The following is a 144,179-nucleotide window of genomic DNA, read 5'->3' as shown; positions in this document are numbered from 1 at the left end:
TGCAGGCATCACCACAGGGCTCCTGGAAGATCCGACATTCGACCCACTTTTCCTTCCTTATGCTTGTAGCCACAACAAACACACTGGCACTGGCCCCAGGCGCCACACTCCCAGTAAGCACTCCATGAGAAGGAGGGCTTGTTTTTATCCACCTGTGGAAAAGGCACCTGAAATAGACCGGTTACCTCTCGGTTAAAATGCCTCTGTTTGGAGGGCTCCCCTGTGGCTTAGGCTATGGAAATATGGATTCAGAAGTGTGGAGCTGAAAATGCCCCATTGGGAATGTCTTCTTCAGGGGTTACATCCAGGGCCTCACGCTTGGTGGAGAGCATTGGGGCATGGCTTCCTTGTTTGTGCCCTGGGATGTCTTGTTTCAAATGGCCATGAAGCACAATTCTTTGTTCACATGTAGGAACTCCCCTGAGTTATTCTGCCCACGGATCCCCTGAAGATATCACATGTGCAAACACCAAGCCTCTAGAATCCACATTTAGCTTGGGAGCCTGATGAGAGTGGTGGCTATGAGTCTACAGATGGAGATAATAGTGTTCATCCAAGAGGAGCACCCATCTGATGGAACCTCCATTCCATCAACTTCGACATACCTCCAGAGCAAGAGCTCATGGTGTCCATCATTGAACTCTCCAGGTTTGAGGGTGAGAATGTCCCACATATGGCCCATCACACACCACTTTTCTCACAGAAAAAATATGATATGGGCATAATATCAGTGCCATGGCCACCTCTGGGACTGCACCTTTCAGAAGGAGAGCAACTCCACACCCTGGAGAACCCAATTTTCTCTATCATGATGGATCTCTGATAACTTGTGTAGCACCTCAGCGTCAAGGGCTTTCTCAGTCACTGCCTCACACGAATACACAGGACAGAATCTCTTTTGGAGAGAAAAGATGTCACTCCAAACACCCAAACAAAATCACCTGGACAATGAAATCAAGGGACGACTGAGGAAGAACACCCTCTGAGCTGCCCTTTCAATAGGAAGGGATTTTCTGCTTAGGGAAAATAGAGGGTGTCATTTAACTTGACCCACACCTCGTGTCATTTGAGAAGACATGGGCGCCAAGCAGGGAGGACTGCTTGCAACCGTCATAGTTCTAGAGACAGGCCAAGAACGAGGGAAAATCTCATGCAAGAGTCCTTTTGTAGCCTTTGTGTCTAATACTCCCCGGAAACACAGACAAGGGCTTGGGAATGAAATTGTGCTTTGGAATGTGGCTTGTATCCAAATCTCTCTCTCTCTCTCTCTCTCTCTCTCTCTCTCTCTCTCTCTCTCTCGCTCTCTCTCTCTCTCTCTCTCTCTCTCTCACTCTCTCTCTCACTCTCTCTCTCGGCTTCTTCCTCCCTTCACATTCTCTCAAATCCACCTCATCCAAGGTTATCTGTGCTGGTCCAGGTTGGCATATCTCAGCCAGGAGAGCAGTCAAATTCTTAAACCACGATTTTCCATCAGTCTTCCAAACGCCTATCAAAAATGAAAGCATTTTTCCTAAAATAACTCCTCTGTTTGTATGGAGATATTCCACCTTACACAGTGTAGCCCTATCTTACCATGGTCAGCCCTTCACACTGACAGATAACCATCCCATTTGTACTGCATTCTACATGGTCACAGATTTGACTCACAGATCAACATCTTTTCAACCACCCACACATAAGGGGCCTAGTGAGAATTCACTTCTCTGCAGCACACCCCACGTGTGGGATCAGGTCTGTGAGGTTGCTGGTGAGGTGGATCTCTCGACCCTTTCTAAGGGGTGTTAGGACATGAATTCTCTGCCTCTCCATGTCTCAGTGACTTGGCATCTAAGAAGGGGTCTGAGCACCCTTCAGCAGGGTCTGAATGACAATGGGACAGAGTTCAAGGATTCGGTCCCCTCAAACCAGTCTCCATTTGGGACCATCCTCCTCCTTCTCTAGACCCTCAATTGGCAGGCCAGAGGCCCCGCTCGTCCAAGGGGGAAACTTCAAGACCTGCCCATGTAGCCCTCAACACAGGGCTCATGGTTGATAAGAAGAGAGACTCCTTAAATTCCTGACAATGGCGTACACCACAAACAAGCCAGCAGTGGAACTAGTCACCCCATTTCCATCCAGCACCCCATTAGACTGGACTTATTCTTATCAACCTGTGAAATACCCACAAGACGTATCCCAGCTTCATTCTCGGGAAATTTGTTACTGTGGATAGCTAGTGTGTGATTTCATCTATTGACGTGTATGTTCCGAAGCAGGGAATTGTCCTTCCCCCCATTCCAATATTTCCTCAGGTTGGATATTGAGGGCCTCGTCCTTGGTTGAAGGCAGAGGGGCCTATTGTCATGGTTTGAGCTCTGGAATGAGATTTATCATCCCGGGAATACTTAGTAGTCTTTTTTCCCCTGTGGGAGAAGACGGGCAGTGATAAGCTCACTGGTTCCTTTTAGATATATCATAATGCAAACGCAAGCCTGAGCCATGGATATTTATGTACTCAGGAGCCGGATGAGCATGGTGTCCATGGGAAGAATGCTGGAAAGAATACTTATCACCCAAGTGTCCAATACATGCAATGGATCCTCCTTTAATTTAGTATCAACGTACCTCCAGATCATGAGCTCAGGCTGCCCAATATACATCAATTGAGGGGTGACGGTGAGAGCTTCCCACTTTGGGCCCATCCCTCGCCTCTCTTCTCACAGAGGGTCTGTGGTGTCACAAGGCTTGGTGGGCAGCATGCCATTGCCATGGCAACCCCTGGGTCTGAACTTCTCAGATGGAAGGCAACTCCGCCTCCTCTGAGCCCACCTGCTCTCTACAGAAGGATGGCTCTTCCCCTGAACGTGTGTCAGGCTCAACACGGTGGTTCAAGAACTGCTTCCCAGGAATACACAGTCTACAATCTCATGTGGAAAGAAAATATGGGATTGACAAGACCCACGCCCCACGGAGCCTGAACAGGAAATCAATGGACGGTGGAGGAAGAACAACATACGAGCATCCCTTTCCATGGGAGGAGGCTTCTCCAGGGAAGGAAACTATGGAATATCTTTTAACCCCTTCCCCCCCCCCAGCCATTGGAGAAGATATAGGGACCATACCAAGGCTTTCAAACCTGTTTCCAGTAGGGAGCAGGGATTGTAATGGACACATTTTGGGAGTCAGGCCCGGAAGGAGAGAAGACTCTCGTACACGTGTGCTGGTTTGTCCCATTTGTGGGATATCCACCTTAAACCAAGACATGTCCTTGGAGAAATAATGCTGCCATTGACCGTTGCTAGACTCAACAGCTCCTGTACCTCTCTCTCTCCTTCTTTTGATCTCCTTCTCTCTAGCTCTCTCACACTCCCCTTTGCCCCCTTCAATTTCTCTTGAATCCTCCTGCTACAAGTTGACCTGTGGTGATAATGGATGAAATATCGTAGCCAAGAGAATGGTCCAAGTGATCCCCCAGCCTTTTCTCCCTGTCATCCTAGGTCTGATCACATATAAATTCCGTGGTCCAGAAAGACTTCCTGTGCTGTGTGGAGACACCGCAACCAAGTCATCCTACCACAACACTTCCCATATTCAGCCCTTCTTATGGACACGCTGACCACTTCATATGTACTTCGGTCTGGAGGGTCCCATATTGGACTCAGAGACCAACACCCTTGAAACAACGTTCACATGAGTGCTCTCCCAAGAAATGGCTTCTCTGCAGCATTCCCTACCTGGTCCATGAGGTATGGTGGATTTGCTCGGGTGTGGATCTCTGGACTCGTTCTTAGGGGATATAGAATATGAAGTCTAGGACTCTTCATGTCTCAATGATTGGGCATCCAAACAATGGTCTGAGCATCTTTGGCCAGTGGGCTGGCCAACCACAGCCCAGAGTGCAAGATGTCTGTCAACCAAAACCAGTCTCTATGGAAGAGACCTCCTCATTCTCTAGCCTCAGGAGTGTCAGGGACAGAGCCCACTCCCTTCCAGGATGGAACTTTCAATACCCTCGAAATTGCAGGCATCACCACAGGGCTCCTGGAAGATCCGACATTCGACCCACCTTTCCTTCCTTATGCTTGTAGACACAACAAACACACTGGCACTGGCCCCAGGCGCCACACTCCCAGTAAGCACTCCATGAGAAGGAGGGCTTGTTTTTATCCACCTGTGGAAAAGGCACCTGAAATAGACCGGTTACCTCTCGGTTAAAATGCCTCTGTTTGGAGGGCTCCCCTGTGGCTTAGGCTATGGAAATATGGATTCAGAAGTGTGGAGCTGAAAATGCCCCATTGGGAATGTCTTCTTCAGGGGTTACATCCAGGGCCTCACGCTTGGTGGGGAGCATTGGGGCATGGCTTCCTTGTTTGTGCCCTGGGATGTCTTGTTTCAAATGGCCATGAAGCACAATTCTTTTTTCACATGTAGGAACTCCCCTGAGGTATTCTGCCCACTGATCCCCTGAAGATATCACATGTGCAAACACCAAGCCTCTAGAATCCACATTTAGCTTGGGAGCCTGATGAGAGTGGTGGCTATGAGTCTACAGATGGAGATAATAGTGTTCATCCAAGAGGACCACCCATCTGATGGATCCTCCTTTCCATCAACTTCGACATACCTCCAGAGCTAGAGCTCATGGTGTCCATCATTGAACTCTCAAGGTTTGAGGGTGAGAATGTCCCACATATGGCCCATCACACTCCTCTTTTCTCACAGAAAAAATATGATATGGGCATAATATCAGTGCCATGGCCACCTCTGGGACTGCACCTTTCAGAAGGAGAGCAACTCCACACCCTGGAGAACCCAATTTTCTCTATCATGATGGATCACTGATAACTTGTGTAGCACCTCAGGGTCAAGTGCTTTCTCAGTCACTGCCTCACACGAATACACAGGACAGAATCTCTTTTGGAGAGAAAAGATGTCACTCCAAACACCCAAACAAAATATCACCTGGACAATGAAATCAAGGGACGACTGAGGAAGAACAACCTCTGAGCTGCCCTTTCACTAGGAAGGGATTTTCTGCTTAGGGAAAATAGAGGGTGTCATTTAACTTGACCCACACCTCGTGTCATTTGAGAAGACATGGGCGCCAAGCAGGGAGGACTGCTTGCAACCGTCATATTTCTAGAGACAGGCCAAGAACGAGTGAAAATCTCATGCAAGAGTCCTTTTGTAGCCTTTGTGTCTAATACTCCCCGGAAACACAGACAAAGGCTTGGGAATGAAATTGTGCTTTGGAATGTGGCTTGTATCCAAATCTCTCTCTCTCTCTCTCTCTCTCTCTCTCTCTCTCTCTCTCTCTCTCTCTCTCTCACTCTCTCTCTCTCTCTCTCTCTCTCTCTTGGCTTCTTCCTCCCTTCACATTCTCTCAAATCTCCTCATCCAAGGTTATCTGTGCTGGTCCAGGTTGGCGTCTCTCAGCCAGGAGAGCAGTCAAATTCTTCAACCAAGATTTTCCATCAGTCTTCCAAACGCCTATCAAAAATGAAAGCATTTTTCCTAAAATAACTCCTCTGTTTGTATGGAGATATTCCACCTTACACAGTGTAGCCCTATCTTACCATTGTCAGACCTTCACACTGACAGATAACCATCCCATTTGTACTGCATTCTACATGGTCACAGATTTGACTCACAGATCAACATCTTTTCAACCACCCACACATAAGGGGCCTAGTGAGAATTCACTTCTCTGCAGCACCCCCACGTGTGGGATCATGTCTGTGAGGTTGCTGGTGAGGTGGATCTCTCGACCCTTTCTAAGGGGTGTTAGGACATGAATTCTCTGCCTCTCCATGTCTCAGTGACTTGGCATCTAAGAAGGGGTCTGAGCACCCTTCAGCAGGGTCTGAATGACAATGGGACAGAGTTCAAGGATTCGGTCCCCTCAAACCAGTCTCCATTTGGGACCATCCTCCTCCTTCTCTAGACCCTCAATTGGCAGGCCAGAGGCCCCGCTCGTCCAAGGGGGAAACTTCAAGACCTGCCCATGTAGCCCTCAACACAGGGCTCATGGTTGATAAGAAGAGAGACTCCTTAAATTCCTGACAATGGCGTACACCACAAACAAGCCAGCAGTGGAACTAGTCACCCCATTTCCATCCAGCACCCCATTCGACTGGACTTATTCTTATCAACCTGTGAAATACCCACAAGACGTATCCCAGCTTCATTCTCGGGAAATTTGTTACTGTGGATAGCTAGTGTGTGATTTCATCTATTGACGTGTATGTTCCGAAGCAGGGAATTGTCCTTCCCCCCATTCCAATATTTCCTCAGGTTGGATATTGAGGGCCTCGTCCTTGGTTGAAGGCAGAGGGGCCTATTGTCATGGTTTGAGCTCTGGAATGAGATTTATCATCCCGGGAATACTTAGTAGTCTTTTTTCCCCTGTGGGAGAAGACGGGCAGTGATAAGCTCACTGGTTCCTTTTAGATATATCATAATGCAAACGCAAGCCTGAGCCATGGATATTTATGTACTCAGGAGCCGGATGAGCATGGTGTCCATGGGAAGAATGCTGGAAAGAATACTTATCACCCAAGTGTCCAATACATGCAATGGATCCTCCTTTAATTTAGTATCAATGTACCTCCAGATCATGAGCTCAGGCTGCCCAATATACATCAATTGAGGGGTGACGGTGAGAGCTTCCCACTTTGGGCCCATCCCTCGCCTCTCTTCTCACAGAGGGTCTGTGGTGTCACAAGGCTTGGTGGGCAGCATGCCATTGCCATGGCAACCCCTGGGTCTGAACTTCTCAGATGGAAGGCAACTCCGCCTCCTCTGAGCCCACCTGCTCTCTACAGAAGGATGGCTCTTCCCCTGAACGTGTGTCAGGCTCAACACGGTGGTTCAAGAACTGCTTCCCAGGAATACACAGTCTACAATCTCATGTGGAAAGAAAATATGGGATTGACAAGACCCACGCCCCACGGAGCCTGAACAGGAAATCAATGGACGGTGGAGGAAGAACAACATACGAGCATCCCTTTCCATGGGAGGAGGCTTCTCCAGGGAAGGAAACTATGGAATATCTTTTAACCCCTTTCCCCCCACCCAAGCCATTGGAGAAGATATAGGGACCATACCAAGGCTTTCAAACCTGTTTCCAGTAGGGAGCAGGGATTGTAATGGACACATTTTGGGAGTCAGGCCCGGAAGGAGAGAAGACTCTCGTACACGTGTGCTGGTTTGTCCCATTTGTGGGATATCCACCTTAAACCAAGACATGTCCTTGGAGAAATAATGCTGCCATTGACCGTTGCTAGACTCAACAGCTCCTGTACCTCTCTCTCTCCTTCTTTTGATCTCCTTCTCTCTAGCTCTCTCACACTCCCCTTTGCCCCCTTCAATTTCTCTTGAATCCTCCTGCTACAAGTTGACCTGTGGTGATAATGGATGAAATATCGTAGCCAAGAGAATGGTCCAAGTGATCCCCCAGCCTTTTCTCCCTGTCATCCTAGGTCTGATCACATATAAATTCCGTGGTCCAGAAAGACTTCCTGTGCTGTGTGGAGACACCGCAACCAAGTCATCCTACCACAACACTTCCCATATTCAGCCCTTCTTATGGACACGCTGACCACTTCATATGTACTTCGGTCTGGAGGGTCCCATATTGGACTCAGAGACCAACACCCTTGAAACAACGTTCACATGAGTGCTCTCCCAAGAAATGGCTTCTCTGCAGCATTCCCTACCTGGTCCATGAGGTATGGTGGATTTGCTCGGGTGTGGATCTCTGGACTCGTTCTTAGGGGATATAGAATATGAAGTCTAGGACTCTTCATGTCTCAATGATTGGGCATCCAAACAATGGTCTGAGCATCTTTGGCCAGTGGGCTGGCCAACCACAGCCCAGAGTGCAAGATGTCTGTCAACCAAAACAAGTCTCTATGGAAGAGACCTCCTCATTCTCTAGCCTCAGGAGTGTCAGGGACAGAGCCCACTCCCTTCCAGGATGGAACTTTCAATACCCTCGAAATTGCAGGCATCACCACAGGGCTCCTGGAAGATCCGACATTCGACCCACCTTTCCTTCCTTATGCTTGTAGACACAACAAACACACTGGCACTGGCCCCAGGCGCCACACTCCCAGTAAGCACTCCATGAGAAGGAGGGCTTGTTTTTATCCACCTGTGGAAAAGGCACCTGAAATAGACCGGTTACCTCTCGGTTAAAATGCCTCTGTTTGGAGGGCTCCCCTGTGGCTTAGGCTATGGAAATATGGATTCAGAAGTGTGGAGCTGAAAATGCCCCATTGGGAATGTCTTCTTCAGGGGTTACATCCAGGGCCTCACGCTTGGTGGGGAGCATTGGGGCATGGCTTCCTTGTTTGTGCCCTGGGATGTCTTGTTTCAAATGGCCATGAAGCACAATTCTTTTTTCACATGTAGGAACTCCCCTGAGGTATTCTGCCCACTGATCCCCTGAAGATATCACATGTGCAAACACCAAGCCTCTAGAATCCACATTGAGCTTGGGAGCCTGATGAGAGTGGTGGCTATGAGTCTACAGATGGAGATAATAGTGTTCATCCAAGAGGACCACCCATCTGATGGATCCTCCTTTCCATCAACTTCGACATACCTCCAGAGCTAGAGCTCATGGTGTCCATCATTGAACTCTCAAGGTTTGAGGGTGAGAATGTCCCACATATGGCCCATCACACTCCTCTTTTCTCACAGAAAAAATATGATATGGGCATAATATCAGTGCCATGGCCACCTCTGGGACTGCACCTTTCAGAAGGAGAGCAACTCCACACCCTGGAGAACCCAATTTTCTCTATCATGATGGATCACTGATAACTTGTGTAGCACCTCAGGGTCAAGTGCTTTCTCAGTCACTGCCTCACACGAATACACAGGACAGAATCTCTTTTGGAGAGAAAAGATGTCACTCCAAACACCCAAACAAAATATCACCTGGACAATGAAATCAAGGGACGACTGAGGAAGAACAACCTCTGAGCTGCCCTTTCACTAGGAAGGGATTTTCTGCTTAGGGAAAATAGAGGGTGTCATTTAACTTGACCCACACCTCGTGTCATTTGAGAAGACATGGGCGCCAAGCAGGGAGGACTGCTTGCAACCGTCATATTTCTAGAGACAGGCCAAGAACGAGTGAAAATCTCATGCAAGAGTCCTTTTGTAGCCTTTGTGTCTAATACTCCCCGGAAACACAGACAAGGGCTTGGGAATGAAATTGTGCTTTGGAATGTGGCTTGTATCCAAATCTCTCTCTCTCTCTCTCTCTCTCTCTCTCTCTCTATCTATCTCTCTCTCACTCTCTCTCACTCTCTGTCTCGGCTTCTTCCTCCCTTCACATTCTCTCAAATCTCCTCATCCAAGGTTATCTGTGCTGGTCAAAGTTGGCGTCTCTCAGCCAGGAGAGCAGTCAAATTCTTCAACCAAGATTTTCCATCAGTCTTCCAAACGCCTATCAAAAATGAAAGCATTTTTCCTAAAATAACTCCTCTGTTTGTATGGAGATATTCCACCTTACACAGTGTAGCCCTATCTTACCATTGTCAGACCTTCACACTGACAGATAACCATCCCATTTGTACTGCATTCTACATGGTCATAGATTTGACTCACAGATCAACATCTTTTCAACCACCCACACATAAGGGGCCTAGTGAGAATTCACTTCTCTGCAGCACCCCAACGTGTGGGATCAGGTCTGTGAGGTTGCTGGTGAGGTGGATCTCTCGACTCTTTCTAAGGGGTGTTAGGACATGAATTCTCTGCCTCTCCATGTCTCAGTGACTTGGCATCTAAGAAGGGGTCTGGGCACCCTTCAGCAGGGTCTGAATGACAATGGGACAGAGTTCCAGGATTCGGTCCCCTCAAACCAGTCTCCATTTGGGACCATCCTCCTCCTTCTCTAGACCCTCAATTGGCAGGCCAGAGGCCCCGCTCGTCCAAGGGGGAAACTTCAAGACCTGCCCATGTAGCCCTCAACACAGGGCTCATGGTTGATAAGAAGAGAGACTCCTTAAATTCCTGACAATGGCGTACACCACAAACAAGCCAGCAGTGGAACTAGTCACCCCATTTCCATCCAGCACCCCATTCGACTGGACTTATTCTTATCAACCTGTGAAATACCCACAAGACGTATCCCAGCTTCATTCTCGGGAAATTTGTTACTGTGGATAGCTAGTGTGTGATTTCATCTATTGACGTGTATGTTCCGAAGCAGGGAATTGTCCTTCCCCCCATTCCAATATTTCCTCAGGTTGGATATTGAGGGCCTCGTCCTTGGTTGAAGGCAGAGGGGCCTATTGTCATGGTTTGAGCTCTGGAATGAGATTTATCATCCCGGGAATACTTAGTAGTCTTTTTTCCCCTGTGGGAGAAGACGGGCAGTGATAAGCTCACTGGTTCCTTTTAGATATATCATAATGCAAACGCAAGCCTGAGCCATGGATATTTATGTACTCAGGAGCCGGATGAGCATGGTGTCCATGGGAAGAATGCTGGAAAGAATACTTATCACCCAAGTGTCCAATACATGCAATGGATCCTCCTTTAATTTAGTATCAACGTACCTCCAGATCATGAGCTCAGGCTGCCCAATATACATCAATTGAGGGGTGACGGTGAGAGCTTCCCACTTTGGGCCCATCCCTCGCCTCTCTTCTCACAGAGGGTCTGTGGTGTCACAAGGCTTGGTGGGCAGCATGCCATTGCCATGGCAACCCCTGGGTCTGAACTTCTCAGATGGAAGGCAACTCCGCCTCCTCTGAGCCCACCTGCTCTCTACAGAAGGATGGCTCTTCCCCTGAACGTGTGTCAGGCTCAACACGCTGGTTCAAGAACTGCTTCCCAGGAATACACAGTCTACAATCTCATGTGGAAAGAAAATATGGGATTGACAAGACCCACGCCCCACGGAGCCTGAACAGGAAATCAATGGACGGTGGAGGAAGAACAACATACGAGCATCCCTTTCCATGGGAGGAGGCTTCTCCAGGGAAGGAAACTATGGAATATCTTTTAACCCCTTCCCCCCCCCCCAGCCATTGGAGAAGATATAGGGACCATACCAAGGCTTTCAAACCTGTTTCCAGTAGGGAGCAGGGATTGTAATGGACACATTTTGGGAGTCAGGCCCGGAAGGAGAGAAGACTCTCGTACACGTGTGCTGGTTTGTCCCATTTGTGGGATATCCACCTTAAACCAAGACATGTCCTTGGAGAAATAATGCTGCCATTGACCGTTGCTAGACTCAACAGCTCCTGTACCTCTCTCTCTCCTTCTTTTGATCTCCTTCTCTCTAGCTCTCTCACACTCCCCTTTGCCCCCTTCAATTTCTCTTGAATCCTCCTGCTACAAGTTGACATGTGGTGATAATGGATGAAATATCGTAGCCAAGAGAATGGTCCAAGTGATCCCCCAGCCTTTTCTCCCTGTCATCCTAGGTCTGATCACATATAAATTCCGTGGTCCAGAAAGACTTCCTGTGCTGTGTGGAGACACCGCAACCAAGTCATCCTACCACAACATTTCCCATATTCAGCCCTTCTTATGGACACGCTGACCACTTCATATGTACTTCGGTCTGGAGGGTCCCATATTGGACTCAGAGACCAACACCCTTGAAACAACGTTCACATGAGTGCTCTCCCAAGAAATGGCTTCTCTGCAGCATTCCCTACCTGGTCCATGAGGTATGGTGGATTTGCTCGGGTGTGGATCTCTGGACTCGTTCTTAGGGGATATAGAATATGAAGTCTAGGACTCTTCATGTCTCAATGATTGGGCATCCAAACAATGGTCTGAGCATCTTTGGCCAGTGGGCTGGCCAACCACAGCCCAGAGTGCAAGATGTCTGTCAACCAAAACAAGTCTCTATGGAAGAGACCTCCTCATTCTCTAGCCTCCGGAGTGTCAGGGACAGAGCCCACTCCCTTGCAGGATGGAACTTTCAATACCCACGAAATTGCAGGCATCACCACAGGGCTCCTGGAAGATCCGACATTCGACCCACCTTTCCTTCCTTATGCTTGTAGACACAACAAACACACTGGCACTGGCCCCAGGCGCCACACTCCCAGTAAGCACTCCATGAGAAGGAGGGCTTGTTTTTATCCACCTGTGGAAAAGGCACCTGAAATAGACCGGTTACCTCTCGGTTAAAATGCCTCTGTTTGGAGGGCTCCCCTGTGGCTTAGGCTATGGAAATATGGATTCAGAAGTGTGGAGCTGAAAATGCCCCATTGGGAATGTCTTCTTCAGGGGTTACATCCAGGGCCTCACGCTTGGTGGGGAGCATTGGGGCATGGCTTCCTTGTTTGTGCCCTGGGATGTCTTGTTTCAAATGGCCAAGAAGAACAATTCTTTGTTCACATGTAGGAACTCCCCTGAGGTATTCTGCCCACTGATCCCCTGAAGATATCACATGTGCAAACACCAAGCCTCTAGAATCCACATTTAGCTTGGGAGCCTGATGAGAGTGGTGGCTATGAGTCTACAGATGGAGATAATAGTGTTCATCCAAGAGGACCACCCATCTGATGGATCCTCCTTTCCATCAACTTCGACATACCTCCAGAGCTAGAGCTCATGGTGTCCATCATTGAACTCTCAAGGTTTGAGGGTGAGAATGTCCCACATATGGCCCATCACACTCCTCTTTTCTCACAGAAAAAATATGATATGGGCATAATATCAGTGCCATGGCCACCTCTGGGACTGCACCTTTCAGAAGGAGAGCAACTCCACACCCTGGAGAACCCAATTTTCTCTATCATGATGGATCACTGATAACTTGTGTAGCACCTCAGGGTCAAGTGCTTTCTCAGTCACTGCCTCACACGAATACACAGGACAGAATCTCTTTTGGAGAGAAAAGATGTCACTCCAAACACCCAAACAAAATATCACCTGGACAATGAAATCAAGGGACGACTGAGGAAGAACAACCTCTGAGCTGCCCTTTCACTAGGAAGGGATTTTCTGCTTAGGGAAAATAGAGGGTGTCATTTAACTTGACCCACACCTCGTGTCATTTGAGAAGACATGGGCGCCAAGCAGGGAGGACTGCTTGCAACCGTCATATTTCCAGAGACAGGCCAAGAACGAGTGAAAATCTCATGCAAGAGTCCTTTTGTAGCCTTTGTGTCTAATACTCCCCGGAAACACAGACAAAGGCTTGGGAATGAAATTGTGCTTTGGAATGTGGCTTGTATCCAAATCTCTCTCTCTCTCTCTCTCTCTCTCTCTCTCTCTCTCTCTCTCTCTCTCTCTCTCTCTCTCTCACTCTCTCTCTCTCTCTCACTCTCTCTCTCGGCTTCTTCCTCCCTTCACATTCTCTCAAATCTCCTCATCCAAGGTTATCTGTGCTGGTCCAGGTTGGCGTCTCTCAGCCAGGAGAGCAGTCAAATTCTTCAACCAAGATTTTCCATCAGTCTTCCAAACGCCTATCAAAAATGAAAGCATTTTTCCTAAAATAACTCCTCTGTTTGTATGGAGATATTCCACCTTACACAGTGTAGCCCTATCTTACCATGGTCAGCCCTTCACACTGACAGATAACCATCCCATTTGTACTGCATTCTACATGGTCACAGATTTGACTCACAGATCAACATCTTTTCAACCACCCACACATAAGGGGCCTAGTGAGAATTCACTTCTCTGCAGCACACCCCACGTGCGGGATCAGGTCTGTGAGGTTGCTGGTGAGGTGGATCTCTCGACTCTTTCTAAGGGGTGTTAGGACATGAATTCTCTGCCTCTCCATGTCTCAGTGACTTGGCATCTAAGAAGGGGTCTGAGCACCCTTCAGCAGGGTCTGAATGACAATGGGACAGAGTTCAAGGATTCGGTCCCCTCAAACCAGTCTCCATTTGGGACCATCCTCCTCCTTCTCTAGACCCTCAATTGGCAGGCCAGAGGCCCCGCTCGTCCAAGGGGGAAACGTCAAGACCTGCCCATGTAGCCCTCAACACAGGGCTCATGGTTGATAAGAAGAGAGACTCCTTAAATTCCTGACAATGGCGTACACCACAAACAAGCCAGCAGTGGAACTAGTCACCCCATTTCCATCCAGCACCCCATTAGACTGGACTTATTCTTATCAACCTGTGAAATACCCACAAGACGTATCCCAGCTTCATTCTCGGGAAATTTGTTACTGTGGATAGCTAGTGTGTGATTTCATCTATTGACGTGTATGTTCCGAAGCAGGGAATTGTCCTTCCCCCCATTCCAATATTTCCTCAGGTTGGATATTGAGGGCCTCGTCCTTGGTTGAAGGCAGAGGGACCTATTGTCATGGTTTGAGCTCTGGAATGAGATTTATCATCCCGGGAATACTTAGTAGTCTTTTTTCCCCTGTGGGAGAAGACGGGCAGTGATAAGCTCACTGGTTCCTTTTAGATATATCATAATGCAAACGCAAGCCTGAGCCATGGATATTTATGTACTCAGGAGCCGGATGAGCATGGTGTCCATGGGAAGAATGCTGGAAAGAATACTTATCACCCAAGTGTCCAATACATGCAATGGATCCTCCTTTAATTTAGTATCAACATACCTCCAGATCATGAGCTCAGGCTGCCCAATATACATCAATTGAGGGGTGACGGTGAGAGCTTCCCACTTTGGGCCCATCCCTCGCCTCTCTTCTCACAGAGGGTCTGTGGTGTCACAAGGCTTGGTGGGCAGCATGCCATTGCCATGGCAACCCCTGGGTCTGAACTTCTCAGATGGAAGGCAACTCCGCCTCCTCTGAGCCCACCTGCTCTCTACAGAAGGATGGCTCTTACCCTGAACGTGTGTCAGGCTCAACACGGTGGTTCAAGAACTGCTTCCCAGGAATACACAGTCTACAATCTCATGTGGAAAGAAAATATGGGATTGACAAGACCCACGCCCCACGGAGCCTGAACAGGAAATCAATGGACGGTGGAGGAAGAACAACATACGAGCATCCCTTTCCATGGGAGGAGGCTTCTCCAGGGAAGGAAACTATGGAATATCTTCTAACCCCTTCCCCCCCCCCCCAGCCATTGGAGAAGATATAGGGACCATACCAAGGCTTTCAAACCTGTTTCCAGTAGGGAGCAGGGATTGTAATGGACACATTTTGGGAGTCAGGCCCGGAAGGAGAGAAGACTCTCGTACACGTGTGCTGGTTTGTCCCATTTGTGGGATATCCACCTTAAACCAAGGCATGTCCTTGGAGAAATAATGCTGCCATTGACCGTTGCTAGACTCAACAGCTCCTGTACCTCTCTCTCTCCTTCTTTTGATCTCCTTCTCTCTAGCTCTCTCACACTCCCCTTTGCCCCCTTCAATTTCTCTTGAATCCTCCTGCTACAAGTTGACCTGTGGTGATAATGGATGAAATATCGTAGCCAAGAGAATGGTCCAAGTGATCCCCCAGCCTTTTCTCCCTGTCATCCTAGGTCTGATCACATATAAATTCCGTGGTCCAGAAAGACTTCCTGTGCTGTGTGGAGACACCGCAACCAAGTCATCCTACCACAACACTTCCCATATTCAGCCCTTCTTATGGACACGCTGACCACTTCATATGTACTTCGGTCTGGAGGGTCCCATATTGGACTCAGAGACCAACACCCTTGAAACAACGTTCACATGAGTGCTCTCCCAAGAAATGGCTTCTCTGCAGCATTCCCTACCTGGTCCATGAGGTATGGTGGATTTGCTCGGGTGTGGATCTCTGGACTCGTTCTTAGGGGATATAGAATATGAAGTCTAGGACTCTTCATGTCTCAATGATTGGGCATCCAAACAATGGTCTGAGCATCTTTGGCCAGTGGGCTGGCCAACCATAGCCCAGAGTGCAAGATGTCTGTCAACCAAAACCAGTCTCTATGGAAGAGACCTCCTCATTCTCTAGCCTCAGGAGTGTCAGGGACAGAGCCCACTCCCTTCCAGGATGGAACTTTCAATACCCACGAAATTGCAGGCATCACCACAGGGCTCCTGAAGATCCGACATTCGACCCACCTTTCCTTCCTTATGCTTGTAGACACAACAAACACACTGGCACTGGCCCCAGGCGCCACACTCCCAGTAAGCACTCCATGAGAAGGAGGGCTTGTTTTTATCCACCTGTGGAAAAGGCACCTGAAATAGACCGGTTACCTCTCGGTTAAAATGCCTCTGTTTGGAGGGCTCCCCTGTGGCTTAGGCTATGGAAATATGGATTCAGAAGTGTGGAGCTGAAAATGCCCCATTGGGAATGTCTTCTTCAGGGGTTACATCCAGGGCCTCACGCTTGGTGGGGAGCATTGGGGCATGGCTTCCTTGTTTGTGCCCTGGGATGTCTTGTTTCAAATGGCCATGAAGCACAATTCTTTTTTCACATGTAGGAACTCCCCTGAGGTATTCTGCCCACTGATGCCCTGAAGATATCACATGTGCAAACACCAAGCCTCTAGAATCCACATTTAGCTTGGGAGCCTGATGAGAGTGGTGGCTATGAGTCTACAGATGGAGATAATAGTGTTCATCCAAGAGGACCACCCATCTGATGGATCCTCCTTTCCATCAACTTCGACATACCTCCAGAGCTAGAGCTCATGGTGTCCATCATTGAACTCTCAAGGTTTGAGGGTGAGAATGTCCCGCATATGGCCCATCACACTCCTCTTTTCTCACAGAAAAAATATGATATGGGCATAATATCAGTGCCATGGCCACCTCTGGGACTGCACCTTTCAGAAGGAGAGCAACTCCACACCCTGGAGAACCCAATTTTCTCTATCATGATGGATCACTGATAACTTGTGTAGCACCTCAGGGTCAAGTGCTTTCTCAGTCACTGCCTCACACCAATACACAGGACAGAATCTCTTTTGGAGAGAAAAGATGTCACTCCAAACACCCAAACAAAATATCACCTGGACAATGAAATCAAGGGACGACTGAGGAAGAACAACCTCTGAGCTGCCCTTTCACTAGGAAGGGATTTTCTGCTTAGGGAAAATAGAGGGTGTCATTTAACTTGACCCACACCTCGTGTCATTTGAGAAGACATGGGCGCCAAGCAGGGAGGACTGCTTGCAACCGTCATATTTCTAGAGACAGGCCAAGAACGAGTGAAAATCTCATGCAAGAGTCCTTTTGTAGCCTTTGTGTCTAATACTCCCCGGAAACACAGACAAAGGCTTGGGAATGAAATTGTGCTTTGGAATGTGGCTTGTATCCAAATCTCTCTCTCTCTCTCTCTCTCTCTCTCTCTCTCTCTCTCACTCTCTCTCTCTCTCTCACTCTCTCTCTCTCGGCTTTTTCCTCCCTTCACATTCTCTCAAATCTCCTCATCCAAGGTTATCTGTGCTGGTCCAGGTTGGCGTCTCTCAGCCAGGAGAGCAGTCAAATTCTTCAACCAAGATTTTCCATCAGTCTTCCAAACGCCTATCAAAAATGAAAGCATTTTTCCTAAAATAACTCCTCTGTTTGTATGGAGATATTCCACCTTACACAGTGTAGCCCTATCTTACCATTGTCAGACCTTCACACTGACAGATAACCATCCCATTTGTACTGCATTCTACATGGTCACAGATTTGACTCACAGATCAACATCTTTTCAACCACCCACACATAAGGGGCCTAGTGAGAATTCACTTCTCTGCAGCACCCCCACGTGTGGGATCATGTCTGTGAGGTTGCTGGTGAGGTGGATCTCTCGACCCTTTCTAAGGGGTGTTAGGACATGAATTCTCTGCCTCTCCATGTCTCAGTGACTTGGCATCTAAGAAGGGGTCTGAGCACCCTTCAGCAGGGTCTGAATGACAATGGGACAGAGTTCAAGGATTCGGTCCCCTCAAACCAGTCTCCATTTGGGACCATCCTCCTCCTTCTCTAGACCCTCAATTGGCAGGCCAGAGGCCCCGCTCGTCCAAGGGGGAAACTTCAAGACCTGCCCATGTAGCCCTCAACACAGGGCTCATGGTTGATAAGAAGAGAGACTCCTTAAATTCCTGACAATGGCGTACACCACAAACAAGCCAGCAGTGGAACTAGTCACCCCATTTCCATCCAGCACCCCATTAGACTGGACTTATTCTTATCAACCTGTGAAATACCCACAAGACGTATCCCAGCTTCATTCTCGGGAAATTTGTTACTGTGGATAGCTAGTGTGTGATTTCATCTATTGACGTGTATGTTCCGAAGCAGGGAATTGTCCTTCCCCCCATTCCAATATTTCCTCAGGTTGGATATTGAGGGCCTCGTCCTTGGTTGAAGGCAGAGGGGCCTATTGTCATGGTTTGAGCTCTGGAATGAGATTTATCATCCCGGGAATACTTAGTAGTCTTTTTTCCCCTGTGGGAGAAGACGGGCAGTGATAAGCTCACTGGTTCCTTTTAGATATATCATAATGCAAACGCAAGCCTGAGCCATGGATATTTATGTACTCAGGAGCCGGATGAGCATGGTGTCCATGGGAAGAATGCTGGAAAGAATACTTATCACCCAAGTGTCCAGTACATGCAATGGATCCTCCTTTAATTTAGTATCAACGTACCTCCAGATCATGAGCTCAGGCTGCCCAATATACATCAATTGAGGGGTGACGGTGAGAGCTTCCCACTTTGGGCCCATCCCTCGCCTCTCTTCTCACAGAGGGTCTGTGGTGTCACAAGGCTTGGTGGGCAGCATGCCATTGCCATGGCAACCCCTGGGTCTGAACTTCTCAGATGGAAGGCAACTCCGCCTCCTCTGAGCCCACCTGCTCTCTACAGAAGGATGGCTCTTCCCCTGAACGTGTGTCAGGCTCAACACGGTGGTTCAAGAACTGCTTCCCAGGAATACACAGTCTACAATCTCATGTGGAAAGAAAATATGGGATTGACAAGACCCACGCCCCACGGAGCCTGAACAGGAAATCAATGGACGGTGGAGGAAGAACAACATACGAGCATCCCTTTCCATGGGAGGAGGCTTCTCCAGGGAAGGAAACTATGGAATATCTTTTAACCCCTTCCCCCCCCCCCAGCCATTGGAGAAGATATAGGGACCATACCAAGGCTTTCAAACCTGTTTCCAGTAGGGAGCAGGGATTGTAATGGACACATTTTGGGAGTCAGGCCCGGAAGGAGAGAAGACTCTCGTACACGTGTGCTGGTTTGTCCCATTTGTGGGATATCCACCTTAAACCAAGACATGTCCTTGGAGAAATAATGCTGCCATTGACCGTTGCTAGACTCAACAGCTCCTGTACCTCTCTCTCTCCTTCTTTTGATCTCCTTCTCTCTAGCTCTCTCACACTCCCCTTTGCCCCCTTCAATTTCTCTTGAATCCTCCTGCTACAAGTTGACCTGTGGTGATAATGGATGAAATATCGTAGCCAAGAGAATGGTCCAAGTGATCCCCCAGCCTTTTCTCCCTGTCATCCTAGGTCTGATCACATATAAATTCCGTGGTCCAGAAAGACTTCCTGTGCTGTGTGGAGACACCGCAACCAAGTCATCCTACCACAACACTTCCCATATTCAGCCCTTCTTATGGACACGCTGACCACTTCATATGTACTTCGGTCTGGAGGGTCCCATATTGGACTCAGAGAGCAACACCCTTGAAACAACGTTCACATGAGTGCTCTCCCAAGAAATGGCTTCTCTGCAGCATTCCCTACCTGGTCCATGAGGTATGGTGGATTTGCTCGGGTGTGGATCTCTGGACTCGTTCTTAGGGGATATAGAATATGAAGTCTAGGACTCTTCATGTCTCAATGATTGGGCATCCAAACAATGGTCTGAGCATCTTTGGCCAGTGGGCTGGCCAACCATAGCCCAGAGTGCAAGATGTCTGTCAACCAAAACCAGTCTCTATGGAAGAGACCTCCTCATTCTCTAGCCTCAGGAGTGTCAGGGACAGAGCCCACTCCCTTCCAGGATGGAACTTTCAATACCCTCGAAATTGCAGGCATCACCACAGGGCTCCTGGAAGATCCGACATTCGACCCACCTTTCCTTCCTTATGCTTGTAGACACAACAAACACACTGGCACTGGCCCCAGGCGCCACACTCCCAGTAAGCACTCCATGAGAAGGAGGGCTTGTTTTTATCCACCTGTGGAAAAGGCACCTGAAATAGACCGGTTACCTCTCGGTTAAAATGCCTCTGTTTGGAGGGCTCCCCTGTGGCTTAGGCTATGGAAATATGGATTCAGAAGTGTGGAGCTGAAAATGCCCCATTGGGAATGTCTTCTTCAGGGGTTACATCCAGGGCCTCACGCTTGGTGGGGAGCATTGGGGCATGGCTTCCTTGTTTGTGCCCTGGGATGTCTTGTTTCAAATGGCCATGAAGCACAATTCTTTTTTCACATGTAGGAACTCCCCTGAGGTATTCTGCCCACTGATCCCCTGAAGATATCACATGTGCAAACACCAAGCCTCTAGAATCCACATTTAGCTTGGGAGCCTGATGAGAGTGGTGGCTATGAGTCTACAGATGGAGATAATAGTGTTCATCCAAGAGGACCACCCATCTGATGGATCCTCCTTTCCATCAACTTCGACATACCTCCAGAGCTAGAGCTCATGGTGTCCATCATTGAACTCTCAAGGTTTGAGGGTGAGAATGTCCCACATATGGCCCATCACACTCCTCTTTTCTCACAGAAAAAATATGATATGGGCATAATATCAGTGCCATGGCCACCTCTGGGACTGCACCTTTCAGAAGGGGAGCAACTCCACACCGTGGAGAACCCAATATTCTCTATCATGATGGATCACTGATAACTTGTGTAGCACCTCAGGGTCAAGTGCTTTCTCAGTCACTGCCTCACACGAATACACAGGACAGAATCTCTTTTGGAGAGAAAAGATGTCACTCCAAACACCGAAACAAAATATCACCTGGACAATGAAATCAAGGGACGACTGAGGAAGAACACCCTCTGAGCTGCCCTTTCAATAGGAAGGGATTTTCCGCTTAGGGAAAATAGAGGGTGTCATTTAACTTGACCCACACCTCGTGTCCTTTGAGAAGACATGGGCGCCAAGCAGGGAGGACTGCTTGCAACCGTCATATTTCTAGAGACAGGCCAAGAACGAGTGAAAATCTCATGCAAGAGTCCTTTTGTAGCCTTTGTGTCTAATACTCCCCGGAAACACAGACAAAGGCTTGGGAATGAAATTGTGCTTTGGAATGTGGCTTGTATCCAAATCTCTCTCTCTCTCTCTCTCTCTCTCTCTCTCTCTCTCTCTCTCTCTCTCTCTCTCTCTCACTCTCTCTCTCTCTCTCACTCTCTCTCTCGGCTTCTTCCTCCCTTCACATTCTCTCAAATCTCCTCATCCAAGGTTATCTGTGCTGGTCCAGGTTGGCGTCTCTCAGCCAGGAGAGCAGTCAAATTCTTCAACCAAGATTTTCCATCAGTCTTCCAAACGCCTATCAAAAATGAAAGCATTTTTCCTAAAATAACTCCTCTGTTTGTATGGAGATATTCCACCTTACACAGTGTAGCCCTCTCTTACCATTGTCAGACCTTCACACTGACAGATAACCATCCCATTTGTACTGCATTCTACATGGTCACAGATTTGACTCACAGATCAACATCTTTTCAACCACCCACACATAAGGGGCCTAGTGAGAATTCACTTCTCTGCAGCACCCCCACGTGTGGGATCATGTCTGTGAGGTTGCTGGTGAGGTGGATCTCTCGACCCTTTCTAAGGGGTGTTAGGACATGAATTCTCTGCCTCTCCATGTCTCAGTGACTTGGCATCTAAGAAGGGGTCTGAGCACCCTTCAGCAGGGTCTGAATGACAATGGGACAGAGTTCAAGGATTCGGTCCCCTCAAACCAGTCTCCATTTGGGACCATCCTCCTCCTTCTCTAGACCCTCAATTGGCAGGCCAGAGGCCCCGCTCGTCCAAGGGGGAAACTTCAAGACCTGCCCATGTAGCCCTCAACACAGGGCTCATGGTTGATAAGAAGAGAGACTCCTTAAATTCCTGACAATGGCGTACACCACAAACAAGCCAGCAGTGGAACTAGTCACCCCATTTCCATCCAGCACCCCATTAGACTGGACTTATTCTTATCAACCTGTGAAATACCCACAAGACGTATCCCAGCTTCATTCTCGGGAAATTTGTTACTGTGGATAGCTAGTGTGTGATTTCATCTATTGACGTGTATGTTCCGAAGCAGGGAATTGTCCTTCCCCCCATTCCAATATTTCCTCAGGTTGGATATTGAGGGCCTCGTCCTTGGTTGAAGGCAGAGGGGCCTATTGTCATGGTTTGAGCTCTGGAATGAGATTTATCATCCCGGGAATACTTAGTAGTCTTTTTTCCCCTGTGGGAGAAGACGGGCAGTGATAAGCTCACTGGTTCCTTTTAGATATATCATAATGCAAACGCAAGCCTGAGCCATGGATATTTATGTACTCAGGAGCCGGATGAGCATGGTGTCCATGGGAAGAATGCTGGAAAGAATACTTATCACCCAAGTGTCCAATACATGCAATGGATCCTCCTTTAATTTAGTATCAACGTACCTCCAGATCATGAGCTCAGGCTGCCCAATATACATCAATTGAGGGGTGACGGTGAGAGCTTCCCACTTTGGGCCCATCCCTCGCCTCTCTTCTCACAGAGGGTCTGTGGTGTCACAAGGCTTGGTGGGCAGCATGCCATTGCCATGGCAACCCCTGGGTCTGAACTTCTCAGATGGAAGGCAACTCCGCCTCCTCTGAGCCCACCTGCTCTCTACAGAAGGATGGCTCTTCCCCTGAACGTGTGTCAGGCTCAACACGGTGGTTCAAGAACTGCTTCCCAGGAATACACAGTCTACAATCTCATGTGGAAAGAAAATATGGGATTGACAAGACCCACGCCCCACGGAGCCTGAACAGGAAATCAATGGACGGTGGAGGAAGAACAACATACGAGCATCCCTTTCCATGGGAGGAGGCTTCTCCAGGGAAGGAAACTATGGAATATCTTTTAACCCCTTTCCCCCCACCCAAGCCATTGGAGAAGATATAGGGACCATACCAAGGCTTTCAAACCTGTTTCCAGTAGGGAGCAGGGATTGTAATGGACACATTTTGGGAGTCAGGCCCGGAAGGAGAGAAGACTCTCGTACACGTGTGCTGGTTTGTCCCATTTGTGGGATATCCACCTTAAACCAAGACATGTCCTTGGAGAAATAATGCTGCCATTGACCGTTGCTAGACTCAACAGCTCCTGTACCTCTCTCTCTCCTTCTTTTGATCTCCTTCTCTCTAGCTCTCTCACACTCCCCTTTGCCCCCTTCAATTTCTCTTGAATCCTCCTGCTACAAGTTGACCTGTGGTGATAATGGATGAAATATCGTAGCCAAGAGAATGGTCCAAGTGATCCCCCAGCCTTTTCTCCCTGTCATCCTAGGTCTGATCACATATAAATTCCGTGGTCCAGAAAGACTTCCTGTGCTGTGTGGAGACACCGCAACCAAGTCATCCTACCACAACACTTCCCATATTCAGCCCTTCTTATGGACACGCTGACCACTTCATATGTACTTCGGTCTGGAGGGTCCCATATTGGACTCAGAGACCAACACCCTTGAAACAACGTTCACATGAGTGCTCTCCCAAGAAATGGCTTCTCTGCAGCATTCCCTACCTGGTCCATGAGGTATGGTGGATTTGCTCGGGTGTGGATCTCTGGACTCGTTCTTAGGGGATATAGAATATGAAGTCTAGGACTCTTCATGTCTCAATGATTGGGCATCCAAACAATGGTCTGAGCATCTTTGGCCAGTGGGCTGGCCAACCATAGCCCAGAGTGCAAGATGTCTGTCAACCAAAACCAGTCTCTATGGAAGAGACCTCCTCATTCTCTAGCCTCAGGAGTGTCAGGGACAGAGCCCACTCCCTTCCAGGATGGAACTTTCAATACCCTCGAAATTGCAGGCATCACCACAGGGCTCCTGGAAGATCCGACATTCGACCCACCTTTCCTTCCTTATGCTTGTAGACACAACAAACACACTGGCACTGGCCCCAGGCGCCACACTCCCAGTAAGCACTCCATGAGAAGGAGGGCTTGTTTTTATCCACCTGTGGAAAAGGCACCTGAAATAGACCGGTTACCTCTCGGTTAAAATGCCTCTGTTTGGAGGGCTCCCCTGTGGCTTAGGCTATGGAAATATGGATTCAGAAGTGTGGAGCTGAAAATGCCCCATTGGGAATGTCTTCTTCAGGGGTTACATCCAGGGCCTCACGCTTGGTGGGGAGCATTGGGGCATGGCTTCCTTGTTTGTGCCCTGGGATGTCTTGTTTCAAATGGCCATGAAGCACAATTCTTTTTTCACATGTAGGAACTCCCCTGAGGTATTCTGCCCACTGATCCCCTGAAGATATCACATGTGCAAACACCAAGCCTCTAGAATCCACATTTAGCTTGGGAGCCTGATGAGAGTGGTGGCTATGAGTCTACAGATGGAGATAATAGTGTTCATCCAAGAGGACCACCCATCTGATGGATCCTCCTTTCCATCAACTACGACATACCTCCAGAGCTAGAGCTCATGGTGTCCATCATTGAACTCTCAAGGTTTGAGGGTGAGAATGTCCCACATATGGCCCATCACACTCCTCTTTTCTCACAGAAAAAATATGATATGGGCATAATATCAGTGCCATGGCCACCTCTGGGACTGCACCTTTCAGAAGGGGAGCAACTCCACACCGTGGAGAACCCAATATTCTCTATCATGATGGATCACTGATAACTTGTGTAGCACCTCAGGGTCAAGTGCTTTCTCAGTCACTGCCTCACACGAATACACAGGACAGAATCTCTTTTGGAGAGAAAAGATGTCACTCCAAACACCGAAACAAAATATCACCTGGACAATGAAATCAAGGAACGACTGAGGAAGAACACCCTCTGAGCTGCCCTTTCAATAGGAAGGGATTTTCCGCTTAGGGAAAATAGAGGGTGTCATTTAACTTGACCCACACCTCGTGTCATTTGAGAAGACATGGGCGCCAAGCAGGGAGGACTGCTTGCAACCGTCATATTTCTAGAGACAGGCCAAGAACGAGTGAAAATCTCATGCAAGAGTCCTTTTGTAGCCTTTGTGTCTAATACTCCCCGGAAACACAGACAAAGGCTTGGGAATGAAATTGTGCTTTGGAATGTGGCTTGTATCCAAATCTCTCTCTCTCTCTCTCTCTCTCTCTCTCTCTCTCTCTCTCTCTCTCTCTCTCTCTCTCTCTCACTCTCTCTCTCTCTCTCACTCTCTCTCTCGGCTTCTTCCTCCCTTCACATTCTCTCAAATCTCCTCATCCAAGGTTATCTGTGCTGGTCCAGGTTGGCGTCTCTCAGCCAGGAGAGCAGTCAAATTCTTCAACCAAGATTTTCCATCAGTCTTCCAAACGCCTATCAAAAATGAAAGCATTTTTCCTAAAATAACTCCTCTGTTTGTATGGAGATATTCCACCTTACACAGTGTAGCCCTATCTTACCATTGTCAGACCTTCACACTGACAGATAACCATCCCATTTGTACTGCATTCTACATGGTCACAGATTTGACTCACAGATCAACATCTTTTCAACCACCCACACATAAGGGGCCTAGTGAGAATTCACTTCTCTGCAGCACCCCCACGTGTGGGATCATGTCTGTGAGGTTGCTGGTGAGGTGGATCTCTCGACCCTTTCTAAGGGGTGTTAGGACATGAATTCTCTGCCTCTCCATGTCTCAGTGACTTGGCATCTAAGAAGGGGTCTGAGCACCCTTCAGCAGGGTCTGAATGACAATGGGACAGAGTTCAAGGATTCGGTCCCCTCAAACCAGTCTCCATTTGGGACCATCCTCCTCCTTCTCTAGACCCTCAATTGGCAGGCCAGAGGCCCCGCTCGTCCAAGGGGGAAACTTCAAGACCTGCCCATGTAGCCCTCAACACAGGGCTCATGGTTGATAAGAAGAGAGACTCCTTAAATTCCTGACAATGGCGTACACCACAAACAAGCCAGCAGTGGAACTAGTCACCCCATTTCCATCCAGCACCCCATTAGACTGGACGTATTCTTATCAACCTGTGAAATACCCACAAGACGTATCCCAGCTTCATTCTCGGGAAATTTGTTACTGTGGATAGCTAGTGTGTGATTTCATCTATTGACGTGTATGTTCCGAAGCAGGGAATTGTCCTTCCCCCCATTCCAATATTTCCTCAGGTTGGATATTGAGGGCCTCGTCCTTGGTTGAAGGCAGAGGGGCCTATTGTCATGGTTTGAGCTCTGGAATGAGATTTATCATCCCGGGAATACTTAGTAGTCTTTTTTCCCCTGTGGGAGAAGACGGGCAGTGATAAGCTCACTGGTTCCTTTTAGATATATCATAATGCAAACGCAAGCCTGAGCCATGGATATTTATGTACTCAGGAGCCGGATGAGCATGGTGTCCATGGGAAGAATGCTGGAAAGAATACTTATCACCCAAGTGTCCAATACATGCAATGGATCCTCCTTTAATTTAGTATCAACATACCTCCAGATCATGAGCTCAGGCTGCCCAATATACATCAATTGAGGGGTGACGGTGAGAGCTTCCCACTTTGGGCCCATCCCTCGCCTCTCTTCTCACAGAGGGTCTGTGGTGTCACAAGGCTTGGTGGGCAGCATGCCATTGCCATGGCAACCCCTGGGTCTGAACTTCTCAGATGGAAGGCAACTCCGCCTCCTCTGAGCCCACCTGCTCTCTACAGAAGGATGGCTCTTCCCCTGAACGTGTGTCAGGCTCAACACGGTGGTTCAAGAACTGCTTCCCAGGAATACACAGTCTACAATCTCATGTGGAAAGAAAATATGGGATTGACAAGACCCACGCCCCACGGAGCCTGAACAGGAAATCAATGGACGGTGGAGGAAGAACAACATACGAGCATCCCTTTCCATGGGAGGAGGCTTCTCCAGGGAAGGAAACTATGGAATATCTTTTAACCCCTTTCCCCCCACCCAAGCCATTGGAGAAGATATAGGGACCATACCAACGCTTTCAAACCTGTTTCCAGTAGGGAGCAGGGATTGTAATGGACACATTTTGGGAGTCAGGCCCGGAAGGAGAGAAGACTCTCGTACACGTGTGCTGGTTTGTCCCATTTGTGGGATATCCACCTTAAACCAAGACATGTCCTTGGAGAAATAATGCTGCCATTGACCGTTGCTAGACTCAACAGCTCCTGTACCTCTCTCTCTCCTTCTTTTGATCTCCTTCTCTCTAGCTCTCTCACACTCCCCTTTGCCCCCTTCAATTTCTCTTGAATCCTCCTGCTACAAGTTGACCTGTGGTGATAATGGATGAAATATCGTAGCCAAGAGAATGGTCCAAGTGATCCCCCAGCCTTTTCTCCCTGTCATCCTAGGTCTGATCACATATAAATTCCGTGGTCCAGAAAGACGTCCTGTGCTGTGTGGAGACACCGCAACCAAGTCATCCTACCACAACACTTCCCATATTCAGCCCTTCTTATGGACACGCTGACCACTTCATATGTACTTCGGTCTGGAGGGTCCCATATTGGACTCAGAGACCAACACCCTTGAAACAACGTTCACATGAGTGCTCTCCCAAGAAATGGCTTCTCTGCAGCATTCCCTACCTGGTCCATGAGGTATGGTGGATTTGCTCGGGTGTGGATCTCTGGACTCGTTCTTAGGGGATATAGAATATGAAGTCTAGGACTCTTCATGTCTCAATGATTGGGCATCCAAACAATGGTCTGAGCATCTTTGGCCAGTGGGCTGGCCAACCATAGCCCAGAGTGCAAGATGTCTGTCAACCAAAACCAGTCTCTATGGAAGAGACCTCCTCATTCTCTAGCCTCAGGAGTGTCAGGGACAGAGCCCACTCCCTTCCAGGATGGAACTTTCAATACCCTCGAAATTGCAGGCATCACCACAGGGCTCCTGGAAGATCCGACATTCGACCCACCTTTCCTTCCTTATGCTTGTAGACACAACAAACACACTGGCACTGGCCCCAGGCGCCACACTCCCAGTAAGCACTCCATGAGAAGGAGGGCTTGTTTTTATCCACCTGTGGAAAAGGCACCTGAAATAGACCGGTTACCTCTCGGTTAAAATGCCTCTGTTTGGAGGGCTCCCCTGTGGCTTAGGCTATGGAAATATGGATTCAGAAGTGTGGAGCTGAAAATGCCCCATTGGGAATGTCTTCTTCAGGGGTTACATCCAGGGCCTCACGCTTGGTGGGGAGCATTGGGGCATGGCTTCCTTGTTTGTGCCCTGGGATGTCTTGTTTCAAATGGCCATGAAGCACAATTCTTTTTTCACATGTAGGAACTCCCCTGAGGTATTCTGCCCACTGATGCCCTGAAGATATCACATGTGCAAACACCAAGCCTCTAGAATCCACATTTAGCTTGGGAGCCTGATGAGAGTGGTGGCTATGAGTCTACAGATGGAGATAATAGTGTTCATCCAAGAGGACCACCCATCTGATGGATCCTCCTTTCCATCAACTACGACATACCTCCAGAGCTAGAGCTCATGGTGTCCATCATTGAACTCTCAAGGTTTGAGGGTGAGAATGTCCCACATATGGCCCATCACACTCCTCTTTTCTCACAGAAAAAATATGATATGGGCATAATATCAGTGCCATGGCCACCTCTGGGACTGCACCTTTCAGAAGGGGAGCAACTCCACTCCGTGGAGAACCCAATATTCTCTATCATGATGGATCACTGATAACTTGTGTAGCACCTCAGGGTCAAGTGCTTTCTCAGTCACTGCCTCACACGAATACACAGGACAGAATCTCTTTTGGAGAGAAAAGATGTCACTCCAAACACCCAAACAAAATATCACCTGGACAATGAAATCAAGGAACGACTGAGGAAGAACACCCTCTGAGCTGCCCTTTCAATAGGAAGGGATTTTCCGCTTAGGGAAAATAGAGGGTGTCATTTAACTTGACCCACACCTCGTGTCCTTTGAGAAGACATGGGCGCCAAGCAGGGAGGACTGCTTGCAACCGTCATATTTCTAGAGACAGGCCAAGAACGAGTGAAAATCTCATGCAAGAGTCCTTTTGTAGCCTTTGTGTCTAATACTCCCCGGAAACACAGACAAAGGCTTGGGAATGAAATTGTGCTTTGGAATGTGGCTTGTATCCAAATCTCTCTCCCTCTCTCTCTCTCTCTCTCTCTCTCTCTCTCTCTCTGTCTCTCTCACTCTCTCTCGTCTTCTTCCTCCCTTCACATTCTCTCAAATCCTCCTCATCCAAGGTTATCTGTGCTGGTCCAGGTTGGCATATCTCAGCCAGGAGAGCAGTCAAATTCTTCAACCACGATTTTCCATCAGTCTTCCAAACGCCTATCAAAAATGAAAGCATTTTTCCTAAAATAACTCCTCTGTTTGTATGGAGATATTCCACCTTACACAGTGTAGCCCTATCTTACCATGGTCAGCCCTTCACACTGACAGATAACCATCCCATTTGTACTGCATTCTACATGGTCACAGATTTGACTCACAGATCAACATCTTTTCAACCACCCACACATAAGGGGCCTAGTGAGAATTCACTTCTCTGCAGCACCCCCACGTGTGGGATCATGTCTGTGAGGTTGCTGGTGAGGTGGATCTCTCGACCCTTTCTAAGGGGTGTTAGGACATGAATTCTCTGCCTCTCCATGTCTCAGTGACTTGGCATCTAAGAAGGGGTCTGAGCACCCTTCAGCAGGGTCTGAATGACAATGGGACAGAGTTCAAGGATTCGGTCCCCTCAAACCAGTCTCCATTTGGGACCATCCTCCTCCTTCTCTAGACCCTCAAATGGCAGGCCAGAGGCCCCTCTTGTCGAAGAGTGAAACCTCAAGACCTGGCCATGTATCCGTCTCCACAGGGCTCACGTAAGATAAGAGACATTTCTTAAATTCCTGACAATTGTGTACCCCACAAATAAGCCAGCAGTGCAACTAGTCACCCCACTTCCATCCAACCCAACATTAGACTGGACGTAATCTTATCAACCTGTGAAATACCCACAAGACTTATCCCAGCTTCATTCTCAAGAAATTTTTTACTGTGGGGAGTAGTGTGTGATTTCACCCATTGACATGTATGTTGAGAAGTAGGGAATTGTCCTTCCCCACATTCCAATATTTCCTCAGGTTTGATATTGAGGGCCTCGTCCTTGGTTGAAGGCAGAGGGGCCTATTGTCATGGTTTGAGCTCTGGAATGAGATTTATCTTCCCGGTCATACTTAGGAGGCTTTTTTCCCGTGTGGGAAAAGACTGGAAGTGATAAGCTCACTGGTCCCTTTTCAGATATATCATAATCCAAAAGCAAGCCTGAGCCATTGATATTACTCAGGAGCCTGATGAGAATGGTGTCCATGAGAAGAATGCTGGAAAGAATACTTATCATCCAAGTGTTCAATACATCCAATGGATCATCCTGTAATTTACTATCAACATACCTCCAGATCATGAGCTAAGGCTGCCCAATGTCAACAATTGAGGGACCTAGTGAGAATTCACTTATCTATAGCACACCCCACGTTTGTGATGAGGTCTGTGAAGTGGCTGGTGAGGTGGATATCTCGACTCTTTCTAAGCGGTGTTGGGAAATGAAGTCTCGGACTCTCCATGTCTCAGTGAATTGGCATCTACGAAGGGGTCTGAGCACCATTCAGCAGGGTGTGAATGACAATGGGACAGAGTTCAAGGATTCGGTCCCCTCAAACCAGTCTCCACTTGGGACAATGCTCCTCCTTCTCTAGACCCTCAATTGGCATGCCAGAGGCCCCGCTCGTCCAAGAGCGAAACCTCAATACCTGCCCATGTAGACCTCACCACAGGGCTCACGGAGGAGACGAAGAGAGACTTTTTAAATGCCTGACAATTGTGTACCCCACAATCAAGCCAGCAGTGGAACTAGTCAGCCCACTTCCATCCAGCACCCCAGTTGGCAGAACTTATTCTGATCAACCTGTAAAATACCCACCAGATATATCCCAGCTTCATTCTCGGGAATTTTGTTACTGTGGATAGCTTGTGTGTTATTTCATCTATTGACATGTATGTTCCGAAGCAGGGAATGGTCCTTCCCCCCATTCCAATATTTCCACAGGATTGATATTGAGGGCCTGGTCCTTGGGTGAAAGCAGTGGGGCCTCTTTTTATGGTTTGAGCTCTGGAATGAGACTTATCATCCCGGGAATACTTAGTAGTCTTTTTTCCTCTGTTGGAAAAGACTGGAAGGGTTAAGCTCACTGGTCCCTTTCAGATATATCATAATCCTAAAGCAAGCCTGAGCAGTGGCTATTTATTTCCTCAGGAGCCTGATGAGAATGGTGGCCCTGAGAAGAATGCTGGAAAGAACACTTATCATCCAATTGTCCAATACTTCCAATGGATCCTCCTTTAATTTAGTATCAACCTACCTCCAGGTCATGAGCTCAGGCTGCCCGATGTACAACAATTGAGGGGTGACGTTGAGAGCTTCCCACTTTGGGCCCATCCCTCGCCTCTCTTCTCACAGAGGGTCTGTGGTGTCACAAGGCTTGGTGGGCAGCATGCCATTGCCATGGCAACGATTGGGCCTGAACTTCTCAGATGGAAGGCAACTCCACCTCCTCTGTGCCCACCTGCTCTCTACAGAAGGATGGCTCTTCCCCTGAACGTGTGTCAGGATCAACACAGTGGTTCAAGAACTGCTTCCCAGGAATACAGTCTACAATCTCATTTGGAAAGGAAATATGTGATTGAAAAAGACCGACTCGCTAGAGAGTGATCAAGATTTTTTAGGAGTAGAGGGACAGGCTCACCCTCTCCCACAAACACAAAAAACACCTCTACAGAATAAATGACTCACACAGGACAGCAACCAATCACTGGCAGAGGATCCTAAACTCCAATAACGGCAAGAAGTTCATGACATTATTGGGCAGAACCGGAGAATATTGGAGAGAGATAGAAGGTGAATCTGAGCAGGATGGTTGCTCCCAAAATGGAACTGTGGAAGAGAAAATGATCCCGCACCCTGGAAAGTCACCTACTGCGGGAAAGATCAAACGAACCGGAGGAATCTCAGATGTAGAGAAGAGGATAGAAGTAAGTTGGAGTACTGAAAAACAGATCAAGAACCCAACGGACGATGTGACACAGTCACCATAATTTGAGACGCCTTGTTGGGGGCTGGGCACGGAATCCTTGGCTCCAGAGGTCAGACCTGAGAAAGGGCCGGGAGATGCCCGGGTGTAGGCTGGGCACCGAGACCTCAGCTCCAGAGGTTAGTCCCCGAGAGGGGGCCGGGTGACGCCTGGGTGGGGGCTGGGCACAAAGACCTCGCCACCAAATATTAGTCCCCGAGAAAGGGCCGGGGGAGGCCTTGGTGGGGGCTGGGCACCGAAACCTCAGCTCCATAGATTAGTCCCTGAGAAAGTGCCAGGTGACGCCTAGGTGGGGGATGGGCACCGAGACTTCGACTCAGAAGGTTAGTCCCCGAGAAAGGGCCAGGGGACGCTGCCTGGGTGGGGGTAAGCACCGAGTCCTCGGCTCCAGAGGTTAGTCCCCAGGCTGGGGGTGTGGGGAAGAGGGGAAACTGCTTGGGAGGTCTATAAACCATTTGATGGGGCAGAGACTGCCTGGGAGACTAGAAAACAAAGCTGTCGCAGAGGAAGGGAATAATACTCTAGGAGCGGGGAAGTGGAAAGCCGCATCAGAGGGAACCTGGGAGAAGAGCCTGGTCTGTGCCCGTGCTGGGGAGGGGAGAGAAGGGGTGGGTCCCCATAGAATAACCCCCATGCCACAGCAAGTTTACAGGCCCGCTAGCTAGCTGAAAGCTGTGCTTCCCAGTGCATCCCCTCCCCCAACCCCTGCCACCCCCTATGCTCTCAGCAGACCTGGGGCTGCCTGCCATAAAGGAAGGCTGGCCTCAACAATTGCCTGAAGACTACCACCGCAGGGGCTGTCCATGCAGAGGCCTCCTTGCGCTTTGGAGGGGCTACACTTCCGCAATGCTGCACCAAACACCACAGGCCCCCAAGAAAAGGCATACAGGCCAGAAAAGCTACAACAAGCTTAGCCAGGCTGTGAATAGATTGGCCTAATTCTCGGATGGTTTTTCTGAGTTGGGCTGCCCTGGGGAGGAGCCGCTTGGGTCTCCAATGTCCCTGTTACATGCCCAAGCCCCCAGGGGGTGCCCCACACCATCGGAATAACTGCTTAGCACCACCAGCCCCCTGGAAGGGCCCATGCAGACCAAAAAAGCTGCAACAAGCTCGGCCAGACTGTAAAAAGATCCGCCTACATTCTCAGGCTGCCCTTCTGAGTTGGGCTGCCCTAGGGAAGAGCCTCTTAGGTTCTCAGTGACCCAGAGGGCTGCTCCAGCCCCCAGGGGCTCCTGCACTCCTAGGAAGCAGCTGCCCAACACCTCCAACCCCCTGCAAGAACCCCACAGACTCAAAACACCAGAGCAAGCTCTGCATGACCAAGTGAAATCTGCTACCATCGTGGTGTGGATCTCCCAGTCCTGTCTGCTTTCAGGAAGCCCTCCTTTGCTTCAAAGAAACACGGTTAGACCCATCAACACTCCAGAAAAGCCACACTGCCTCAAAAATATTGACCAACAAGGCCAGCCCTCAGGAAGTATTCCACAGCACTGACGAGGCAAACACTGCCTGGTCACGGAGAGTACAACTCCCTCAGGAGAAAGAAAACAGCAAGCAAGATGAAGAAGCTGAGAAACCACCTCCCGTCAAACCAACAGGAGAACTCACCTAAAACAGTCAACAATGAAACAGATCTCTGCAGTCAGACAGACCTGGAGTTCAAAAGAGAAATAGGGAAAATACTGAAGGAATGAAGAGAAGAGAGGAACAGTAATGCAGATACCCTCAGAAAGGAACTAGAACATAGAAGGAGGAGCCAAGAAAAACTAGAACATTCATTGGCAGAGATGCAAACTGAACTAGGGGCAGTAAAAACCAGAATGAATAATGCAGAAGAACGAATCAGTGATATGGAAGATAGAATAATGGAAATCACTCCATCCGGTCAACAGACAGAAAACCGAATCAAAAAACTCAAAAGCAATATGAGACCTATGGGATAATATAAAGCGGGCCAATCTACGCATAATAGGAATTCCAGAAGGAGTAGAAAAACATAAGGGAATGGAAAATATATTTGAAGAAATTATTGCTGGAAACTTCCCAAATCTAAAGGATACTGGATTCAAGATACAAGAAGCACAGAGGGCCCCAAACAAATTGACCCCAAACAGACCCACACCAAGACACATCATAATAAAAATGGCAGAAGTTAGTGATAAAGGGTGGATCTGAAAGGCAGCAAGAGAAAAACAGAATGTTCCCTACAAGGGAACCCCCATAAGCATATGAGCTGATTTCTCTACAGAAACACTACAGGCCAGGAGGGAATGGCAAGAGATATTTAAAGTGCTCAAAGGAAAAAATATGCAACCTAGAATACTCTATCCAGCAAGAATATCATTTCAAATAGAAGGGGAAATAAAAATTTTTCCCAAAACAAACAAAAACGTAAAGAATACAGCAACACAAAACCCAGGTTCAAGGAAATATTGAAAGGGCTTCTCTAAACCAAACAGAAAGGAAGGAAAAGGAGGAAAAAAGAAAAGAAAAAAAAGAAGAAGACGAGGAAGAACTAGGACTGAGGAAACCGCAATCAGAGAGCAGTCACTCAAATGAGCCAGCAAACAGATTTAATCATGAACATGCTTCAAACAAAATAAAATTAAAAAGAAAAAAATAAAAAAGAGTCATCAAAACCATAAAATGTGGGCAAGGGATGTTAGGAAGTAAATAACATTTTGTGTGTTGTATGACCCTCTTCTAAATTTTAATATATTAATGAAGTGTTTGAACTTACAGGACCATCAGTCTAAAACACAAAATTATGGGAAGGGGTGAGCATACTTAAAAAACAGGGCAACCACAAGCCAAAACCAAATATTGCATTTGCAAAAAATGAAAAAAAATACACTCAAGCAGATAATAACAGGAGACCATCCAACCAAAAAAAAAAAAAAAAAAAAGAAAGGAAGAATGGAGAACCATAGAATCCACTGGAACACGGGGTTCAAATGGCAATAAATAATCACCTATCAATTATCACCTTAAATGTCAATGGGCTGAGTGCCCCAATCAAAAGACACAGAGTGGCTGAGTGGATAAAAAGGCAAAAACCTTCAATATGCTGCCTACAAGAAACTCGCCTTAGGACAAAAGATATATATAGATTGAAAGGGAAAGGGTGGGATAAATATTTCACGCCAATCGACATGACAGAAAAGCAGGAGTCGCAACGCTCATATCAGACAAAATAGACTTTAAAACAAAAGACATAAAGAAAGACAAAGAAGGACACTAGTTAATGATTAAGGGATCCATCCAAGGAGAGGATGTTACTATCATCAACATATATGCCCCAAATATAGGAGCACCCAGATACATACAACAAATATTCACAGACATAAAGAGAGATATTGATGAGAATACAATAATAGTAGGAGACCTCAATACCCGCCTCACATCAATGCACAGATTCTCTAGACAGAAAACCAATAAAGCAACAGACATCCTAAAGGAAACAAGAGAAAAGGTAGACTTCATTGATATCTTCAGGACACGATATCCAAAAAAAGCAGAATACACATTCTTCTCAAATGCTCATGGAACACTCTCAAGAATCGACCACTTCTTGGGACACAAAGCGAATCTCAATAAATATAGGAGCGTAGAAATTATCTCAAGTATCTTCTCTGACCACAATGCCGTGAAATTAGAAATCAACCATGGGAAAAGCAAAGAGAAAAAACCTCCTCCATGGAGACTACACAACATGCTACTAAAAAACCAATGGGTCAATGAGGAAATCAAGAAGGACATTAAAAACTACCTTGAAACAAATGAGAATGAAGACACATCCTCTCCAAATTGATGGGATGCTGCGAAAGCAGTGCTCAGAGGGAAATGTGTAGCAATCCAGGCCTTTCTCAAAAAAGAAGAAAGATCCCAAATGGACAACTGAAACCTCCACCTAAACGAATGAGAAAAAGAAGAACAAAAAAGTCCTCAAGTCAGCAGAAGGAAGGAAATTATAAAGATCAAAGAAGAAATCAATAAAATAGAGACTCAAAAAACAATAGAGAAAAGTAATAAAACCAAGAGCTGGTTCTTTGAAAAGGTGAACACAATGGACAAACCCCTGGCCAGACTCACTCAAAAGAGGAGAGAAAGAACCCACATAACCAAAATTAGAAATGAAAAAGGAGAAACCACAACGGATACAGCAGAAACACAAAAAACCCTAAGAGAATACTATGAACAACTCTATGGCAACAAGTTTGACAATCTGGAAGAAATGGATAATTTTCTAGAATCATACAGCCTGCCAAAACTGAATCAAGCAGAAACAGACCAACTGGACAGACCGATCACTAGAAATGAAATTGAAGAGGTCATAAAATCACTCCCTACAAAGAAAAGTCCAGGACCAGATGGCTTCACAGGGGAATTCTAACAAACATATAAAGAGGAATTGGTGCCCATATTCCTTAAACTCTTTCAAAAGGTGGAAGAAGAAGGAATACTCCCAAAGACATTCGATGACGCCACCATCACCCTCATTCCAAAGCCAGACAGAGATACCACCAAAAAAGAAAACTATTGGCCAGTATCATTGATGAATATAGATGCAAAAATTCTCGACAAAGTCTTAGCCAAGCGAATCCAACAACATACCAAAAAAATTATACAGCATGACCAGGTTGGGTTCAGCCCAGGTTCACAAGGATGGTTCAACATACGCAAATCAATCAGCATCATACACCACATGAACAAAAAAAAAGTCAAAAATCATATGATCATCTCAATAGACGCAGAAAAAGCATTTGACAAAGTTCCACATCCATTCATGGTCAAGACCCTCGCCAAAGTCGGTATAGAGGGAACATTCCTGAATATCATCAAAGCCATTTATGAGAAACCCACAGCAAATATAATCCTCAATGGGGAAAAACGGAAAGCCTTCTCACTCAAATCTGGAACCAGACAAGGATGCCCACTCTCACCACTGCTCTTCAACATCGTTTTGGAAGTCCTAGCCACAGCAATTAGACAAACCAAAGAAATAAAAGGCATCCATATAGGAAGAGAAGAGATCAAACTGTCCCTGTATGCAGATGACATGATACTATACCTAGAAAACCCTAAGGACTCAATCCCAAAACTCCTTGAGCTGATTAATAAATTCAGAAAAGTAGCAGGATATAAGATTAACCTTCAGAAGTCAGTTGCGTTTCTGTACACCAGCAATGAAACATTAGAAAAGGAGTACAAAAATACGATACCTTTTAAAATTGCACCTCACAAAATCAAATACCTGGGAATACACCTGACCAAGGAGGTAAAGGACCTATATGCCGAGAACTATAAAACTTTAATGAAAGAAAACAAAGAAGATGTAAATAAATGGAAAGATAGTCCATGTTCCTGGATGGGGAAAATCAATACTGTAAAAATGGCCATACTACCCAAAGCAATCTACAGATTCATGGCAATCCCTATCAAATTACCCATGACATTGTTCAGAGAACTAGAACAAACTATCCAAACATTTATATGGAACCACAAAAGACCCAGAATCGCCAAAGCAATCCTGAGAAACAAAATCCAAGCAGGAGGCATAATGCTCCCAGACTTCAAGAAATACTACAAAGCCACAGTCATCAAAACAGTGTGGTACTGGTACCAAAACAGACAAAAAGACCAATGGAACAGAATAGAGAATCCGGAAAGAAACCCTGACACCTAGGGTCAATTAATCTTGGAAAAGGGAGGCAAGAACATCAAATGGGAAAAAGAAAGTCTATTCAGCAGGCATTGCTGGGAAACATGGACAGCTGCATGCAAAGCAATGAAACGAGAACACACCCTCACACCATGCAGCAAAATAAACGCAAAATGGCTGAAAGACTTAAATATACAACAGGACACCATCTAACTCCTAGAAGAAAACATAGGCAAAACACTCTCTGACATCAACATCATGAATATTTTCTCAGGTCAGTCTCCCAAAGCAATAGAAATTAGAGCAAAAATAAACCCATGGGACCTCATCAAACTGAAAAGCTTTTGCACAGCAAAGGAAACCCAAAAGAAAACAAAAAGACAACATACAGAATGGGAGAAAATCGTTTCAAATGATTCATTGCACAAGGGCTTATCTCTAGAATATATAAGCAACATATACAATTCAACAGCAAAAAAACCAATCAATCAATGGGAAAATGGGCAAAAGACCTGAATAGACATTTCTCCAAAGAAGATATACAGATGGCCAACAAACACATGAAAAAATGCTCAACATCGCTGATTATAAGAGAAATGCAAATCAAAACTACCATGAGATACCACCTCACCACAGTCAGAATGGCCATCAGTAATAAATCCACAAATAACATGTGCTGGAGGGGTAGTGGTGAAAAGGAAACCCTCTTTCATTGCTGGAGGGAATGTAAACTGGTACAGCCACTATGGAGAACAGTTTGGACATACCTTAGAAATCTATACATTGAACTTCCATATAACGTCGCAATGCCACTCTTGGGCATCTATCCGGACAAATCTCTACTTAAAAGAGACACATGCACCTGCATGTTCATAGCAGCACTATTCACAATATCCAGGACATGGAAACAAGCCAAAGGTCCATCGAGAGATGATTGGATTCGGAAGATGTGGTATATATACACAAAGGAATACTACACAGCCATAAAAAGGATGACATAATGCCATTTGCAGCAACATGGATGGAACTAGAGAATCTCATCCTGAGTGAAGTGAGCCAGAAAGACAAAGACAAATACCATATGATATTGCTTATAACTGGAATCTAATGTCCAGCAAAATTGAACATATCCTCAGACAAAAAAATCATTGGCTTGGAGTAAACACATGTTGTTGCCTCATGGGAGGGGGAGGGAGTGGGAGGGATCAGGAGCTTGGGCTTATCAGACACAACTTAGAATAGATTTAGAAGGAGATACTGCTGAATAGCATTGAGAACTATGTCTAGATACTCAAGTTGCAACAGAAGAAAGGGTGGGGGAAAAATGAAATTGTAAAGTATACATGTAAGAATAACTTGACCCCTTGCTCTACAGTGGGAAAAAAAAAAGAAAAAGACCGACTCCCCACGGAGCCTGAACATGAAAACAATGGCCGATTGAGGAAGAACAACACAAGAGCATCCCTGTCTATGGGAAGAGGCTTTTCCACGGAAGGAAAGTATGGAATATCTTGTAACCTGATTTCCAACACATGCCATTGGAGAAAATATAGGGACCATAACAAGGCTTTCAAACCTGTGTTCCAGTATGAAGCAGGGATTGTAATGGACACATTTTGGGAGTCAGGCCAGGAAGGAGAGAAGACTCTGGTACACGTGTGCTGCTTTGTCCCATTTGTGTGCTATCCACCTTAAACCAAGACATGTTCTTGGAGCAATTATCCTGCCATTGACGGTTGCTTGAATCCACAGCTCCTTACCTCTCTCTCTACTTCTTTTCATCTCCTTCTCTCTAGCTCTCTCCCTCTCCACTTGGCCCCCCTTCAATTTCCCTTGAATTTTCCTGCTACATATTGTGATGATAATGTCATCCTGTGGTGATAATGGATGAAATATATTAGCCAAGAAAATGTTCTAAGTTATCCCACAGCCTTTCTCCCTGTCATCCTAGGTGTGATCAAATATAAAATCAGTGGTCCAGAAAGACTTCATGTGCTGTGTGGAGACACCCCAACTAGGTCACCCTTCCACAACACTTCCCATATTCAGCCCTTCTTATGGACACGCTGACCACTTCATATGTACTTCGGTCTCTAGGGTCCCATATTGGACGCAGAGAGCAACACACTTGAAACAACGTTCACATGAGTGCTCTCCCAAGAAAGTGCTGATCTGCAGCATTCCCTACCTGGTCCAGGAGGTATTGTGGATTTGCTCGGGTGTGGATCTCTGGACTCGTTCTTAGGGGATATAGAATATCAAGTCTATGACTCTTCATGTCTCAATGATTGGGCATCCAAACAATGCTCTGAGCATCCTTGACCAGTGGGCTGGCCAACCATAGCCCAGAGTGCAAGATGTCTGTCAACCAAAAGCAGTCTCTATGGAATAGACCTCCTCATTCTCTAGCCTCAGGATTGTCAGGGACAGAGCCCACTCCCTTCCAGGAGGGAACATTCAATACCCTCAAATTGCAGGCATCATCACAGGGCTCATGGAAGATCAGATAATTGACCCAACTTTCCTTTCTTATGATGGTAGACACAACAAAAGCACTGGCACTGGACATATACACCACACTCCCAGTAAGCACTCAATCAGAAGGTTGGCTTGTTCTTTTCCACCTGTGGAAAAAACACCTGAAATAGACCGGTTACATCTCGGTTATAATGCCTCTGTTTGGAGGGCTCCCTTGTGGCTTAGGCTATGGAAATATGGATTCAGAAGTGTGGAGCTGAAAATGCCCCATTGGGATTGTCTTCTTCAGGTGTTATATACAGGGCCTCATACTTGGTGGAGAGCATTGGGGCATGGTTTCCTTGTTTGTGCACCGGGATATCTTGTTTCAAATGGCCATGAGGAAAAATTTTTTTTTCACATGTAGGAACTCCCGTGAGGTATTCTGCTCACTGATCCCCTTAAGATATCACATGGTCAAACACCAAGCCTCTAGAATCCACATTTAACTTGGGAGCCTGATGAGAGTGGTGGCTATGAGTCTACAGATGGAGCTAATAGTTTTCATCCAAGAGGACCACCCATCTGATGGATCCTCCTTTCCATCAACTTCGACAGACCTCCAGAGCAAGAGCTCATGGTGTCCCTCATTTAACTCTCAAGGTTTGAGGGGGAGAATTGCCCACATATGTCCCATCACACAACTCTTTTCTCACAGAGAGGTTGTTTTGTCACAATGCTCCATAAGCATCATATCAGTGCCTTGGCCACATCTGGCACTGTTCCTTTCAGAAAGAAGGCAACTCCACACCCTGGGGAACCCAATTCTCTCTATCATGATGGATCTCTGATAACATGTGTAGCACTTCAGGGTCAAGTGCTTTCTCAGTCACTGCCTTACACAAATACACAGTACAGAATCTCTTTTAGAGAGGAAAGATGTCATTCCAAACACCCAAACAATATCACCAGGACAATGAAGTCAAGGAGCGACTTAGGAAGAACAAATTATGAGCTGCCATTTCAATAGGAAGGGACTTTTCCGCTTAGGAAAAATAGAGGCTGTCATTTAAGTTTACCCACACCTGGTGTCATTTGAGAAGACATGGGCGCCAAGTAGGGGGAACTGCTTGCAACCGATATATTTCTAGAGACAGGCCAAGAACGAGTGAAAATCTCATGCAAGAGTCCTTTTGTAGCCTTTGTGTCTAATAGTCCCCGGAAACACAGACAAGGATTGGGATCGAAATTGTGCCCTGGAATGTGGCTTGTATCCAAATCTCATCTCTCTCTCTCTCACTCTCTCTCTCGGCTTCTTCCTCCTTCACATTCTCTCGAATCCTCCTCATCCAAGGTTATCCCTGCTGCTCCAGGAAGGTATATCCCAGCCAGGAGAGCAGTCAAATTCTTTCACCAAGATTTTCCATCAGTGGTCCAAACTCCTATCAAATATGAAAGCATTTTTCCTGAAATAACTCCTCTGTTTGTATGGAGATATTCCACCTTACACAGTGTACCCCTATCTTATCATTGTCAGACATTCACAATGACAGATAACCATCCCAATTGTACTGCGTTCTACATGGTAACAGATTTGACTCACAGAGGAACATCTCTTCAACCACCTACACATAAGGGACCTAATGAGAATTCACTTCCTACAGCACACCCCATGTATTTGAAGTTGCTGGTGAGGTAGAGCTCAAGACACTTTCTAAGCGGAATTAGGAAATGAAGTCTCTGAATCTCTATGTCTCAGTGAAGTGGCATCTACGAAGGGGTCTGAGCACCCTTCTGCAGGGTCTGAATGACAATGGGACAGAGTTCAATATTTTTTCCTCTAAAAGAAGCCTCCATTTGGGACAATCCTCCTCCTTCTCTAGACCCTCAATTGGCAGGCCAGAGGCCGCACTCTTCCAGGAGGGAAACCTCAATACCTGCCCATGTGGCGATCAGCACAGGGCTCTCGGTGGAGAAGAAGACAGACTCCTTAAATTCCTGACAATTGTGTACCCCACAAACAAGCCAGCAGTGGAACTAGTCACTCCACTTACATCCAGAAACACATTATACAGGACGTAAACTTATAAACTTGTGAAATACCCACCAGATATATCCCAGCTTCATTCTTGTGATATTTGTTACTGTAGATAGCTAGTGTGTGATTTCATCTATTGACGTGTATGTTCCGAAGCAGGGAATTTTCATTACCCCATTCCAATATTTCCTCAGTGTTGATATTTTGGCCTCGTCCTTGGTTGAAGGCAGAGGGGCCTATTGTCATGGTTTGAGCTCTGGAATGAGATTTATCATCCTGGTCATACTTAGGAGTCTTTTTTCCCCCGTTGGAAAAGACTGGAAGTGATAAGCTAACTGGTCCCTTTCAGATATATCCTAATCCAAAAGCAAGCCTGAGCAGTGGGTATTTATTTACTCTGGAGCCTGAAGAGAATGGTGTCCATGGGAAGAATGCTGGAAAGAATACTTATCATCCAATTGTCCAATACATCCAATGGATCATCCTTTAATTTAGTATCAACCTACCTCCAGATGATGAGCTCAGGCTGCCCGAGGTACACCAATTGATGGGTGACTCTGACAGCTTCCCACTTAGGGCCCATCCCTCGCCTCTCTTCTCACAGAGGGTCTGTGGTGTCACAAGGCTTGGTGGGCATCATGCCATTGCCATGGCAACCATTGAGCAGAACTTCTCAGATGGAAGGCAACTCCACCTCCTCTGTGCCCACGTGCTCTCTACAGAAGGATGGCTCTTCCCCTGAACGTGTGTTACGGTCAACACAGTGGTTCAAGGACTGCATCCCAGGAATAGACAGACTACAATCTCATTTGTAAAGTAAATATGGGATTCAAAAGACCCACTCCCCATGTAGCCTGGACATGAATACCATGGCCGATGGAGGAAGAACAACACACGAGCATCTCTTTCCATGGGAGGAGGCTTTTCCATGGAAGGAAACTACGGAAAATCTTTTAACCTGATTTCCACACCATGCCATTGGAGAAGATGTAGGTACCATTCCAAGGCTTTCGAATCTGTCTTCCAGTATGGAGCAGGGATTGTAATGAACACATTTTGGAAGTCAGGCCAGGAAGGAGAGAAGACTCTGGTACAAGTGTGCTGGATTGTCCCATTTCTGTGCTATCCACCTTAAACAAAGACACGTCCTTGGAGAAATTATCCTGCCATTGACCGTTGCTTGAATCAACAGTTCCTGTACCCCTCTCTCTCCTTCTTTTGATCTCCTTCTCTCTAGCTCTCTCACTCTCCCCTTGGCCCCTCTTCAATTCCTCTTGAATCCTCCTGCTACAAGTTGACCGGTGGTGATAATGGATGAAATATCTTAGCCAAGAGAATGGTCCAAGTGATCCCCCAGCCTTTTCTCCCTGTCATCCTAGGTCTGATCAAATATAAAATCAGTGATCCAGAAAGACGTCCTGTGCTTTCTGGAGTGACCCCAACTAGGTCATCCTTCCACAACACTTCCCATATTCAGCCCATCATATGAACACGCTGACCACTTCATAAGTACTTTGGTCTATAGGGTCCCATACAGGACTCACAGAGCAACACACCTGAAACAACGTTCAAATGAGTGGTCTCCCAAGAAATTGCTGATCTGCAGCATTCCCTACCTAGTCCATGAGATATTGTGTATTTGCTCGGGTGTGGATCTCTGGACTCGTTCTTAGGGGATATAGAATATGAAGTCTAGGACTCTTCATGTCTCAATGATTTGGCATCCAAACTGTGGTCTGAGCATCCTTGGCCAGTGGGCTGGCCAACCATAGCCCAGAGTACAAGATGTCTGTCAACCAAAACCATCTCTCTAAGTAATAGACCTCCTCATTCTCTAGCCTCAGGATTGTCAGGGACAGAGCCCACTCCCTTCCAGGAGGGAACTTTCAATACCCTCACATTGCAGGCATCATCACAGCGCTCCTGGAAGATCAGATCATCGTCCCAGCTTCCTTCCTTATGACTGTAGATAGAACAAACACACTGGCCCTGGCCCCAGGCAGCACACTCCCAGTAAGCACTCAATGAGTGGGAGGGCTTGTTCTTTTCCACATGTGGAAAACGAACCTGAAATAGACCGGTTACATCTCGGTTAAAATGCCTCTGTTTGGGGGCGTGGAAGTGGAAAGCCACATCAGAGGTAACCTGGAGAAGAGCCTGGTCTGAGCCCGTGCTGGGGAGGGGAGAAAAGAAGGGGTGGGTCCCCATAGAATACTCTCCAAGCCACAGCAAACTTACAGGCCCACTAGCTAGCTGAAAACTGTGTTTCCCAGTGCATCCCCTCCCCGCACTCCCGCCACATCCTACGCTCTCATGGACCTGGTGCTGCTTGTCATCCAGGAGGGCTGGGCTCAACAATTGCCTGAAGCCTACCACCGCAGGGGCTCTCCCTGCACAGGCCTGCTTGCGCTTTGGAGGGGCTACACTTCCGCAGAGCAGCACCAAACACCACCAGCCCCCGAGAAAAGGCCTTCAGCCCAGAACACCTAGAACAATCTTACCCAGGCTGTGAATAGATTGGCCTAATTCTCGGATGGTTTTCTGAGTCGGGTTGCGCTGGGGAGGAGCCTCATCAGTTTCTAGCTGGGCTGCTACCCGCCCAAGCCCCCAGGGGATGCTCTAGTGGACCAGCTGCATAGGACTGCCAGCTCCAGGCAGGACCCCCTGCAGCCCAGAAAAGCTGCAACAAGCCTGGCCGAGTTGGGAAATGATCTCAGACCATTTTTCTGAGTAAGGCTGCTTTGGGGAGGAGCTGCTTGGATCTCTAACGTCCCTGCTCCCACTCAAGCCCCCAGGGGTGCCCCACTCCCGTGAAATAACTGCTCAGCACCACCAGCCCCCTGGAAGAGCCCCTGCAGACCAGAAAAGCTGCAACAAGCTCAGCCAGACTGTGAAAAGATCAGCCTACATTCTCAGGCTGTCCTTCGGTGTTGGGCTGCCCTATGGAGGGGCCTCTTAGGTTCTCAGTGATCCAGAGTGCTGCTCCAGCCCCCAGGGGGTGATGCATCCCTGAAGAGCAGCTGGCCAACACCGCCAACCCCCTGCAAGAAGCCCACAGACTCAAAACACCAGAGCAAGCTCTGCATGACCAAGTGAAATCTGGTACCACCGTGGTGTGGATCTCCCAGTCCTGTCTGCCCTCAGGAAGTCCTCCTTTGCTTCAAAGAAACACGGTTAGACCCATCAACACTCCAGAAAAGCCACACTGCCTCAAAAATATTGACCAACAAGGCCAGCCCTCAGGAAGTATTCCACAGCACTGACGAGGCAAACACTGCCTGGTCACGGAGAGTACAACTCCCTCAGGAGAAAGAAAACAGCAAGCAAGATGAAGAAGCTGAGAAACCACCTCCCGTCAAACCAACAGGAGAACTCACCTAAAACAGTCAACAATGAAACAGATCTCTGCAGTCAGACAGACCTGGAGTTCAAAAGAGAAATAGGGAAAATACTGAAGGAATGAAGAGACGAGAGGAACAGTAATGCAGATACCCTCAGAAAGGAACTAGAACATAGAAGGAGGAGCCAAGAAAAACTAGAACATTCATTGGCAGAGATGCAAACTGAACTAGGGGCAGTAAAAACCAGAATGAATAATGCAGAAGAACGAATCAGTGATATGGAAGATAGAATAATGGAAATCACTCCATCCGGTCAACAGACAGAAAACCGAATCAAAAAACTCAAAAGCAATATGAGACCTATGGGATAATATAAAGCGGGCCAATCTACGCATAATAGGAATTCCAGAAGGAGTAGAAAAACATAAGGGAATGGAAAATATATTTGAAGAAATTATTGCTGGAAACTTCCCAAATCTAAAGGATACTGGATTCAAGATACAAGAAGCACAGAGGGCCCCAAACAAATTGACCCCAAACAGACCCACACCAAGACACATCATAATAAAAATGGCAGAAGTTAGTGATAAAGGGTGGATCTGAAAGGCAGCAAGAGAAAAACAGAATGTTCCCTACAAGGGAACCCCCATAAGCATATGAGCTGATTTCTCTACAGAAACACTACAGGCCAGGAGGGAATGGCAAGAGATATTTAAAGTGCTCAAAGGAAAAAATATGCAACCTAGAATACTCTATCCAGCAAGAATATCATTTCAAATAGAAGGGGAAATAAAAATTTTTCCCAAAACAAACAAAAACGTAAAGAATACAGCAACACAAAAGCCAGGTTAAAGGAAATATTGAAAGGGCTTCTCTAAACCAAAAAGAAAGTAAGGAAAGGGAAGAAAAAAGAGAAGAAAAAAAAAGAAGAAGAAGAGGAAGAACTAGGACTGAGGAAACCGCAATCAGAGAGCAGTCACTCAAATAAGCCAGCATACAGATTTAATCATGAACATGCTTCAAACAAAATAAAATTAGAAAGAAAAACATAAAAAAGAGTCATCAAAACCATAAAATATGGGCAAGGGATATTAGGAAGTAAAAAAACCTTTTTGTGTGTTTGTATGTCTCTCCTCTTAATTTTAATATAGTAATGAAGTGTTTGATCTTACAGGACCATCAGGCTAAAACATACAATTATGGGAAGGGGTTAGCATACTTAGAAAACAGGGCAACCACAAGCCAAAACCCAATTTTGCATTTGCAAAAAATGAAAAAAATATACACTCAAGCAGATAATAACAGGAGACCATCCAACCAAAAAAAAAAAAAAAAAAAAGAAAGGAAAAAGGAAGAATGGAGAACCATAGAATCCACTGGAACACGAGGTTCAATGGAAATAAATAATCATCTATCAATTATCAACTTAAACGTCATAGGGCTGAGTGCCCCAATCAAAAGACACAGAGTGGCTGAGTGGATAAAAAGGCAAAATCCTTCAATATGCTGCCTACAAGAAACTCGCCTTAGGACAAAAGATACATATAGATTGAAAGGGAAAGGGTGGGGAAAAATATTTCACGCCAATCGACATGACAGAAAAGCAGGAGTCGCAACGCTCATATCAGGCAAAATAGACTTTAAAACAAAAGACATAAAGAAAGACAAAGAAGGACACTAGTTAATGATTAAGGGATCCATCCAAGGAGAGGATGTTACTATCATCAACATATATGCCCCAAATATAGGAGCACCCAGATACATACAACAAATATTCACAGACATCAAGGGAGATATTGATGAGAATACAATCATAGTAGGAGACCTCAATACCCGCCTCACATCAATGCACAGATCCTCTAGACAGAAAACCAATAAAGCAACACACATCCTAAGGGGAACAAAAGAAAAGGTAGACTTCATTGATATCTTCAGGACACGACATCCAAAAAAAGCAGAATACACATTCTTTTCAAATGCTCATGGAACACTCTCAAGAATCGACCACTTCTTGGGACACAAAGCGAATCTCAATAAATATAGGAGCATAGAAATTATCTCAAGTATCTTCTCTGACCACAATGCCGTGAAATTAGAAATCAACCATGGGAAAAGCAAAGAGAAAAAAAACCTCCTCCATGGAGACTACACAACATGCTACTAAAAAACCAATGGGTCAATGAGGAAATCAAGAAGGGCATTAAAAACTACCTTTAAACAAATGAGAATGAAGACACATCCTCTCCAAATCGATGGGATGCTGCGAAAGCAGTGCTCAGAGGGAAATGTGTAGCAATCCAGGCCTTTCTCAAAAAAGAAGAAAGATCCCAAATGGACAACTGAACCCTCCACCTAAACGAATGAGAAAAAGAAGAACAAAAAGTCCTCAAGTCAGCAGAAGGAAGGAAATTATAAAGATCAAAGAAGAAATCAATAAAATAGAGACTCAAAAAACAATAGAGAAAAGTAATAAAACCAAGAGCTGGTTCTTTGAAAAGGTGAACACAATGGACAAACCCCTGGCCAGACTCACTCAAAAGAGGAGAGAAAGAACCCACATAACCAAAATTAGAAATGAAAAAGGAGAAACCACAACGGATACAGCGGAAACACAAAAAACCCTAAGAGAATACTATGAACAACTATAGGGCAACAAGTTTGACAATCTGGAAGAAATGGAAAATTTTCTAGAATCTTACAGCCTGCCAAAACTGAATCAAGCAGAAACAGACCAACTGGACAGACCGATCACTAGAAATGAAATTGAAGAGGTCATAAAATCACTCCCTACAAAGAAAAGTCCAGGACCAGATGGCTTCACAGGGGAATTCTATCAAACATATAAAGAGGAATTAGTGCCCATCTTCCTTAAACTCTTTCAAAAGGTGGAAGAAGAAGGAATACTCCCAAAGACATTCAATGAGGCCACCATCACCCTCATTCCAAAGCCAGACAGAGATACCACCGAAAAAGAAAACTATCGGCCAGTATCATTGATGAATATAGATGCAAAAATTCTCGACAAAGTCTTAGCCAAGCGAATCCAACAACATACCAAAAAAATTATACACCATGACCAGGTTTGGTTCAGCCCAGGTTCACAAGGATGGTTCAACATACGCAAATCAATCAGCATCATACACCACATGAACAAAAAAAAAGTCAAAAATCATATGAGCATCTCAATAGACGCAGAAAAAGCATTTGACAAAGTTCCACATCCATTCATGGTCAAGACCCTCGCCAAAGTCGGTATAGAGGGAACATTCCTGAATATCATCAAAGCCATTTATGAGAAACCCACAGCAAATATAATCCTCAATGGGGAAAAACGGAAAGCCTTCTCACTCAAATCTGGAACCAGACAAGGATGCCCACTCTCACCACTGCTCTTCAACATCGTTTTGGAAGTCCTAGCCACAGCAATTAGACAAAAGAAATAAAAGGCATCCATATAGGAAGAGAAGAGATCAAACTGTCCCTGTATGCAGATGACATGATACTATACCTAGAAAACCCTAAGGACTCAACCCCAAAACAACTTGAACTGATTAATAAATTCAGAAAAGTAGCAGGATATAAGATTAACCTTCAGAAGTCAGTTGCGTTTGTGTACACCAGCAATGAAACATTAGAAAAGGAGTACAAAAATACGATACCTTTTAAAATTGCACCTCACAAAATCAAATACCTGGGAATACACCTGACCAAGGAGGTAAAGGACCTATATGCCGAGAACTATAAAACTTTAATCAAAGAAAACAAAGAAGATGTAAATAAATGGAAAGATAGTCCATGTTCCTGGATGGGGAAAATCAATATTGTAAAAATGGCCATACTACCCAAAGCAATCTACAGATTCAAGGCAATCCGTATCAAATTCCCCATGACATTTTTCACAGAACTAGAGCAAATAATCCAAACATTTATATGGAGCAACAAAAGACCCAGAATCACCAAAGCAATCCTGAGAAACAAAAACCAAGCAGGAGGCATAACGCTCCCAGACTTCAAGAAACACTACAAAGCCACAGTCATCAAAACAGTGTGGTATTGGTACCAAAACAGACAGACAGACCAATGGAACAGAATAGAGAATCCGGAAAGAAACCCTGACACCTAGGGTCAATTCATCTTGGACAAGGGAGGCAAGAACATCAAATGGGAACAAGAAAGTCTATTCAGCAGGCATTGCTGGGAAACTTGGACACCTGCATGCAAAGCAAGGAAATGAGAAGACACCCACACACCATGCAAAAAATGAAACTCCAAATGGCTGAAAGACTTAAATATACGACAGGACACCATCAAACTCCGAGAAGAAAACATAGGCAAAACACTCTCGGATATCAACATCATGAATATTTTCTCGGGTCAGTCTCCCAAAGCAATAGACATTAGAGCAAAAATAAACCCATGGGACCTCATCAAACTGAAAAGTTTTGCATAGCAAAGGAAACCCAAAGAAAACAAAAAGACACCTTAAAAAATGGGAGAAAATACTTTCAAATGATGCAACTGACAAGGGCTTAATCTCTAGAATATATAAGCAACTTATACAACTCAACAGCAAAAAAGCAATCAATCAATGGGAAAATGTGCAAAAGACCTGAATAGACATTTCTCCAAAGAAGATATACAGATGGCCAACAAACACATGAAAAAATGCTCAACATCGCTGATTATAAGAGAAAGGCAAATCAAAACTACCATGAGATACCACCTCACACCCATCAGAATGGCCATCAGTAATAAATCCACAAATAACAAGTGCCTCCAGAACTGCTGGTGGGAATGTCAACTGGTACAACCACTATGGAGAACAGTGTGGAGATAACTTAGAAATCTATACATAGAACTTCCATATAACTCCGCAATCCCACTCTTGGGCATCTATCCGGAAAGAACTCTACTTAAAAGACACACATGCCCCTGCATGTTCATTGCAGCACTATTCACAATAGCCAGGACATGGAAACAACCCAAATGTCCATCGACAGATGATTGGATTCGGAAGAGGTGGTATGTATACACAATAGAATACTACTCAGACATAAAAAAAGGATGACATAATGCCATTTGCAGCAACATGGATGGAACTAGAGAATCTCATCCTGAGTGAAATGAGCCAGAAAGACAAAGACAAGTACCATATGATATCACTCATAACTGGAATCTAATAACCAGCACAAATGAACATCTCCTCAGAAAAGAAAATCATGGACATGGAGAAGAGACTTGTGGTTGCCTGATGGGAGGGAGAGGGAGTGGGAGGGATCGGGAGCTTGGGCTAATCAGACACAACTTAGAATAGATTTACAAGGAGATCCTGCTGAATAGCATTGAGAACTATGTCTAGATACTCATGTTGCAACAGAAGAAAGGGTGGGGGAAAAATGTAAATGTAATGTATACATGTAAGGATAACCTGAACCCCTTGCTGTACACTGGGAAAATAAAAAAGAAAAGAAAAAGACCCATTCCCCAAAGGAGCCTGAACAGGAAAACAATGGCCGATGGAGGAAGAACAACACACGAGCATCCCTTTCCATGGGAGGAGGCTTTTCCACGGAAGGATACTATGGAATATCTTTTATCCTGATTTCCACCCCATGCCATTTGAGAAGCTATAGGTTCCATACCATGGCTTTCAAACCTATCTTCCAGTAGGGAGCAGGGATTGTAATGGACACATTTTGGAAGTCAGGCCAGGAAGGAGAGAAGACTATGGTACACGTGTGCTGGTTTGTCCCATTTGTGGGATGTCCACCTTAAACAAAGACATGTCCTTGGAGCAATTATCCTGCCAATGATGGTTGCTTGAATAAACAGATCCTATACTTCTCCATCTCCTTCTTTTGAACTCTTTCTCTCTAGCTGTCTCACTCTCCCCTTTGCCCCCCTTCCTTTTCTCTTGAATCCTCCTGCTACAGGTTGACCTGTGGTGATAATGGATGAAATATCTTAGCCAAGAGAATATTCCAAGTTATCCCCCAGGCTTTTCTCCCTGTCATCCGAGGTCTCATCACATATAAATTCCGTGGTCCAGAAAGACTTCCTGTGCTGTGTGGAGACACCGCAACCAAGTCATCCTTCCACAACACTTCCCATATTCAGCCCTTCCTATGGACACAATGACCACTTCATATGTACTACAGTCTGGAGGGTCTCATATTGGACGCAGAGAGCAACACACTTGAAACAACGTTCACATGAGTGCTCTCCCAAGAAATGGCTTCTCTGCAGCATTCCCTACCTGGTCCATGAGGTATTTTGTAATTGCTCGGTTGTGGATCTCTGGAATCGTTCTTAGCGGATATAGAATATGAAGTCTAGGACTCTTCATGTCTCAATGATTGGGCCTCCAAACAATGGACTGAGCATCCTTGACCACTGTGTTGGCCAACCATAGCCCAGAGTGCAAGATGTCTGTCAACCAAAACCAGTCTCTATGAAATAGACCTCCTCATCATCTCGTCTCTTGATTGTCAGGGACAGAGCCCACTCCCTTCCAGGAGGGAACTTTCAATACCCTCAAACTGAAGGCTACATCACAGGGCTCATGGAAGATCAGACAATTGACCCACCATTCCTTCCTTATGACTGTAGACACAACAAACACACTGGCGCTGGCCACAGGAAACACACTCCCAGGAAGCCCTCCGTGAGAGGGAGGGCTTGTTCTTATCCACCTGTGGAAAAGGTACATGAAATAGACCGGTTACATCTCGGTTAAAAGGCCTCTGTTTGGAGGGCTCCCCGGTGGCTTAGGCTATGGAAATATGGATTCAGAAGTGTGGAGCCGAAAATGCCCCATTGGGAATGTCTTCTTCAGGGGTTACATCCAGGGCCTCACGCTTGGTGGAGAGCATTGGGGCATGGTTTCCTTGTTTGTGCCCCGGGGTGTCTTGTTTCAAATGCCAATGAACCACAATTCTTTTTTCACATGGAGGAACTCCCTTGAGGTATTCTGCCCACTGATCCCCTGAAGATATCACATGTGCAAACACCAAGCCTCTAGAATCCACATTGAGCTTGGCAGACTGAGGAGAGTGGTGGCTATGAGTCTAAAGATGGAGACAATATGCTTCATCCATGAGGACCACATATCTGATGGATCCTCCTTTCCATCAACTTCGACATACCTCCAGACCAAGAGCTCATGGTGTCCAACTTTGAACTCTCAAGGTTTGAGGGTGAGACTTTCCCACATATGGCCCATCACACACTTCATTCCTCAAGGAGAGTTTGTTTGGGCACAAGGCTCCATGGGCATCATATCAGTGCCATGGCGACGTCTGGCACTGCACCTTTCTGAAGGAAGGCAACTCCACACCATGGGGAACCCAATTCTCTCTATCAAGATGGATCTCTGATAACATGTGTAGCACTTCAGGGTCAAGTGCTTTCTCAGTCACTGCCTCTCACGAATACACAGGGCAGAATCTCTTTTGGAGAGAAAAGATATCATTCCAAACACCCAAACAAAAGTCCCCTGGACAATGAAATCAAGGAACGACTGAGGAAGAACCCCCTATGAGCTGCCATTTCAATAGGAAGTGCCTTTTCCCCTTAGGGAAAATAGAGGGTGACACTTAACGTGACCCACACCTCGTGTCCTTTGAGAAGACATGGGTGCCCAACAGGGAGGACTGCTTGCAACTGACATATTTCTAGAGACGGGCCAAGAAAGAGTGAAAATCTCATGCAAGAGTCCTGATATAACCTTCGTGTCTAATAGTCCACGGAAACACAGACAAGGGCTTGGGAATGACATTGTGCCCTGGAATGTGCCCTGTATCCAAATCTCATCTCTCTCTCTCTCTCTCTCTCATTCTCTCTCTCTCTCTCTCTCTCTCTCTCTCTCTCTCTCTCTCTCTCTCTCTCTCTCTCTCTCACTCTATCTCTCGGCTTCTTCCTCCTTCACATGCTCTCGAATCCTCCTCATCCAAATTTATCTGTGCTGGTCCAGGTTGGCATATCTCAGCCAGGAGAGCAGTCAAATTCTTTAACCAAGATTTTCCATCAGTGGTCCAAACTCCTATCAAATATGAAAGCATTTTTCCTGAAATAAGTATTTTGTTTTTATGGTGATATAATACCTTACACAGAGTACCGCTATCATACCATTCTCAGCCCTTCACACTGACAGATAACCATCCCATTTGTACTGCGTTCTACATGGTCACAGATTTCACTCCGAGATCAACATCTTTTCAACCACCTACACATAAGGGACCGAGTGAGCATTCACTTCTCTGCAGCACACCCAACGTGTGTGATCAGGTCTGTGAAGTGGCTGGTGGGGTGGATCTCTGGACTCTTTCTAAGGGGAGTTGGGAAATGAAGTCTCTGACATTCCATGTCTCAGTGAATTGGCATCTAAGAAGGGTCTGAGCACCATTCAGCAGGGTCTGAATGACAATGGGACAGAGTTCAAGGATTCGGTTCCCTCAAACCAGTCTCCATTTGGGACCATCCTCCTCCTTCTCTAGACCCTCAATTGGCAGGCCAGAGGCCCCGCTCGTCCAAGGGCGAAACGTCAAGACCTGCCCATGTAGCCCTCAACAGAGGGCTCATGGTTGATAAGAAGAGAGACTCCTTAAATTCCTGACAATTGCGTACACCACAAACAAGCCAGCAGTGGAACTAGTCACCCCACTTCCATCCAGCACCCCATTAGACTGCACTTATTCTTATCAACCTGTGAAATACCCACCAGACATATCCAAGCTTCATTCTCGGGAAATATGTTACTGTGGATAGCTAGTGTGTGTTTTCATCTATTGCCGTGTACGTTCAGAAGCAGGGAATTGTCCTTCCCTCATTCAAATATTTCCTCAGGGTTGATATTGAGGGCCTCTTCCTTGGTTGAAGGCAGAGTGGCCTATTTACATGGTTTGAGCTCTGGAATGAAATTTATCACCTGTTCATACCAACCACAAACTAGGCGCTTAGAACAGAGGTTTATTTATCTTGTCCTAGTTTTGGAGGCCCCAAATCTGAGACCCCTATAGGCAGGAATGTTCTCCCCTGAAAGGCCTGGGGAGTCATCTGCCTCCCTCATCCAGGACTAGTCGTCTGCAGTGCTCAGCCCTGCTGGCTTTGTAGAAGCTTGCTCCAACCTCTGTCTCCACCTGCCATGCCCTTTGTCCCTGTGTGTCTGTGTCTCTGCATCAATCTTCCCTCTTCTTCTAAGGACACCAGTCACAATGGTCCTGGGGCCATTTGAATTCAGTATGACCACATCTTAACTTGATGGCATCTGCAAAGCCTCTGTTTCTGTGTTACATCACCTCCCCAAGATCCAGGGGTCAGGACTTGGATGTGCTATCTCTTGGGGGACTCAATTCAGCCCAGGACATGGAGAACTGGGGAGACCATTCATGTGTCCAGCGTTTCTTTGGGGAGGATGAAAATGCCTAAAACTGTGGTGGTGGTGGTTGCCCAACTATTGAATTGTACACTTTCCTTTTTTTTTTAATTTTTATTTTAATTTTTCTTTTTACAGCCACATCTGCGGTATATAGAATTTCCCGGGTTAGGGGTCAAATTGGAGCTACGGTTGAGGTCTATACCACAGCCATGGCAACACCAGATCTGAGCCATATCTGTGGCCTACACTACAGCTTGTGGCAAGGCAGGATCCTTAACCCACTCAGCAAGGCCAGGGTTCCAACCCACATCCTCACAGAGACTATGTCAGGTTCTTAACCCACAGAGCCACAATAGGAACTCCTAAATTGTACACTTGAAATAGGGGAAATGGGAGTTCCCGTTGTGGTGCAGTGGTTAACGAATCCGACTAGGATCCATGAGGTTTCGGGTTTGATCCCCGGCCTTGCTCAGTGAGTTAAGGATCCGGTATTGCCGTGAGCTGTGATGTAGGTCACTGATGCGGCTCGGGTCCCGAATTGCTGTGACTATGGCATAGGCCAGCAGCAACAGCTCCGATTAGACCCCTAGCCTGGGAACCTCCATATGCCGCACGCAGGAGCAGTCCTAGAAAAGGCAAAAAGAAAAAAAAAAAAAAAGAAGAAGAAAGAAAGAAAGAATAGGGGAAATGTATGGTCTGTGCATTATACCTCAATGAAGCTGTTTTAAAAACTCAACTGTAAGGCCGGGCTCCTGCCTCTTGGGGTTTATGGCCAGCTAAGGACACCACTTTGTCCATTTAAACAAGTACTGCATGTGTCCATGTAAACATAAGTCACTGCAGAATGAGGTCAGGTAGGAAGACCAGGCAGATGTGGCAGGTGCTTGGAGTGGGGTGGGTGGGGGCTGCACGGCCCAGAGAAGCTCAGACAACATGTGACTCATATGCCACCCAGGGATTGGAGGGGGGTTTATATGCCTTCTCTGGGGGTTGATTGATTGATTGGTTGTTTGATTGGCTGTGGCTACAGCAGCTTGTTGTGGGATCTCGGGTCCCAGACTGGAGACTGAAATGGACCAAAGTGGTGACAATGCCAAGTCCTAACTACTAGGCCACCAGGGAACTCCTCTTGGGATTTAGAACAGCTTGGACTCCCTCTTTGTCTTCAGGTGTCTACATGGCCCTTCTGCCTACCTCAAAGGTGCGCCTCTGTCTCGGTCAGAGGTCAGAGGCTGTCCTGGGGATCCCTCCTCACATCTTGCGGGCCCCCTGCTGCCCCTGTGGTGCTGAAGTCTCCTGGATCCTGTGCGGGGGGCAGGGGAGCGAGAGGGGAAGCCTTGGTGGGCAGGATTGACAAGGAGACCAGGGGTATTGGGGTGTCTCTGGTTGCTCCATGAGGGCTGAGAGGGGTTGTTTTCCTGGGATCATAAGCAACATGTTTTACTTCCATTTCTGAACTCCGCGTGGCTCGTGAGTGATCCTCTCCCTGGCTGTGGTCGGAAACCACAGGCTCTGAAAGATGCTGTGAGTGAACCCGAGAGGTTCACCTGCACCTGTCTGCCTGACATCCTGTGGGCCACTGAGAGCTGAGGGTGAGAGGGAGTCCATTTGTTTTTTTCCCCTGTAGGAAAAGACTGGAAGTGATAAGCTCACTGGTCCCTTTCAGATATGTCAAAATCCAAAAGCAAGCCTGAGCAGTGCCTATTTCCTCAGCAGCCTGATGAGAATGGTGGCCATGAGAAGAATGCTGGAACTACTACTTATCATCCAATTGTCCAATACATCCAATGGGTCATGCTTTAATTTAGTATCAACATACCTCCAGATCATGAGATCAGGCTGCCCGAGGTACAACCAATTGGGGGTGACGGTGAGAGCTTCCCACTTTGGGCCCATCCCTCGCCTTTCTTCACAGAGGGTCTGTGGTGTCACAAGGCTTGGTGGGCATCATGTCATTGCCATGGCAACCATGGAGCCTGAACTACTCAGATGGAAGGCAACTCCACCTCCTCTGTGCCCACCTGCTCTCTACAGAAGGATGCCTCTTCCACTGAACGTGTGTCAGGCTCAACACGGTGGTTCCAAAACTGCTTCCCAGGAATACACAGTCTACAACCTCATTGGGAAAGAAAAATTGTGGTTGAAAAGACCCACTCCCCAAGGAGCCTGAACAGGAAAACAATGGCCGATGGAGGAAGAACAACACACGAGCATCCCTTTCCATGGGAGGAGGCTTTTCCCCTGAAGGAAAGTATGGAATATCTTTTACTCTGATTTCCACACCATGCCACTGGAGAAAATATAGGGACCATACAAAGGCTTTCAAACCTGTCTTCCAGTATGGAGCAGGGATTGTAATGGACACATTTTGGGCGTCAGGCCAGGAAGGAGAGAGGACTCTGGTACAAGTGGGCTGATTTGTCCCATTTGTTGGATATCCACCTTAAATCAAGACATGTCCTTGAAGCAATTATCCTGACATTGACCGTTGCTTGAATCCACAGCTCCTGTAGTTCTCTCTCCTACTTTTGATCTCCTTCTCTCTAGCTCTCTCACACTCCCCTTTACCCCCCTGCCATTTCTCTGGAAACCTCCTGCTACAAGTTGACCTGTGGTGATAATGGATGAAATATATGAGCCAAGAGAATGGTCCAAGAGATCCCCCAGCCTTTTCTCCCTGTCATCCTAGGTCTGATCACATATAAATTCCGTGGTCCAGAAAGACTTCCTGTGCTGTGTGGAGACATCCCAACTAGGTCATCCTTCCACAACACTTCCCATATTCAGCCCTTCCTATGGACACGCTGACCACTTCATATGTACTTCGGTCTGGAGGGTCCCATATTGGACTCAGAGGGCAACACTATTGAAACAAAGTTAAGATGAGGGCTCTCCCAAGAAATGGCTTCTCTGCAGCATTCCCTTCCTGGTCCATGAGGTATTTTGGATTTGTTCGGGTGTGGATCTCTGGACTTGTTCTTAGGTTATATAGAATATGAAGTCTATGACTCTTCATGTCTCAATGATTGGGCATCCAAACAATGGTCTGAGCATCCTTGGCCACTGGGCTGGCCAACCATAGCTCAGAGTGCAAGATGTGTGTCAACCAAAACCAGTCTCTATGGAAGAGACCTCCTCATTCTCTAGCCTCATGATTGTCAGGGACAGAGCCCACTCCCTTCCAGGAGGGAATTTTCAATACCCTCAAATTCAGGCATCATCACAGTGCTCCTGGAAGATCAGACAATCGACCCACCTTCCTTCCTCAACTTGTAGACACAACAAACACACTGGCACTGGCCCCAGGCACCACACTCCCAGGAAGCACACCATGAGAGGGAGGACTTTTTCTTATCCACCTGTGGAAAAGGAAAGGCACCTGAAATAGACCGGTTCCATCTCGGAGGAAATGCCTCTGTTTGGAGGGCTCCCTTGTGGCTTAGGCTATGGAAATATGGATTCAGAAGTGTGGCGCTGAAAATGCCCCATTGGGAATGTCTTCTTCAGGGCTTACATCCAGGGCCTCATGCTTGGTGGAGAGCATTGGCGCATGGTTTCCATGTTTGTGCCGTGGGAGGTCTTTTCTTCAAATGGCCTTGAAGCACAATTTTTTTTCACATGTGGGAACTCCCTTGAGGTATTCTGCCCACTGATCCCCTAAAGATATCTCATGTTCAAACTCTAAGCTTCTATAATCCACATTTAGCTTGGGAGACTGATGAGAGTGGTGGCTATGAGTCTAAAGATGGAGACAATATGCTTCATCCATGAGGACCACATATCTGATGGATCCTCCTTTCCATCAACTTCGACATACCTCCAGAGCAAGAGCTCATGGTGTCCAACTTTGAACTCTCAAGGTTTGAGGGTGAGACTTTCCCACATAAGGCCCATCACACACCTCTTTTCTCACAGAGAGGTTGTTTGTTCACAAGGCTCCATGGGCATCATATCAGTGCCATGGCCACTTCTGGGACTACACCTTTCCGAAGGAAGCCAACTCCACACCCTGGGGAACCAGATTCTCTCTATCATGATGGATCTCTGAAAACATGTGTAGCACTTCAGGGTCAAGTGCTTTCTCAGTCACTGCCTCACACGAATACACAATACAGAATATCTTTTGGAGAGAAAAGATGGCATTCCAAACACCCAAACTAAAGTCCCCTGGACAGTGAAATCAAGGAATGACTGAGGAATAACCCCCTATGAGCTGCCATTTCAATAGGAAGGAGCTTTTCCGCTTAGGGAAAATAGAGGGTGTCATTTAACTTGACCCACACCTCGTATCCTTTGAGAAGACATGGGTGCACAACGGGGAGGACTGCTTGCAACCGACATATTTCTAGAGATAGGCCAAGAAAGAATGAAAATCTCATACAAGAGTCCTGATACACCTTTGTGTCTAATAGTCCCCGGAAACACACAATGGCTTGGGAATGAAATTGCGCCCTGGAATGTGGCTTACATCCATATCTCATCTCACTCTCTCTCTCACTCTATCTCTCGGCTTCTTCCTCCCTTCACATTCTCTCGAAACTTCCTCATCCAGGGTTATCTGTGCTGGTCTAGGTTGGCATATCTCATCCAGGAGAGCAGTCAAATTCTTTAACCAAGATTTTCCATCAGTCGCCTAAACTCCTATCAAATATGAAAGCATTTTTCCTGAAATAACTCCTCTCTTTGTATGGAGATATTCCACCTTACACAGTGTACCACTATCTTACCATTGTCAGCCCTTCACACTAAGAGATAACCATCCCATTTGTACTGCGTTCTACATGGTCACAGATTTGAATCCGAGATCAACATTTTTTCAACCACCTACACATAAGGGACCGAGTGAGAATTCACTTCTCTGAAGCACACCCCACGTGTGGGATCAGGTCTGTGAAGTTGCTGATGAGGTGGATCTCTTGACTCTTTCTAAGGGGAGTTGGGAAATGAAGTCTCTGACATTCCATGTCTCAATGAATTGGCATCTAAGGAGTGGTCTGAGCACCTTTCAGAAGTGTCTGAATGGCAATGGGACAGAGTTCAAGGATTCTGTCCCCTTAAACCAGTCTCCATTTGGGACAATCCTCCTCCTTCTCTAGACCCTCAGTTGGCAGTCCAGAGGCCGCGCTAGTCCAAGGGGGAAACTTCAAGACCTGCCCATGTAGCCATCACCACACGGCTCATTGAGGAGAAGAAAAGAGACTCCTGAAATTCCTGACAATTGCGTACACCACAAACAAGCCAGCAGTGGAACTAGTCACCCCACTTCCATCCAGTACCCTAGTAGATAGGACGATCCTTATCAATCTGTGAAATACCCACCAGACATATCCCAGCTTCATTCTCTGGAAATTTGATACTATGTATAGCTAGTGTGTGCTTTCATCTATTGACGTGTACGTTCAGAAGCAGGGAATGGTCCTTCCCCCTGTTCCAAAATGTCCTCAGGCTTGATATTGAGGGCTTCGTCCTTGGGTGAAGGCAGAGGGGCCTATTGTCATGGTTTGAGCTCTGGAATGAGATTTATCATCCCGGTCATACTTAGGAGTCTTTTTTTCCCTGTTGGAAAAGACTGGCAGTCATAAGCTCACTCGTCCCTTTCAGATATATCATAATCGAAAATCAAGCCTGAGTAATGGATATTTACTCAGGAGCCTGATGAGAATGGTGGCCATGTGAAGATTGCTGGAAAGAATACTTATCATCATAATGTCCAATACATCCAATGGATCATCCTTTAATTAATATCAACGTACCTCCAGATCATGAGCTCAGGCTGCCTGATGTACAACCAATTGGGGGTGACGGTGAGAGCTTCCCACTTTGGGCCCATCACTCACCTCACTTCTCACAGAGGGTCAGTGGTGTCACAATGCTTGGTGGGCATCATGCCATTGCCATGGCAACCATTGGGCCTGAACTTCTCAGATGGAAGTCAGCTCCACCTCCTCTGTGCCCACCTGCTCTCTACAGAAGGATGGCTCTTCTCCTGAACGTGTGTCAGGCTCAACACAGTGGTTCAAGATCTGCTTCCCAGGAATACACAGTCTACAATCTCATTTGGAAAGAAAATATGTGATTGAGAAAGTCGCACTCGCTAGAGAGTGGCCAAGATGGTGGAGGAGTAGGGGGACACGCTCGCCCTCTCCCACAAACACTCCCAAAAAAACACATCTACAGAATAATTGACTCACACAGAACAGCAACCTTTCGCTGGCAGAGGAACCTAAACTCCAGTGTCGGCAAGAAGTTCGTGATATTATTGGGCACATCGGGAGAAAAAAGGAGAGTGAGAGAAGGTTAATCCGAGCGGAGCGGTTGCTCCCGAAAGGGAACTGCTGAGGAGAATGGGATCCCGCACCCTGGAGAGTCACCTACCGGGGGAAAGACCAAATGAACCCGAGGAATCTCCAGATGCAGAGAAGAGTGTAGCAGTAAGTTGGAGTATGGAAAACCCGATGAAGAACACAAAGGACCATCTGAACTATGGGCACAGTCACTAAATATGAGACGCCTGGGTGGGGGCTGGGCACCGAATCCTCAGCTCCAGAGGTTAGTCCCCAATAGGTTAGTAGGGACGCCTCGGGGGGGCCGGGAACCAAGAACTCGCCTCCGAGATTAGTCTCTGAGAAAGGGCCGGGAGACGCCTGGGTGGGGGCTGGGCACGGAGACCTTGGCTCCAGAGGTTAGTCCCCATGCTGGGGGGGCGGGGCAGAGCGGAAACTGCTTGGGAGGTCTAGAAACCATTTGACGGGGCAGAGACTGCCTGGGAGACTAGAAAACAAAGCTGTCCCAGAGGAAGGGAACAATACTCTAGGAGCGGGGAAGTGGAAAGCCACATCAGAGGGAACCTGGGAGAAGAGCCTGGTCGGCCCCCGTGCTGGGGAGGGGAGAGAAGAAGGGTTGGGTCCCAATAGAATAACCCCCATGCCACAGCAAGTTTACAGGCCCGCTAGCTAGCTGAAAGCTGTGCTTCCCAGTGCATCCCCTCCACCCACGCCTGCCACCCCCTACGCTCTCACCAGACCTGGGGCTGCGTGCAGTACAGGAGGGCTGTCCTCAACAATTGCCTGAAGCCTACCACTGCAGGGGCTGTCCCTGCACAGGCCTGCTTGCGCTTTGGAGGGGCTACCCTTCCACAGAGCAACACCAAACACCACCAGCCCCCAAGAAAAGGCGTGCAGCCCAGAAAAGCTACAACAAGTTTAGCCAGGCTGTGAATAGATCGGGCTAATTTTCAGATGGTTTTTCTGAGACTGGTTGCCCCAGGGAGGAGCCTCTTGGGTTGCCAACGGCCCTGCTACCCGCCCAAGCCCCCAGGGGATGCTCTGGTGGATCAGCTGCATAGGACTGCCAGCTCCAGGCAGGACCCCCTGCAGCCCAGAAAAGCTGCAACAAGCATGGCCGAGTCAGGAAAAGATCTCAGAGGTTTTTCTGAGTTGGGCTGCCCTGGGGAGGAGCTGCTTGGGTCTCCAACGGCCCTGCTACCCGCTCAAGCCCACTGGGAGTGCCCAATTCAAGTGAAATAACTGCTTAGCACCACCAGCCCCCTGGAAGAGCCCCTGTACCCCAGAAAAGCTGCAACAAGCTCAGCCAGACTGTGAAAAGATCCGCCTACATTCTCAGGCTGTCCGTCTGAGTTGGAATGCCCTAGGGAAGAGCCTCTTAGGTTCTCAGTGACCCAGAGAGCTGCTCCAGACCCCAGGGGCTGCTGCACTCCTGAGGAGCAGCTGCCCAACACCGCCAACCCCCTGCAAGAACCCCACAGACTCAAAACACCAGAGCAAGCTCTGCATGACCAAGTGAAATCTGCTGCCATCGTGGTGCGGATCTCCCAGTCCTGTCTGCCCTCAGGAAGCCCTCCTTTGCTTCAAAGAAACACGGTTAGACCCATCAACACTCCAGAAAAGCCACACTGCCTCAAAAATATTGACCAACAACGCCAGCCCTCAGGAAATATTCCATGGCAGTGACAAGGCAAACACTGCCCGGTCACGGAGAGTACAACTCCCTCAGGAGAAAGAAAACAGCAAGCAAGATGAAGAAGCTGAGAAACCACCCCCAGTCAAACCAACAGGAGAACTCACCTAAAACAGTCAACAATGAAACAGATCTCTGCAGTCAGACAGACCTGGAGTTCAAAAGAGAAATAGGGAAAATACTGAAGGAATGAAGAGACGAGAGGAACAGTAATGCAGATACCCTCAGAAAGGAAGTAGAAAATAGAAGGAGGAGCCAAGAAAAACTAGAACATTCATTGGCAGAGATGCAAACTGAACTAGGGGCAGTAAAAACCAGAATGAATAATGCAGAAGAACGAATCAGTGATATGGAAGATAGAATAATGGAAATCACTCCATCCGGTCAACAGACAGAAAACCGAATCAAAAAACTCAAAAGCAATATGAGACCTATGGGATAATATAAAGCGGGCCAATCTACGCATAATAGGAATTCCAGAAGGAGTAGAAAAACATAAGGGAATGGAAAATATATTTGAAGAAATTATTGCTGGAAACTTCCCAAATCTAAAGGATACTGGATTCAAGATACAAGAAGCACAGAGGGCCCCAAACAAATTGACCCCAAACAGACCCACACCAAGACACATCATAATAAAAATGGCAGAAGTTAGTGATAAAGGGTGGATCTGAAAGGCAGCAAGAGAAAAACAGAATGTTCCCTACAAGGGAACCCCCATAAGCATATGAGCTGATTTCTCTACAGAAACACTACAGGCCAGGAGGGAATGGCAAGAGATATTTAAAGTGCTCAAAGGAAAAAATATGCAACCTAGAATACTCTATCCAGCAAGAATATCATTTCAAATAGAAGGGGAAATAAAAATTTTTCCCAAAACAAACAAAAATTTAAAGAATACAGCAACACAAAAGCCAGGTTAAAGGAAATATTGAAAGGGCTTCTCTAAACCAAACAGAAAGGAAGGAACGGAAGAAAAAAGAAAAGAAAAAAAAAAGGAGAAGAGGAAGAACTAGGACTGAGGAAACCGCAATCAGAGAGCAGTCACTCAAATAAGCCAGCATACAGATTTAATCATGAACATGCTTCAAACAAAATAAAATTAAAAAGAAAAAAATAAAAAAGAGTCATCAAAACCATAAAATGTGGGCAAGGGATGTTAGGAGGTAAATAACCCTTTTTGTGTGTTTGTATGTCTCACTTCTTAATTTTAATATAGTAATGAAGTGTTTGATCTTACAGGACCATCAGGCTAAAACATACAATTATGGGAAGGGGTTAGCATACTTAAAAAACAGGGCAACCACAAACCAAAACCCAATTTTGCATTTGCAAAAAATGAAAAAAAAAATACACTGAAGCAGATAATACAAGGAGACCATCCAACCAAAAAAAAAAAAAAAAAAACAAAGGAAGAATGGAGAACCATAGAATAAACTGGAACACGGGGTTCAAATGGAAATAAATAATCATCTATCAATTATCAACTTAAATGTCAAAGGGCTGAATGCCCCAATCAAAAGACACAGAGTGGCTGAGTGGATAAAAAGGCAAAAACCTTCAATATGCTCCCTACAAGAAACTCACCTTAGGATATAAGACACACATAGATTGAAAGGGAAAGGGTGGGAAAAATATTTCACGCCAATCGACATGACAGAAATGCAGGAGTCGCAACTCTCATATCAGGCAAAATAGACTTTAAAACAAAAGACATAAAGAAAGACAAAGAAGGACACTAGTTAATGATTAAGGGATCCATCCAAGGAGAGGATATTACTATCATCAACATATATGCCCCAAATATAGGAGCACCCAGATACATACAACAAATATTCACAGACATCAAGGGAGATATTGATGAGAATACAATCATAGTAGGAGACCTCAATACCCTCCTCACATCAATGCACAGATCCTCTAGACAGAAAACCAATAAAGCAACAGACATCCTAAGGGGAACAAAAGAAAAGGTAGACTTCATTGATATCTTCAGGACACGACATCCAAAAAAAGCAGAATACACATTCTTCTCAAATGCTCATGGAACACTCTCAAGAATCGACCACTTCTTGGGACACAAAGCGAATCTCAATAAATATAGGAGCGTAGAAATTATCTCAAGTATCTTCTCTGACCACAATGCCGTGAAATTAGAAATCAACCATGGGAAAAGCAAAGAGAAAAAACCTCCTCCATGGAGACTACACAACATGCTACTAAAAAACCAATGGGTCAATGAGGAAATCAAGAAGGACATTAAAAACTACCTTGAAACAAATGAGAATGAAGACACAACCTCTCCAAATCGATGGGATGCTGCGAAAGCAGTGCTCAGAGGGAAATGTGTAGCAATCCAGGCCTTTCTCAAAAAAGAAGAAAGATCCCAAATGGACAACTGAACCCTCAACCTAAACGAATGAGAAAAAGAAGAACAAAAAAGTCCTCAAGTCAGCAGAAGGAAGGAAATTATAAAGATCAAAGAAGAAATCAATAAAATAGAGACTCAAAAAACAATAGAGAAAAGTAATAAAACCAAGAGCTGGTTCTTTGAAAAGGTGAACACAATGGACAAACCCCTGGCCAGACTCACTCAAAAGAGGAGAGAAAGAACCCACATAACCAAAATTAGAAATGAAAAAGGAGAAACCACAACGGATACAGCGGAAACACAAAAAACCCTAAGAGAATACTATGAACAACTATAGGGCAACAAGTTTGACAATCTGGAAGAAATGGAAAATTTTCTAGAATCTTACAGCCTGCCAAAACTGAATCAAGCAGAAACAGACCAACTGGACAGACCGATCACTAGAAATGAAATTGAAGAGGTCATAAAATCACTCCCTACAAAGAAAAGTCCAGGACCAGATGGCTTCACAGGGGAATTCTAACAAACATATAAAGAGGAATTAGTGCCCATCCTCCTGAAACTCTTTCAAAAGGTGGAAGAAGAAGGAATACTCCCAAAGACATTCGATGAGGCCAACATCACCCTCATTCCAAAGCCAGACAGAGATACCACCAAAAAAGAAAACTATCGGCCAGTATCATTGATGAATATAGATGCAAAAATTCTCAACAAAGTCTTAGCCAAGCGAATCCAACAACATACCAAAAAAATTATACACCATGACCAGGTTTGGTACAGCCCAGGTTCACAAGGATGGTTCAACATACGCAAATCAATCAGCATCATACACCACATGAACAAAAAAAAAGTCAAAAATCATATGATCATCTCAATAGACGCAGAAAAAGCATTTGACAAAGTTCCACATCCATTCATGATGAAGACCCTCGCCAAAGTGGTTATAGAGGGAACATTCCTGAATATCATCAAAGCCATTTATGAGAAACCCACAGCAAATATAATCCTCAATGGGGAAAAACGGAAAGCCTTCTCACTCAAATCTGGAACCAGACAAGGATGCCCACTCTCACCACTGCTCTTCAACATCGTTTTGGAAGTCCTAGCCACAGCAATTAGACAAACCAAAGAAATAAAAGGCATCCATATAGGAAGAGAAGAGATCAAACTGTCCCTGTATGCAGATGACATGATACTATATCTAGAAAACACTAAGGACTCAATCCCAAAACTCCTTGAACTGATTAATAAATTCAGCAAAGTGGCAGGATATAAGATTGACATTCAGAAGTCAGTTGCGTTTCTGTACACCAGCATTGAAACATTAGAAAAGGAGTACAAAAATTCGATACCTTTTAAAATTGCACCTCACAAAATCAAATACCTCGGAATACACCCGACCAAGGAGGTTAAGGACCTATATGCCGAGAACTATAAAACTTTAATCAAAGAAAACAAAGAAGATGTAAATAAATGGAAAGATAGTCCATGTTCCTGGATGGGGAAAATCAATATTGTAAAAATGGCCATACTACCCAAAGCAATCTACAGATTCAAGGCAATCCGTATCAAATTCCCCATGACATTTTTCACAGAACTAGAGCAAATAATCCAAACATTTATATGGAGCAACAAAAGACCCAGAATCACCAAAGCAATCCTGAGAAACAAAAACCAAGCAGGAGGCATAACGCTCCCAGACTTCAAGAAACACTACAAAGCCACAGTCATCAAAACAGTGTGGTATTGGTACCAAAACAGACAGACAGACCAATGGAACAGAATAGAGAATCCGGAAAGAAACCCTGACACCTAGGGTCAATTCATCTTGGACAAGGGAGGCAAGAACATCAAATGGGAACAAGAAAGTCTATTCAGCAGGCATTGCTGGGAAACTTGGACACCTGCATGCAAAGCAAGGAAATGAGAAGACACCCACACACCATGCAAAAAATGAAACTCCAAATGGCTGAAAGACTTAAATATACGACAGGACACCATCAAACTCCGAGAAGAAAACATAGGCAAAACACTCTCGGATATCAACATCATGAATATTTTCTCGGGTCAGTCTCCCAAAGCAATAGACATTAGAGCAAAAATAAACCCATGGGACCTCATCAAACTGAAAAGTTTTGCATAGCAAAGGAAACCCAAAGAAAACAAAAAGACACCTTAAAAAATGGGAGAAAATACTTTCAAATGATGCAACTGACAAGGGCTTAATCTCTAGAATATATAAGCAACTTATACAACTCAACAGCAAAAAAGCAATCAATCAATGGGAAAATGTGCAAAAGACCTGAATAGACATTTCTCCAAAGAAGATATACAGATGGCCAACAAACACATGAAAAAATGCTCAACATCGCTGATTATAAGAGAAATGCAAATCAAAACTACCATGAGATACCACCTCACACCCATCAGAATGGCCATCAGTAATAAATCCACAAATAACAAGTGCCTCCTGCACTGCTGGTGGGAATGTCAACTGGCACAACCACTATGGAGAACAGTGTGGAGATAACTTAGAAATCTATACATAGAACTTCCATATAACCCCGCAATCCCACTCTTCGGCAACTATCCGGAAAATACTCTACTTAAAGAGACACATGCACCCGCATGTTCATTGCAGCACTATTCACAATAGCCAGGACATGGAAACAACCCAAATGTTCATCGACAGATGATTGGATTCGGAAGAGGTGGTATGTATACACAAAGGAATACTACTCAGCCATAAAAAAGGATGACATAATGCCATTTGCAGCAACATGGATGGAACTAGAGAATCTCATCCTGAGTGAAATGAGCCAGAAAGACAAAGACAAGTACCATATGATATCACTCATAACTGGAATCTAATAACCAGCACAAATGAACATCTCCTCAGAAAAGAAAATCATGGACTTGGAGAAGAGATTTGTGGTTGCCTGATGGGAGGGAGAGGGAGTGGGAGGGATCGGGAGCTTGGGCTAATCAGACACAACTTAGAATAGATTTACAAGGAGATCCTGCTGAATAGCATTGAGAACTATGTCTAGATACTCATGTTGCAACAGAAGAAAGGGTGGGGGAAAAATGTAATTGTAATGTATACATGTAAGGATAACCTGACCCCCTTGCTGTACAGTGGGAAACTAAAAAAAAAGAAAAGAAAAAGATCCATTCCACAAAGAAGCCTGAACAGGAAAACAATGGCCGATGGAGGAAGAACAAAACACGAGCATCCATGTCTATGGGAGCAGGCTTTTCCACCGAAGGAAACTATGGAAGAACTTTTAACCTGATTTCCACCATGCCAGTGGAGAAGATATAGGTACCATAGCAAGGCGTTCAAACCTGTCTTCCTGGATGGCACAGGGATTCTAATGGACACATTTTGGTAGTCAGGCCCAGAAGGAGAGAAGACTCTGGTACAAGTGTGCTGGTTTGTCCCATTTGTGGGATGTCCACCTTAAACAAAGTCATATCCTTGGAACAATTATTCTGCCATTGACGGTTGCTTGAATCCACAACACCTGTACCTCGCTCTCTCCTACTTTTGATCTCCTCTCTAGCTGTCTCACTCTCCACTTGGCTCCCCTTCAATTTCTCTTGCATCCTCCTGTTACTATTTGACCTGTGATGATAAAGGATGAAATATAGTAGCCAAGAGAATGGTCCAACGTATCCCCGAGCCTTTTCTCCCTGTCATCCTAGGTCTGATCAAATATAAAATCATTGGTCCAGAAAGATTTCCTGTCCTGTATGGAAACACCCCAACTAGGTCATCCTTCCACAACACTTCCCATATTCAGCCCCTCCTATGGACACGCTGACCACTTCATATGTACTTCGGTCTCTAGGGTCCCATATTGGACGCAGAGAGCAACACACTTGAAACAACGTTCACATGAGTGCTCTCCCAAGAAATGGCTTCTCTGCAGCATTCCCTACCTGGTCCAGGAGGTATTGTGGATTTGCTCGGGTGTGGATCTCTGGACTCGTTCTTAGGGCATATAGAATATGAAGTCTATGACTCTTATGTCTCAATAATTTGGCATCCAAACAAATGTCTGAACATCCTTGGCCAGTGGGCTGGCCATCCATAGCCCAGAGAGCAAGATGTCTGTCAACCAAAACCAGTCTTTATGGAATAGACCTCCTCATTTTCTAGCCTCATGAGTGTCAGGGACAGAGCCCACTCCCTTCCAGGAGGGAACTTTCAATACCCTCACATTGCAGGCATCATCACAGGGCTCATGGAAGATCAGACAATCGACCCACCTTTCCTTCCTTATGACTGTAGACACAACAAACACACTGGCCCTGGCCCCAGGCACCACACTCCCAGTAAGCACTCTATGAGAGGGTGGGCTTGTTCTTATCCACCTGTGGAAAAAGCACCTGAAACATACCGGTTATATCTGGGTTAAAAGGCTTCTGTTTGGAGGGCTCCCCTGTGGCTTAGGCTATGGAAATAGGTATTCAGAAGTCTGGAGCTTAAATGACCCATTGGCAACGCCTTCTTCAGGGGTTGCCTCCAGGGCCTCAAGCTTGGTGGAGAGCATTGTAGCATGGTTACCTTCTTTGTGCTCTGGGAAGTCTTGTTTCAAATGGACATGAAGCACAATTCTTTTTTCACATGTAGGAACTCCCTTGAGATATTCTGCCCACTGATGCCCTGAAGATATCACATGCTCAAACACCAAGCCTCTAGAATCCACATTTAGCTTGGGAGCCTGATGAGAGTGGTCCTATGAGACTACAGATGGAGATAATAGTGTTCATCCAAGAGGACCACCCATCTGATTGATCCCTATTTCCGTCAACTTCGACAAATCTCCAGAGCAAGAGCTCATGGTGTCCATCATTGAACTCTCAAGGTTTGAGTGTTAGAATTTCCCACATTTGGCCCATCACAAACTCTTTTCTCAGAGAGGTTATTTGGACACAAGGCTCCATAGTTATACCATCAGTGCCATGGCAACCTCTGGGACTGCACCTTTCAGAAGGAAGGCAACACCACACACTGGGACCAAATTTTCTCTATCATGATAGATCTCGTATAACATGTGTAGCACGTCAGGGTCAAGTGCTTTCTCAGTCACTTCCTCACACGAATACACAGTACAGAAACTCTTTGGAGAGAAATGTTGTCATTACAAACACCCAAACAAAAGTCCCATGGATAATGACATCAAGGACGACTGAGGAGGAACACACTATGAGCTGCCATTTCAATAGGAAGTGTCTTTTCCGCTCAGGGAAAATAGAGGGTTTCATTTAACTTGACCCACACCTCGTGTCATTTGAGAAGACATGGGTGCCCAGCAGGGAGGACTGCTTGCAACTGACATATTTCTAGAGACAGGCCAAGAACGAGTGAAAATCTCATGCAAAAGTCCTGATATAGCATTTATGTCTAATAGTCCCCCGAAACAAAGACAATGGCTGGAAAAGGAAATTGTGCCGTGGAATGTGGCTTCTGTCCAAATCTCATCTCTTTCTCTCTCTCTCTCAATCTCTCTCTCGGCTTCTTCTTCCCTTCATATTCTCTCAAATCCTCCTCATCCAAGGTTCTCTCTGCTGGTCCTGGTTGGCATATCTCAGCCAGGAGAGCAGTCAAATTCTTTAACCAAAATTTTCCATCAGTCGTCCAAACGCCTATCAAATATGAAAGCATTTTTCCTGAAATAACTCCTCTGTTTGTATGGAGATATTCCACCTTACACAGTGTAGCCCTATCTTACCCTTGTCAGCCCTTCACACTGACAGATAACCATCCCGTTTCTACTGCGTTCTACATGGTCACAGATTTGACTCTGATATCAACATCTTTTCAACCACCTACACATAAGGGACCTAGTGAGTATTCACTTATCTGCAGTACACTCCACGTGTGTGATCAGGTCTGTGAATTTGCAGGTGAGGTGGACCTCTCGACTCTTTCTTAGGGGAGTTAGGAAATGTAGTCTCTGCCTCTCCATGTCTCAGTGACTTGGCATCTAAAAGGGGTCTGAGCACCCTTCAGCAGGGTCTGATTGACAATGGGACAGAGTTCAAGGATTTGGTCCCCTCAATACAGTCTCCATTTGGGACAATCCTCCTCCTTCTCTAGACACTCAATTGGCAGGTCAGAGGCCCCTCTCGTCCAAGAGCGAAACCTCAAGACCCGCCAATATAGCCCTCACCACAGGGCTCATGGTGGAGAAGAAGAGAGACTCCTTAAATGCCTGACAATTGTGTACCCCGGAAACAAGCCGACAGTGGAATTAGTCACCCCAATTCCATCCTGCACCCCATTAGAACAGGACGTATACTTATCAACCTGTGAAATACCCACCAGACATATCCCATCTTCATTCTCAGGATATTTGTTACTGTTGATAGCTAGTGTGTGATTTCATCTATTGACGTGTATGTTCAGAAGCAGGGAATTGTCCTTCCCCCCATTCCAATATTTCCTCTGGGTTGATATTGAGGGCCTGGTCCTTGGTTGAAGGCAGAGGGGCCTATTTTCATGGTTTGAGATCTGGAATGAGGTTTATCATCCCGGTCATACTTAGGAGGCTTTTTTCCCCTGTTGGCAAAGACTGGAAGTGATAAGCTCACTGTTCCCTTTCAGATATATCATAATCCAAAAGCAAGCCTGAGCCGTGGATATTTGTTTACTCAGGAGCCTGATGAGAATGGTGGCCATGAGAAGAAAGCTAGAAAGAATACTTATCATCAAAATGTCCCATGCATCCAATGATTGTTCCTTTAATTTAGTATCAACGTACCTCCTGATCATGAGCTCAGGCTGCCCGATGTACACCAATTGAGGGGTGACGGTGAGACATTCCCACTTTGGGCCCATCCCTCGCCTCTCTTCTCACAGAGGGTCTGTGGTGTCACAAGGCTTGGTGGGCAGCATGCCATTGCCATGGTAACCATTGGGCCTGAACTTCTCAGATGGAAGGCAACTCCACCTCCTCTGTGCCCACCTGCTCTCTACAGAAGGATGCCTCTTCCCCTGAACGTGTGTCAGGCTCAACACGGTGGTTCCAGAACTGCTTCCCAGGAATACACTCTCTGCGATTTTACTGGGAACGAAAATATGGGATTGAAAAAGACCCAGTCCCCACGGAGCCTGAAGAGGAAAACAATGGTCGATGGAGGAGGAAAAACACACTTGCATCACTTTCCGTGGAAGGAGGCTACTCCACTGAAGGAAACTATGGAATATCTTTTAACCTGATGTCCACACCCTGCCATTGGAAAAGATACAGGTACCATACCAAGGATTTCAAACCTGTCTTCCTGGATGGCGCAGGGATTCTAATGGACACATTTTGAGAGTCAGGCCAAGAAGGAGAGAAGACTCTGGTACAAGTGTGCTGGTTTGTCCCATTTGTGGGTTATCCACCTTAAACAAATCATGTCCTTTGGGCAAATATACTGCCATTGACGGTTGCTTGAATCAACAGCTCCTTTACCTCTCGCTCTCCTTCTTTTGATCTCCTTCTCTATTGCTCTATCACTCTCCCTTTGGCCCCCCTTCAATTTCTCTTGAAACCCCTGACACGTGTTGACCTGTGGTGATAATGGATGCAACTATTAGCCAAGAGAATGGTCCAAGTGATCCCCCAGCCTATTCTACCTGTCATCCTTGGTCACATCAAATATAATATCAGTGGTCCAGAAAGCCTACCTGTGCTGTGTGGAGACACCCCAACTAGGTCATCCTTCCACAACACTTCCCATATTCAGCACTTCCTATGGAAATGCAGACAACTTCATATATATTTCCGTTTGTAGGGTCCCGTATTGGACTCAGAGAGCAACAAACTTGAAACAACGTTCACATGAGTGCTCTCCCAAGAAATGGCTTCTCTGCAGCATTCCCTACCTGGTCCATGAGGTATTGTAGATTGGCTTGGGTGTGGATCTCTGGACTCGTTCTTAGGGGATATAGAATATGAAGTTTATGACTCTTCATGTCTCAATGATTGGGCATCCAAACAATGGTCTGAACATCCTTGGCCACTGGGCTGGCCAACCATAGCCCAGAGTGCAAGATGTCTGTCAAGCAAAACCAGTCTCTATGGAATAGAACTCCTCATTCTCTAGCCTCATGATTGTCAGGGACAGAGCCCACTCCCTTCCAGGATGGAACTTTCAATACCCTCACATTGCAGGCATCATCACATGGCTCCTGCAATATCAGACAATAGACGAACCTTTCCTCCCTTATAACTGTAGACCCAACAAACACACTGGCACTGGCCCCAGGCACCACACACCCAGTAAGCACTCAATGAGAGGGTGGGCTTGTTCTTATCCACATGTGGAAAATGCACCTCAAATAGACCATTTACATCTCTGTTAAAGTGCCTGTGTTTGGAGGACTCCACTGTGACTTAGGCTATGGAAATATGGATTTAGAAGTGTGGAGCTGAAAATTCCCCATTGGGAACGTCTCTTTGAGGGGTTACATCCAGGGCCTCACGCTTGGTGGAGAGCATTCGGGCATGGATTGCTTCTTTGTGCCGTGGGAGGTATTGTTTCAAATGGCCCTGAAGCACAACTCTTTTTTCACATGTGGGAACTCCCTTGAGGTATTCTGCCCACTGATCCCCTGAGGATATCACATGTGCAAACACCAAGCCTCTAGAATCCACATTTAGCTCTGGAGCCTGATGAGAGTGGTGGCTATGAGTCTACAGATGGAGATAATAGTGTTCATCCAAAAGGACCACCCATCTGATGGATCCTCCTTTCCATCAACTTCGACAGACCTCCAGAGCAAGAGCTCAGGGTGTCCATCCTTTAACTCTCAAGGTTTGAGGGGGAGAATGTCCCTCGTATTGTCCATCACACACCATTTTCTCAGAGAGGTTGTTTGGGCACAAGGCTCCATGGGCATAATATCAGTGCCATGGCCACCTCTGGGACTGCACCTTTCAGAAGGAAGGCAACTCCAAACCCTGGAGAACCCAATTTTCTCTATCATGATGGATATTTGATAACCTGTGTGGCACTTCAGGGTCAAGTGATTTCTCAGTCACTGCCTCACACGAATACACAGGACAGAATCTCTTTTGGAGAGAAAAGATATCATTCCAAACACCCAAACTAAAGGCCCCTGGACAATGAAATCAAGGAACGACTGAGGAAGGACACCCTATGAGCTGCCATTTCAATAGGCAGTGTCTTTGCCGCTTAGGGAAAATATAGGGTGTCATTTAACTGACCCACACCTCGTGTACTTTGAGAAGACATGGGTGCCAAGCACGGAGGACTGCTGGCAATCGACGTACTTCTAGAGAAAGGCCAAGAACGAGTGAAAATCTCATGCAAGAGTCCTGATATAGCCTTCGTGTCTAATAGTCCCCGGAAACACAGACAAGGGCTTGGGAATGAAACTGTGCCCTGGAATGTGGCTTGTATCCAAATTTCATCTCTCTCTCTCTCTCGGCTTCTTCCTCCTTCACATTCTCTCGAATCCTCCTCAGCCAAGGTTATCTGTGCTGGTCCAGGTTGGCAAATCTCAGCCAGGAGAGCAGTCAAATTCTTTAACCTAGATTTTCCATCAGTCTTCCAAACTCCTATCAACTACAAATTCTTTGCGCAGGAAGTAACTCCGCTTCTTGTATGGAGATATTTCACCTTACACCGTGCACCCATACCTTACCATTCTCAGCCCTTCACACTGACAGATAACCATCCCATTGCCACTGCGTTCTACATGATCACACATTTGACTCCGAGATCAACATCTTTTCAACCACCTACACATAAGGGACCTAATGAGAATTCACTTATCTGCAACACCCCACGTGTGGGATCAGGTCTGTGAAGTGGCTGGTGAGGTGGATCTCTCGCCTCTTTCTAAGGGGCGTTAGGACATGAATTCTCTGCCTCTCCATGTCTCAGTGATTTGGCATCTAAGAAGGGGTCTGAGCACCCTTCAGCAGGGTCTGAATGACAATGCGACAGAGTTCAAGGATTCGGTCCCCTCAAACCAGTCTCCATTTGGGACAATCCTCCTCCTTCTCTAGACCCTCCATTGGCAGGCCAGAGGCCCCTCTCGTCCAAGAGCGAAACCTCAAGTCCTGCCCAAGGGGAGCCCTCACCACAAGGCTCACGGAAGATAACAAGAGAGACTCCTTAAATTCCTGACAACTGTGTACCCCACAAACTGCCAGCAGTGGAACTAGTCACCCCACTTCCATCCAGCACCCCTTTAGACTGGACTTATTCTTATCAACCTGTGAAATACCCACCAGACATATCCCAGCTTCATTCTTGGGAAATTTGTTACTGTGGAGAGCTAGTTTGTGATTTCATCTATGGACGTGTACGTTCCGAAGCAAGGAATGGTCCTTGCCCCCATTCCAGTATTTCGTAAGGGTTGATGTTGAGGGCCTCGTCTTTTTTGGAAGGCTGAGTGGCCAATTTTCATGCTTTGAGATCTGGAATGAGATTTCTCATCCCGGTCATACTTAGGAGTCTTTTTTTCCCTGTTGGAAAAGACTGGAAGGGATAGGCTCACTGGTCCCTTTCAAATCCAAAAGCAAGCCTGAGCAGTGCCTATTTACTCAGCAGCCTGATGAGAATGGTGGCCATGAGAAGAATGCTGGAAATACTACTTATCATCCAATTGTCCAATACATCCAATGGGTCATGCTTTAATTTAGTATCAACATACCTCCAGATCATGAGATCAGGCTGCCCGAGGTACAACCAATTGGGGGTGACGGTGAGAGCTTCCCACTTTGGGCCCATCCCTCGCCTCTCTTCTCACAGAGGGTGTGTTGTGTCACAATACCTGGTGCGCAGCATGCCCTTGCCATGGCAACCATTGGGCCTGAACTTCTCAGATGGAAGGCAACTCCACCTCCTCTGTGCCCACCTGCTCTCTACAGAAGGATGCCTCTTCCCCTGAACGTGTGTCAGGCTCAACACGGTGGTTCCAAAACTGCTTCCCAGGAATACACAGTCTACAACCTCATTAGGAAAGAAAATATGGCATTGAAAAAGACCCACTCCCCACGGAGCCTGAACAGCAAAACAATGGCCGATGGAGGAAGAACAACACACGAGCATCTCTTTCCATGGGAGGAGGCTTTTCCCCTGAAGGAAACTATGGAATATCTTTTACTCTGATTTCCACCCCATGCCATTGGAGAAGATAGAGGGACCACAGCAAGGCTTTCAAACCTGTCTTCCAGGATGGAGCAGGGATTGTAATAGACACATTGTGGGCGTCAGGCCATGAAGGAGAGAAGACTCTGGGACAAGTGTGCTGGTTTGTCCCATTTGTGTGCTAGCCACCTTAAAGAAAGACACGTCCTTGGAGAAATTATCCTGCCATTGACAGTTGCTTGAAACAACAGCTCCTTTACCTCTCTCTCGCCTTCTTTTCATCTCCTTCTCTCTAGCTCTCTCACTCTCCCCTTTGCCCCCCTTCAATTTCTCCTGTATCCTCCTGCTACAATTCGACCTGGGGTAATAATGGATCAAATATATTAGCCAAGAGAATGCTCCAAGTTATCCCCCAGCCTTTTCTCCCTGTCATCCTAGGTCTGATCGCTTATAAATTCCGTGGTCCTGAAAGACTTCCTGTGCTGTGTGGAGACACCCCAACTAGGTCAGCCTTAAACCATACTTCCCATATTCATCCCTTCCTATGGACACGCTGACCACTTCATATGTACTTCGGTCTCGAGGGTCCCATATTGGACGCAGAGAGCAACACACTTGAAACAACGTTCCCATGAGTGCTCTCCCAAGAAAGTGCTGATCTGCAGCATTCCCTACCTGGTCCATGAGGTATGGTGGATTTGCTCATGTGAGGATCTCTGGACTCGTTCTTAGGGGATATAGAATATGAAGTCTAGGACTCTTCATGTCTCAATGATTGGGCATCCAAACAATGGTCTGAGCATCCTTGGCGAGTGGGCTGGCCAACAAGAGCTCAGAGTGCAAGATGTCTGTCAACAAAAACCAGTCTCTATGGATTAGACCTCCTCATTCTCTAGCCTCAGGAGTGTCAGGGACAGAGCCCACTCCCTTCCAGGAGGGAACTTTCAATACCCTCACATTGCAGGCATCATCACAGCGCTCCTGGAAGATCAGATCATCGTCCCAGCTTCCTTCCTTATGATTGTACATAGAACAAACACACTGGCCCTGGCCCCAGGCACCACACTCCCAGTAAGCACTCAATGAGTGGGAGGGCTTGTTCTTATCCACCTGTGGAAAAGGCACCTGAAATAGACCGGATACATCTTGGTATAAAGGCCTCTGTTTGGAGGGCTCCCCTGTGGCTTAGGCTATGGAAATATGGATTCAGAAGTGTGGAGCTGAAAATGCCCCATTGGGAAAGTCTCTTTGAGGGGTTACATCCAGGGCCTCACGCTTGGTGGAGAGCATTCGGGCATGGATTCCTTCTTTGTGCCGCGGGAGGTATTGTTTCAAATGGCCCTGAAGCACAACTCTTTTTTCACATGGAGGAACCCCCGTGAGGTATTCTGCCCACGGATCCCCTGAAGATAACACATGTTCAAACACCAAGCCTCTAGAATCCACATTGAGCTTGGGAGCCTGATGAGAGTGGTGGCTATGAGTCTACAGATGGAGATAATAGTGTTCATCCAAAAGGACCACCCATCTGATGGATCCTCCTTTCCATCAACTTCGACAGACCTCCAGAGCAAGAGCTCAGGGTGTCCATCCTTTAACTCTCAAGGTTTGAGGGTGAGACTTTCCCACATATGGCCCATCACACTCCTCTTTTCTCACAGAGAGGTTGTTTGGGCACAAGGCTCCATGGGCATGATATCAGAACCATGGCCACCTCTGGGACGGCACCTTTCCGAAGGAAGGCAACTCCACACACTGGGGAGCCCAATTTTCTCTATCATGATGGCTATCTGATAACATGTGCAGCACTTCAGGGTCAAGTGCTTTCTCAGTCACTGCTTCACACGAATACACACTATAGGATCTCTTTTGGAGAGAAAAGATATCATTCCAAACACCCAAACTAAACGCCCCTGGACAATGAAATCAAGGAACGACTGAGGAAGGACACCCTATGAGCTGCCATTTCAATAGGCAGTGTCTTTGCCGCTTAGGGAAAATATAGGGTGTCATTTAACTGACCCACACCTCGTGTACTTTGAGAAGACATGGGTGCCAAGCACGGAGGACTGCTTGCAATCGACGTACTTCTAGAGAAAGGCCAAGAGCGAGTGAAAATCTCATGCAAGAGTCCTGATATAGCCTTCGTGTCTAATAGTCCCCGGAAACACAGACAAGGGCTTGGGAATGAAACTGTGCCCTGGAATGTGGCTTGTATCCAAATTTCATCTCTCTCTCTCTCTCGGCTTCTTCCTCCTTCACATTCTCTCGAATCCTCCTCAGCCAAGGTTATCTGTGCTGGTCCAGGTTGGCAAATCTCAGCCAGGAGAGCAGTCAAATTCTTTAACCTAGATTTTCCATCAGTCTTCCAAACTCCTATCAACTACAAATTCATTGCGCAGGAAGTAACTCCGCTTCTTGTATGGAGATATTTCACCTTACACCGTGCACCCATACCTTACCATTCTCAGCCCTTCACACTGACAGATAACCATCCCATTGCCACTGCGTTCTACGTGAGCACACATTTGACTCCGAGATCAACATCTTTTCCACCACCTACACATAAGGGACCTAATGAGAATTCACTTATCTGCAACACCCCACGTGTGGGATCAGGTCTGTGAAGTGGCTGGTGAGGTGGATCTCTCGCCTTTTTCTAAGGGGCGTTAGGACATGAATTCTCTGCCTCTCCATGTCTCAGTGATTTGGCATCTAAGAAGGGGTCTGAGCACCCTTCAGCAGGGTCTGAATGACAATGGGACAGAGTTCCAGGATTCGGTCCCCTCAAACCAGTCTCCATTTGGGACAATCCTCCTCCTCTAGACCGTCAATTGGCAGGCCAGAGGCCCCTCTCATCCAAGAGCGAAACCTCAAGTCCTGCCCAAGGTGAGCCCTCACCACAGGGCTCACGGAAAATAACAAGAGAGACTCCTTAAATTCCCGACAACTGTGTACCCCACAAACAGCCAGCAGTGGAACTAGTCACCCCACTTCCATCCAGCACCCCATTAGACTGGACTTATTCTTATCAACCTGTGAAACACCCACCAGACATATCCCAGCTTCATTCTTGGGAAATTTGTTACTGTGGAGAGCTAGTTTGTGATTTCATCTATGGACGTGTACGTTCCGAAGCAAGGAATGGTCCTTGCCCCCATTCCAGTATTTCGTAAGGGTTGATGTTGAGGGCCTCGTCTTTTTTGGAAGGCTGAGTGGCCAATTTTCAGGCTTTGAGATCTGGAATGAGATTTCTCATCCCGGTCATACTTAGGAGTCTTTTTTTCCCTGTTGGAAAAGACTGGAAGGGATAGGCTCACTGGTCCCTTTCAAATGGATCATCATCCAAAAGCAAGCCTGAGCAGTGCCTATTTACTCAGCAGCCTGATGAGAATGGTGGCCATGAGAAGAATGCTGGAAATACTACTTATCATCCAATTGTCCAATACATCCAATGGGTCATGCTTTAATTTAGTATCAACATACCTCCAGATCATGAGATCAGGCTGCCCGAGGTACAACCAATTGGGGGTGACGGTGAGAGCTTCCCACTTTGGGCCCATCCCTCGCCTCTCTTCTCACAGAGGGTGTGTGGTGTCACAATACTTGGTGCGCAGCATGCCCTTGCCATGGCAACCATTGGGCCTGAACTTCTCAGATGGAAGGCAACTCCACCTCCTCTGTGCCCACCTGCTCTCTACAGAAGGATGCCTCTTCCCCTGAACGTGTGTCAGGCTCAACACGGTGGTTCCAAAACTGCTTCCCAGGAATACACAGTCTACAACCTCATTAGGAAAGAAAATATGGCATTGAAAAAGACCCACTCCCCACGGAGCCTGAACAGGAAAACAATGGCCGATGGAGGAAGAACAACACACGAGCATCTCTTTCCATGGGAGGAGGCTTTTCCCCTGAAGGAAACTATGGAATATCTTTTACTCTGATTTCCACCCCATGCCATTGGAGAAGATAGAGGGACCACAGCAAGGCTTTCAAACCTGTCTTCCAGGATGGAGCAGGGATTGTAATAGACACATTGTGGGCGTCAGGCCATGAAGGAGAGAAGACTCTGGGACAAGTGTGCTGGTTTGTCCCATTTGTGTGCTAGCCACCTTAAAGAAAGACACGTCCTTGGAGAAATTATCCTGCCATTGACAGTTGCTTGAAACAACAGCTCCTTTACCTCTCTCTCGCCTTCTTTTCATCTCCTTCTCTCTAGCTCTCTCACTCTCCCCTTTGCCCCCCTTCAATTTCTCCTGTATCCTCCTGCTACAATTCGACCTGGGGTAATAATGGATCAAATATATTAGCCAAGAGAATGCTCCAAGTTATCCCCCAGCCTTTTCTCCCTGTCATCCTAGGTCTGATCGCATATAAATTCCGTGGTCCTGAAAGACTTCCTGTGCTGTGTGGAGACACCCCAACTAGGTCAGCCTTAAACCATACTTCCCATATTCATCCCTTCCTATGGACACGCTGACCACTTCATATGTACTTCGGTCTCGAGGGTCCCATATTGGACGCAGAGAGCAACACACTTGAAACAACGTTCCCATGAGTGCTCTCCCAAGAAAGTGCTGATCTGCAGCATTCCCTACCTGGTCCATGAGGTATGGTGGATTTGCTCATGTGAGGATCTCTGGACTCGTTCTTAGGGGATATAGAATATGAAGTCTAGGACTCTTCATGTCTCAATGATTGGGCATCCAAACAATGGTCTGAGCATCCTTGGCGAGTGGGCTGGCCAACAAGAGCTCAGAGTGCAAGATGTCTGTCAACAAAAACCAGTCTCTATGGATTAGACCTCCTCATTCTCTAGCCTCAGGAGTGTCAGGGACAGAGCCCACTCCCTTCCAGGAGGGAACTTTCAATACCCTCACATTGCAGGCATCATCACAGCGCTCCTGGAAGATCAGATCATCGTCCCAGCTTCCTTCCTTATGATTGTACATAGAACAAACACACTGGCCCTGGCCCCAGGCACCACACTCCCAGTAAGCACTCAATGAGTGGGAGGGCTTGTTCTTATCCACCTGTGGAAAAGGCACCTGAAATAGACCGGATACATCTTGGTATAAAGGCCTCTGTTTGGAGGGCTCCCCTGTGGCTTAGGCTATGGAAATATGGATTCAGAAGTGTGGAGCTGAAAATGCCCCATTGGGAAAGTCTCTTTGAGGGGTTACATCCAGGGCCTCACGCTTGGTGGAGAGCATTCGGGCATGGATTCCTTCTTTGTGCCGCGGGAGGTATTGTTTCAAATGGCCCTGAAGCACAACTCTTTTTTCACATGGAGGAACCCCCGTGAGGTATTCTGCCCACGGATCCCCTGAAGATAACACATGTTCAAACACCAAGCCTCTAGAATCCACATTGAGCTTGGGAGCCTGATGAGAGTGGTGGCTATGAGTCTACAGATGGAGATAATAGTGTTCATCCAAAAGGACCACCCATCTGATGGATCCTCCTTTCCATCAACTTCGACAGACCTCCAGAGCAAGAGCTCAGGGTGTCCATCCTTTAACTCTCAAGGTTTGAGGGTGAGACTTTCCCACATATGGCCCATCACACTCCTCTTTTCTCACAGAGAGGTTGTTTGGGCACAAGGCTCCATGGGCATGATATCAGAACCATGGCCACCTCTGGGACGGCACCTTTCCGAAGGAAGGCAACTCCACACACTGGGGAGCCCAATTTTCTCTATCATGATGGATATCTGATAACATGTGCAGCACTTCAGGGTCAAGTGCTTTCTCAGTCACTGCTTCACACGAATACACAGTATAGAATCTCTTTTGGAGAGAAAAGATATCATTCCAAACACCCAAACTAAACGCCCCTGGACAATGAAATCAAGGAACGACTGAGGAAGGACACCCTATGAGCTGCCATTTCAATAGGCAGTGTCTTTGCCGCTTAGGGAAAATATAGGGTGTCATTTAACTGACCCACACCTCGTGTACTTTGAGAAGACATGGGTGCCAAGCACGGAGGACTGCTTGCAATCGACGTACTTCTAGAGAAAGGCCAAGAGCGAGTGAAAATCTCATGCAAGAGTCCTGATATAGCCTTCGTGTCTAATAGTCCCCGGAAACACAGACAAGGGCTTGGGAATGAAACTGTGCCCTGGAATGTGGCTTGTATCCAAATTTCATCTCTCTCTCTCTCTCGGCTTCTTCCTCCTTCACATTCTCTCGAATCCTCCTCAGCCAAGGTTATCTGTGCTGGTCCAGGTGGGCAAATCTCAGCCAGGAGAGCAGTCAAATTCTTTAACCTAGATTTTCCATCAGTCTTCCAAACTCCTATCAACTACAAATTCTTTGCGCAGGAAGTAACTCCGCTTCTTGTATGGAGATATTTCACCTTACACCGTGCACCCATACCTTACCATTCTCAGCCCTTCACACTGACAGATAACCATCCCATTGCCACTGCGTTCTACGTGAGCACACATTTGACTCCGAGATCAACATCTTTTCCACCACCTACACATAAGGGACCTAATGAGAATTCACTTATCTGCAACACCCCACGTGTGGGATCAGGTCTGTGAAGTGGCTGGTGAGGTGGATCTCTCGCCTCTTTCTAAGGGGCGTTAGGACATGAATTCTCTGCCTCTCCATGTCTCAGTGATTTGGCATCTAAGAAGGGGTCTGAGCACCCTTCAGCAGGGTCTGAATGACAATGGGACAGAGTTCCAGGATTCGGTCCCCTCAAACCAGTCTCCATTTGGGACAATCCTCCTCCTTCTCTAGACCCTCCATTGGCAGGCCAGAGGCCCCTCTCGTCCAAGAGCGAAACCTCAAGTCCTGCCCAAGGGGAGCCCTCACCACAGGGCTCACGGAAGATAACAAGAGAGACTCCTTAAATTCCTGACAACTGTGTACCCCACAAACAGCCAGCAGTGGAACTAGTCACCCCACTTCCATCCAGCACCCCTTTAGACAGGACTTATTCTTATCAACCTGTGAAATACCCACCAGACATATCCCAGCTTCATTCTTGGGAAATTTGTTACTGTGGAGAGCTAGTTTGTGATTTCATCTATGGACGTGTACGTTCCGAAGCAAGGAATGGTCCTTGCCCCCATTCCAGTATTTCGTAAGGGTTGATGTTGAGGGCCTCGTCTTTTTTGGAAGGCTGAGTGGCCAATTTTCAGGCTTTGAGATCTGGAATGAGATTTCTCATCCCGGTCATACTTAGGAGTCTTTTTTTCCCTGTTGGAAAAGACTGGAAGGGATAGGCTCACTGGTCCCTTTCAAATGGATCATCATCCAAAAGCAAGCCTGAGCAGTGCCTATTTACTCAGCAGCCTGATGAGAATGGTGGCCATGAGAAGAATGCTGGAAATACTACTTATCATCCAATTGTCCAATACATCCAATGGGTCATGCTTTAATTTAGTATCAACATACCTCCAGATCATGAGATCAGGCTGCCCGAGGTACAACCAATTGGGGGTGACGGTGAGAGCTTCCCACTTTGGGCCCATCCCTCGCCTCTCTTCTCACAGAGGGTGTGTGGTGTCACAATACTTGGTGCGCAGCATGCCCTTGCCATGGCAACCATTGGGCCTGAACTTCTCAGATGGAAGGCAACTCCACCTCCTCTGTGCCCACCTGCTCTCTACAGAAGGATGCCTCTTCCCCTGAACGTGTGTCAGGCTCAACACGGTGGTTCCAAAACTGCTTCCCAGGAATACACAGTCTACAACCTCATTAGGAAAGAAAATATGGCATTGAAAAAGACCCACTCCCCACGGAGCCTGAACAGGAAAACAATGGCCGATGGAGGAAGAACAACACACGAGCATCTCTTTCCATGGGAGGAGGCTTTTCCCCTGAAGGAAACTATGGAATATCTTTTACTCTGATTTCCACCCCATGCCATTGGAGAAGATAGAGGGACCACAGCAAGGCTTTCAAACCTGTCTTCCAGGATGGAGCAGGGATTGTAATAGACACATTGTGGGCATCAGGCCATGAAGGAGAGAAGACTCTGGGACAAGTGTGCTGGTTTGTCCCATTTGTGTGCTAGCCACCTTAAAGAAAGACACGTCCTTGGAGAAATTATCCTGCCATTGACAGTTGCTTGAAACAACAGCTCCTTTACCTCTCTCTCGCCTTCTTTTCATCTCCTTCTCTCTAGCTCTCTCACTCTCCCCTTTGCCCCCCTTCAATTTCTCCTGTATCCTCCTGCTACAATTCGACCTGGGGTAATAATGGATCAAATATATTAGCCAAGAGAATGCTCCAAGTTATCCCCCAGCCTTTTCTCCCTGTCATCCTAGGTCTGATCGCATATAAATTCCGTGGTCCTGAAAGACTTCCTGTGCTGTGTGGAGACACCCCAACTAGGTCAGCCTTAAACCATACTTCCCATATTCATCCCTTCCTATGGACACGCTGACCACTTCATGTGTACTTCGGTCTCGAGGGTCCCATATTGGACGCAGAGAGCAACACACTTGAAACAACGTTCCCATGAGTGCTCTCCCAAGAAAGTGCTGATCTGCAGCATTCCCTACCTGGTCCATGAGGTATGGTGGATTTGCTCATGTGAGGATCTCTGGACTCGTTCTTAGGGGATATAGAATATGAAGTCTAGTACTCTTCATGTCTAAATGTTGGGCATCCAAACAATGGTCTGAGCATCCTTGGCGAGTGGGCTGGCCAACAATAGCCCAGAGTGCAAGATGTCTGTCAACAAAAACCAGTCTCTATGGATTAGACCTCCTCATTCTCTAGCCTGTCAGGGACAGAGCCCACTCCCTTCCAGGAGGGAACTTTCGATACCCTCACATTGCAGGCATCATCACAGCGCTCCTGGAAGATCAGATCATCGTCCCAGCTTCCTTCCTTATGATTGTACATAGAACAAACACACTGGCCCTGGCCCCAGGCACCACACACCCAGTAAGCACTCAATGAGTGGGAGGGCTTGTTCTTATCCACCTGTGGAAAAGGCACCTGAAATAGACCGGATACATCTTGGTTTAAAGGCCTCTGTTTGGAGGGCTCCCCTGTGGCTTAGGCTATGGAAATATGGATTCAGAAGTGTGGAGCTGAAAATGCCCCATTGGGAAAGTCTCTTTGAGGGGTTACATCCAGGGCCTCACGCTTGGTGGAGAGCATTCGGGCATGGATTGCTTCTTTGTGCCGCGGGAGGTATTGTTTCAAATGGCCCTGAAGCACAACTCTTTTTTCACATGGAGGAACTCCCGTGAGGTATTCTGCCCACGGATCCCCTGAAGATATCACATGTTCAAACAACAAGCCTCTAGAATCCACATTGAGCTTGGGAGCCTGATGAGAGTTGTGGCTATGAGTCTACAGATGGAGATAATAGTGTTCATCCAAAAGGACCACCCATCTGATGGATCCTCCTTTCCATCAACTTCGACAGACCTCCAGAGCAAGAGCTCAGGGTGTCCATTCTTTAACTCTCAAGGTTTGAGGGTGAGACTTTCCCACATATGGCCCATCACACACCTCTTTTCTCACAGAGAGGTTGTTTGGGCACAAGGCTCCATGGGCATGATATCAGAACCATGGCCACCTCTGGGACTGCACCTTTCCGAAGGAAGGCAACTCCACACACTGGGGAGCCCAATTTTCTCTATCATGATGGATATCTGATAACATGTGCAGCACTTCAGGGTCAAGTGCTTTCTCAGTCACTGCTTCACACGAATACACAGTATAGGATCTCTTTTGGAGAGAAAAGATATCATTCCAAACACCCAAACTAAACGCCCCTGGACAATGAAATCAAGGAACGACTGAGGAAGGACACCCTATGAGCTGCCATTTCAATAGGCAGTGTCTTTGCCGCTTAGGGAAAATATAGGGTGTCATTTAACTGACCCACACCTCGTGTACTTTGAGAAGACATGGGTGCCAAGCACGGAGGACTGCTTGCAATCGACGTACTTCTAGAGAAAGGCCAAGAACGAGTGACAATCTCATGCAAGAGTCCTGATATAGCCTTCGTGTCTAATAGTCCCCGGAAACACAGACAAGGGCTTGGGAATGAAACTGTGCCCTGGAATGTGGCTTGTATCCAAATTTCATCTCTCTCTCTCTCTCGGCTTCTTCCTCCTTCACATTCTCTCGAATCCTCCTCAGCCAAGGTTATCTGTGCTGGTCCAGGTGGGCAAATCTCAGCCAGGAGAGCAGTCAAATTCTTTAACCTAGATTTTCCATCAGTCTTCCAAACTCCTATCAACTACAAATTCTTTGCGCAGGAAGTAACTCCGCTTCTTGTATGGAGATATTTCACCTTACACCGTGCACCCATACCTTACCATTCTCAGCCCTTCACACTGACAGATAACCATCCCATTGCCACTGCGTTCTACGTGAGCACACATTTGACTCCGAGATCAACATCTTTTCCACCACCTACACATAAGGGACCTAATGAGAATTCACTTATCTGCAACACCCCACGTGTGGGATCAGGTCTGTGAAGTGGCTGGTGAGGTGGATCTCTCGCCTCTTTCTAAGGGGCGTTAGGACATGAATTCTCTGCCTCTCCATGTCTCAGTGATTTGGCATCTAAGAAGGGGTCTGAGCACCCTTCAGCAGGGTCTGAATGACAATGGGACAGAGTTCCAGGATTCGGTCCCCTCAAACCAGTCTCCATTTGGGACAATCCTCCTCCTTCTCTAGACCCTCCATTGGCAAGCCAGAGGCCCCTCTCGTCCAAGAGCGAAACCTCAAGTCCTGCCCAAGGGGAGCCCTCACCACAGGGCTCACGGAAGATAACAAGAGAGACTCCTTAAATTCCTGACAACTGTGTACCCCACAAACAGCCAGCAGTGGAACTAGTCACCCCACTTCCATCCAGCACCCCATTAGACTGGACTTATTCTTATCAACCTGTGAAACACCCACCAGACATATCCCAGCTTCATTCTTGGGAAATTTGTTACTGTGGAGAGCTAGTTTGTGATTTCATCTATGGACGTGTACGTTCCGAAGCAAGGAATGGTCCTTGCCCCCATTCCAGTATTTCGTAAGGGTTGATGTTGAGGGCCTCGTCTTTTTTGGAAGGCTGAGTGGCCAATTTTCATGCTTTGAGATCTGGAATGAGATTTCTCATCCCGGTCATACTTAGGAGTCTTTTTTTCCCTGTTGGAAAAGACTGGAAGGGATAGGCTCACTGGTCCCTTTCAAATGGATCATCATCCAAAAGCAAGCCTGAGCAGTGCCTATTTACTCAGCAGCCTGATGAGAATGGTGGCCATGAGAAGAATGCTGGAAATACTACTTATCATCCAATTGTCCAATACATCCAATGGGTCATGCTTTAATTTAGTATCAACATACCTCCAGATCATGAGATCAGGCTGCCCGAGGTACAACCAATTGGGGGTGACGGTGAGAGCTTCCCACTTTGGGCCCATCCCTCGCCTCTCTTCTCACATACGGTGTGTTGTGTCACAATACTTGGTGCGCAGCATGCCCTTGCCATGGCAACCATTGGGCCTGAACTTCTCAGATGGAAGGCAACTCCACCTCCTCTGTGCCCACCTGCTCTCTACAGAAGGATGCCTCTTCCCCTGAACGTGTGTCAGGCTCAACACGGTGGTTCCAAAACTGCTTCCCAGGAATACACAGTCTACAACCTCATTAGGAAAGAAAATATGGCATTGAAAAAGACCCACTCCCCACGGAGCCTGAACAGGAAAACAATGGCCGATGGAGGAAGAACAACACACGAGCATCTCTTTCCATGGGAGGAGGCTTTTCCCCTGAAGGAAACTGTGGAATATCTTTTACTCTGATTTCCACCCCATGCCATTGGAGAAGATAGAGGGACCACAGCAAGGCTTTCAAACCTGTCTTCCAGGATGGAGCAGGGATTGTAATAGACACATTGTGGGCGTCAGGCCATGAAGGAGAGAAGACTCTGGGACAAGTGTGCTGGTTTGTCCCATTTGTGTGCTAGCCACCTTAAAGAAAGACAGTCCTTGGAGAAATTATCCTGCCATTGACAGTTGCTTGAAACAACAGCTCCTTTACCTCTCTCTCGCCTTCTTTTCATCTCCTTCTCTCTAGCTCTCTCACTCTCCCCTTTGCCCCCCTTCAATTTCTCCTGTATCCTCCTGCTACACTTCGACCTGGGGTAATAATGGATCAAATATATTTGCCAAGAGAATGCTCCAAGTTATCCCCCAGCCTTTTCTCCCTGTCATCCTAGGTCTGATCGCATATAAATTCCGTGGTCCTGAAAGACTTCCTGTGCTGTGTGGAGACACCCCAACTAGGTCAGCCTTAAACCCTACCTCCCATATTCATCCCTTCCTATGGACACGCTGACCACTTCATATGTACTTCGGTCTCGAGGGTCCCATATTGGACGCAGAGAGCAACACACTTGAAACAACGTTCCCATGAGTGCTCTCCCAAGAAAGTGCTGATCTGCAGCATTCCCTACCTGGTCCATGAGGTATGGTGGATTTGCTCATGTGAGGATCTCTGGACTCGTTCTTAGGGGATATAGAATATGAAGTCTAGGACTCTTCATGTCTCAATGATTGGGCATCCAAACAATGGTCTGAGCATCCTTGGCGAGTGGGCTGGCCAACAAGAGCCCAGAGTGCAAGATGTCTGTCAACAAAAACCAGTCTCTATGGATTAGACCTCCTCATTCTCTAGCCTCAGGAGTGTCAGGGACAGAGCCCACTCCCTTCCAGGAGGGAACTTTCAATACCCTCACATTGCAGGCATCATCACAGCGCTCCTGGAAGATCAGATCATCGTCCCAGCTTCCTTCCTTATGATTGTACATAGAACAAACACACTGGCCCTGGCCCAAGGCACCACACTCCCAGTAAGCACTCAATGAGTGGGAGGGCTTGTTCTTATCCACCTGTGGAAAAGGCACCTGAAATAGACCGGATACATCTTGGTTTAAAGGCCTCTGTTTGGAGGGCTCCCCTGTGGCTTAGGCTATGGAAATATGGATTCAGAAGTGTGGAGCTGAAAATGCCCCATTGGGTAAGTCTCTTTGAGGGGTTACATCCAGGGCCTCACGCTTGGTGGAGAGCATTCGGGCATGGATTCCTTCTTTGTGCCGCGGGAGGTATTGTTTCAAATGGCCCTGAAGCACAACTCTTTTTTCACATGGAGGAACTCCGGTGAGGTATTCTGCCCACGGATCCCCTGAAGATAACACATGTTCAAACACCAAGCCTCTAGAATCCACATTGAGCTTGGGAGCCTGATGAGAGTGGTGGCTATGAGTCTACAGATGGAGATAATAGTGTTCATCCAAAAGGACCACCCATCTGATGGATCCTCCTTTCCATCAACTTCGACAGACCTCCAGAGCAAGAGCTCAGGGTGTCCATCCTTTAACTCTCAAGGTTTGAGGGTGAGACTTTCCCACATATGGCCCATCACACTCCTCTTTTCTCACAGAGAGGTTGTTTGGGCACAAGGCTCCATGGGCATGATATCAGAACCATGGCCACCTCTGGGATGGCACCTTTCCGAAGGAAGGCAACTCCACACACTGGGGAGCCCAATTTTCTCTATCATGATGGATATCTGATAACATGTGCAGCACTTCAGGGTCAAGTGCTTTCTCAGTCACTGCTTCACACGAATACACAGTATAGAATCTCTTTTGGAGAGAAAAGATATCATTCCAAACACCCAAACTAAACGCCCCTGGACAATGAAATCAAGGAACGACTGAGGAAGGACACCCTATGAGCTGCCATTTCAATAGGAAGTGTCTTTGCCGCTTAGGGAAAATATAGGGTGTCATTTAACTGACCCACACCTCGTGTACTTTGAGAAGACATGGGTGCCAAGCACGGAGGACTGCTTGCAATCGACGTACTTCTAGAGAAAGGCCAAGAGCGAGTGAAAATCTCATGCAAGAGTCCTGATATAGCCTTCGTGTCTAATAGTCCCCGGAAACACAGACAAGGGCTTGGGAATGAAACTGTGCCCTGGAATGTGGCTTGTATCCAAATTTCATCTCTCTCTCTCTCTCGGCTTCTTCCTCCTTCACATTCTCTCGAATCCTCCTCAGCCAAGGTTATCTGTGCTGGTCCAGGTTGGCAAATCTCAGCCAGGAGAGCAGTCAAATTCTTTAACCTAGATTTTCCATCAGTCTTCCAAACTCCTATCAACTACAAATTCTTTGCGCAGGAAGTAACTCCGCTTCTTGTATGGAGATATTTCACCTTACACCGTGCACCCATACCTTACCATTCTCAGCCCTTCACACTGACAGATAACCATCCCATTGCCACTGCGTTCTACGTGAGCACACATTTGACTCCGAGATCAACATCTTTTCCACCACCTACACATAAGGGACCTAATGAGAATTCACTTATCTGCAACACCCCACGTGTGGGATCAGGTCTGTGAAGTGGCTGGTGAGGTGGATCTCTCGACTCTTTCTAAGGGGCGTTAGGACATGAATTCTCTGCCTCTCCATGTCTCAGTGATTTGGCATCTAAGAAGGGGTCTGAGCACCCTTCAGCAGGGTCTGAATGACAATGGGACAGAGTTCCAGGATTCGGTCCCCTCAAACCAGTCTCCATTTGGGACAATCCTCCTCCTTCTCTAGACCCTCCATTGGCAAGCCAGAGGCCCCTCTCGTCCAAGAGCGAAACCTCAAGTCCTGCCCAAGGGGAGCCCTCACCACAGGGCTCACGGAAGATAACAAGAGAGACTCCTTAAATTCCTGACAACTGTGTACCCCACAAACAGCCAGCAGTGGAACTAGTCACCCCACTTCCATCCAGCACCCCATTAGACTGGACTTATTCTTATCAACCTGTGAAACACCCACCAGACATATCCCAGCTTCATTCTTGGGAAATTTGTTACTGTGGAGAGCTAGTTTGTGATTTCATCTATTGACGTGTACGTTCCGAAGCAAGGAATGGTCCTTGCCCCCATTCCAGTATTTCGTAAGGGTTGATGTTGAGGGCCTCGTCTTTTTTGGAAGGCTGAGTGGCCAATTTTCAGGCTTTGAGATCTGGAATGAGATTTCTCATCCCGGTCATACTTAGGAGTCTTTTTTTCCCTGTTGGAAAAGACTGGAAGGGATAGGCTCACTGGTCCCTTTCAAATGGATCATCATCCAAAAGCAAGCCTGAGCAGTGCCTATTTACTCAGCAGCCTGATGAGAATGGTGGCCATGAGAAGAATGCTGGAAATACTACTTATCATCCAATTGTCCAATACATCCAATGGGTCATGCTTTAATTTAGTATCAACATACCTCCAGATCATGAGATCAGGCTGCCCGAGGTACAACCAATTGGGGGTGACGGTGAGAGCTTCCCACTTTGGGCCCATCCCTCGCCTCTCTTCTCACATACGGTGTGTTGTGTCACAATACTTGGTGCGCAGCATGCCCTTGCCATGGCAACCATTGGGCCTGAACTTCTCAGATGGAAGGCAACTCCACCTCCTCTGTGCCCACCTGCTCTCTACAGAAGGATGCCTCTTCCCCTGAACGTGTGTCAGGCTCAACACGGTGGTTCCAAAACTGCTTCCCAGGAATACACAGTCTACAACCTCATTAGGAAAGAAAATATGGCATTGAAAAAGACCCACTCCCCACGGAGCCTGAACAGGAAAACAATGGCCGATGGAGGAAGAACAACACACGAGCATCTCTTTCCATGGGAGGAGGCTTTTCCCCTGAAGGAAACTATGGAATATCTTTTACTCTGATTTCCACCCCATGCCATTGGAGAAGATAGAGGGACCACAGCAAGGCTTTCAAACCTATCTTCCAGGATGGAGCAGGGATTGTAATAGACACATTGTGGGCGTCAGGCCATGAAGGAGAGAAGACTCTGGGACAAGTGTGCTGGTTTGTCCCATTTGTGTGCTAGCCACCTTAAAGAAAGACACGTCCTTGGAGAAATTATCCTGCCATTGACAGTTGCTTGAAACAACAGCTCCTTTACCTCTCTCTCGCCTTCTTTTCATCTCCTTCTCTCTAGCTCTCTCACTCTCCCCTTTGCCCCCCTTCAATTTCTCCTGTATCCTCCTGCTACACTTCGACCTGGGGTAATAATGGATCAAATATATTTGCCAAGAGAATGCTCCAAGTTATCCCCCAGCCTTTTCTCCCTGTCATCCTAGGTCTGATCGCATATAAATTCCGTGGTCCTGAAAGACTTCCTGTGCTGTGTGGAGACACCCCAACTAGGTCAGCCTTAAACCCTACCTCCCATATTCATCCCTTCCTATGGACACGCTGACCACTTCATATGTACTTCGGTCTCGAGGGTCCCATATTGGACGCAGAGAGCAACACACTTGAAACAACGTTCCCATGAGTGCTCTCCCAAGAAAGTGCTGATCTGCAGCATTCCCTACCTGGTCCATGAGGTATGGTGGATTTGCTCATGTGAGGATCTCTGGACTCGTTCTTAGGGGATATAGAATATGAAATCTAGGACTCTTCATGTCTCAATGATTGGGCATCCAAACAATGGTCTGAGCATCCTTGGCGAGTGGGCTGGCCAACAAGAGCCCAGAGTGCAAGATGTCTGTCAACAAAAACCAGTCTCTATGGATTAGACCTCCTCATTCTCTAGCCTCAGGAGTGTCAGGGACAGAGCCCACTCCCTTCCAGGAGGGAACTTTCAATACCCTCACATTGCAGGCATCATCACAGCGCTCCTGGAAGATCAGATCATCGTCCCAGCTTCCTTCCTTATGATTGTACATAGAACAAACACACTGGCCCTGGCCCCAGGCAGCACACTCCCAGTAAGCACTCAATGAGTGGGAGGGCTTGTTCTTATCCACCTGTGGAAAAGGCACCTGAAATAGACCGGATACATCTTGGTTTAAAGGCCTCTGTTTGGAGGGCTCCCCTGTGGCTTAGGCTATGGAAATATGGATTCAGAAGTGTGGAGCTGAAAATGCCCCATTGGGAAAGTCTCTTTGAGGGGTTACATCCAGGGCCTCACGCTTGGTGGAGAGCATTCGGGCATGGATTCCTTCTTTGTGCCGCGGGAGGTATTGTTTCAAATGGCCCTGAAGCACAACTCTTTTTTCACATGGAGGAACTCCCGTGAGGTATTCTGCCCACGGATCCCCTGAAGATAACACATGTTCAAACACCAAGCCTCTAGAATCCACATTGAGCTTGGGAGCCTGATGAGAGTGGTGGCTATGAGTCTACAGATGGAGATAATAGTGTTCATCCAAAAGGACCACCCATCTGATGGATCCTCCTTTCCATCAACTTCGACAGACCTCCAGAGCAAGAGCTCAGGGTGTCCATCCTTTAACTCTCAAGGTTTGAGGGTGAGACTTTCCCACATATGGCCCATCACACTCCTCTTTTCTCACAGAGAGGTTGTTGGGGCACAAGGCTCCATGGGCATGATATCAGAACCATGGCCACCTCTGGGATGGCACCTTTCCGAAGGAAGGCAACTCCACACACTGGGGAGCCCAATTTTCTCTATCATGATGGATATCTGATAACATGTGCAGCACTTCAGGGTCAAGTGCTTTCTCAGTCACTGCTTCACACGAATACACAGTATAGGATCTCTTTTGGAGAGAAAAGATATCATTCCAAACACCCAAACTAAACGCCCCTGGACAATGAAATCAAGGAACGACTGAGGAAGGACACCCTATGAGCTGCCATTTCAATAGGCAGTGTCTTTGCCGCTTAGGGAAAATATAGGGTGTCATTTAACTGACCCACACCTCGTGTACTTTGAGAAGACATGGGTGCCAAGCACGGAGGACTGCTTGCAATCGACGTACTTCTAGAGAAAGGCCAAGAGCGAGTGAAAATCTCATGCAAGAGTCCTGATATAGCCTTCGTGTCTAATAGTCCCCGGAAACACAGACAAGGGCTTGGGAATGAAACTGTGCCCTGGAATGTGGCTTGTATCCAAATTTCATCTCTCTCTCTCTCTCGGCTTCTTCCTCCTTCACATTCTCTCGAATCCTCCTCAGCCAAGGTTATCTGTGCTGGTCCAGGTTGGCAAATCTCAGCCAGGAGAGCAGTCAAATTCTTTAACCTAGATTTTCCATCAGTCTTCCAAACTCCTATCAACTACAAATTCTTTGCGCAGGAAGTAACTCCGCTTCTTGTATGGAGATATTTCACCTTACACCGTGCACCCATACCTTACCATTCTCAGCCCTTCACACTGACAGATAACCATCCCATTGCCACTGCGTTCTACGTGAGCACACATTTGACTCCGAGATCAACATCTTTTCCACCACCTACACATAAGGGACCTAATGAGAATTCACTTATCTGCAACACCCCACGTGTGGGATCAGGTCTGTGAAGTGGCTGGTGAGGTGGATCTCTCGACTCTTTCTAAGGGGCGTTAGGACATGAATTCTCTGCCTCTCCATGTCTCAGTGATTTGGCATCTAAGAAGGGGTCTGAGCACCCTTCAGCAGGGTCTGAATGACAATGGGACAGAGTTCCAGGATTCGGTCCCCTCAAACCAGTCTCCATTTGGGACAATCCTCCTCCTTCTCTAGACCCTCCATTGGCAGGACAGAGGCCCCTCTCGTCCAAGAGCGAAACCTCAAGTCCTGCCCAAGGGGAGCCCTCACCACAGGGCTCACGGAAGATAACAAGAGAGACTCCTTAAATTCCTGACAACTGTGTACCCCACAAACAGCCAGCAGTGGAACTAGTCACCCCACTTCCATCCAGCACCCCTTTAGACAGGACTTATTCTTATCAACCTGTGAAATACCCACCAGACATATCCCAGCTTCATTCTTGGGAAATTTGTTACTGTGGAGAGCTAGTTTGTGATTTCATCTATGGACGTGTACGTTCCGAAGCAAGGAATGGTCCTTGCCCCCATTCCAGTATTTCGTAAGGGTTGATGTTGAGGGCCTCGTCTTTTTTGGAAGGCTGAGTGGCCAATTTTCAGGCTTTGAGATCTGGAATGAGATTTCTCATCCCGGTCATACTTAGGAGTCTTTTTTTCCCTGTTGGAAAAGACTGGAAGGGATAGGCTCACTGGTCCCTTTCAAATGGATCATCATCCAAAAGCAAGCCTGAGCAGTGCCTATTTACTCAGCAGCCTGATGAGAATGGTGGCCATGAGAAGAATGCTGGAAATACTACTTATCATCCAATTGTCCAATACATCCAATGGGTCATGCTTTAATTTAGTATCAACATACCTCCAGATCATGAGATCAGGCTGCCCGAGGTACAACCAATTGGGGGTGACGGTGAGAGCTTCCCACTTTGGGCCCATCCCTCGCCTCTCTTCTCACATACGGTGTGTTGTGTCACAATACTTGGTGCGCAGCATGCCCTTGCCATGGCAACCATTGGGCCTGAACTTCTCAGATGGAAGGCAACTCCACCTCCTCTGTGCCCACCTGCTCTCTACAGAAGGATGCCTCTTCCCCTGAACGTGTGTCAGGCTCAACACGGTGGTTCCAAAACTGCTTCCCAGGAATACACAGTCTACAACCTCATTAGGAAAGAAAATATGGCATTGAAAAAGACCCACTCCCCACGGAGCCTGAACAGGAAAACAATGGCCGATGGAGGAAGAACAACACACGAGCATCTCTTTCCATGGGAGGAGGCTTTTCCCCTGAAGGAAACTGTGGAATATCTCTTACTCTGATTTCCACCCCATGCCATTGGAGAAGATAGAGGGACCACAGCAAGGCTTTCAAACCTGTCTTCCAGGATGGAGCAGGGATTGTAATAGACACATTGTGGGCGTCAGGCCATGAAGGAGAGAAGACTCTGGGACAAGTGTGCTGGTTTGTCCCATTTGTGTGCTAGCCACCTTAAAGAAAGACACGTCCTTGGAGAAATTATCCTGCCATTGACAGTTGCTTGAAACAACAGCTCCTTTACCTCTCTCTCGCCTTCTTTTCATCTCCTTCTCTCTAGCTCTCTCACTCTCCCCTTTGCCCCCCTTCAATTTCTCCTGTATCCTCCTGCTACAATTCGACCTGGGGTAATAATGGATCAAATATATTAGCCAAGAGAATGCTCCAAGTTATCCCCCAGCCTTTTCTCCCTGTCATCCTAGGTCTGATCGCATATAAATTCCGTGGTCCTGAAAGACTTCCTGTGCTGTGTGGAGACACCCCAACTAGGTCAGCCTTAAACCATACTTCCCATATTCATCCCTTCCTATGGACACGCTGACCACTTCATGTGTACTTCGGTCTCGAGGGTCCCATATTGGACGCAGAGAGCAACACACTTGAAACAACGTTCCCATGAGTGCTCTCCCAAGAAAGTGCTGATCTGCAGCATTCCCTACCTGGTCCATGAGGTATGGTGGATTTGCTCATGTGAGGATCTCTGGACTCGTTCTTAGGGGATATAGAATATGAAGTCTAGGACTCTTCATGTCTCAATGATTGGGCATCCAAACAATGGTCTGAGCATCCTTGGCGAGTGGGCTGGCCAACAATAGCCCAGAGTGCAAGATGTCTGTCAACAAAAACCAGTCTCTATGGATTAGACCTCCTCATTCTCTAGCCTCAGGAGTGTCAGGGACAGAGCCCACTCCCTTCCAGGAGGGAACTTTCAATACCCTCACATTGCAGGCATCATCACTGCGCTCCTGGAAGATCAGATCATCGTCCCAGCTTCCTTCCTTATGATTGTACATAGAACAAACACACTGGCCCTGGCCCCAGGCAGCACACTCCCAGTAAGCACTCAATGAGTGGGAGGGCTTGTTCTTATCCACCTGTGGAAAAGGCACCTGAAATAGACCGGATACATCTTGGTTTAAAGGCCTCTGTTTGGAGGGCTCCCCTGTGGCTTAGGCTATGGAAATATGGATTCAGAAGTGTGGAGCTGAAAATGCCCCATTGGGAAAGTCTCTTTGAGGGGTTACATCCAGGGCCTCACGCTTGGTGGAGAGCATTCGGGCATGGATTCCTTCTTTGTGCCGCGGGAGGTATTGTTTCAAATGGCCCTGAAGCACAACTCTTTTTTCACATGGAGGAACTCCGGTGAGGTATTCTGCCCACGGATCCCCTGAAGATAACACATGTTCAAACACCAAGCCTCTAGAATCCACATTGAGCTTGGGAGCCTGATGAGAGTGGTGGCTATGAGTCTACAGATGGAGATAATAGTGTTCATCCAAAAGGACCACCCATCTGATGGATCCTCCTTTCCATCAACTTCGACAGACCTCCAGAGCAAGAGCTCAGGGTGTCCATCCTTTAACTCTCAAGGTTTGAGGGTGAGACTTTCCCACATATGGCCCATCACACTCCTCCTTTCTCACAGAGAGGTTGTTTGGGCACAAGGCTCCATGGGCATGATATCAGAACCATGGCCACCTCTGGGATGGCACCTTTCCGAAGGAAGGCAACTCCACACACTGGGGAGCCCAATTTTCTCTATCATGATGGATATCTGATAACATGTGCAGCACTTCAGGGTCAAGTGCTTTCTCAGTCACTGCTTCACACGAATACACAGTATAGAATCTCTTTTGGAGAGAAAAGATATCATTCCAAACACCCAAACTAAACGCCCCTGGACAATGAAATCAAGGAACGACTGAGGAAGGACACCCTATGAGCTGCCATTTCAATAGGCAGTGTCTTTGCCGCTTAGGGAAAATATAGGGTGTCATTTAACTGACCCACACCTCGTGTACTTTGAGAAGACATGGGTGCCAAGCACGGAGGACTGCTTGCAATTGACGTACTTCTAGAGAAAGGCCAAGAACGAGTGAAAATCTCATGCAAGAGTCCTGATATAGCCTTCGTGTCTAATAGTCCCCGGAAACACAGACAAGGGCTTGGGAATGAAACTGTGCCCTGGAATGTGGCTTGTATCCAAATTTCATCTCTCTCTCTCTCTCGGCTTCTTCCTCCTTCACATTCTCTCGAATCCTCCTCAGCCAAGGTTATCTGTGCTGGTCCAGGTTGGCAAATCTCAGCCAGGAGAGCAGTCAAATTCTTTAACCTAGATTTTCCATCAGTCTTCCAAACTCCTATCAACTACAAATTCTTTGCGCAGGAAGTAACTCCGCTTCTTGTATGGAGATATTTCACCTTACACCGTGCACCCATACCTTACCATTCTCAGCCCTTCACACTGACAGATAACCATCCCATTGCCACTGCGTTCTACATGATCACACATTTGACTCCGAGATCAACATCTTTTCAACCACCTACACATAAGGGACCTAATGAGAATTCACTTATCTGCAACACCCCACGTGTGAGATCAGGTCTGTGAAGTGGCTGGTGAGGTGGATCTCTCGACTCTTTCTAAGGGGCGTTAGGACATGAATTCTCTGCCTCTCCATGTCTCAGTGATTTGGCATCTAAGAAGGGGTCTGAGCACCCTTCAGCAGGGTCTGAATGACAATGGGACAGAGTTCCAGGATTCGGTCCCCTCAAACCAGTCTCCATTTGGGACAATCCTCCTCCTTCTCTAGACCCTCCATTGGCAGGCCAGAGGCCCCTCTCGTCCAAGAGCGAAACCTCAAGTCCTGCCCAAGGGGAGCCCTCACCACAGGGCTCACGGAAGATAACAAGAGAGACTCCTTAAATTCCTGACAACTGTGTACCCCACAAACAGCCAGCAGTGGAACTAGTCACCCCACTTCCATCCAGCACCCCTTTAGACAGGACTTATTCTTATCAACCTGTGAAATACCCACCAGACATATCCCAGCTTCATTCTTGGGAAATTTGTTACTGTGGAGAGCTAGTTTGTGATTTCATCTATGGACGTGTACGTTCCGAAGCAAGGAATGGTCCTTGCCCCCATTCCAGTATTTCGTAAGGGTTGATGTTGAGGGCCTCGTCTTTTTTGGAAGGCTGAGTGGCCAATTTTCATGCTTTGAGATCTGGAATGAGATTTCTCATCCCGGTCATACTTAGGAGTCTTTTTTTCCCTGTTGGAAAAGACTGGAAGGGATAGGCTCACTGGTCCCTTTCAAATGGATCATCATCCAAAAGCAAGCCTGAGCAGTGCCTATTTACTCAGCAGCCTGATGAGAATGGTGGCCATGAGAAGAATGCTGGAAATACTACTTATCATCCAATTGTCCAATACATCCAATGGGTCATGCTTTAATTTAGTATCAACATACCTCCAGATCATGAGATCAGGCTGCCCGAGGTACAACCAATTGGGGGTGACGGTGAGAGCTTCCCACTTTGGGCCCATCCCTCGCCTCTCTTCTCACATACGGTGTGTTGTGTCACAATACTTGGTGCGCAGCATGCCCTTGCCATGGCAACCATTGGGCCTGAACTTCTCAGATGGAAGGCAACTCCACCTCCTCTGTGCCCACCTGCTCTCTACAGAAGGATGCCTCTTCCCCTGAACGTGTGTCAGGCTCAACACGGTGGTTCCAAAACTGCTTCCCAGGAATACACAGTCTACAACCTCATTAGGAAAGAAAATATGGCATTGAAAAAGACCCACTCCCCACGGAGCCTGAACAGGAAAACAATGGCCGATGGAGGAAGAACAACACACGAGCATCTCTTTCCATGGGAGGAGGCTTTTCCCCTGAAGGAAACTATGGAATATCTTTTACTCTGATTTCCACCCCATGCCATTGGAGAAGATAGAGGGACCACAGCAAGGCTTTCAAACCTGTCTTCCAGGATGGAGCAGGGATTGTAATAGACACATTGTGGGCGTCAGGCCATGAAGGAGAGAAGACTCTGGGACAAGTGTGCTGGTTTGTCCCATTTGTGTGCTAGCCACCTTAAAGAAAGACACGTCCTTGGAGAAATTATCCTGCCATTGACAGTTGCTTGAAACAACAGCTCCTTTACCTCTCTCTCGCCTTCTTTTCATCTCCTTCTCTCTAGCTCTCTCACTCGCCCCTTTGCCCCCCTTCAATTTCTCCTGTATCCTCCTGCTACAATTCGACCTGGGGTAATAATGGATCAAATATATTAGCCAAGAGAATGCTCCAAGTTATCCCCCAGCCTTTTCTCCCTGTCATCCTAGGTCTGATCGCATATAAATTCCGTGGTCCTGAAAGACTTCCTGTGCTGTGTGGAGACACCCCAACTAGGTCAGCCTTAAACCATACTTCCCATATTCATCCCTTCCTATGGACACGCTGACCACTTCATATGTACTTCGGTCTCGAGGGTCCCATATTGGACGCAGAGAGCAACACACTTGAAACAACGTTCCCATGAGTGCTCTCCCAAGAAAGTGCTGATCTGCAGCATTCCCTACCTGGTCCATGAGGTATGGTGGATTTGCTCATGTGAGGATCTCTGGACTCGTTCTTAGGGGATATAGAATATGAAGACTAGGACTCTTTATGTCTCAATGATTGGGCATCCAAACAATGGTCTGAGCATCCTTGGCGAGTGGGCTGGCCAACAATAGCCCAGAGTGCAAGATGTCTGTCAACAAAAACCAGTCTCTATGGATTAGACCTCCTCATTCTCTAGCCTCAGGAGTGTCAGGGACAGAGCCCACTCCCTTCCAGGAGGGAACTTTCAATACCCTCACATTGCAGGCATCATTACAGCGCTCCTGGAAGATCAGATCATCGTCCCAGCTTCCTTCCTTATGATTGTACATAGAACAAACACACTGGCCCTGGCCCCAGGCAGCACACTCCCAGTAAGCACTCAATGAGTGGGAGGGCTTGTTCTTATCCACCTGTGGAAAAGGCACCTGAAATAGACCGGATACATCTTGGTTTAAAGGCCTCTGTTTGGAGGGCTCCCCTGTGGCTTAGGCTATGGAAATATGGATTCAGAAGTGTGGAGCTGAAAATGCCCCATTGGGAAAGTCTCTTTGAGGGGTTACATCCAGGGCCTCACGCTTGGTGGAGAGCATTCGGGCATGGATTCCTTCTTTGTGCCGCGGGAGGTATTGTTTCAAATGGCCCTGAAGCACAACTCTTTTTTCACATGGAGGAACTCCGGTGAGGTATTCTGCCCACGGATCCCGTGAAGATAACACATGTTCAAACACCAAGCCTCTAGAATCCACATTGAGCTTGGGAGCCTGATGAGAGTGGTGGCTATGAGTCTACAGATGGCGATAATAGTGTTCATCCAAAAGGACCACCCATCTGATGGATCCTCCTTTCCATCAACTTCGACAGACCTCCAGAGCAAGAGCTCAGGGTGTCCATCCTTTAACTCTCAAGGTTTGAGGGTGAGACTTTCCCACATATGGCCCATCACACACCTCTTTTCTCACAGAGAGGTTGTTTGGGCACAAGGCTCCATGGGCATGATATCAGAACCATGGCCACCTCTGGGACTGCACCTTTCCGAAGGAAGGCAACTCCACACACTGGGGAGCCCAATTTTCTCTATCATGATGGATATCTGATAACATGTGCAGCACTTCAGGGTCAAGTGCTTTCTCAGTCACTGCTTCACACGAATACACAGTATAGAATCTCTTTTGGAGAGAAAAGATATCATTCCAAACACCCAAACTAAACGCCCCTGGACAATGAAATCAAGGAACGACTGAGGAAGGACACCCTATGAGCTGCCATTTCAATAGGCAGTGTCTTTGCCGCTTAGGGAAAATATAGGGTGTCATTTAACTGACCCACACCTCGTGTACTTTGAGAAGACATGGGTGCCAAGCACGGAGGACTGCTTGCAATCGACGTACTTCTAGAGAAAGGCCAAGAACGAGTGAAAATCTCATGCAAGAGTCCTGATATAGCCTTCGTGTCTAATAGTCCCCGGAAACACAGACAAGGGCTTGGGAATGAAACTGTGCCCTGGAATGTGGCTTGTATCCAAATTTCATCTCTCTCTCTCTCTCGGCTTCTTCCTCCTTCACATTCTCTCGAATCCTCCTCAGCCAAGGTTATCTGTGCTGGTCCAGGTGGGCAAATCTCAGCCAGGAGAGCAGTCAAATTCTTTAACCTAGATTTTCCATCAGTCTTCCAAACTCCTATCAACTACAAATTCTTTGCGCAGGAAGTAACTCCGCTTCTTGTATGGAGATATTTCACCTTACACCGTGCACCCATACCTTACCATTCTCAGCCCTTCACACTGACAGATAACCATCCCATTGCCACTGCGTTCTACATGATCACACATTTGACTCCGAGATCAACATCTTTTCAACCACCTACACATAAGGGACCTAATGAGAATTCACTTATCTGCAACACCCCACGTGTGGGATCAGGTCTGTGAAGTGGCTGGTGAGGTGGATCTCTCGCCTCTTTCTAAGGGGCGTTAGGACATGAATTCTCTGCCTCTCCATGTCTCAGTGATTTGGCATCTAAGAAGGGGTCTGTGCACCCTTCAGCAGGGTCTGAATGACAATGGGACAGAGTTCCAGGATTCGGTCCCCTCAAACCAGTCTCCATTTGGGACAATCCTCCTCCTTCTCTAGACCCTCCATTGGCAGGCCAGAGGCCCCTCTCGTCCAAGAGCGAAACCTCAAGTCCTGCCCAAGGGGAGCCCTCACCACAGGGCTCACGGAAGATAACAAGAGAGACTCCTTAAATTCCTGACAACTGTGTACCCCACAAACAGCCAGCAGTGGAACTAGTCACCCCACTTCCATCCAGCACCCCTTTAGACAGGACTTATTCTTATCAACCTGTGAAATACCCACCAGACATATCCCAGCTTCATTCTTGGGAAATTTGTTACTGTGGAGAGCTAGTTTGTGATTTCATCTATGGACGTGTACGTTCCGAAGCAAGGAATGGTCCTTGCCCCCATTCCAGTATTTCGTAAGGGTTGATGTTGAGGGCCTCGTCTTTTTTGGAAGGCTGAGTGGCCAATTTTCAGGCTTTGAGATCTGGAATGAGATTTCTCATCCCGGTCATACTTAGGAGTCTTTTTTTCCCTGTTGGAAAAGACTGGAAGGGATAGGCTCACTGGTCCCTTTCAAATGGATCATCATCCAAAAGCAAGCCTGAGCAGTGCCTATTTACTCAGCAGCCTGATGAGAATGGTGGCCATGAGAAGAATGCTGGAAATACTACTTATCATCCAATTGTCCAATACATCCAATGGGTCATGCTTTAATTTAGTATCAACATACCTCCAGATCATGAGATCAGGCTGCCCGAGGTACAACCAATTGGGGGTGACGGTGAGAGCTTCCCACTTTGGGCCCATCCCTCGCCTCTCTTCTCACATACGGTGTGTTGTGTCACAATACTTGGTGCGCAGCATGCCCTTGCCATGGCAACCATTGGGCCTGAACTTCTCAGATGGAAGGCAACTCCACCTCCTCTGTGCCCACCTGCTCTCTACAGAAGGATGCCTCTTCCCCTGAACGTGTGTCAGGCTCAACACGGTGGTTCCAAAACTGCTTCCCAGGAATACACAGTCTACAACCTCATTAGGAAAGAAAATATGGCATTGAAAAAGACCCACTCCCCACGGAGCCTGAACAGGAAAACAATGGCCGATGGAGGAAGAACAACACACGAGCATCTCTTTCCATGGGAGGAGGCTTTTCCCCTGAAGGAAACTGTGGAATATCTTTTACTCTGATTTCCACCCCATGCCATTGGAGAAGATAGAGGGACCACAGCAAGGCTTTCAAACCTGTCTTCCAGGATGGAGCAGGGATTGTAATAGACACATTGTGGGCGTCAGGCCATGAAGGAGAGAAGACTCTGGGACAAGTGTGCTGGTTTGTCCCATTTGTGTGCTAGCCACCTTAAAGAAAGACACGTCCTTGGAGAAATTATCCTGCCATTGACAGTTGCTTGAAACAACAGCTCCTTTACCTCTCTCTCGCCTTCTTTTCATCTCCTTCTCTCTAGCTCTCTCACTCTCCCCTTTGCCCCCCTTCAATTTCTCCTGTATCCTCCTGCTACAATTCGACCTGGGGTAATAATGGATCAAATATATTAGCCAAGAGAATGCTCCAAGTTATCCCCCAGCCTTTTCTCCCTGTCATCCTAGGTCTGATCGCATATAAATTCCGTGGTCCTGAAAGACTTCCTGTGCTGTGTGGAGACACCCCAACTAGGTCAGCCTTAAACCATACTTCCCATATTCATCCCTTCCTATGGACACGCTGACCACTTCATATGTACTTCGGTCTCGAGGGTCCCATATTGGACGCAGAGAGCAACACACTTGAAACAACGTTCCCATGAGTGCTCTCCCAAGAAAGTGCTGATCTGCAGCATTCCCTACCTGGTCCATGAGGTATGGTGGATTTGCTCATGTGAGGATCTCTGGACTCGTTCTTAGGGGATATAGAATATGAAGTCTAGGACTCTTCATGTCTCAATGATTGGGCATCCAAACAATGGTCTGAGCATCCTTGGCGAGTGGGCTGGCCAACAATAGCCCAGAGTGCAAGATGTCTGTCAACAAAAACCAGTCTCTATGGATTAGACCTCCTCATTCTCTAGCCTCAGGAGTGTCAGGGACAGAGCCCACTCCCTTCCAGGAGGGAACTTTCAATACCCTCACATTGCAGGCATCATCACTGCGCTCCTGGAAGATCAGATCATCGTCCCAGCTTCCTTCCTTATGATTGTACATAGAACAAACACACTGGCCCTGGCCCCAGGCAGCACACTCCCAGTAAGCACTCAATGAGTGGGAGGGCTTGTTCTTATCCACCTGTGGAAAAGGCACCTGAAATAGACCGGATACATCTTGGTTTAAAGGCCTCTGTTTGGAGGGCTCCCCTGTGGCTTAGGCTATGGAAATATGGATTCAGAAGTGTGGAGCTGAAAATGCCCCATTGGGAAAGTCTCTTTGAGGGGTTACATCCAGGGCCTCACGCTTGGTGGAGAGCATTCGGGCATGGATTCCTTCTTTGTGCCGCGGGAGGTATTGTTTCAAATGGCCCTGAAGCACAACTCTTTTTTCACATGGAGGAACTCCCGTGAGGTATTCTGCCCACGGATCCCCTGAAGATAACACATGTTCAAACACCAAGCCTCTAGAATCCACATTGAGCTTGGGAGCCTGATGAGAGTGGTGGCTATGAGTCTACAGATGGAGATAATAGTGTTCATCCAAAAGGACCACACATCTGATGGATCCTCCTTTCCATCAACTTCGACAGACCTCCAGAGCAAGAGCTCAGGGTGTCCATCCTTTAACTCTCAAAGTTTGAGGTTGAGACTTTCCCACATATGGCCCATCACACTCCTCTTTTCTCACAGAGAGGTTGTTTGGGCACAAGGCTCCATGGGCATGATATCAGAACCATGGCCACATCTGGGACGGCACCTTTCCGAAGGAAGGCAACTCCACACACTGGGGAGCCCAATTTTCTCTATCATGATGGATATCTGATAACATGTGCAGCACTTCAGGGTCAAGTGCTTTCTCAGTCACTGCTTCACACGAATACACAGTATAGAATCTCTTTTGGAGAGAAAAGATATCATTCCAAACACCCAAACTAAACGCCCCTGGACAATGAAATCAAGGAACGACTGAGGAAGGACACCCTATGAGCTGCCATTTCAATAGGCAGTGTCTTTGCCGCTTAGGGAAAATATAGGGTGTCATTTAACTGACCCACACCTCGTGTACTTTGAGAAGACATGGGTGCCAAGCACGGAGGACTGCTTGCAATCGACGTACTTCTAGAGAAAGGCCAAGAACGAGTGAAAATCTCACGCAAGAGTCCTGATATAGCCTTCGTGTCTAATAGTCCCCGGAAACACAGACAAGGGCTTGGGAATGAAACTGTGCCCTGGAATGTGGCTTGTATCCAAATTTCATCTCTCTCTCTCTCTCGGCTTCTTCCTCCTTCACATTCTCTCGAATCCTCCTCAGCCAAGGTTATCTGTGCTGGTCCAGGTGGGCAAATCTCAGCCAGGAGAGCAGTCAAATTCTTTAACCTAGATTTTCCATCAGTCTTCCAAACTCCTATCAACTACAAATTCTTTGCGCAGGAAGTAACTCCGCTTCTTGTATGGAGATATTTCACCTTACACCGTGCACCCATACCTTACCATTCTCAGCCCTTCACACTGACAGATAACCATCCCATTGCCACTGCGTTCTACATGATCACACATTTGACTCCGAGATCAACATCTTTTCCACCACCTACACATAAGGGACCTAATGAGAATTCACTTCTCTGCAACACCCCACGTGTGGGATCAGGTCTGTGAAGTGGCTGGTGAGGTGGATCTCTCGCCTCTTTCTAAGGGGCGTTAGGACATGAATTCTCTGCCTCTCCATGTCTCAGTGATTTGGCATCTAAGAAGGGGTCTGAGCACCCTTCAGCAGGGTCTGAATGACAATGGGACAGAGTTCCAGGATTCGGTCCCCTCAAACCAGTCTCCATTTGGGACAATCCTCCTCCTTCTCTAGACCCTCCATTGGCAGGCCAGAGGCCCCTCTCGTCCAAGAGCGAAACCTCAAGTCCTGCCCAAGGGGAGCCCTCACCACAGGGCTCACGGAAGATAACAAGAGAGACTCCTTAAATTCCTGACAACTGTGTACCCCACAAACAGCCAGCAGTGGAACTAGTCACCCCACTTCCATCCAGCACCCCTTTAGACAGGACTTATTCTTATCAACCTGTGAAATACCCACCAGACATATCCCAGCTTCATTCTTGGGAAATTTGTTACTGTGGAGAGCTAGTTTGTGATTTCATCTATGGACGTGTACGTTCCGAAGCAAGGAATGGTCCTTGCCCCCATTCCAGTATTTCGTAAGGGTTGATGTTGAGGGCCTCGTCTTTTTTGGAAGGCTGAGTGGCCAATTTTCAGGCTTTGAGATCTGGAATGAGATTTCTCATCCCGGTCATACTTAGGAGTCTTTTTTTCCCTGTTGGAAAAGACTGGAAGGGATAGGCTCACTGGTCCCTTTCAAATGGATCATCATCCAAAAGCAAGCCTGAGCAGTGCCTATTTACTCAGCAGCCTGATGAGAATGGTGGCCATGAGAAGAATGCTGGAAATACTACTTATCATCCAATTGTCCAATACATCCAATGGGTCATGCTTTAATTTAGTATCAACATACCTCCAGATCATGAGATCAGGCTGCCCGAGGTACAACCAATTGGGGGTGACGGTGAGAGCTTCCCACTTTGGGCCCATCCCTCGCCTCTCTTCTCACAGAGGGTGTGTTGTGTCACAATACCTGGTGCGCAGCATGCCCTTGCCATGGCAACCATTGGGCCTGAACTTCTCAGATGGAAGGCAACTCCACCTCCTCTGTGCCCACCTGCTCTCTACAGAAGGATGCCTCTTCCCCTGAACGTGTGTCAGGCTCAACACGGTGGTTCCAAAACTGCTTCCCAGGAATACACAGTCTACAACCTCATTAGGAAAGAAAATATGGCATTGAAAAAGACCCACTCCCCACGGAGCCTGAACAGGAAAACAATGGCCGATGGAGGAAGAACAACACACGAGCATCTCTTTCCATGGGAGGAGGCTTTTCCCCTGAAGGAAACTGTGGAATATCTTTTACTCTGATTTCCACCCCATGCCATTGGAGAAGATAGAGGGACCACAGCAAGGCTTTCAAACCTGTCTTCCAGGATGGAGCAGGGATTGTAATAGACACATTGTGGGCGTCAGGCCATGAAGGAGAGAAGACTCTGGGACAAGTGTGCTGGTTTGTCCCATTTGTGTGCTAGCCACCTTAAAGAAAGACACGTCCTTGGAGAAATTATCCTGCCATTGACAGTTGCTTGAAACAACAGCTCCTTTACCTCTCTCTCGCCTTCTTTTCATCTCCTTCTCTCTAGCTCTCTCACTCTCCCCTTTGCCCCCCTTCAATTTCTCCTGTATCCTCCTGCTACAATTCGACCTGGGGTAATAATGGATCAAATATATTAGCCAAGAGAATGCTCCAAGTTATCCCCCAGCCTTTTCTCCCTGTCATCCTAGGTCTGATCGCATATAAATTCCGTGGTCCTGAAAGACTTCCTGTGCTGTGTGGAGACACCCCAACTAGGTCAGCCTTAAACCATACTTCCCATATTCATCCCTTCCTATGGACACGCTGACCACTTCATGTGTACTTCGGTCTCGAGGGTCCCATATTGGACGCAGAGAGCAACACACTTGAAACAACGTTCCCATGAGTGCTCTCCCAAGAAAGTGCTGATCTGCAGCATTCCCTACCTGGTCCATGAGGTATGGTGGATTTGCTCATGTGAGGATCTCTGGACTCGTTCTTAGGGGATATAGAATATGAAGTCTAGGACTCTTCATGTCTCAATGATTGGGCATCCAAACAATGGTCTGAGCATCCTTGGCGAGTGGGCTGGCCAACAATAGCCCAGAGTGCAAGATGTCTGTCAACAAAAACCAGTCTCTATGGATTAGACCTCCTCATTCTCTAGCCTCAGGAGTGTCAGGGACAGAGCCCACTCTCTTCCAGGAGGGAACTTTCAATACCCTCACATTGCAGGCATCATCACAGCGCTCCTGGAAGATCAGATCATCGTCCCAGCTTCCTTCCTTATGATTGTACATAGAACAAACACACTGGCCCTGGCCCCAGGCAGCACACTCCCAGTAAGCACTCAATGAGTGGGAGGGCTTGTTCTTATCCACCTGTGGAAAAGGCACCTGAAATAGACCGGATACATCTTGGTTTAAAGGCCTCTGTTTGGAGGGCTCCCCTGTGGCTTAGGCTATGGAAATATGGATTCAGAAGTGTGGAGCTGAAAATGCCCCATTGGGAAAGTCTTTTTGAGGGGTTACATCCAGGGCCTCACGCTTGGTGGAGAGCATTCGGGCATGGATTCCTTCTTTGTGCCGCGGGAGGTATTGTTTCAAATGGCCCTGAAGCACAACTCTTTTTTCACATGGAGGAACTCCGGTGAGGTATTCTGCCCACGGATCCCCTGAAGATAACACATGTTCAAACACCAAGCCTCTAGAATCCACATTGAGCTTGGGAGCCTGATGAGAGTGGTGGCTATGAGTCTACAGATGGAGATAATAGTGTTCATCCAAAAGGACCACCCATCTGATGGATCCTCATTTCCATCAACTTCGACAGACCTCCAGAGCAAGAGCTCAGGGTGTCCATCCTTTAACTCTCAAAGTTTGAGGGTGAGACTTTCCCACATATGGCCCATCACACTCCTCTTTTCTCACAGAGAGGTTGTTTGGGCACAAGGCTCCATGGGCATGATATCAGAACCATGGCCACCTCTGGGATGGCACCTTTCCGAAGGAAGGCAACTCCACACACTGGGGAGCCCAATTTTCTCTATCATGATGGATATCTGATAACATGTGCAGCACTTCAGGGTCAAGTGCTTTCTCAGTCACTGCTTCACACGAATACACAGTATAGGATCTCTTTTGGAGAGAAAAGATATCATTCCAAACACCCAAACTAAACGCCCCTGGACAATGAAATCAAGGAACGACTGAGGAAGGACACCCTATGAGCTGCCATTTCAATAGGCAGTGTCTTTGCCGCTTAGGGAAAATATAGGGTGTCATTTAACTGACCCACACCTCGTGTACTTTGAGAAGACATGGGTGCCAAGCACGGAGGACTGCTTGCAATCGACGTACTTCTAGAGAAAGGCCAAGAACGAGTGAAAATCTCATGCAAGAGTCCTGATATAGCCTTCGTGTCTAATAGTCCCCGGAAACACAGACAAGGGCTTGGGAATGAAACTGTGCCCTGGAATGTGGCTTGTATCCAAATTTCATCTCTCTCTCTCTCTCGGCTTCTTCCTCCTTCACATTCTCTCGAATCCTCCTCAGCCAAGGTTATCTGTGCTGGTCCAGGTTGGCAAATCTCAGCCAGGAGAGCAGTCAAATTCTTTAACCTAGGTTTTCCATCAGTCTTCCAAACTCCTATCAACTACAAATTCTTTGCGCAGGAAGTAACTCCGCTTCTTGTATGGAGATATTTCACCTTACACCGTGCACCCATACCTTACCATTCTCAGCCCTTCACACTGACAGATAACCATCCCATTGCCACTGCGTTCTACGTGAGCACACATTTGACTCCGAGATCAACATCTTTTCAACCACCTACACATAAGGGACCTAATGAGAATTCACTTATCTGCAACACCCCACGTGTGGGATCAGGTCTGTGAAGTGGCTGGTGAGGTGGATCTCTCGCCTCTTTCTAAGGGGCATTAGGACATGAATTCTCTGCCTCTCCATGTCTCAGTGATTTGGCATCTAAGAAGGGGTCTGAGCACCCTTCAGCAGGGTCTGAATGACAATGGGACAGAGTTCCAGGATTCGGTCCCCTCAAACCAGTCTCCATTTGGGACAATCCTCCTCCTTCTCTAGACCCTCCATTGGCAGGCCAGAGGCCCCTCTCGTCCAAGAGCGAAACCTCAAGTCCTGCCCAAGGGGAGCCCTCACCACAGGGCTCACGGAAGATAACAAGAGAGACTCCTTAAATTCCTGACAACTGTGTACCCCACAAACAGCCAGCAGTGGAACTAGTCACCCCACTTCCATCCAGCACCCCTTTAGACAGGACTTATTCTTATCAACCTGTGAAATACCCACCAGACATATCCCAGCTTCATTCTTGGGAAATTTGTTACTGTGGAGAGCTAGTTTGTGATTTCATCTATGGACGTGTACGTTCCGAAGCAAGGAATGGTCCTTGCCCCCATTCCAGTATTTCGTAAGGGTTGATGTTGAGGGCCTCGTCTTTTTTGGAAGGCTGAGTGGCCAATTTTCAGGCTTTGAGATCTGGAATGAGATTTCTCATCCCGGTCATACTTAGGAGTCTTTTTTTCCCTGTTGGAAAAGACTGGAAGGGATAGGCTCACTGGTCCCTTTCAAATGGATCATCATCCAAAAGCAAGCCTGAGCAGTGCCTATTTACTCAGCAGCCTGATGAGAATGGTGGCCATGAGAAGAATGCTGGAAATACTACTTATCATCCAATTGTCCAATACATCCAATGGGTCATGCTTTAATTTAGTATCAACATACCTCCAGATCATGAGATCAGGCTGCCCGAGGTACAACCAATTGGGGGTGACGGTGAGAGCTTCCCACTTTGGGCCCATCCCTCGCCTCTCTTCTCACAGAGGGTGTGTTGTGTCACAATACTTGGTGCGCAGCATGCCCTTGCCATGGCAACCATTGGGCCTGAACTTCTCAGATGGAAGGCAACTCCACCTCCTCTGTGCCCACCTGCTCTCTACAGAAGGATGCCTCTTCCCCTGAACGTGTGTCAGGCTCAACACGGTGGTTCCAAAACTGCTTCCCAGGAATACACAGTCTACAACCTCATTAGGAAAGAAAATATGGCATTGAAAAAGACCCACTCCCCACGGAGCCTGAACAGGAAAACAATGGCCGATGGAGGAAGAACAACACACGAGCATCTCTTTCCATGGGAGGAGGCTTTTCCCCTGAAGGAAACTATGGAATATCTTTTACTCTGATTTCCACCCCATGCCATTGGAGAAGATAGAGGGACCACAGCAAGGCTTTCAAACCTGTCTTCCAGGATGGAGCAGGGATTGTAATAGACACATTGTGGGCGTCAGGCCATGAAGGAGAGAAGACTCTGGGACAAGTGTGCTGGTTTGTCCCATTTGTGTGCTAGCCACCTTAAAGAAAGACACGTCCTTGGAGAAATTATCCTGCCATTGACAGTTGCTTGAAACAACAGCTCCTTTACCTCTCTCTCGCCTTCTTTTCATCTCCTTCTCTCTAGCTCTCTCACTCTCCCCTTTGCCCCCCTTCAATTTCTCCTGTATCCTCCTGCTACAATTCGACCTGGGGTAATAATGGATCAAATATATTAGCCAAGAGAATGCTCCAAGTTATCCCCCAGCCTTTTCTCCCTGTCATCCTAGGTCTGATCGCATATAAATTCCGTGGTCCTGAAAGACTTCCTGTGCTGTGTGGAGACACCCCAACTAGGTCAGCCTTAAACCATACTTCCCATATTCATCCCTTCCTATGGACACGCTGACCACTTCATATGTACTTCGGTCTCGAGGGTCCCATATTGGACGCAGAGAGCAACACACTTGAAACAACGTTCCCATGAGTGCTCTCCCAAGAAAGTGCTGATCTGCAGCATTCCCTACCTGGTCCATGAGGTATGGTGGATTTGCTCATGTGAGGATCTCTGGACTCGTTCTTAGGGGATATAGAATATGAAGTCTAGGACTCTTCATGTCTCAATGATTGGGCATCCAAACAATGGTCTGAGCATCCTTGGCGAGTGGGCTGGCCAACAATAGCCCAGAGTGCAAGATGTCTGTCAACAAAAACCAGTCTCTACGGATTAGACCTCCTCATTCTCTAGCCTCAGGAGTGTCAGGGACAGAGCCCACTCCCTTCCAGGAGGGAACTTTCAATACCCTCACATTGCAGGCATCATCACAGCGCTCCTGGAAGATCAGATCATCGTCCCAGCTTCCTTCCTTATGACTGTAGATAGAACAAACACACTGGCCCTGGCCCCAGGCACCACACTCCCAGTAAGCACTCAATGAGTGGGAGGGCTTGTTCTTATCCACCTGTGGAAAAGGCACCTGAAATAGACCGGATACATCTTGGTTTAAAGGCCTCTGTTTGGAGGGCTCCCCTGTGGCTTAGGCTATGGAAATATGGATTCAGAAGTGTGGAGCTGAAAATGCCCCATTGGGAAAGTCTCTTTGAGGGGTTACATCCAGGGCCTCACGCTTGGTGGAGAGCATTCGGGCATGGATTGCTTCTTTGTGCCGCGGGAGGTATTGTTTCAAATGGCCCTGAAGCACAACTCTTTTTTCACATGGAGGAACTCCCGTGAGGCATTCTGCCCACGGATCCCCTGAAGATAACACATGTTCAAACACCAAGCCTCTAGAATCCACATTGAGCTTGGGAGCCTGATGAGAGTGGTGGCTATGAGTCTACAGATGGAGATAATAGTGTTCATCCAAAAGGACCACCCATCTGATGGATCCTCCTTTCCATCAACTTCGACAGACCTCCAGAGCAAGAGCTCAGGGTGTCCATTCTTTAACTCTCAAAGTTTGAGGGTGAGACTTTCCCACATATGGCCCATCACACTCCTCTTTTCTCACAGAGAGGTTGTTTGGGCACAAGGCTCCATGGGCATGATATCAGAACCATGGCCACCTCTGGGACTGCACCTTTCCGAAGGAAGGCAACTCCACACACTGGGGAGCCCAATTTTCTCTATCATGATGGATATCTGATAACATGTGCAGCACTTCAGGGTCAAGTGCTTTCTCAGTCACTGCTTCACACGAATACACAGTATAGGATCTCTTTTGGAGAGAAAAGATATCATTCCAAACACCCAAACTAAAGTCCCCTGGACAATGAAATCAAGGAACGACTGAGGAAGGACACCCTATGAGCTGCCATTTCAATAGGCAGTGTCTTTGCCGCTTAGGGAAAATATAGGGTGTCATTTAACTGACCCACACCTCGTGTACTTTGAGAAGACATGGGTGCCAAGCACGGAGGACTGCTTGCAATCGACGTACTTCTAGAGAAAGGCCAAGAACGAGTGAAAATCTCATGCAAGAGTCCTGATATAGCCTTCGTGTCTAATAGTCCCCGGAAACACAGACAAGGGCTTGGGAATGAAACTGTGCCCTGGAATGTGGCTTGTATCCAAATTTCATCTCTCTCTCTCTCTCGGCTTCTTCCTCCTTCACATTCTCTCGAATCCTCCTCAGCCAAGGTTATCTGTGCTGGTCCAGGTTGGCAAATCTCAGCCAGGAGAGCAGTCAAATTCTTTAACCTAGATTTTCCATCAGTCTTCCAAACTCCTATCAACTACAAATTCTTTGCGCAGGAAGTAACTCCGCTTCTTGTATGGAGATATTTCACCTTACACCGTGCACCCATACCTTACCATTCTCAGCCCTTCACACTGACAGATAACCATCCCATTGCCACTGCGTTCTACATGATCACACATTTGACTCCGAGATCAACATCTTTTCAACCACCTACACATAAGGGACCTAATGAGAATTCACTTATCTGCAACACGCCACGTGTGGGATCAGGTCTGTGAAGTGGCTGGTGAGGTGGATCTCTCGCCTCTTTCTAAGGGGCGTTAGGACATGAATTCTCTGCCTCTCCATGTCTCAGTGATTTGGCATCTAAGAAGGGGTCTGAGCACCCTTCAGCAGGGTCTGAATGACAATGGGACAGAGTTCCAGGATTCGGTCCCCTCAAACCAGTCTCCATTTGGGACAATCCTCCTCCTTCTCTAGACCCTCCATTGGCAGGCCAGAGGCCCCTCTCGTCCAAGAGCGAAACCTCAAGTCCTGCCCAAGGGGAGCCCTCACCACAGGGCTCACGGAAGATAACAAGAGAGACTCCTTAAATTCCTGACAACTGTGTACCCCACAAACAGCCAGCAGTGGAACTAGTCACCCCACTTCCATCCAGCACCCCTTTAGACAGGACTTATTCTTATCAACCTGTGAAATACCCACCAGACATATCCCAGCTTCATTCTTGGGAAATTTGTTACTGTGGAGAGCTAGTTTGTGATTTCATCTATGGACGTGTACGTTCCGAAGCAAGGAATGGTCCTTGCCCCCATTCCAGTATTTCGTAAGGGTTGATGTTGAGGGCCTCGTCTTTTTTGGAAGGCTGAGTGGCCAATTTTCAGGCTTTGAGATCTGGAATGAGATTTCTCATCCCGGTCATACTTAGGAGTCTTTTTTTCCCTGTTGGAAAAGACTGGAAGGGATAGGCTCACTGGTCCCTTTCAAATGGATCATCATCCAAAAGCAAGCCTGAGCAGTGCCTATTTACTCAGCAGCCTGATGAGAATGGTGGCCATGAGAAGAATGCTGGAAATACTACTTATCATCCAATTGTCCAATACATCCAATGGGTCATGCTTTAATTTAGTATCAACATACCTCCAGATCATGAGATCAGGCTGCCCGAGGTACAACCAATTGGGGGTGACGGTGAGAGCTTCCCACTTTGGGCCCATCCCTCGCCTCTCTTCTCACATACGGTGTGTTGTGTCACAATACTTGGTGCGCAGCATGCCCTTGCCATGGCAACCATTGGGCCTGAACTTCTCAGATGGAAGGCAACTCCACCTCCTCTGTGCCCACCTGCTCTCTACAGAAGGATGCCTCTTCCCCTGAACGTGTGTCAGGCTCAACACGGTGGTTCCAAAACTGCTTCCCAGGAATACACAGTCTACAACCTCATTAGGAAAGAAAATATGGCATTGAAAAAGACCCACTCCCCACGGAGCCTGAACAGGAAAACAATGGCCGATGGAGGAAGAACAACACACGAGCATCTCTTTCCATGGGAGGAGGCTTTTCCCCTGAAGGAAACTGTGGAATATCTTTTACTCTGATTTCCACCCCATGCCATTGGAGAAGATAGAGGGACCACAGCAAGGCTTTCAAACCTGTCTTCCAGGATGGAGCAGGGATTGTAATAGACACATTGTGGGCGTCAGGCCATGAAGGAGAGAAGACTCTGGGACAAGTGTGCTGGTTTGTCCCATTTGTGTGCTAGCCACCTTAAAGAAAGACACGTCCTTGGAGAAATTATCCTGCCATTGACAGTTGCTTGAAACAACAGCTCCTTTACCTCTCTCTCGCCTTCTTTTCATCTCCTTCTCTCTAGCTCTCTCACTCTCCCCTTTGCCCCCCTTCAATTTCTCCTGTATCCTCCTGCTACAATTCGACCTGGGGTAATAATGGATCAAATATATTAGCCAAGAGAATGCTCCAAGTTATCCCCCAGCCTTTTCTCCCTGTCATCCTAGGTCTGATCGCATATAAATTCCGTGGTCCTGAAAGACTTCCTGTGCTGTGTGGAGACACCCCAACTAGGTCAGCCTTAAACCATACTTCCCATATTCATCCTTTCCTATGGACACGCTGACCACTTCATATGTACTTCGGTCTCGAGGGTCCCATATTGGACGCAGAGAGCAACACACTTGAAACAACGTTCCCATGAGTGCTCTCCCAAGAAAGTGCTGATCTGCAGCATTCCCTACCTGGTCCATGAGGTATGGTGGATTTGCTCATGTGAGGATCTCTGGACTCGTTCTTAGGGGATATAGAATATGAAGTCGAGGACTCTTCATGTCTCAATGATTGGGCATCCAAACAATGGTCTGAGCATCCTTGGCGAGTGGGCTGGCCAACAATAGCCCAGAGTGCAAGATGTCTGTCAACAAAAACCAGTCTCTACGGATTAGACCTCCTCATTCTCTAGCCTCAGGAGTGTCAGGGACAGAGCCCACTCCCTTCCAGGAGGGAACTTTCAATACCCTCACATTGCAGGCATCATCACAGCGCTCCTGGAAGATCAGATCATCGTCCCAGCTTCCTTCCTTATGATTGTACATAGAACAAACACACTGGCCCTGGCCCCAGGCAGCACACTCCCAGTAAGCACTCAATGAGTGGGAGGGCTTGTTCTTATCCACCTGTGGAAAAGGCACCTGAAATAGACCGGATACATCTTGGTTGAAAGGCCTCTGTTTGGAGGGCTCCCCTGTGGCTTAGGCTATGGAAATATGGATTCAGAAGTGTGGAGCTGAAAATGCCCCATTGGGAAAGTCTCTTTGAGGGGTTACATCCAGGGCCTCACGCTTGGTGGAGAGCATTCGGGCATGGATTGCTTCTTTGTGCCGCGGGAGGTATTGTTTCAAATGGCCCTGAAGCACAAGTCTTTTTTCACATGGAGGAACTCCCGTGAGGCATTCTGCCCACGGATCCCCTGAAGATAACACATGTTCAAACACCAAGCCTCTAGAATCCACATTGAGCTTGGGAGCCTGATGAGAGTGGTGGCTATGAGTCTACAGATGGAGATAATAGTGTTCATCCAAAAGGACCACCCATCTGATGGATCCTCCTTTCCATCAACTTCGACAGACCTCCAGAGCAAGAGCTCAGGGTGTCCATTCTTTAACTCTCAAAGTTTGAGGGTGAGACTTTCCCACATATGGCCCATCACACTCCTCTTTTCTCACAGAGAGGTTGTTTGGGCACAAGGCTCCATGGGCATGATATCAGAACCATGGCCACCTCTGGGACTGCACCTTTCCGAAGGAAGGCAACTCCACACACTGGGGAGCCCAATTTTCTCTATCATGATGGATATCTGATAACATGTGCAGCACTTCAGGGTCAAGTGCTTTCTCAGTCACTGCTTCACACGAATACACAGTATAGGATCTCTTTTGGAGAGAAAAGATATCATTCCAAACACCCAAACTAAACGCCCCTGGACAATGAAATCAAGGAACGACTGAGGAAGGACACCCTATGAGCTGCCATTTCAATAGGCAGTGTCTTTGCCGCTTAGGGAAAATATAGGGTGTCATTTAACTGACCCACACCTCGTGTACTTTGAGAAGACATGGGTGCCAAGCACGGAGGACTGCTTGCAATCGACGTACTTCTAGAGAAAGGCCAAGAACGAGTGAAAATCTCATGCAAGAGTCCTGATATAGCCTTCGTGTCTAATAGTCCCCGGAAACACAGACAAGGGCTTGGGAATGAAACTGTGCCCTGGAATGTGGCTTGTATCCAAATTTCATCTCTCTCTCTCTCTCGGCTTCTTCCTCCTTCACATTCTCTCGAATCCTCCTCAGCCAAGGTTATCTGTGCTGGTCCAGGTTGGCAAATCTCAGCCAGGAGAGCAGTCAAATTCTTTAACCTAGATTTTCCATCAGTCTTCCAAACTCCTATCAACTACAAATTCTTTGCGCAGGAAGTAACTCCGCTTCTTGTATGGAGATATTTCACCTTACACCGTGCACCCATACCTTACCATTCTCAGCCCTTCACACTGACAGATAACCATCCCATTGCCACTGCGTTCTACATGATCACACATTTGACTCCGAGATCAACATCTTTTCAACCACCTACACATAAGGGACCTAATGAGAATTCACTTATCTGCAACACCCCACGTGTGGGATCAGGTCTGTGAAGTGGCTGGTGAGGTGGATCTCTCGCCTCTTTCTAAGGGGCGTTAGGACATGAATTCTCTGCCTCTCCATGTCTCAGTGATTTGGCATCTAAGAAGGGGTCTGAGCACCCTTCAGCAGGGTCTGAATGACAATGGGACAGAGTTCCAGGATTCGGTCCCCTCAAACCAGTCTCCATTTGGGACAATCCTCCTCCTTCTCTAGACCCTCCATTGGCAGGCCAGAGGCCCCTCTCGTCCAAGAGCGAAACCTCAAGTCCTGCCCAAGGGGAGCCCTCACCACAGGGCTCACGGAAGATAACAAGAGAGACTCCTTAAATTCCTGACAACTGTGTACCCCACAAACAGCCAGCAGTGGAACTAGTCACCCCACTTCCATCCAGCACCCCTTTAGACAGGACTTATTCTTATCAACCTGTGAAATACCCACCAGACATATCCCAGCTTCATTCTTGGGAAATTTGTTACTGTGGAGAGCTAGTTTGTGATTTCATCTATGGACGTGTACGTTCCGAAGCAAGGAATGGTCCTTGCCCCCATTCCAGTATTTCGTAAGGGTTGATGTTGAGGGCCTCGTCTTTTTTGGAAGGCTGAGTGGCCAATTTTCAGGCTTTGAGATCTGGAATGAGATTTCTCATCCCGGTCATACTTAGGAGTCTTTTTTTCCCTGTTGGAAAAGACTGGAAGGGATAGGCTCACTGGTCCCTTTCAAATGGATCATCATCCAAAAGCAAGCCTGAGCAGTGCCTATTTACTCAGCAGCCTGATGAGAATGGTGGCCATGAGAAGAATGCTGGAAATACTACTTATCATCCAATTGTCCAATACATCCAATGGGTCATGCTTTAATTTAGTATCAACATACCTCCAGATCATGAGATCAGGCTGCCCGAGGTACAACCAATTGGGGGTGACGGTGAGAGCTTCCCACTTTGGGCCCATCCCTCGCCTCTCTTCTCACATACGGTGTGTTGTGTCACAATACTTGGTGCGCAGCATGCCCTTGCCATGGCAACCATTGGGCCTGAACTTCTCAGATGGAAGGCAACTCCACCTCCTCTGTGCCCACCTGCTCTCTACAGAAGGATGCCTCTTCCCCTGAACGTGTGTCAGGCTCAACACGGTGGTTCCAAAACTGCTTCCCAGGAATACACAGTCTACAACCTCATTAGGAAAGAAAATATGGCATTGAAAAAGACCCACTCCCCACGGAGCCTGAACAGGAAAACAATGGCCGATGGAGGAAGAACAACACACGAGCATCTCTTTCCATGGGAGGAGGCTTTTCCCCTGAAGGAAACTGTGGAATATCTTTTACTCTGATTTCCACCCCATGCCATTGGAGAAGATAGAGGGACCACAGCAAGGCTTTCAAACCTGTCTTCCAGGATGGAGCAGGGATTGTAATAGACACATTGTGGGCGTCAGGCCATGAAGGAGAGAAGACTCTGGGACAAGTGTGCTGGTTTGTCCCATTTGTGTGCTAGCCACCTTAAAGAAAGACACGTCCTTGGAGAAATTATCCTGCCATTGACAGTTGCTTGAAACAACAGCTCCTTTACCTCTCTCTCGCCTTCTTTTCATCTCCTTCTCTCTAGCTCTCTCACTCTCCCCTTTGCCCCCCTTCAATTTCTCCTGTATCCTCCTGCTACAATTCGACCTGGGGTAATAATGGATCAAATATATTAGCCAAGAGAATGCTCCAAGTTATCCCCCAGCCTTTTCTCCCTGTCATCCTAGGTCTGATCGCATATAAATTCCGTGGTCCTGAAAGACTTCCTGTGCTGTGTGGAGACACCCCAACTAGGTCAGCCTTAAACCATACTTCCCATATTCATCCCTTCCTATGGACACGCTGACCACTTCATATGTACTTCGGTCTCGAGGGTCCCATATTGGACGCAGAGAGCAACACACTTGAAACAACGTTCCCATGAGTGCTCTCCCAAGAAAGTGCTGATCTGCAGCATTCCCTACCTGGTCCATGAGGTATGGTGGATTTGCTCATGTGAGGATCTCTGGACTCGTTCTTAGGGGATATAGAATATGAAGTCTAGGACTCTTCATGTCTCAATGATTGGGCATCCAAACAATGGTCTGAGCATCCTTGGCGAGTGGGCTGGCCAACAATAGCCCAGAGTGCAAGATGTCTGTCAACAAAAACCAGTCTCTACGGATTAGACCTCCTCATTCTCTAGCCTCAGGAGTGTCAGGGACAGAGCCCACTCCCTTCCAGGAGGGAACTTTCAATACCCTCACATTGCAGGCATCATCACAGCGCTCCTGGAAGATCAGATCATCGTCCCAGCTTCCTTCCTTATGATTGTACATAGAACAAACACACTGGCCCTGGCCCCAGGCAGCACACTCCCAGTAAGCACTCAATGAGTGGGAGGGCTTGTTCTTATCCACCTGTGGAAAAGGCACCTGAAATAGACCGGATACATCTTGGTTTAAAGGCCTCTGTTTGGAGGGCTCCCCTGTGGCTTAGGCTATGGAAATATGGATTCAGAAGTGTGGAGCTGAAAATGCCCCATTGGGAAAGTCTCTTTGAGGGGTTACATCCAGGGCCTCACGCTTGGTGGAGAGCATTCGGGCATGGATTGCTTCTTTGTGCCGCGGGAGGTATTGTTTCAAATGGCCCTGAAGCACAAGTCTTTTTTCACATGGAGGAACTCCCGTGAGGCATTCTGCCCACGGATCCCCTGAAGATAACACATGTTCAAACACCAAGCCTCTAGAATCCACATTGAGCTTGGGAGCCTGATGAGAGTGGTGGCTATGAGTCTACAGATGGAGATAATAGTGTTCATCCAAAAGGACCACCCATCTGATGGATCCTCCTTTCCATCAACTTCGACAGACCTCCAGAGCAAGAGCTCAGGGTGTCCATTCTTTAACTCTCAAAGTTTGAGGGTGAGACTTTCCCACATATGGCCCATCACACTCCTCTTTTCTCACAGAGAGGTTGTTTGGGCACAAGGCTCCATGGGCATGATATCAGAACCATGGCCACCTCTGGGACTGCACCTTTCCGAAGGAAGGCAACTCCACACACTGGGGAGCCCAATTTTCTCTATCATGATGGATATCTGATAACATGTGCAGCACTTCAGGGTCAAGTGCTTTCTCAGTCACTGCTTCACACGAATACACAGTATAGGATCTCTTTTGGAGAGAAATGATATCATTCCAAACACCCAAACTAAAGGCCCCTGGACAATGAAATCAAGGAACGACTGAGGAAGGACACCCTATGAGCTGCCATTTCAATAGGCAGTGTCTTTGCCGCTTAGGGAAAATATAGGGTGTCATTTAACTGACCCACAGCTCGTGTACTTTGAGAAGACATGGGTGCCAAGCACGGAGGACTGCTTGCAATCGACGTACTTCTAGAGAAAGGCCAAGAACGAGTGAAAATCTCATGCAAGAGTCCTGATATAGCCTTCGTGTCTAATAGTCCCCGGAAACACAGACAAGGGCTTGGGAATGAAACTGTGCCCTGGAATGTGGCTTGTATCCAAATTTCATCTCTCTCTCTCTCTCGGCTTCTTCCTCCTTCACATTCTCTCGAATCCTCCTCAGCCAAGGTTATCTGTGCTGGTCCAGGTTGGCAAATCTCAGCCAGGAGAGCAGTCAAATTCTTTAACCTAGATTTTCCATCAGTCTTCCAAACTCCTATCAACTACAAATTCTTTGCGCAGGAAGTAACTCCGCTTCTTGTATGGAGATATTTCACCTTACACCGTGCACCCATACCTTACCATTCTCAGCCCTTCACACTGACAGATAACCATCCCATTGCCACTGCGTTCTACATGATCACACATTTGACTCCGAGATCAACATCTTTTCAACCACCTACACATAAGGGACCTAATGAGAATTCACTTATCTGCAACACCCCACGTGTGGGATCAGGTCTGTGAAGTGGCTGGTGAGGTGGATCTCTCGCCTCTTTCTAAGGGGCGTTAGGACATGAATTCTCTGCCTCTCCATGTCTCAGTGATTTGGCATCTAAGAAGGGGTCTGAGCACCCTTCAGCAGGGTCTGAATGACAATGGGACAGAGTTCCAGGATTCGGTCCCCTCAAACCAGTCTCCATTTGGGACAATCCTCCTCCTTCTCTAGACCCTCCATTGGCAGGCCAGAGGCCCCTCTCGTCCAAGAGCGAAACCTCAAGTCCTGCCCAAGGGGAGCCCTCACCACAGGGCTCACGGAAGATAACAAGAGAGACTCCTTAAATTCCTGACAACTGTGTACCCCACAAACAGCCAGCAGTGGAACTAGTCACCCCACTTCCATCCAGCACCCCTTTAGACAGGACTTATTCTTATCAACCTGTGAAATACCCACCAGACATATCCCAGCTTCATTCTTGGGAAATTTGTTACTGTGGAGAGCTAGTTTGTGATTTCATCTATGGACGTGTACGTTCCGAAGCAAGGAATGGTCCTTGCCCCCATTCCAGTATTTCGTAAGGGTTGATGTTGAGGGCCTCGTCTTTTTTGGAAGGCTGAGTGGCCAATTTTCAGGCTTTGAGATCTGGAATGAGATTTCTCATCCCGGTCATACTTAGGAGTCTTTTTTTCCCTGTTGGAAAAGACTGGAAGGGATAGGCTCACTGGTCCCTTTCAAATGGATCATCATCCAAAAGCAAGCCTGAGCAGTGCCTATTTACTCAGCAGCCTGATGAGAATGGTGGCCATGAGAAGAATGCTGGAAATACTACTTATCATCCAATTGTCCAATACATCCAATGGGTCATGCTTTAATTTAGTATCAACATACCTCCAGATCATGAGATCAGGCTGCCCGAGGTACAACCAATTGGGGGTGACGGTGAGAGCTTCCCACTTTGGGCCCATCCCTCGCCTCTCTTCTCACAGAGGGTGTGTTGTGTCACAATACTTGGTGCGCAGCATGCCCTTGCCATGGCAACCATTGGGCCTGAACTTCTCAGATGGAAGGCAACTCCACCTCCTCTGTGCCCACCTGCTCTCTACAGAAGGATGCCTCTTCCCCTGAACGTGTGTCAGGCTCAACACGGTGGTTCCAAAACTGCTTCCCAGGAATACACAGTCTACAACCTCATTAGGAAAGAAAATATGGCATTGAAAAAGACCCACTCCCCACGGAGCCTGAACAGGAAAACAATGGCCGATGGAGGAAGAACAACACACGAGCATCTCTTTCCATGGGAGGAGGCTTTTCCCCTGAAGGAAACTATGGAATATCTTTTACTCTGATTTCCACCCCATGCCATTGGAGAAGATAGAGGGACCACAGCAAGGCTTTCAAACCTGTCTTCTAGGATGGAGCAGGGATTGTAATAGACACATTGTGGGCGTCAGGCCATGAAGGAGAGAAGACTCTGGGACAAGTGTGCTGGTTTGTCCCATTTGTGTGCTAGCCACCTTAAAGAAAGACACGTCCTTGGAGAAATTATCCTGCCATTGACAGTTGCTTGAAACAACAGCTCCTTTACCTCTCTCTCGCCTTCTTTTCATCTCCTTCTCTCTAGCTCTCTCACTATCCCCTTTGCCCCCCTTCAATTTCTCCTGTATCCTCCTGCTACAATTCGACCTGGGGTAATAATGGATCAAATATATTAGCCAAGAGAATGCTCCAAGTTATCCCCCAGCCTTTTCTCCCTGTCATCCTAGGTCTGATCGCATATAAATTCCGTGGTCCTGAAAGACTTCCTGTGCTGTGTGGAGACACCCCAACTAGGTCAGCCTTAAACCATACTTCCCATATTCATCCCTTCCTATGGACACGCTGACCACTTCATATGTACTTCGGTCTCGAGGGTCCCATATTGGACGCAGAGAGCAACACACTTGAAACAACGTTCCCATGAGTGCTCTCCCAAGAAAGTGCTGATCTGCAGCATTCCCTACCTGGTCCATGAGGTATGGTGGATTTGCTCATGTGAGGATCTCTGGACTCGTTCTTAGGGGATATAGAATATGAAGTCTAGGACTCTTCATGTCTCAATGATTGGGCATCCAAACAATGGTCTGAGCATCCTTGGCGAGTGGGCTGGCCAACAATAGCCCAGAGTGCAAGATGTCTGTCAACAAAAACCAGTCTCTATGGATTAGACCTCCTCATTCTCTAGCCTCAGGAGTGTCAGGGACAGAGCCCACTCCCTTCCAGGAGGGAACTTTCAATACCCTCACATTGCAGGCATCATCACAGCGCTCCTGGAAGATCAGATCATCGTCCCAGCTTCCTTCCTTATGATTGTACATAGAACAAACACACTGGCCCTGGCCCCAGGCAGCACACTCCCAGTAAGCACTCAATGAGTGGGAGGGCTTGTTCTTATCCACCTGTGGAAAAGGCACCTGAAATAGACCGGATACATCTTGGTTGAAAGGCCTCTGTTTGGAGGGCTCCCCTGTGGCTTAGGCTATGGAAATATGGATTCAGAAGTGTGGAGCTGAAAATGCCCCATTGGGAAAGTCTCTTTGAGGGGTTACATCCAGGGCCTCACGCTTGGTGGAGAGCATTCGGGCATGGATTGCTTCTTTGTGCCGCGGGAGGTATTGTTTCAAATGGCCCTGAAGCACAACTCTTTTTTCACATGGAGGAACTCCCGTGAGGCATTCTGCCCACGGATCCCCTGAAGATAACACATGTTCAAACACCAAGCCTCTAGAATCCACATTGAGCTTGGGAGCCTGATGAGAGTGGTGGCTATGAGTCTACAGATGGAGATAATAGTGTTCAAACAAAAGGACCACACATCTGATGGATCCTCCTTTCCATCAACTTCGACAGACCTCCAGAGCAAGAGCTCAGGGTGTCCATTCTTTAACTCTCAAAGTTTGAGGGTGAGACTTTCCCACATATGGCCCATCACACTCCTCTTTTCTCACAGAGAGGTTGTTTGGGCACAAGGATCCATGGGCATGATATCAGAACCATGGCCACCTCTGGGACTGCACCTTTCCGAAGGAAGGCAACTCCACACACTGGGGAGCCCAATTTTCTCTATCATGATGGATATCTGATAACATGTGCAGCACTTCAGGGTCAAGTGCTTTCTCAGTCACTGCTTCACACGAATACACAGTATAGGATCTCTTTTGGAGAGAAAAGATATCATTCCAAACACCCAAACTAAAGGCCCCTGGACAATGAAATCAAGGAACGACTGAGGAAGGACACCCTATGAGCTGCCATTTCAATAGGAAGTGTCTTTGCCGCTTAGGGAAAATATAGGGTGTCATTTAACTGACCCACACCTCGTGTACTTTGAGAAGACATGGGTGCCAAGCACGGAGGACTGCTTGCAATCGACCTACTTCTAGAGAAAGGCCAAGAACGAGTGAAAATCTCATGCAAGAGTCCTGATATAGCCTTCGTGTCTAATAGTCCCCGGAAACACAGACAAGGGCTTGGGAATGAAACTGTGCCCTGGAATGTGGCTTGTATCCAAATTTCATCTCTCTCTCTCTCTCGGCTTCTTCCTCCTTCACATTCTCTCGAATCCTCCTCAGCCAAGGTTATCTGTGCTGGTCCAGGTGGGCAAATCTCAGCCAGGAGAGCAGTCAAATTCTTTAACCTAGATTTTCCATCAGTCTTCCAAACTCCTATCAACTACAAATTCTTTTCGCAGGAAGTAACTCCGCTTCTTGTATGGAGATATTTCACCTTACACCGTGCACCCATACCTTACCATTCTCAGCCCTTCACACTGACAGATAACCATCCCATTGCCACTGCGTTCTACATGATCACACATTTGACTCCGAGATCAACGTCTTTTCCACCACCTACACATAAGGGACCTAATGAGAATTCACTTATCTGCAACACCCCACGTGTGGGATCAGGTCTGTGAAGTGGCTGGTGAGGTGGATCTCTCGCCTCTTTCTAAGGGGCGTTAGGACATGAATTCTCTGCCTCTCCATGTCTCAGTGATTTGGCATCTAAGAAGGGGTCTGAGCACCCTTCAGCAGGGTCTGAATGACAATGGGACAGAGTTCCAGGATTCGGTCCCCTCAAACCAGTCTCCATTTGGGACAATCCTCCTCCTTCTCTAGACCCTCCATTGGCAGGCCAGAGGCCCCTCTCGTCCAAGAGCGAAACCTCAAGTCCTGCCCAAGGGGAGCCCTCACCACAGGGCTCACGGAAGATAACAAGAGAGACTCCTTAAATTCCTGACAACTGTGTACCCCACAAACAGCCAGCAGTGGAACTAGTCACCCCACTTCCATCCAGCACCCCTTTAGACAGGACTTATTCTTATCAACCTGTGAAATACCCACCAGACATATCCCAGCTTCATTCTTGGGAAATTTGTTACTGTGGAGAGCTAGTTTGTGATTTCATCTATTGACGTGTACGTTCCGAAGCAAGGAATGGTCCTTGCCCCCATTCCAGTATTTCGTAAGGGTTGATGTTGAGGGCCTCGTCTTTTTTGGAAGGCTGAGTGGCCAATTTTCAGGCTTTGAGATCTGGAATGAGATTTCTCATCCCGGTCATACTTAGGAGTCTTTTTTTCCCTGTTGGAAAAGACTGGAAGGGATAGGCTCACTGGTCCCTTTCAAATGGATCATCATCCAAAAGCAAGCCTGAGCAGTGCCTATTTACTCAGCAGCCTGATGAGAATGGTGGCCATGAGAAGAATGCTGGAAATACTACTTATCATCCAATTGTCCAATACATCCAATGGGTCATGCTTTAATTTAGTATCAACATATCTCCAGATCATGAGATCAGGCTGCCCGAGGTACAACCAATTGGGGGTGACGGTGAGAGCTTCCCACTTTGGGCCCATCCCTCGCCTCTCTTCTCACAGAGGGTGTGTGGTGTCACAATACTTGGTGCGCAGCATGCCCTTGCCATGGCAACCATTGGGCCTGAACTTCTCAGATGGAAGGCAACTCCACCTCCTCTGTGCCCACCTGCTCTCTACAGAAGGATGCCTCTTCCCCTGAACGTGTGTCAGGCTCAACACGGTGGTTCCAAAACTGCTTCCCAGGAATACACAGTCTACAACCTCATTAGGAAAGAAAATATGGCATTGAAAAAGACCCACTCCCCACGGAGCCTGAACAGGAAAACAATGGCCGATGGAGGAAGAACAACACACGAGCATCTCTTTCCATGGGAGGAGGCTTTTCCCCTGAAGGAAACTATGGAATATCTTTTACTCTGATTTCCACCCCATGCCATTGGAGAAGATAGAGGGACCACAGCAAGGCTTTCAAACCTGTCTTCCAGGATGGAGCAGGGATTGTAATAGACACATTGTGGGCGTCAGGCCATGAAGGAGAGAAGACTCTGGGACAAGTGTGCTGGTTTGTCCCATTTGTGTGCTAGCCACCTTAAAGAAAGACACGTCCTTGGAGAAATTATCCTGCCATTGACAGTTGCTTGAAACAACAGCTCCTTTACCTCTCTCTCGCCTTCTTTTCATCTCCTTCTGTCTAGCTCTCTCACTCTCCCCTTTGCCCCCCTTCAATTTCTCCTGTATCCTCCTGCTACAATTCGACCTGGGGTAATAATGGATCAAATATATTAGCCAAGAGAATGCTCCAAGTTATCCCCCAGCCTTTTCTCCCTGTCATCCTAGGTCTGATCGCATATAAATTCCGTGGTCCTGAAAGACTTCCTGTGCTGTGTGGAGACACCCCAACTAGGTCAGCCTTAAACCATACTTCCCATATTCATCCCTTCCTATGGACACGCTGACCACTTCATGTGTACTTCGGTCTCGAGGGTCCCATATTGGACGCAGAGAGCAACACACTTGAAACAACGTTCCCATGAGTGCTCTCCCAAGAAAGTGCTGATCTGCAGCATTCCCTACCTGGTCCATGAGGTATGGTGGATTTGCTCATGTGAGGATCTCTGGACTCGTTCTTAGGGGATATAGAATATGAAGTCTAGGACTCTTCATGTCTCAATGATTGGGCATCCAAACAATGGTCTGAGCATCCTTGGCGAGTGGGCTGGCCAACAATAGCCCAGAGTGCAAGATGTCTGTCAACAAAAACCAGTCTCTATGGATTAGACCTCCTCATTCTCTAGCCTCAGGAGTGTCAGGGACAGAGCCCACTCCCTTCCAGGAGGGAACTTTCAATACCCTCACATTGCAGGCATCATCACAGCGCTCCTGGAAGATCAGATCATCGTCCCAGCTTCCTTCCTTATGATTGTACATAGAACAAACACACTGGCCCTGGCCCCAGGCAGCACACTCCCAGTAAGCACTCAATGAGTGGGAGGGCTTGTTCTTATCCACCTGTGGAAAAGGCACCTGAAATAGACCGGATACATCTTGGTTTAAAGGCCTCTGTTTGGAGGGCTCCCCTGTGGCTTAGGCTATGGAAATATGGATTCAGAAGTGTGGAGCTGAAAATGCCCCATTGGGAAAGTCTCTTTGAGGGGTTACATCCAGGGCCTCACGCTTGGTGGAGAGCATTCGGGCATGGATTCCTTCTTTGTGCCACGGGAGGTATTGTTTCAAATGGCCCTGAAGCACAACTCTTTTTTCACATGGAGGAACTCCCGTGAGGTATTCTGCCCACGGATCCCATGAAGATAACACATGTTCAAACACCAAGCCTCTAGAATCCACATTGAGCTTGGGAGCCTGATGAGAGTGGTGGCTATGAGTCTACAGATGGAGATAATAGTGTTCATCCAAAAGGACCACCCATCTGATGGATCCTCCTTTCCATCAACTTCGACAGACCTCCAGAGCAAGAGCTCAGGGTGTCCATCCTTTAACTCTCAAGGTTTGAGGGTGAGACTTTCCCACATATGGCCCATCACACTCCTCTTTTCTCACAGAGAGGTTGTTTGGGCACAAGGCTCCATGGGCATGATATCAGAACCATGGCCACCTCTGGGATGGCACCTTTCCGAAGGAAGGCAACTCCACACACTGGGGAGCCCAATTTTCTCTATCATGATGGATATCTGATAACATGTGCAGCACTTCAGGGTCAAGTGCTTTCTCAGTCACTGCTTCACACGAATACACAGTATAGGATCTCTTTTGGAGAGAAAAGATATCATTCCAAACACCCAAACTAAAGGCCCCTGGACAATGAAATCAAGGAACGACTGAGGAAGACACCCTATGAGCTGCCATTTCAATAGGAAGTGTCTTTGCCACTTAGGGAAAATATAGGGTGTCATTTAACTGAACCACACCTCGTGTACTTTGAGAAGACATGGGTGCCAAGCACGGAGGACTGCTTGCAATCGACCTACTTCTAGAGAAAGGCCAAGAACGAGTGAAAATCTCATGCAAGAGTCCTGATATAGCCTTCGTGTCTAATAGTCCCCGGAAACACAGACAAGGGCTTGGGAATGAAACTGTGCCCTGGAATGTGGCTTGTATCCAAATTTCATCTCTCTCTCTCTCTCGGCTTCTTCCTCCTTCACATTCTCTCGAATCCTCCTCAGCCAAGGTTATCTGTGCTGGTCCAGGTTGGCAAATCTCAGCCAGGAGAGCAGTCAAATTCTTTAACCTAGATTTTCCATCAGTCTTCCAAACTCCTATCAACTACAAATTCTTTGCGCAGGAAGTAACTCCGCTTCTTGTATGGAGATATTTCACCTTACACCGTGCACCCATACCTTACCATTCTCAGCCCTTCACACTGACAGATAACCATCCCATTGCCACTGCGTTCTACGTGAGCACACATTTGACTCTGAGATCAACCTCTTTTCAACCACCTACACATAAGGGCCCTAATGAGAATTCACTTATCTGCAACACCCCACGTGTGGGATCAGGTCTGTGAAGTGGCTGGTGAGGTGGATCTCTCGCCTCTTTCTAAGGGGCTTTAGGACATGAATTCTCTGCCTCTCCATGTCTCAGTGATTTGGCATCTAAGAAGGGGTCTGAGCACCCTTCAGCAGGGTCTGAATGACAATGGGACAGAGTTCCAGGATTCGGTCCCCTCAAACCAGTCTCCATTTGGGACAATCCTCCTCCTTCTCTAGACCCTCCATTGGCAGGCCAGAGGCCCCTCTCGTCCAAGAGCGAAACCTCAAGTCCTGCCCAAGGGGAGCCCTCACCACAGGGCTCACGGAAGATAACAAGAGGGACTCCTTAAATTCCTGACAACTGTGTACCCCACAAACAGCCAGCAGTGGAACTAGTCACCCCACTTCCATCCAGCACCCCTTTAGACAGGACTTATTCTTATCAACCTGTGAAATACCCACCAGACATATCCCAGCTTCATTCTTGGGAAATTTGTTACTGTGGAGAGCTAGTTTGTGATTTCATCTATTGACGTGTACGTTCCGAAGCAAGGAATGGTCCTTGCCCCCATTCCAGTATTTCGTAAGGGTTGATGTTGAGGGCCTCGTCTTTTTTGGAAGGCTGAGTGGCCAATTTTCAGGCTTTGAGATCTGGAATGAGATTTCTCATCCCGGTCATACTTAGGAGTCTTTTTTTCCCTGTTGGAAAAGACTGGAAGGGATAGGCTCACTGGTCCCTTTCAAATGGATCATCATCCAAAAGCAAGCCTGAGCAGTGCCTATTTCCTCAGCAGCCTGATGAGAATGGTGGCCATGAGAAGAATGCTGGAAATACTACTTATCATCCAATTGTCCAATACATCCAATGGATCCTCGTTTCATTTAGTATCAACATACCTCCAGATCATGAGATCAGGCTGCCCGAGGTACAACCAATTGGGGGTGACGGTGAGAGCTTCCCACTTTGGGCCCATCCCTCGCCTCTCTTCTCACATACGGTGTGTTGTGTCACAATACTTGGTGCGCAGCATGCCCTTGCCATGGCAACCATTGGGCCTGAACTTCTCAGATGGAAGGCAACTCCACCTCCTCTGTGCCCACCTGCTCTCTACAGAAGGATGCCTCTTCCCCTGAACGTGTGTCAGGCTCAACACGGTGGTTCCAAAACTGCTTCCCAGGAATACACAGTCTACAACCTCATTAGGAAAGAAAATATGGCATTGAAAAAGACCCACTCCCCACGGAGCCTGAACAGCAAAACAATGGCCGATGGAGGAAGAACAACACACGAGCATCTCTTTCCATGGGAGGAGGCTTTTCCCCTGAAGGAAACTATGGAATATCTTTTATTCTGATTTCCACCCCATGCCATTGGAGAAGATAGAGGGACCACAGCAAGGCTTTCAAACCTGTCTTCCAGGATGGAGCAGGGATTGTAATAGACACATTGTGGGCATCAGGCCATGAAGGAGAGAAGACTCTGGGACAAGTGTGCTGGTTTGTCCCATTTGTGTGCTAGCCACCTTAAAGAAAGACACGTCCTTGGAGAAATTATCCTGCCATTGACAGTTGCTTGAAACAACAGCTCCTTTACCTCTCTCTCGCCTTCTTTTCATCTCCTTCTCTCTAGCTCTCTCACTCTCCCCTTTGTCCCCCTTCAATTTCTCCTGTATCCTCCTGCTACAATTCGACCTGGGGTAATAATGGATCAAATATATTAGCCAAGAGAATGCTCCAAGTTATCCCCCAGCCTTTTCTCCCTGTCATCCTAGGTCTGATCGCATATAAATTCCGTGGTCCTGAAAGACTTCCTGTGCTGTGTGGAGACACCCCAACTAGGTCAGCCTTAAACCATACTTCCCATATTCATCCCTTCCTATGGACACGCTGACTACTTCATGTGTACTTCGGTCTCGAGGGTCCCATATTGGACGCAGAGAGCAACACACTTGAAACAACGTTCCCATGAGTGCTCTCCCAAGAAAGTGCTGATCTGCAGCATTCCCTACCTGGTACATGAGGTATGGTGGATTTGCTCATGTGAGGATCTCTGGACTCGTTCTTAGGGGATATAGAATATGAAGTCTAGGACTCTTCATGTCTCAATGATTGGGCATCCAAACAATGGTCTGAGCATCCTTGGCGAGTGGGCTGGCCAACAATAGCCCAGAGTGCAAGATGTCTGTCAACAAAAACCAGTCTCTATGGATTAGACCTCCTCATTCTCTAGCCTCAGGAGTGTCAGGGACAGAGCCCACTCCCTTCCAGGAGGGAACTTTCAATACCCTCACATTGCAGGCATCATCACAGCGCTCCTGGAAGATCAGATCATCGTCCCAGCTTCCTTCCTTATGATTGTACATAGAACAAACACACTGGCCCTGGCCCCAGGCAGCACACTCCCAGTAAGCACTCAATGAGTGGGAGGGCTTGTTCTTATCCACCTGTGGAAAAGGCACCTGAAATAGACCGGATACATCTTGGTTTAAAGGCCTCTGTTTGGAGGGCTCCCCTGTGGCTTAGGCTATGGAAATATGGATTCAGAAGTGTGGAGCTGAAAATGCCCCATTGGGAAAGTCTCTTTGAGGGGTTACATCCAGGGCCTCACGCTTGGTGGAGAGCATTCGGGCATGGATTCCTTCTTTGTGCCGCGATAGGTATTGTTTCAAATGGCCCTGAAGCACAACTCTTTTTTCACATGGAGGAACTCCCGTGAGGTATTCTGCCCACGGATCCCCTGAAGATATCACATGTTCAAACACCAAGCCTCTAGAATCCACATTGAGCTTGGGAGCCTGATGAGAGTGGTGGCTATGAGTCTACAGATGGCGATAATAGTGTTCATCCAAAAGGACCACCCATCTGATGGATCCTCCTTTCCATCAACTTCGACAGACCTCCAGAGCAAGAGCTCAGGGTGTCCATCCTTTAACTCTCAAGGTTTGAGGGTGAGACTTTCCCACATATGGCCCATCACACTCCTCTTTTCTCACAGAGAGGTTGTTTGGGCACAAGGCTCCATGGGCATGATATCAGAACCATGGCCACCTCTGGGACTGCACCTTTCCGAAGGAAGGCAACTCCACACACTGGGGAGCCCAATTTTCTCTATCATGATGGATATCTGATAACATGTGCAGCACTTCAGGGTCAAGTGCTTTCTCAGTCACTGCTTCACACGAATACACAGTATAGGATCTCTTTTGGAGAGAAAAATATCATTCCAAACACCCAAACTAAAGGCCCCTGGACAATGAAATCAAGGAACGACTGAGGAAGGACACCCTATGAGCTGCCATTTCAATAGGCAGTGTCTTTGCCGCTTAGGGAAAATATAGGGTGTCATTTAACTGACCCACACCTCGTGTACTTTGAGAAGACATGGGTGCCAAGCACGGAGGACTGCTTGCAATCGACGTGCTTCTAGAGAAAGGCCAAGAACGAGTGAAAATCTCATGCAAGAGTCCTGATATAGCCTTCGTGTCTAATAGTCCCCGGAAACACAGACAAGGGCTTGGGAATGAAACTGTGCCCTGGAATGTGGCTTGTATCCAAATTTCATCTCTCTCTCTCTCTCGGCTTCTTCCTCCTTCACATTCTCTCGAATCCTCCTCAGCCAAGGTTATCTGTGCTGGTCCAGGTGGGCAAATCTCAGCCAGGAGAGCAGTCAAATTCTTTAACCTAGATTTTCCATCAGTCTTCCAAACTCCTATCAACTACAAATTCTTTGCGCAGGAAGTAACTCCGCTTCTTGTATGGAGATATTTCACCTTACACCGTGCACCCATACCTTACCATTCTCAGCCCTTCACACTGACAGATAACCATCCCATTGCCACTGCGTTCTACGTGATCACACATTTGACTCCGAGATCAACATCTTTTCCACCACCTACACATAAGGGACCTAATGAGAATTCACTTATTTGCAACACCCCACGTGTGGGATCAGGTCTGTGAAGTGGCTGGTGAGGTGGATCTCTCGACTCTTTCTAAGGGGCGTTAGGACATGAATTCTCTGCCTCTCCATGTCTCAGTGATTTGGCATCTAAGAAGGGGTCTGAGCACCCTTCAGCAGGGTCTGAATGACAATGGGACAGAGTTCCAGGATTCGGTCCCCTCAAACCAGTCTCCATTTGGGACAATCCTCCTCCTTCTCTAGACCCTCCATTGGCAGGCCAGAGGCCCCTCTCGTCCAAGAGGGAAACCTCAAGTCCTGCCCAAGGGGAGCCCTCACCACAGGGCTCACGGAAGATAACAAGAGAGACTCCTTAAATTCCTGACAACTGTGTACCCCACAAACAGCCAGCAGTGGAACTAGTCACCCCACTTCCATCCAGCACCCCTTTAGACAGGACTTATTCTTATCAACCTGTGAAATACCCACCAGACATATCCCAGCTTCATTCTTGGGAAATTTGTTACTGTGGAGAGCTAGTTTGTGATTTCATCTATGGACGTGTACGTTCCGAAGCAAGGAATGGTCCTTGCCCCCATTCCAGTATTTCGTAAGGGTTGATGTTGAGGGCCTCGTCTTTTTTGGAAGGCTGAGTGGCCAATTTTCAGGCTTTGAGATCTGGAATGAGATTTCTCATCCCGGTCATACTTAGGAGTCTTTTTTTCCCTGTTGGAAAAGACTGGAAGGGATAGGCTCACTGGTCCCTTTCAAATGGATCATCATCCAAAAGCAAGCCTGAGCAGTGCCTATTTCCTCAGCAGCCTGATGAGAATGGTGGCCATGAGAAGAATGCTGGAAATACTACTTATCATCCAATTGTCCAATACATCCAATGGGTCATGCTTTAATTTAGTATCAACATACCTCCAGATCATGAGATCAGGCTGCCCGAGGTACAACCAATTGGGGGTGACGGTGAGAGCTTCCCACTTTGGGCCCATCCCTCGCCTCTCTTCTCACATACGGTGTGTTGTGTCACAATACTTGGTGCGCAGCATGCCCTTGCCATGGCAACCATTGGGCCTGAACTTCTCAGATGGAAGGCAACTCCACCTCCTCTGTGCCCACCTGCTCTCTACAGAAGGATGCCTCTTCCCCTGAACGTGTGTCAGGCTCAACACGGTGGTTCCAAAACTGCTTCCCAGGAATACACAGTCTACAACCTCATTAGGAAAGAAAATATGGCATTGAAAAAGACCCACTCCCCACGGAGCCTGAACAGGAAAACAATGGCCGATGGAGGAAGAACAACACACGAGCATCTCTTTCCATGGGAGGAGGCTTTTCCCCTGAAGGAAACTATGGAATATCTTTTACTCTGATTTCCACCCCATGCCATTGGAGAAGATAGAGGGACCACAGCAAGGCTTTCAAACCTGTCTTCCAGGATGGAGCAGGGATTGTAATAGACACATTGTGGGCGTCAGGCCATGAAGGAGAGAAGACTCTGGGACAAGTGTACTGGTTTGTCCCATTTGTGTGCTAGCCACCTTAAAGAAAGACACGTCCTTGGAGAAATTATCCTGCCATTGACAGTTGCATGAAACAACAGCTCCTTTACCTCTCTCTCGCCTTCTTTTCATCTCCTTCTCTCTAGCTCTCTCACTCTCCCCTTTGCCCCCCTTCAATTTCTCCTGTATCCTCCTGCTACAATTCGACCTGGGGTAATAATGGATCAAATATATTAGCCAAGAGAATGCTCCAAGTTATCCCCCAGCCTTTTCTCCCTGTCATCCTAGGTCTGATCGCATATAAATTCCGTGGTCCTGAAAGACTTCCTGTGCTGTGTGGAGACACCCCAACTAGGTCAGCCTTAAACCATACTTCCCATATTCATCCCTTCCTATGGACACGCTGACCACTTCATGTGTACTTCGGTCTCGAGGGTCCCATATTGGACGCAGAGAGCAACACACTTGAAACAACGTTCCCATGAGTGCTCCCCCAAGAAAGTGCTGATCTGCAGCATCCCCTACCTGGTTCAGAAGTATGGCGGATTTGCTCATGTGAGGATCTCTGGACTCGTTCTTAGGGGATATAGAATATGAAGTCTAGGACTCTTCATGTCTCAATGATTGGGCATCCAAACAATGGTCTGAGCATCCTTGGCGAGTGGGCTGGCCAACAAGAGCTCAGAGTGCAAGATGTCTGTCAACAAAAACCAGTCTCTATGGATTAGACCTCCTCATTCTCTAGCCTCAGGAGTGTCAGGGACAGAGCCCACTCCCTTCCAGGAGGGAACTTTCAATACCCTCACATTGCAGGCATCATCACAGCGCTCCTGGAAGATCAGATCATCGTCCCAGCTTCCTTCCTTATGATTGTACATAGAACAAACACACTGGCCCTGGCCCCAGGCAGCACACTCCCAGTAAGCACTCAATGAGTGGGAGGGCTTGTTCTTATCCACCTGTGGAAAAGGCACCTGAAATAGACCGGATACATCTTGGTTTAAAGGCCTCTGTTTGGAGGGCTCCCCTGTGGCTTAGGCTATGGAAATATGGATTCAGAAGTGTGGAGCTGAAAATGCCCCATTGGGAAAGTCTCTTTGAGGGGTTACATCCAGGGCCTCACGCTTGGTGGAGAGCATTGGGGCATGGATTGCTTGTTTGTGCCCCGGGATGTCTTGTTTCAAATGGCCCTGAAGCACAAATCTTTTTTCACATGGAGGAACTCCCGTGAGGTATTCTGCCCACGGATCCCCTGAAGATATCACATGTTCAAACACCAAGCCTCTAGAATCCACATTGAGCTTGGGAGCCTGATGAGAGTGGTGGCTATGAGTCTACAGATGGTGATAATAGTGTTCATCCAAGAGGACCACCCATCTGATGGATCCTCCTTTCCATCAACTTCGACAGACCTCCAGAGCAAGAGCTCAGGGTGTCCATCCTTTAACTCTCAAGGTTTGAGGGTGAGACTTTCCCACATATGGCCCATCACACTCCTCTTTTCTCACAGAGAGGTTGTTTGGGCACAAGGCTCCATGGGCATGATATCAGCACCATGGCCACCTCTGGGACTGCACCTTTCCGAAGGAAGGCAACTCCACACACTGGGGAGCCCAATTTTCTCTATCATGATGGATATCTGATAACATGTGCAGCACTTCAGGGTCAAGTGCTTTCTCAGTCACTGCTTCACACGAATACACAGTAGAGAATCTCTTTTGGAGGGAAAAGATATCATTCCAAACACCCAAACTAAAGGCCCCTGGACAATGAAATCAAGGAACGACTGAGGAAGACACCCTATGAGCTGCCATTTCAATAGGCAGTGTCTTTGCCGCTTAGGGAAAATATAGGGTGTCATTTAACTGACCCACACCTCGTGTACTTTGAGAAGACATGGGTGCCAAGCACGGAGGACTGCTTGCAATCGACGTACTTCTAGAGAAAGGCCAAGAACGAGTGAAAATCTCATGCAAGAGTCCTGATATAGCCTTCGTGTCTAATAGTCCCCGGAAACACAGACAAGGGCTTGGGAATGAAACTGTGCCCTGGAATGTGGCTTGTATCCAAATTTCATCTCTCTCTCTCTCTCGGCTTCTTCCTCCTTCACATTCTCTCGAATCCTCCTCAGCCAAGGTTATCTGTGCTGGTCCAGGTGGGCAAATCTCAGCCAGGAGAGCAGTCAAATTCTTTAACCTAGATTTTCCATCAGTCTTCCAAACTCCTATCAACTACAAATTCTTTGCGCAGGAAGTAACTCCGCTTCTTCTATGGAGATATTTCACCTTACACCGTGCACCCATACCTTACCATTCTCAGCCCTTCACACTGACAGATAACCATCCCATTGCCACTGTGTTCTACGTGAGCACACATTTGACTCCGAGATCAACATCTTTTCCACCACCTTCACATAAGGGACCTAATGAGAATTCACTTATCTGCAACACCCCACGTGTGGGATCAGGTCTGTGAAGTGGCTGGTGAGGTGGATCTCTCGACTCTTTCTAAGGAGCGTTAGGACATGAATTCTCTGCCTCTCCATGTCTCAGTGATTTGGCATCTAAGAAGGGGTCTGAGCACCCTTCAGCAGGGTCTGAATGACAATGGGACAGAGTTCCAGGATTCGGTCCCCTCAAACCAGTCTCCATTTGGGACAATCCTCCTCCTTCTCTAGACCCTCCATTGGCAGGCCAGAGGCCCCTCTCGTCCAAGAGCGAAACCTCAAGTCCTGCCCAAGGGGAGCCCTCACCACAGGGCTCACGGAAGATAACAAGAGAGACTCCTTAAATTCCTGACAACTGTGTACCCCACAAACAGCCAGCAGTGGAACTAGTCACCCCACTTCCATCCAGCACCCCTTTAGACAGGACCTATTCTTATCAACCTGTGAAATACCCACCAGACATATCCCAGCTTCATTCTTGGGAAATTTGTTACTGTGGAGAGCTAGTTTGTGATTTCATCTATGGACGTGTACGTTCCGAAGCAAGGAATGGTCCTTGCCCCCATTCCAGTATTTCGTAAGGGTTGATGTTGAGGGCCTCGTCTTTTTTGGAAGGCTGAGTGGCCAATTTTCAGGCTTTGAGATCTGGAATGAGATTTCTCATCCCGGTCATACTTAGGAGTCTTTTTTTCCCTGTTGGAAAAGACTGGAAGGGATAGGCTCACTGGTCCCTTTCAAATGGATCATCATCCAAAAGCAAGCCTGAGCAGTGCCTATTTCCTCAGCAGCCTGATGAGAATGGTGGCCATGAGAAGAATGCTGGAAATACTACTTATCATCCAATTGTCCAATACATCCAATGGATCCTCGTTTCATTTAGTATCAACATACCTCCAGATCATGAGATCAGGCTGCCCGAGGTACAACCAATTGGGGGTGACGGTGAGAGCTTCCCACTTTGGGCCCATCCCTCGCCTCTCTTCTCACATACGGTGTGTTGTGTCACAATACTTGGTGCGCAGCATGCCCTTGCCATGGCAACCATTGGGCCTGAACTTCTCAGATGGAAGGCAACTCCACCTCCTCTGTGCCCACCTGCTCTCTACAGAAGGATGCCTCTTCCCCTGAACGTGTGTCAGGCTCAACACGGTGGTTCCACAACTGCTTCCCAGGAATACACAGTCTACAACCTCATTAGGAAAGAAAATATGGCATTGAAAAAGACCCACTCCCCACGGAGCCTGAACAGGAAAACAATGGCCGATGGAGGAAGAACAACACACGAGCATCTCTTTCCATGGGAGGAGGCTTTTCCCCTGAAGGAAACTATGGAATATCTCTTACTCTGATTTCCACCCCATGCCATTGGAGAAGATAGAGGGACCACAGCAAGGCTTTCAAACCTGTCTTCCAGGATGGAGCAGGGATTGTAATAGACACATTGTGGGCGTCAGGCCATGAAGGAGAGAAGACTCTGGGACAAGTGTGCTGGTTTGTCCCATTTGTGTGCTAGCCACCTTAAAGAAAGACACGTCCTTGGAGAAATTATCCTGCCATTGACAGTTGCTTGAAACAACAGCTCCTTTACCTCTCTCTCGCCTTCTTTTCATCTCCTTCTCTCTAGCTCTCTCACTCTCCCCTTTGTCCCCCTTCAATTTCTCCTGTATCCTCCTGCTACAATTCGACCTGGGGTAATAATGGATCAAATATATTAGCCAAGAGAATGCTCCAAGTTATCCCCCAGCCTTTTCTCCCTGTCATCCTAGGTCTGATCGCATATAAATTCCGTGGTCCTGAAAGACTTCCTGTGCTGTGTGGAGACACCCCAACTAGGTCAGCCTTAAACCATACTTCCCATATTCATCCCTTCCTATGGACACGCTGACCACTTCATGTGTACTTCGGTCTCGAGGGTCCCATATTGGACGCAGAGAGCAACACACTTGAAACAACGTTCCCATGAGTGCTCTCCCAAGAAAGTGCTGATCTGCAGCATCCCCTACCTGGTCCAGAGGTATGGCGGATTTGCTCATGTGAGGATCTCTGGACTCGTTCTTAGGGGATATAGAATATGAAGTCTAGGACTCTTCATGTCTCAATGATTGGGCATCCAAACAATGGTCTGAGCATCCTTGGCGAGTGGGCTGGCCAACAAGAGCTCAGAGTGCAAGATGTCTGTCAACAAAAACCAGTCTCTATGGATTAGACCTCCTCATTCTCTAGCCTCAGGAGTGTCAGGGACAGAGCCCACTCCCTTCCAGGAGGGAACTTTCAATACCCTCACATTGCAGGCATCATCACAGCGCTCCTGGAAGATCAGATCATCGTCCCAGCTTCCTTCCTTATGATTGTACATAGAACAAACACACTGGCCCTGGCCCCAGGCAGCACACTCCCAGTAAGCACTCAACGAGTGGGAGGGCTTGTTCTTATCCACCTGTGGAAAAGGCACCTGAAATAGACCGGATACATCTTGGTTTAAAGGCCTCTGTTTGGAGGGCTCCCCTGTGGCTTAGGCTATGGAAATATGGATTCAGAAGTGTGGAGCTGAAAATGCCCCATTGGGAAAGTCTCTTTGAGGGGTTACATCCAGGGCCTCACGCTTGGTGGAGAGCATTCGGGCATGGATTCCTTCTTTGTGCCGCGGGAGGTATTGTTTCAAATGGCCCTGAAGCACAACTCTTTTTTCACATGGAGGAACTCCCGTGAGGTATTCTGCCCACGGATCCCCTGAAGATATCACATGTTCAAACACCAAGCCTCTAGAATCCACATTTAGCTTGGGAGCCTGATGAGAGTGGTGGCTATGAGTCTACAGATGGCGATAATAGTGTTCATCCAAAAGGACCACCCATCTGATGGATCCTCCTTTCCATCAACTTCGACAGACCTCCAGAGCAAGAGCTCAGGGTGTCCATCCTTTAACTCTCAAGGTTTGAGGGTGAGACTTTTCCACATATGGCCCATCACACTCCTCTTTTCTCACAGAGAGGTTGGTTGGGCACAAGGCTCCATGGGCATGATATCAGAACCATGGCCACCTCTGGGACTGCACCTTTCCGAAGGAAGGCAACTCCACACACTGGGGAGCCCAATTTTCTCTATCATGATGGCTATCTGATAACATGTGCAGCACTTCAGGGTCAAGTGCTTTCTCAGTCACTGCTTCACACGAATACACAGTATAGGATCTCTTTTGGAGAGAAATGATATCATTCCAAACACCCAAACTAAACGCCCCTGGACAATGAAATCAAGGAACGACTGAGGAAGGACACCCTATGAGCTGCCATTTCAATAGGCAGTGTCTTTGCCGCTTAGGGAAAATATAGGGTGTCATTTAACTGACCCACACCTCGTGTACTTTGAGAAGACATGGGTGCCAAGCACGGAGGACTGCTTGCAATCGACGTACTTCTAGAGAAAGGCCAAGAACGAGTGAAAATCTCATGCAAGAGTCCTGATATAGCCTTCCTGTCTAATAGTCCCCGGAAACACAGACAAGGGCTTGGGAATGAAACTGTGCCCTGGAATGTGGCTTGTATCCAAATTTCATCTCTCTCTCTCTCTCGGCTTCTTCCTCCTTCACATTCTCTCGAATCCTCCTCAGCCAAGGTTATCTGTGCTGGTCCAGGTTGGCAAATCTCAGCCAGGAGAGCAGTCAAATTCTTTAACCTAGATTTTCCATCAGTCTTCCAAACTCCTATCAACTACAAATTCTTTGCGCAGGAAGTAACTCCGCTTCTTGTATGGAGATATTTCACCTTACACCGTGCACCCATACCTTACCATTCTCAGCCCTTCACACTGACAGATAACCATCCCATTGCCACTGCGTTCTACGTGAGCACACATTTGACTCCGAGATCAACATCTTTTCCACCACCTACACATAAGGGACCTAATGAGAATTCACTTATCTGCAACACCCCACGTGTGGGATCAGGTCTGTGAAGTGGCTGGTGAGGTGGATCTCTCGACTCTTTCTAAGGGGCGTTAGGACATGAATTCTCTGCCTCTCCATGTCTCAGTGATTTGGCATCTAAGAAGGGGTCTGAGCACCCTTCAGCAGGGTCTGAATGACAATGGGACAGAGTTCAAGGATTCGGTCCCCTCAAACCAGTCTCCATTTGGGACAATCCTCCTCCTTCTCTAGACCCTCCATTGGCAGGACAGAGGCCCCTCTCGTCCAAGAGCGAAACCTCAAGTCCTGCCCAAGGGGAGCCCTCACCACAGGGCTCACGGAAGATAACAAGAGAGACTCCTTAAATTCCTGACAACTGTGTACCCCACAAACAGCCAGCAGTGGAACTAGTCACCCCACTTCCATCCAGCACCCCTTTAGACAGGACTTATTCTTATCAACCTGTGAAATACCCACCAGACATATCCCAGCTTCATTCTTGGGAAATTTGTTACTGTGGAGAGCTAGTTTGTGATTTCATCTATGGACGTGTACGTTCCGAAGCAAGGAATGGTCCTTGCCCCCATTCCAGTATTTCGTAAGGGTTGATGTTGAGGGCCTCGTCTTTTTTGGAAGGCTGAGTGGCCAATTTTCAGGCTTTGAGATCTGGAATGAGATTTCTCATCCCGGTCATACTTAGGAGTCTTTTTTTCCCTGTTGGAAAAGACTGGAAGGGATAGGCTCACTGGTCCCTTTCAAATGGATCATCATCCAAAAGCAAGCCTGAGCAGTGCCTATTTACTCAGCAGCCTGATGAGAATGGTGGCCATGAGAAGAATGCTGGAAATACTACTTATCATCCAATTGTCCAATACATCCAATGGATCCTCGTTTCATTTAGTATCAACATACCTCCAGATCATGAGATCAGGCTGCCCGAGGTACAACCAATTGGGGGTGACGGTGAGAGCTTCCCACTTTGGGCCCATCCCTCGCCTCTCTTCTCACATACGGTGTGTTGTGTCACAATACTTGGTGCGCAGCATGCCCTTGCCATGGCAACCATTGGGCCTGAACTTCTCAGATGGAAGGCAACTCCACCTCCTCTGTGCCCACCTGCTCTCTACAGAAGGATGCCTCTTCCCCTGAACGTGTGTCAGGCTCAACACGGTGGTTCCACAACTGCTTCCCAGGAATACACAGTCTACAACCTCATTAGGAAAGAAAATATGGCATTGAAAAAGACCCACTCCCCACGGAGCCTGAACAGGAAAACAATGGCCGATGGAGGAAGAACAACACACGAGCATCTCTTTCCATGGGAGGAGGCTTTTCCCCTGAAGGAAACTATGGAATATCTCTTACTCTGATTTCCACCCCATGCCATTGGAGAAGATAGAGGGACCACAGCAAGGCTTTCAAACCTGTCTTCCAGGATGGAGCAGGGATTGTAATAGACACATTGTGGGCGTCAGGCCATGAAGGAGAGAAGACTCTGGGACAAGTGTGCTGGTTTGTCCCATTTGTGTGCTAGCCACCTTAAAGAAAGACACGTCCTTGGAGAAATTATCCTGCCATTGACAGTTGCTTGAAACAACAGCTCCTTTACCTCTCTCTCGCCTTCTTTTCATCTCCTTCTCTCTAGCTCTCTCACTCTCCCCTTTGCCCCCCTTCAATTTCTCCTGTATCCTCCTGCTACAATTCGACCTGGGGTAATAATGGATCAAATATATTAGCCAAGAGAATGCTCCAAGTTATCCCCCAGCCTTTTCTCCCTGTCATCCTAGGTCTGATCGCATATAAATTCCGTGGTCCTGAAAGACTTCCTGTGCTGTGTGGAGACACCCCAACTAGGTCAGCCTTAAACCATACTTCCCATATTCATCCCTTCCTATGGACACGCTGACCACTTCATGTGTACTTCGGTCTCGAGGGTCCCATATTGGACGCAGAGAGCAACACACTTGAAACAACGTTCCCATGAGTGCTCTCCCAAGAAAGTGCTGATCTGCAGCATTCCCTACCTGGTCCAGAGGTATGGCGGATTTGCTCATGTGAGGATCTCTGGACTCGTTCTTAGGGGATATAGAATATGAAGTCTAGGACTCTTCATGTCTCAATGATTGGGCATCCAAACAATGGTCTGAGCATCCTTGGCGAGTGGGCTGGCCAACAAGAGCTCAGAGTGCAAGATGTCTGTCAACAAAAACCAGTCTCTATGGATTAGACCTCCTCATTCTCTAGCCTCAGGAGTGTCAGGGACAGAGCCCACTCCCTTCCAGGAGGGAACTTTCAATACCCTCACATTGCAGGC

The sequence above is a fragment of the Sus scrofa genome, chromosome Y (assembly GCF_054392235.1).
Source record: "Sus scrofa isolate SSC_HxYL_T2T_F1_AM1 chromosome Y, Sscrofa_HxYL_maternal_Yorkshire_Landrace_v2.0, whole genome shotgun sequence".
NCBI lineage: Eukaryota > Metazoa > Chordata > Mammalia > Artiodactyla > Suidae > Sus > Sus scrofa.
The sequence above is the reverse complement of the archived record's forward strand: the minus strand, read 5'-3'. Positions refer to the sequence as shown.